The sequence below is a fragment of the Puma concolor genome, chromosome B2, assembly GCF_028749965.1.
Source record: "Puma concolor isolate L17-30 chromosome B2, mPumCon1.1.hap2, whole genome shotgun sequence".
NCBI classification, from domain to species: Eukaryota; Metazoa; Chordata; class Mammalia; order Carnivora; family Felidae; genus Puma; species Puma concolor.
This window is the reverse complement of record NC_141671.1, coordinates 17,443,877-17,588,055: the sequence shown is the minus strand read 5'-3', so window position 1 is coordinate 17,588,055 and position 144,179 is coordinate 17,443,877. Positions and strand designations below refer to the sequence as shown.

General features: G+C 43.3%; 1 protein-coding gene and 3 long non-coding RNA genes across 5 annotated transcripts in view; 2 read left to right on the top strand and 2 right to left on the bottom strand.

The window, feature by feature from the left end:
• LOC147580770 (uncharacterized) overlaps positions 1-5,175 on the bottom strand; it is a 14,797-nt gene extending 9,622 nt beyond the window's left edge. Inside the window, exons 1-2 of the long non-coding RNA XR_015251072.1 lie at positions 4,948-5,175; positions 239-318 (exon numbers count right to left, since the gene is read on the bottom strand). This is a non-coding gene — a long non-coding RNA (uncharacterized LOC147580770). The remainder of the gene's footprint in view (positions 1-238; positions 319-4,947) is intronic.
• A 33,936-nt stretch (positions 5,176-39,111) lies between these two features.
• Positions 39,112-70,751, top strand: TMEM170B (transmembrane protein 170B). Its single transcript, XM_086706286.1, has 3 exons — positions 39,112-39,430; positions 57,867-58,037; positions 68,746-70,751. The coding sequence occupies exons 1-3, from the start codon at positions 39,112-39,114 to the stop codon at positions 68,874-68,876; spliced, it is 621 nt and encodes a 206-aa protein (XP_086562412.1). The 3' UTR covers positions 68,877-70,751.
• Positions 70,752-72,046: 1,295 nt separating this feature from the next.
• LOC147580769 (uncharacterized) lies at positions 72,047-77,029 on the top strand. The gene is made up of 2 exons (XR_015251071.1): positions 72,047-72,178; positions 72,224-77,029. It is a non-coding gene; the product is annotated as an uncharacterized LOC147580769 (long non-coding RNA).
• A 19,214-nt stretch (positions 77,030-96,243) lies between these two features.
• LOC147580768 (uncharacterized) lies at positions 96,244-97,713 on the bottom strand. Of its 2 annotated transcripts, none has more exons than XR_015250775.1 (3): positions 97,603-97,713; positions 96,669-96,813; positions 96,244-96,483 (listed from the first exon to the last, which is right to left on the bottom strand). It is a non-coding gene; the product is annotated as an uncharacterized LOC147580768 (long non-coding RNA). The 2 variants fall into 2 exon arrangements; XR_015250774.1 differs by lacking the exon at positions 97,603-97,713 and adding an exon at positions 97,037-97,481 and having other exon boundaries at positions 96,245-96,483.
• Between the last annotated feature and the right edge of the window lie 46,466 nt (positions 97,714-144,179).

Below are 144,179 nucleotides of genomic sequence, written 5' to 3'. Positions count from 1 at the left end.
AGAAGAATCCTTAGTGGAATCTGATGGTTTGGGTAACCCAGATAATCTCTGAACAGACTGATACGTGGGGGTTTTTTTGTTGGCTTTCACATCGGTACTTATGAACCAAAGATATTAAAAGTGTGGGAATTTGCTCAGGTAAACCCTAAAGGAGCTCTGGGATTGTTTCAGAAGCTTCCCTGGGTAAAGGAGGCTGTATCCAGAGAGGAATCCTCAGTGGAACAGCTGCAGCACTTACCTTTGACCCTGATAATGCTTTGCCACATCTGTCAGAGGGACTAGACTTCATTGTATCAGTGACTGGGCAGGGTCCATCTTCTGTGTTGGTCAGGAGAGATAAAAGAGAAGCATAAAAGTTGGGAATCTAGGAGGAAAGCGTGTGTGCGCGCGTGCGTGTGTGTGTGTGTGTGTGTGTGTGTATGCGCACGTGTACTCACGCTCATTGCTGGCATACGGGGCATCCCTGTGCCCGGCTGAGGGCAGTCCCACCCCCTGCACGGTGCTAAGCCCACAGTGGGGCGGCTCCAGCACAGGCCCCCTCCCACCCGTAGATGACTTTGCTCCTGACCCTCACCAACAAGAAACCACGCGGCGTTCGGAGCTTCTAGGTCAGCAGTGCTCACGGAGCCTCCCTTTAACACACCGTTAATAGCCAGTGTAATGCCCTCAAGCAAACCTGGCATACGGCCCTGACCTTCCTGCTGTCGTCACCCATTTCTGCACGTGAAACATTTAAAGAGCAAAAGTGAACTTTCAGTCTCCCTCTCTATTTATTGCAGGGTTAACTCCTACCAGTTCTGCCCACTGCAATTAATTAATTGTGTCCAGTTACTTCTTTCCATTTTAATGGAAACGTGGCTTCCAGGGCAACTGATGCCCAGGGCCAGACCTTTGGAAATGCAAGGCGCAGCTGTGATTTCTGAGAAACATGAGAGAAAACAAGGGTGAGGGACTAGCCCGGGAGCTGATAGCAGAGATTCCCGGAGGAGAACCAGAAACACTAGGAGACGGCTGTCTCCTGTGTCCAAGGGCATCTCAAGTGATAATATCAGGGGCCCACCTTATGCAGTTAGGTGTCCCCCAAGATGAGGGCAAAATCGCAACAACAAAAAAATCCAGTGAACAGTGTATAAAAGACCAGGCAGGGTGAGCCTGCCATACTGGGTCCCAGTCACCAGCTAATTCGGTCCCCCAAAAGGAGCCTGGTGAGAGGTGGGACTAGACAGCTGGCCGGGTAGAAGCTAGCACAATGTCAAAGCTGAATAAAGGCCCAGATGGTGACTCCATGTGTAAGCCACGTGGTAGAATCATAGCCTGTGGGCTATAATTTCCAGAATGCTTGTCTTCTTGTCCCAGCTTGACAGTTACCTGGGAAAGTTACTCAATCTCTCTCAGGCCTCAGAATCCTCATCTTTAAAATGAAGTCGGTAAAAGCGTCCACCTCAAGGCTTGTGTGAGGATGAAAAGTATAACCAGATCCTAAATACTTGGGGGTGCTGGGTGCCTGGGTGGTTCAGTTGGCTAAGCGTCTGACTTCCGCTCAAGTCATGATACGGTTCGCGGGTTCAAGCCCCGCATCAGACTCTGTGCTGACAACTCTCTGTGTTGTGTCTCCCTCTCTCTCTGCCCTTCCCCTGCTCCTGCTCTCTCTCTTTCTCTCTCAAAATTAAATAAATATTTTAAAAATTAATAGATGCCTGGGGAGGGCTGCTATTACTATGGATGCAGGATCTCAGAAGATAGCTCTGTGCTACCCCATCCCAGGCCAAAATCTGCAATAAGGGCATTTAAGGATGTAACAGAAATCAGAGTTGTCGCTCACTCACCAAGTCCTGACTTACGCACTAGATTTGTAGGTTGCAGGTTCACAGTCGCTTACACAACTCCAGGTTGGTCTGAGCACTAGCATGAGTTGGTGTGGGCATCAGTGGGCCTCAGGTTTGGGAAGGAAAGGCAGCATGGGTACAGGATTGGGGCCTCATAGAATTTTCCCGAAAAAAATCGTGAAATAAAACTGGGAATAGGGCAGCACAAGGCATAAGAGATGTGAAAATGGTCGGCCCGGAATAATTTGAGAGACACTCGACCACACCATCTCCAAATACTCTTTGTGGTCCACCCCACAGAACTCCCGCGTGGGATTATATCTGCTGGATGTCCTGAATAGGCAGTCAGGGAAGGCGCCTTCTCTCTGGATGGCGATGATTGAAATGCATCCTTCACCGCGAAGCGGAGAGATTCAGGGGTGCTGGTGCGGGGACCCGCTTCACTCTGTTCTATCCGTTTATCGCCATATTGGTGAAAGACACGGAGATGGTCCCTGTGGGGACAGCACATGAAACAGAAAGGGTTTCCTCGTTGCAAATAAGATCGTTTGGATTTCTGTGTTGACGACAGAGTTCCTTATTTCTTGGTCAGCATCGCGCACGTGGTCTAGCAAACCTCCCCCAGCACCTCCTCGTGATTATAAGCCCAGACAGCAGACCCTTCTAGGCGTGCCACCACGGTGAGCTCTCCCTCCCTCTGCTGCTGTCCCTACTTGAACTCTGAAGCAGGAGGGGGAAATACCAAAGGAATCCTCCCCTACCGGAGCCAATCTTCTCACAACATTAGAATTTCAAAGGCTTCTTTGAGTAGGTCTAAGGAAGAGTGGTAGACATGTGCCCAGCCTTACCAAACCACAGTGAGGCAGAATTTGGTCAGGGTTGTAAAGGGAAAAGGAAAAGAATGCGAGGACAGGGGTCCGGCGAGGAAAGGAGGATGGCCAGGCCCTTGGAAAAACTATCTCCCTCCAGGTGGTCAAGGCTGGAGCCAGTTCATTAGCACCTGCTGTCAAAAAACTCCATGTCTGATGGGAGAATGTTGCAAGACCCCTTGCTGTAAAATTACAGGAAAAGGGCACAGCTCGTGGAACCGAGGGGAAGTCAAGATGTGCGGGCAGAGATGAGGTCAGCCTGCTGGCTCAGCTGAGCTCAGGCCTCTGGACGGCCGAGCAGCCCCTCAGAGAATTGAAAAAGAGCCCTTGAAGATGAGCCCTAGGAAGTGGCCTAGGCATGGAGGGGTAACAGCCATGGGGACACGGGATATTTACCTTAACTCGGCCTAGTCCATTCACTGTGCCGGCAGCTACAGAGGGCATGGAATGAAGTGGCATTCATGGTTGGGGCGTGCTAAGGGGCATTTCAGCGGCCACCGGAATCTTTGCTGCCAGCATCAGTGACCTGGGCACCCGGCCAAGCAGCCTCTAGAGTGCCATGGGCGTGTCACCGCCGCAATTCAGATCTACAATGTGGCCTTGGAGAGCCGAGAGGGTTTCTGAGGAGCGTGTGCATGAAACTCCCTGGGAATTTCCAGAGCTCGCCTGGAGGGATTGGAGCTGCTCTGAGGCTCTGTAATCTCCAATTTGTGGTCAAGTCAAAGAGGACAGCGCTTGCTATTGCCAGTGTGTTAAAGAAAAGCATGTCCCATACACAACCCGTGAGCACAAAATAGTGCGACATTGCCATGAGTGACACCTGAAAATCAGTCTCGTCATTTATAGGCATATCAAGGGTAGGAACGCCATTCTCCTGACTTTGCTGCACGTAGAGTCTGGCTTGGTTTTCTTTTCGTCCCCAGCACGAAATAGGGTATGTGTTGGTCACATATCCCATTCTCCTTCAGTTGTCCTTGTGATTGATCAGCATGATGGAGGGTCAGCTGGAGTCAGGGTCACAGGAGACTCTCAAAGAATCAGCTCTTCAGAGCTCCATTGTCCCCCAGCCCAGACCCCCTCTGATTTATACTCTACCAGGCTGCAGAGTCCTGACCCCGCGGTGTAACGCTCAAATCCGATAAGCTGATCACAAAACCTTCTTTATTCTCAAGACCACTGCTCCGTTCGAGCCCTGCTGTATTCGAGTCACCTCAGGGTAGGGGCGGCCTTCAGGAGTGACACAGAGACTGGCAGACTGTCATCGAAAGTGCAGGCTGCCAACCCTCTCAGGTTACGAGGAATGATTACGGGTAAAGTATGCTTTGAATGTGGGAAAAGGGGGAGACTTAAAATATATTTGGCTCAAACAATTTGTTTTAAGGGATTTAGTCCCCAATTCCTTGCAATCATAATCACGGCCCATTTCGCAGTCACTAGACTATCAAATCCTGTGTATACAAAATGAAGAACTCTCAAAAGGGGAAACTTCAAAAATGCTAAGTTACAGAGGTGGTACAAATGTTATTTGAGACACCGTGAAACAGTATTGGAAGTTAACTGCAATGGAGAGCCTGCTTTTCTGTTTCTAGATATGGCAGAGATTAGGTACAGCGTTGTTGAGAAATTGGAGACTTGCAGATCCCTTCGCTTTTTCGGGGATTAAAGAGACGATAACCTGCTCTGTTACATTTAAAGTGGAAACAAAGGTGGTGACTGGGGGGAGGTGGAATTTCCTTGTCTTTTGTCTGCACACCCATTTAGCACATCTTATTTGGCAAAATAAGCTTCCTTGTTTTTTAGGATGTGTTTGCAGAGTGTTCTGTCACACAGCTTCCTAATTATGCCAGTGCACGGGTTCTGAGGCCTTTTCTCCCCTTCTGCCAAGTTCACCTTCTGCAATGACAGTGAAAAATTAGGGGCTGGCTCCGCCTGGTGCCTTGGCTGGAAAACTGCACCTGCATGTATCTGGCCCTCGATCGAGATGGAGCGCCCTCTAGTGCGCAGAAACAGTAAAACTACGCATTAAACGCTAGTGGCTAATGACCCATTAAAAATACTGAGACTACAAAATATTAAAACTACGGGAAAAGGCGATCAAGTATGCCCTTCCCCCGAGCCAGGCGTTGTGATAAGGACTGTGTATTGTTGCGTTGGTTGCCGGTTGCTGTGGCTTGAAACACTAACCCTTTGTTAGCTCCCACGGTTTCCTGTGAGCCAGAATTCAGGAACAGCTCAGTGGGGTGGTTTCTTACCAGGTTGCAGTCAGACTGTGGCTGGGGCGTCGCAAAGCCTCCTTCGATTACATGTCTGGTGGCTGGGTTGGTAATACTGGGAGAGTCGCGGTAGCAACTTCCGGCACCTTTCCCTGTCTCCCCTCCCTGGTATTCCCCAGCATGACCAGACTGCTTTCCTGTTGGCTCAGGGCTTCCAAGTGGAAAAGAGAGGAGAGCCAGGAGGAAGCTGCAATGCTTTCTCTGACCTGGCTCCGAAGTCATCCCGCGTTATTTAGGCTGTGTTCCATTGGAAGAGGCAGTTACTGTTTTCGCATCAATAGTGTCTTTATGATTCCATTTTATCTCCACCATTGCTTGTTTTTTGTTTTTTGTTTTTGTCTCTTTATAGCTTTCTAATGATTGCCCTAGGTTTGATAATATGTATATATCTTTTTAAAATACAATCTCTACACCCCCACATGGGAATCAAACTCACAACCCCGAGATTCAGAATCATATGCCCTTCTGACTGAGCCAGCCAGGCGCCAGGATAATTCCTATACATCTTTAATATTCATATTCTACCTTCAAATGCTATAGCATTTCATGAGTAGCTTAAGGATCTCACAACTTACAGCTATATACTCCTGAGTCCCTTTTCCCATTCTTTGTGCTATTGTTTTTATAAGTTTTAATTTAAACATTCTATAAACACACACATGATTACTATTTTTGCTTTAGTCATTTAATTATCTTTTAGAGCAATTATCAATTTAAAAATGTTCTTTAACAAATCAGGAGACCATAGATGCTGGAGAAACGGGAACCCTCTTGCACTGTTGGTGGGAATGCAAACTAGTGCAGCCACTCTAGAAAACAGTGTGGAGGTTCCTCAAAAAATTAAAAATAGATCTACCCTATGACCCAGCAATAGCACTGCTAGGAATTTACCCAAGGGATACAGGAGTGCTGATGCATAGGGGCACTTGTACCCCAATGTTTTTAGCAGCACTTTCAACAATAGCCAATTTATGGAAAGAGCCTAAATGCCCATCAACAGATGAATGGATAAAGAAGTTGTGGTTTATATACACAATAGAATACTACTTGGCAATGAGAAAGAATGAAATCTGGCCTTTTGTAGCAACGTGGATGGAACTGGAGAGTGTTATGCTAAGCGAAATAAGTCACACAGAGAAAGACAGATACCATATGCTTTCACTCTTATGTGGATCCCGAGAAACTTAACAGAAGACCATGGGGGAGGGGGAGGGAAAAAAAATTAGAGAGGGAGAGAGCCAAACCATGAGAGACTCTTAAAAACTGAGAATAAACTGAGAGTTGATGGGGGGTGGGAAGGTGAGGAGGGTGGGTGATGGGCATTGAGGAGGGCACCTGCTGGGATGAGCACTGGGTGTTGTACAGAAACCAATTTGACAATAAATTTCATATTAAAAAATAAAAATAAAAAAATAAAAATGTTCTTTATATTTACCTTCTATATTTGCCCCAGGGAAACAAAACCATTAGAATATTTATATCTGTATCATCTATATCTGATGTATATATATAATATGTGTACATATATACACATATACAGATATATATATATATATTTACTCACACACACACACACACACACACACATACAGACAGTCCCCTACTTACAATGGTGTGACTTATTATTTTACAACTTTATGGTAGTGTGAAAGTGATATGCATTCAGTAGAAACCATACTTATAATTTTGAATTTTGCTCTTCCTGGGTTAGCAGCATGCAGTATGATCCTGTTCCACGACACTGGGCAGAGAGAGCTGCTGGATCAGGAGGGTAAGCCACCAGTACGCTGACAGCCATTCTGTACCCATACAGCCACGCTATTTTTCACTTGCAGTACAGTATTCAATGAATGATATGAGACCATCAACACTTTCTTATCCAATAGACTTTGTGTTACGTGATTTTGCCCAACTGTAGGCTAATAGTATAAGTGTTCTGAGCATGGTTAAGGTAGACTAGGCTGAGCTGTGATGTTTGGGAGGCTGGGGGCATGAAATACATTTTCAATTTATGACACTTTCAATTTGTGATGGGTTTATTGGGGCATGACCCCTTTGTAAGTCACGGGAGATCTGGAGAGAGAGAGAGAGAGAGAGAGAGAAGGAGGATTTATTATGAGGAATTGGGTCACTTGGTTATGGATGCTGAGAAGTCCCATAATCTGCTGTCTGCGAGCTGGATGCCCAGGAAAGCTGTTGGTGTATTTCCGGTCAGAATCTGTTTCCAGGATAATAGTCTTTCTGCTAAAGTATTTCTGAAAACTTTCTTTTAACACAGGTGTGCTGGTAATGAAGTCTCTACCCTTTGGTTTGGTCAAAACAATATTTGACTTCATTTTTGAACGGTATAGAATTCTGGGTTGATAAGGTTAGTTTTCTTCCAGTGCTTTAAAGAGGTCACTTCATTGCCTTCTGGGTTGTATAGATTCTAATGAGAAATCTGCTGGAATTTTATTTGGACCACCTTCAAGATTTTCTCTTTATCTTTGGTTCCCAGGAGCTTGGATATTATGTGCGTGGATGGATTCTTTTTTCTCACATTTATGCTGCATGGTCTTCCCTGTACATTTTGGATATGCATATTAAGGTCTTTTATTCCTTTTGTTAGCTCTACAAATATTTTGTCTGCCTTCTTGGTTCTTCACCTTATATGCCATCTAAGTTCTCTTCCCCTCATGCTTTGCCCCAGGTGGGACAGTGCCTGCCTTCCTAGAAGAGCCTGTCTTTCTTTAAATGTCAGACTTCTTGGCTGTACTGCAACCTTGCTTCTCTGATGGGGTCAAAAAGAGTTATCATTTTACAGACTATCTGGCATTTTCTTGTTATTATGGTGGGAGTGGTGTGTTTTTCCAAGTTTTTACACCTTAAGGACCAATGAAACTTACCATAATTTTTTATCTTGCTATAATTTAAAATTTAGATAAAAGTTGGAAAAATGACAAGAGAAACTCCCATATAATCTTTGCTCAGATTCATAAGTTGCTTATATTTGCCCCATTTGCTTTATAGTTCTGTCTCTCTGCCTCTCTCTGTTTATAATATCTGTAGCTATCTATATCCATATTTATATATCTTATGAATTATTTAGAGTCATTGCATCTTTTACCCTAAATATTTTGATGATTGTTTTTGTGAGCACTTTTCCTCATAAATGATCGTATATTTATCAAAATCAAGAGCATTAAGAACATATGTCAACTGTAATCTACATCTAAATTTTTTTTCCAATATTCTAATAATCCTCTTTTTAGTGGTTTATAGTTTGGTCCAGGATCTAATCATGCCCTTAGTTCTCAGACCACTTCAGTTTCCTTTAATCTGGAAGAGTTACTCAGCCTTTCTTTTTTTTTAATTTTTTTTTTCAACGTTTATTTATTTTTTTGGGACAGAGAGAGACAGAGCATGAACGGGGGAGGGGCAGAGAGAGAGGGAGACACAGAATCGGAAACAGGCTCCAGGCTCTGAGCCATCAGCCCAGAGCCTGACGCGGGGCTCGAACTCACTGACCGCGAGATCGTGACCTGGCTGAAGTCGGACGCTTAACCGACTGCGCCACCCAGGCGCCCCAAGCCTTTCTTAACTTTGACATATTTGAAGAATAAAGGCCAGTTTTTGTGTGGAGTGTCTTTCAAAGAGGTTTGTCTCATGATTGGTTACAGATTCTCATGAGGCTTTGGCAGGGATGTCGCAGAAGTGGCCCGTGTCATTCTCAGAGTGCCGTGCCAGAAGGCACCTGATGATAGTTTGAACTAATATTGGTAATATTAACCTCATCACTTGGTTAAGGGGGTGTTTCCCAGGTTTCTGTACTGTAAAGCTACTATTTTTCCTCTTTGTAAGTAATAAATTATTTATGGAAAGATATTTGGAGGGTGTGCAAATATAGTATTCTTCATAATTTTTTTCACTTATACTTTTATCATTTTTGAGAAAGAGAGAGAGAGACAGAGCGTGAGCGGGGAAGGAGCAGAGAGAAAGGGAGACACAGAGTCTGAGCTGTCAGCACAGAGCCTACGTGGGGCTTGAACCCACAAACCATGAGATCATGGCCTGAGATGAAGTCAGACGCCTAACTGACTGAGCCCCCCCAGGCGCCCCCATTGTTGATTTTTAAATCCATTCTATCTTTATTGACATCGTGCTTTAAGGAGGTGAGTTCTCATCTCTTTCAATTATTCATTCATTTATTTACTTATTTACATCAGTATTGACTCGTGGATATCATTTTATTCAGTGGGTTATGATTCATTATGGCTAGTATTTATTTTGGTGTTAAAATCACATATTTGGCCAACAGGAGTGCCTCTGAGTTGGCTTCTGTGTTTCTTTTACAGATCCCCTCATTGCTTAAACACTTCCTTACTTTCCAGAATGAGAAGATGCTCCAGATGTATTTTGGGCTCCAGGCTGTAACCCTGCGACCAGTCATTTTCCCAAGAAGTTCTGGCTTCTTTTAATGGAAAATGATATTTAGAAACCAAGACATTGGCGCTACAAGTGCTTATTGCTACTAGCATATTGTGTCTAGGCCCTCTTAGTGGACAGAGCTAGTGTCGCCCGTGGATGGACCGATCACAGCCCCTAACTCAGGAAATGGACCAGTGAGCCCAGCGGTGCCGCTGAAGCCACCTGCTTCACCCCTGGGAATCCCGAGGGGGCTGGGCAAATTGGAAGCGTAGCTCCTGGTTGGGTTGTAAACTTGTATGAACTCGTTGCAAGGGAAACCGATAAATAACTCAAGAGATGAGGGTTTGGAAAAGAAAAAGAAATTTATCTCGTGTGCCGGCAGCTGGGGAAGGTGGCAAGCTCGAGCCTTAACAACCAACCTCTCTGCCTGCAAGATGGGACATCTAGAGTCTTATAGGGAGAGATCCAGGGTACGTGGAGGAGAGCAAGCAGAGAGTGCATGATCCTACATGGAGGCCCCGTAGATATTCAGCCCAAGATCATGGGCAAGGAAGGGGATTTGTGGGGTGTGGTTTTCTAGACATTCCTGTGCTGTCAGCGTTTTTCTGCTCTGGCATTTGGAGGAGACTATGCCTCCTCATTTTTTGAGTACTCAGTTTCTCCTTCTTCTTTTTTTTAATGTTTATTATGCATTTTTGAGAGACAGAGTGTGAGTGGGGAAAGGAGAGAGAGAGAGAGGAAGACACAGGATCTGAAGTAGGTTCCAGGCTCTGGGCTGTCAGCACAGCTGACATTTCAAACAATGTCTAGCATATAACAAGCACAATGCATGTTTGCTGAATAAACAAAATACTATTGCAACAAAGAGTCTGCAGCTTACAATAAGGGAGCTGTGTAATTTTAAAGCTAAGATCTGCTTACTACTTCTATTGAATCACCAGCTAAGGATGTTATGATAAGAGTTGTCAAGACATGAGAGAGAGAGAAAAAAAAAAAAAAAAAAAACCACTTGGAATGCTAATAAATCGTTACATTCTTATAACTCTTACAAAGACCTAAAACCCTTTTAGGTGTTCATCTGGTCTTTGAAATTGTGGGTGGTATGAATTACTACCTCTATATTTATATTATTAAGACCTTCAGTTTCAGCAAGATAGTTAAAAGTAAATATAGGTCACCTGTCCAAAACTTAATGGAGAAGAACATTTTTGTGGCCCCTGGTTGATATTCTGACACCTAAGATTTACTATTTTCAGTTGTCTAAAAGCAGTGGGTAATCAAATTTGTTGACAGATATTACTATAATGCCACTAACTGTCTTGGCAAAGGGAAAGGATACACGAGTTGAAATTTGATTATGCAGTTGCTTCAGAGTCATGTCTGGAGTTGTTCTTCTTTTTTTTTTTCTTAAAAAAACCCAGAAAATACATATACTCTTTGGAATATAATATAACTAAGTAAATATTTCTAATCCTTGTGAGAAGCTATGGCAGAATAGTTTCTGGAGCCCTGGAAAAATATCAGAACACTTGGATTCTGGCTATGGATCATCCATTTGTCATCTTGAAATCTTAGGTAAGTCATAATATTTTAACATATATGATCACAATAAAGCCACTTCATAAGGTTATTATGAAGGCTAAGGAAAATGATAATGCTGATGATGCTGATAACATATTACATTTATTGGGAGCTTACCACTCCTGCTTATTTTTAGCACTCTTGTTTATTTTTAATTTAATCATCACAAACGCCCATGAAGTTTAGTATTATACTTCTTGAAAGATGAAAAAACTAGAGTTTAGAGAGATTAAGCCACTTGCTTAAGGCCACACACTTGATAAAGTGGTAGAGCAACATTTCCAATCCAGGCGTCCCCAGTGCCAAAGTACAACTGTAATTGTTCTTCTTCCCAAACGTACGCAAAGAATATCAGAATTTCTGACAAATATTAAATAATCGCGTTGTGCTAGTTCCGTCCGCTTTTCCTTCTATGCTCTCTGAGGTATCTCAATCATGCTAATGAACTTAACAAACACCTAGAACATATTATGCCATAAATCTGTGTTTCCAACTCAAACTTCCTTTCTGTAAACTCAATAACTATACATCCGACCTGCTTGAATGTCTTATAGGCGTTGCAGATTCAAGATAGCCTCAACCAAACTCATTACTTCCACGTTCAATGTGTTCTATCCGTGGTCTCTGTATCAGTGAATGGCATTGCTTGGGTACATTGCCACTAATCCAGAAGCCTAAAAAGATACACGGGAGTCCAGAGTTTCCTTGTTGTCCCCTAATCTCTTTCAAGTCTTCATAGCTTATAGATATGCTATTTATATTCGCTAACATGACTGATGGCAAATATTTCTTATTGAAAATTCAGCTTGAAGAATCATTTCCCCTTTAGATCTTTGTAATACCAATTAAATAGTATCACCTCTGTTCAGCTTTCATACCTGTACATAACGCTATTCTTATATTTTAGCATTCTACATTTTAGTGATAAGCAAATCTTCTTCTCCAACAATGCAAAGCCCATTAAAAGTTTTCAGAGGATGGAGGTGTTCTGCATGTGTTCTATAAACTACCGCGATGGACAAGGTAGCAGTAGACTCTAAGCTCTGGGAGGGCAGAGACTATATCTTTATTCACTTTTATATATCCAGTATCGAGAGCATACGAGGTCCTCAATAAATATGTAAGAAATCACTCAATGAATAAATAAAATATTTTATGGTGGCAGAGTAGGGGGAGATATACTTACCATAAACACCAGACAGTTGCTACACGGAAGTACTGGGGAAACCCATTCATAAACCTTGATTTCTCAGTGAATGAAAAGTTAATGCAAATAGGCTTCTAGTAATGGAGAAATAGTTTCTATCAAGTCAACCCACTCTCCTATAACAGGTATAAACTCTATCTGAAATACAATAATCTAACGGCACTCCAGAGGAACTAAAAGAAACGGGAAGCACATCTACATTGGAAAAAAGTAAATGGCACAAGGTCATTTTCTTGTTTTTATATAGCTTTTTGTTTCAAGCTAGGCCTTAGCGGCAGCTTGCCACGTGGCTAAAATTCTAATGAAAATCCAGTCTTACTGGCTAGGAGAGCCATTGGACAGAGTCTGGGGAGACAACACAGCTGAAAAGTGAAGAGGAAAATCCTAAAAAGTGAAAGCCATAGATGGGGTGGGGAGAGGGGGGTTCTGTATATAAACTTGGCCCAAATCTTTGATTGATCCTTGAACTGCATACACATAGGATAAACTCCAAATAAGCCAATTAAATTGTTAAAAAAAATACTGAACTGAGTTTTCAGCTGCTCCACTGCAGGGAAAAGAGTTTTGACAGAGTTTGAGTCAAAGTCAAATTAACCACCTGCTCAAAACAAAAACAAAAACAAAAACAAAAACAAAAACAAATAAACAATGAAAACATACTCTTCAGAGAGACATAACAGAATCCAGTGTCTCTCCAATGTATTATTCACACTGTTCATGCCATTCAAAATTACTGGACTTAGGAAGAAACAGGAAAACGTGATATAAACTCAAGACAAAGGAAGTAATTGGAGACAGATCTTTAGATGACCCAGATGTTAGAATTAGCAGACAGAATTAGTAGCTGTTATAATCTTCTCAAGGAGTTAAAGGAAAACATGCTCATAATGAATGAACAAATAGAACAACTTGGCAGAAAAATTAAAACCACAAAAGAGAAAACACAGTAAATGGAAAATAGAGTATTTGAAATTAGAAATTCACAAAATGACTTTAACAGCAGACTGAAACAAGAAGAGTTGGTCAACTTGAAGACAGATCAATAGAAAAAAAATCTAATCTGAAAAACTGAAAGAAAAGATTGGAAAAAAATGAACTGTCAGTGAGCTATGAAGGCACTGTGTAAAGTTTAACACAGATATACTTACAGTCACAGAATAAGAGAAGAGAGAAAAAATTTGAAAAAGTAGTGGTAATAATTTCCCCCAATTTGGTGAAAAGTATAAATGTACACATATAACAAGTCCAGGGAACCCCAAGCAGAAAAATATATACAAAGAAAACCATGTCTAGGCAGGTCAAAATCAAACTTCTGAAAACCATAAATTAAAAGAAATTCTTAAAAACAATCACAGATTAACCACAGATTAATTTATTACATGCAGTGGAGTGATGCAGATTAGTGATTTCTCATCTGGAACAATGGACAGAGGGAGATAGTGAAATGACATTTCTAACGTGCTGAAAGAAGAAAAATAAGTCAACTCAAGGCAGTGAAAATCATCTTCAAGAATGAAACTGAAGACATTTTCAGGTAGATGAAAACCAAGAGAACTTGTATCAGCCAACCTGTGTACCAAAAATTTAAAAAGAAGTTCCTCAGGGCGCCTGGGTGGCTTGGTCGGTTAAGCATCTGACTTCGGCTCAGGTCATGATCTTAAGGTCCGTGAGTTCGAGCCCCGCGTCAGGCTCTGTGCTGACCACTCAGAGCCTGGAGCCTGTTTCAGATTCTGTGTCCCCCTCTCTCTCTGCCCCTCCCCTGTTCATGCTCTGTCTCTCTCTGTCTCAAAAATAAATAAACGTTAAAATTAAAAAAAAATAAAAAATAAATAAATAAAAAGAAGTTCCTCAGGGGAGAAGAAGGGACCCTCAAGTCTTTTTTAGAAGAGAATAAAGTGCCAAAAATGGTACATGTGTAGCAATATAAAAGATTGCTTTCTTCCTTCCAATGTTTTAGAAATGTGCATGATTGTTTAAGGCAAAAACTACGACAATTTATTGTAGGATTTAAGATTAAATACATACAGTAACTAAAATATGGAGTTAAAAAATCTGTATTTTAAAAAAGTTATTACACTTTTTGAAGTTTGTTTATTTGAGAGAGAAAGAGAGAGTGCACATGTGTGTGTGAGAGCAGACGAGGGGCCAAGAGAGAGGGAGAGAGAGAGAATCCCAAGCAGTTTCTTCTAACAGCATGGAGTCCTGCCCAGGGCTCGATCCCACGAACCATGACATCATGACTTGAGCGGAAATCAAGAGTTAGACACCTAACTGACAGAACCACCCAAGTGCCCTAAAGGTTATTATACTTTATATGAAATAGTCCAATATTAAATTTTAGTCAACTGTGAAAAATTAAATATATGTATTGTGATCCATAGACTGGCCACTTTAAATAATACAAAGTGATGTAATGGCCAAAACCTTTTAGAAAAGAATTCTTTAAAAGATTCTCTAAATCAAACGAAATTAAGAACGTGGAATCAGAGAATCAAAAAACAAACACAAAAAAACTGATAGAACCAATAGAAAACAATAGTAAAATGGTTGGGATAAACTCGTATTAATAATTGGGTTCAATATAAATGGACTAAACAATCTAACTAGAAGTCAGAAATTCTCAGAGAAAGACCCAATGTAGTTTCTTTGCAAGAGATGAACTTGATTTACTTTTTAAGAGATGAGCTTTAAATATAAACACAGATTGGGTGAAAGTAAGTGATAGAAAAGATGAATCATGCAAACAATAAACTTAAGAAGGTTGGAGCAACTGTATTAACATGAAATATAATAGATGCCAAGGCAAAGAGTGTTACCAGAGAGAAGGAGAAAAATATTAGAACAATAAAAGCATAAAGTTACAAAAACACATGATAATCATACACGTTTATGCCTAACATAAGAGGTTCAAAATACGTTAGATAAAAAAAATAACATAATTAAAGGGAGAAAGAGTCAAATCCACACTGCTAGTTGGAGTTTTCTCTTGGTAACCAATAGAGCAAATAGACAAAAGGTCTAAATAACACTATCAGCCTCCTTTACTTAATTGACGTTTACAGAACACGACGCCTAATAACAGAGAATAACATTATTTTCAAGTGCACATGGCATGTTAACCAAGATAAATCATATACTGGACCATGAAATAAGTCTTAATACATTGAAAAGGATTGAAAAAATGTGGACTATGTTTTCTGACCACAACGAAATTAAATTAGAAACAAATAACGAGATATGTAGGAGAAATAAAACCCAAATATTTGGAAATTAAACAACATACTTGTCAATAATCTATGGAATAAAGGGGAAAAATTACAAGATACATTAGAAAATATTTCAGGGGTGCCTGGGTGGCTCAGTTAGTTAAGTGTCCAACTTTGGCTGAGGTTATGATCTCAAGGTTCGTGAGTTTGAGCCCTGCATCGGGCTCTGTGTTGACAGCTCAGAGCCTGGAGCCTGCTTCAGATTCTGTGTCTCCCTCTCTTTCTGCCCCTCCCCTGCTCACGCTCTTTCTCTCTCTCTCAAAAATAAACATTAAAAATAAATAGATAAATAAATATTTTAAGCTGAATAATAATGAAAACATAGCATATCAAAATTTGTGGGATATAGGTAGAGCAGTGTTTAGAGGGAAATCTATAGCTTTAAAAGCCTAGGTAAGGAAAGGATAAAGGTATAAATCAATGACCTAAGGTTTTATGGTAAGATCTAGAGAAAGAAGGGCAAAATACGTACAAAGTAAATAGAAGGAATTAATAAAGAGAAGAGCTCAATGAGACAGGAAACATGTAAGTGATAGAGAAATTAAACACGTATAAAAGTGGTTTTTGGTTTTTAAAAAATGTTTATTTATTTATGTATTTATTTAGAGACAGAGGGTGCCTTAAACAGTTTTCAAAGGTAATGTCTGTTGTAGGAGTATCTGTTGCTTTGCAGGTGATTAAAGATATTCTTTTTTTTTTTTTTTTTATCGATCACAACTGCTTTAGAACTCGATGGAATTTCTGTCCTCTTTCAGAATAACAAAAGGAGAAAAGGCAAATGAACTAAAGGAAATTTGCCGTTCTCAATGTATGGGCAGGTATGACGCTTTTGAAGTTTTTGTGCAACTCCTGCAAATACTTTTTTTCTGTTTAGATGGTATAAATAATGATGTAAATGTTAGATGGAATAACTTCATAGCTGGTTGAACTTCTGTTCTTTGTAACGCATTAACAGATTTTGTTTTAATTACCATCATTGTTGTTCATTAAAATGTCCTATTTTTGGAAAGTGCCTTTAGAAAAACATCTCCATGGCCACACCTCCAAAGTCTTCTTTGCAGCCAGCAGATTGACTTCAAGAGTTGCATTTTGTGACGGAATGGAAAATAGTCAGGTTTATTATAAATTTTGGTTTGAGAAGGCCACAGATTCATCACCACTTGATATTTAAGTGGCATTTCCTTCCTCGGGGCTTAGCAAGATACTCAAGAATCTCAGGAAGTCATTGCAAATTGCTGTAAAGAAATACTTGGTGTTCTAACACTGAAGGACATTATTCAGGACCTTAAGGATATCTTCTTCGAATAGTACCTCACAGATCTTAAATGCTTACCTTTTGGTAGCCTCATAGAATAGCTCGCACTCAACACCATGCCTACATGTATGGAAGTAACTTATCTAATCCTGATACACTGCCAAATTTCTTGGTTAGAGGATGAAGCCAAAACATAGAGGAGAAGGCATAGAGCTTCCACCTCCCATGGAATGAGGTCCCTACCTGTCTCACTTCCAGATCATTCTTAACATCTATGTATTGCAGAAGAGCCTGTATATTCTTCCTCGATGAGGTTTGAGAAGGAGAGCTCTGAACTTAGATGGAAACATCTTAAGCATATCTAAAAAATACTTCAACATACCAGATGTCAAATAATTTTGCGTAACAAAAATCCTGAAATAGGGGTGCCTGGGTGGCTCAGTCCATTGAGCATCTGACTCTTGATTTGGGCTCAGGTCATGATCCCAGGGTCATGGGATCGAGTCCCACATCAGGCTACACACTGAGCATGGCACCTGCTTAAGATTCTCTCTCTCTCTCTCTCTCTCTTTCTCTCTGTCTCTCTCTGCCCCCTCTCCCACTTGCATTCTCTCTCTAAGGAAAAATTTAAAAAATAAGTCTTTAAAAACAAAAATCTTGAAATGAAATATGATCTTGACTTAATGGTAGACACATATATCAAGTTATACATTTAAGTCAGAGCTTCCAAGTAGTTAAAAAATCACCGGAAATACCTAAGAGAGGTTTTGAAAAGAGTTTTATCCTTATATTTGATATTTGGAAGAAATATCTGTTATGGGTACGTAGGACACTAGCTATTTATTCCTGGGCCTTCCCCTGAATTCAGCAAACATCGATAAACTTCCTGTTAGGTGGCCACTGTCTGAACTCTCATTCTTTGAAGACCTTTCTTTTCAGAAGACATCACTGAAAGAATGTTTCATTTCTGTGTGATTTCAGTTGGTGGTACTCTGGGGATATTTTAGTGAAGTCATTTTGAACATAACATTATTTTGCCACGTACTAATCATCAGGCATTAGTTTCCAGTTCTGTAAAGAAGTAAATATTGGCGAGGTAAGGGGAGAAGGAATATATTTTATAGAATATTACGATAAAGCTCAGGACCGACTGTTGACTAATAGGTGTTTTAGTATGTTGTTATAAATCTCCAATGGGAACTTAAGGGCATTACCCACAAGTAGAATTGTGAGCTCCAAATCACCAAATAGAGATTTAGAAATAAATCTCTGGGTAGATTTTGTCTCCATTAAATGAGTATAAAGAGAAAAATGAAGTTTGAATAGAAAGCAATTCACTGTTGTTTCACATCTGATCCTTATTTACATTCGTTTGTTCAATTTATACCTTAAGGAGTCATAAAAATTTTTCTAACAGGTGTACATTGAACGCTTTTGTATCATGGTCAGAGGTTAAGATAACTGACCATATATTTGCTTTCTTTCCATAACCATATCCCCTACCTTGTCTTGGTTTATAAAAATTACCTGGGGAAAATAGAAATTTGTTGTTTTCATAAAAATAGTATAGTAATTGTTGTGTTATATTTGGTGAGAAAAACAAATTTTGAACAATGTATTTTAATCTAAATAAAATGTGAATTTTGTTTTTTAAGAAAATTACCAAATAGAAAAGAAAACTACAAAAAAATCCTTTATAACCTTAACAAAAACAAACTCTTTATCAAACTCTTTAACAAAATATTGGCAAGTGAAATATAGCAATATATTAAAAGAATGATACACCCAACAAAGTAGTTTATCCCAGGAATTAAAAGTTGGTATCACATTTAAAAGTCAATCAATATTATTCATCATATTGACAAAATAAAGGAACAACACCGTAGAACCTTCTCAATAGGTGCATAAAAATCACTTGACATATTACAAAGTTCATTTCTTATATAAAAAAAAAAGAGTCTAAGTGGAAATAGCAGACTACCTCCCTCACTTGATAGAGAATAGTTATGTAAATATTTATGTAAATCATATAGTTAATATAATGCTCAATGGTGAGGTACTACGTGTTTTCCCTATAAGACTGGACACAGGGCAAAGATTTCCCCTCTTAATGTTGTAATGGAGGTTTCAGCCAGTGGACTAGGGCAAGAAAATGAAATAAAGAGCAAATATGTGTTTGGGTAGAAAATTCTAGAGAATGTATAAGCAACTATAGAACCGATAAAGAAATTTTTAAATATTGCAGGATATGTGAACAATATTCTAACGTAATTTTTTTATATAACATTGATTTGCTGATAGTAAAAATTTAAAATTCCATTTGTGATAACAATAAGAAAAACATAAAATGCTTAGAAATAAATTAAAAACATGTAAGACCTCTCCACTAAAAATTACAAAACATTGCTAATCCAAATAAGTGGAGATATATACCATGTTTAAGGACTAGAAGACTCAGGTAAATTTGAAAAATAAGAAAAGGGTTGGAGGATTTATACTACCTGAATTTAAAATTTACTAAAGCTACGTTAATCAAGACAGTGTGATGCTGGCATAAAGACTAACAAATACCAATGAAATAGAATACAGAACTGAAAAACAGACACTCATATAATCAATCAATTTTCAGTGAAGTCACCAAAGCAGTACAAGAGGGCAAGGAAAATCTTTTCAATGAAAGGTACTGGAATAATTGGATATTCAAGTGACAAATGTTTGCCCAAAGAGAACTTGAATTTTCTTCTAGTGTTGCTCTTGTCTAATACACTAATCCGATGTATTATCCTTTTCTACTTACACATTAGTAATGTGATATCAGCTAATCAAAGCACTATTTCCACCATCATAGTAATATTCCCACTGCAGGACTATTCTTTATCTTTTTATAAAAATAACCTTTTTAAGTTACAACAGCAATAGTTTTTTCATTAACGAAAGTTCCAATGTTAAAGTATAAAGTAAACAAAAAAAAATGACCCATGATTACACAATCCAGACATTTTGAGGTCGTCCTTCTAATCTTCTATATATAATGTCATAAAATTTGTATAATGCATTGCAACCTAATATTGTTTTGCATGTGATTTTCTTTTATTCAGGACTCCTTAAGAGTGTATTATTTTTGTTTGCACGTAATGTGACAATAATAACTTTCATTTCAACATATTTTCATGACATTTGTAATTGCATTTTCTGAAGACATAAATTTTAACTGCAAGCTCGGGGTGCCTGGGTGGTTCAGTCAGTTAAGCATCCGACTTTGGTTCAGGTCATGATCTCACGGTCCATGGGTCCGAGCCCTGCGTCAGGCTCTGTGCTGACAGCTCAGAGCCTGGAGCCTGCTTCAGATTATGTGTCTTCCTCTCTCTCTGCCCCTCCTCTGCTCATGCTCTGTCTCTCAACAATAAATAAATGTAAAAAAAAAAATTTTTTTAACTGCAAGCTATACCCCAATTACTCTTCCAATAGACATCTATTTCTGGAGTATATGTTAGATCCATAATGACTCTTCTTTTATGGAAACTGCCCATTTCACAATCCCCTACACACAATGTAACTTTGCTGTTGAACAAGCATGGCTCAGAGAAGTGATCTTGGGACAAATTTTGTTTTAAATTTAAACTTTAAATTGATTTTGTCTGCTTAGTTCTTCTCTTGTCCCTGATGAAATTTAGGGAAGGTCACAAACTGAGCATTCCAAAATTAAATTTAATATCCTGTCACAAGAAAAAACACAGAAGCAGTCTCTAGGCAGCCAGATTTACAGTAGTTAACCTGTTCTAAGACCACAGTTGACTATACATTGCTGGCAACATGAATAAAATGGGCCAATTATACTCTCACCCAGGAATTTCAAAATTAAGCCCAGAGTAAAGTTTGCCTCTTTATGTGGCTCGCAATTATAACCCACTTTGTGGCCTGGAGACCGGAGAGAGGCGGTCTTTAGAGAGAAAGAAGCAGGAGGAAACGCACAAAGAAGAAACAGTTATGGACCAAGAGCATTTCCTGGATTCTGTCAGCTGTCAGTTGCTGGTTTCACTTCCTTCCAGAATGCCAGTGGCGCTCCTGACTTGGGGTTCTTTGAAACCCCCAAATCATTGCAATACCCAAGTCCCCAATTGTTTTTGTCACACTGAGTTTCTGCTAAAGAGGCCCCAATGATACAAAACTAAATATGGATTATGAGAGGTTTCGTCCACCAACCCTGTTCATGATTATGACAGTCTTTGGCTTGGCCCATGGAAGAGAGCCTTTTTCTGATCTATTTCCTCAAAGGTTCATGTTAGCTTTATAGTGCCCCCTGCTAGCCATGACTTATATGCCCCCATGTTTCCTTACTCACTACTTATATGGCCCTGACTTACTAATATGTTCCTTGCTACTCAATACTTGTATGCCTCCTCCCTGCTCACTCACTAAGATGCTGAGTATAGAGTCGCTCAGATCACCTCTGCTCTTTTGCAGCTGCAGTGTCAAACTTCAATGTGTATTTTCCAGAAGTGAGAGAGTACATTGTCAGAAAATGCACAGGATTTGATATTCAGTGACTCCTTCGGATTAGTTTTTAATTTGCATCTCTTTGAGCTGTTCCCAGAAAGACAATCAAGTTTTGTTTGCCTGGTAAGTATTACCAATAAGTATTTCTGAGGTAGTCAATAATTTTAATTTTAATAATTTTAATACTTTGGGGACGAAGCACCTGACTTTTTGTGGCTTCCGAATGGCAGTAAGTTTTCTCTTCAGAAATTTTGCCTTGGCTGAAGCACAAATTGACATATTTTTAGTGACTCAGGCAAATGCAAAGATGACATTCACTCACCTTGCTAAATAAAATTTTTTCCAGTATTACCAATATAATTGTTTTTTATTTTTGTTGGTTCCAGATAGCAGTAGACTCAGGATCACCCCAGGTGTCTCACAAGAAGGCTGGATTCCAAGCTACCCATCCCCTTCCAGTCTGGGCTCACCTGACCAGCATCATTTTTATTGGTTAGTGTAGTTCTAAGGACATGTCTAGAAAACCAAAGACAGTAGAGAATTAACACAACCCTTAAGTGTCCTGATAGGTTTTCCTCACAGGGCTTGGAAAATTATCTTTACAATTCGTGTTGCAGACTCCATCTGCCCTGGGCGAAACATTTTTAGCTAAGAAAGCGAGTTTGCAGAGCATATTTGATTTTAGAAACTTGGTTTCTCTTCACTCTCAAACTATTGTGAAACTTAATTAAATGAAGGTAATCAAACAAAAATTACTTACCAATAAATAATCCACATAGTGCTAGGTGGTGTAAATGTTATAAGAAACCACCCCTCTCTGTGAGATATGGACTTCGCCCTCTGTCTGGTAAAGTAGACGGGAAGAGATATAAAGCAACAGTAATAAAACAGTGCAGAGGGATATATATGCTGATTTTTAGAAGTTCTGAGGAGAGAGATGGGAAAAAGTAAACATAGAAGCTCAGTACAGAAGACACAGAGAGAGAGAGAGTACACATTTTGTATTTCTGACAATTCTTCTGTCATTCCTTTCTTGGGGCTTAACTACAATGACCTAAAACTTCAATGGTCAGAGAGAACTTTCTAGAAAAGTGGGATTGGAGGTGGGGCCTGAAGGAGGAGACAGGATTTGAAAGGATAAATTGCCAAGTGGACAATATACGCCCAAGTATGGAGATAAGGATACACTCAGTTTTGCAGAGAAGCAGTTAATTTTACTAGAGCATAAGTGCATGTTGGAAGCCATAGAAACAAGAGCGGGTGAACATGCTGGCTAAAGAGAAGTCAGAGAATTTTAAACATAAGGAGCATAGGGAATTGCTGAGCAGAGAAATAACAGGATGAAAATCGGCGGTGGGGAGATTAGCTGCACAAAGGTCATGAAAGATGCATGGGAAGGGTGGAGACTGGAGCCTGGCAGGCTAACTAGGGCATTGCTGTAGTAATCCTTCCGTGAAGCAGTGAGGTCATGGACTCGGGCTGTGTCACTGCAAATATAGTGGTTTAGTTTCATTCTTTTCTGTGCGGCTGTCTAGTTTTCCTAACATTATTTATTAAAGAGACTGTCCTTTCCCCATAGTATGTTTTTGGCTCTTTTGTCATATATTAATTAACCACATATGTGTGGATTTGTTTCTGGGCTCTCTATCCTTTCTGGCCGGTCTATGTGTTTGTCTTTATGCCGTACCGTCTTGATTATTATAGCTTTGTCATATGGTTTGAAATCAGGGAGAGCAAGGCCTCCAGCTTTGTTCTTTCTCAAGATTGCTTTGGCTCTTCAGAGTCTTTTGTGGCTTCATACAAGTTGGGGGGTGGTGTTCTATTTTGAGGGAAAATGCCATGAGAATTTTTTATAGGGACTGCATTGAATCTGTAGATGACTTTGGGTCACATGGGTATTTGAATAATACTCTTCAATCCATGAGCATGCCGTATCTTCCCATTTATCTGTGTCTTTTTCAATTTCTCTCATTAACGTCTTCCAGACCACATACTTCAAAGGTTTACTATCATTTATATTACCCTTCAGAGAAGATACTCTGGAAAGTTAGATTCTTATTTTAATGACGTTGTCATTACTTAAAATACTTTTTAATTTTCTTTCAAACCAAGTTATGAACTATGCAGACAAAAGTTTCACCACTTACGTTACACCTCACTTTTGACATCAAAAGAAAGATTTTCCCAGGCTGGTCACTCAACGGACATTATACCAAGTAACTTCTTGTTATTTCCAAATAACAAATCCAGCCTCAAATGGCAAACATTAGCACCATTGATGCGGCATTTTTATTATTATTTTTTTTTTAATTTTTTTTTTCCAACGTTTATTTATTTTTGGGACAGAGAGAGACAGAGCATGAACGGGGGAGGGGCAGAGAGAGAGGGAGACACAGAATCGGAAACAGGTTCCAGGCTCTGAGCCATCAGCCCAGAGCCCGACGCGGGGCTCGAACTCACAGACCGCGAGATCGTGACCTGGTTGAAGTCGGACGCTTAACCGACTGCGCCACCCAGGCGCCCTGATGCGGCATTTTTAAAAAGAGTGCTGTTTATTAAAGTTAGCCTTAAATACCCAAATATGAAGAAAAACATTCTGATTCCAAATAGAAAAGCAACCTTATGGGCATAAATGCTTGACTTCAAACCAAGAAAGCTTTTTCACGTAACTTTTTAAAAGTATATGTCAGTCTTTTCCCAGATTCTTAAGCAGTTATCCCTGACTGGCTACTTTTACTGAAGCAATGACAAAATTTTCAGGGATGTATTTCCAACTGAGGCCAACTCAGCAATTTCAAAGTAAATGACCAATTTAAATACATGCATTTATTCTTTCCTTCTCATCCGTTAGCCCTCAGTATGTATGAGAAGGAAATGGCCCTATTTTTCAAAGTCTTACAAAAAATAGAAAGGAATAAATAACGATTTCAAAATGCTTCATAATCTATTCACATCATGTTCAGACTTTTATTAAAATTTTTTTTTAATGTTTTATTCATTTTTGAGACAAAGAGTGAGCAGGGAAGGGGCAGAGGGAGAGGGAGACACAGAATCCCAAGCAGGCTCCAGGCTCTGAGCTGTCAGCACAGAGCCCGATGCGGGGCTCGAACCCACAGACTGTGAGATCATGACCTGAGCCGAAGTCGGACGCTTAACCGACTGAGCCACCCAGGTGCACCAGTGTTCAGACTTTTAGAAATGAAGAACAAGCAAAAGGAAAAAGGGTCTTTCATTTGCCCCCACTTTAAGTAACTTCCCCAGAGTTTCCAAACCAAAAAAAAACAAAAACAAAAACAAAAAACAAAAATTATCATTACAAAAAACGTCACTTGGTTTGAAATGAGATCTTTTTAAATAGGCCTCTTAGTACACATGGACCATAAAATTTTCGCTGCTGATCTTTCTGGAGTAAATGAAAATGCTTATTCATCTTTCTGCATTTTGTGCATCATGTTTCACAGTAAAATACTAAACTGCACTTTATTTAAGCTTGGAAATCCAGGATGAATACAAGGAGGTTGAAATAAAAGAGGAGGTTCCCTTGGAAGCCAGACCTTGAGAAGCAAGAAATGCTCCCTGGTTGCTCAGAGGAAGTTGCATTTTATTGTGCAATTTATTGCTTACACACAACCCTTGGCCTAATTCTGAGAGATGCCACCAATTCAACTGTTGCCCAAACACAGTGCCTTGCTCAATCAAACTCTGTTCATTTGATTTTTAAGACACGGTCTTCCTTTCCTTTGGTCATTGGTAACAATAAATTAAGAGACGGAACTGAATGCCCTAGTTGATACAACCTTTTCTCATACTTGGAATTGAGTCACGTGACCTGGGCTGTAAGGAGAGCACTGATTTATCCTATCCCACTCTTATAATTCCCTCAGCATTTATGCAATATGTATGTGTATATACATGTACACTTACATTTTTATATTTTATATATTATGTAATACATAAAATATATAATAGATATTATTCACATTATGTGTAATACATATATATATATTATTATACATGTTACTGTGCATATTATATACAATACATATATAATCATATACATATACATACCCTTATACGTAAATAATAATTTGTTTGTATATCATATATAAATGTATGATAATACAGGTTAGATATGTGTATTTAAATTTTATTTTTGTTTTTATTTATTTCTTTTATTTTTTTAATGTTTATTTATTTTCGAGAGAGAGAGAGAGAGAGACAGAGCATGAGAAGGGGAGGGGCAGAGAGAGAGGGAGACACAGAATCTGAAGCAGGCTCCAGGCTCTGAGCTGTCAGCATAGAGCTCAAGGTGGGGCTCGAACTCACGAACCGTGAGATCTCAATACTGATCCGAACTCAAATACTTAACTGACTGAATCACCCAGGCGCCCCTTTATATGTGTATTTAATATGCACATATTATATATGTATATTTTATATATAATGTTAGTGTATACTCAGTCACAGGTTGTTTTTTACTGGTTTTTTATTGTTTCTAATGTATTATTCTCCCTTAAACCTACGCCGAGGTCTTCAAGGGTAGGAAAAATGGCTTCTTTGAAAAAGGATTATGATTAAAATAATGAAAGAAAATTATGAAAACTATTAACTTGGGTTCAAACTTGTGCTTTTACAATGGGCCGGATATTCTCATTATGTTCCCAATTACCCCAGATATTTACTATATGAAGTTAAACAGTTATATTATCTAAGATGGCATAAAAAAATGGCCACTGAAAAATTTATGTTCAGAGTTCTTGCTTTTCTTTAATGTAGCAAGATATTTCCAGTTGAATTCAATCTACTATGGTAACTTAATCAGATGGAACTTTTTTTTTCTTTTTTTTTTTTTTTTTAATTTTTTTTTTTTCAACGTTTATTTATTTTTGGGACAGAGAGAGACAGAGCATGAACGGGGGAGGGGCAGAGAGAGAGGGAGACACAGAATCGGAAACAGGCTCCAGGCTCTGAGCCATCAGCCCAGAGCCTGATGCGGGGCTCGAACCCATGGGCCGCGAGATCGTGACCTGGCTGAAGTCGGATGCTTAACCGACTGCGCCACCCAGGCGCCCCAATCAGATGGAACTTTAAGAGGGCATGACATAGCAGGGTAACCTTCATTCTGTAGGTGATACAAAAAATTAGGCAGTTGGAATGGGTAGAGGATGCTGGCCTGGATGAGTTAGCAGCATTCTGTGATAAACTCAGATTGTTTTGGCCTGATAGAAAATTTGGATCACCTAGATTTGATTATTAAACTGAGTTCACCAGTAGATGCCAGGAAATAAAGTCACCGGAAACATCAAGTACAAACGAAGGCACTCCTAATAGGAACAGTATTGGAGTATTAATTAGGTTAGCTAAACTGATAAAACAAAACTCCCACAACACTATAGCTCAGCACTGAGAAAGTTCAAAGTAAGTTCCAGATCAACAGGGGTGCTCTGTGCCCTGTTCTGTGCACTCTTTCAAGAACCCGAGCTGATGGCCGCTTTGATGTCTTCAACCTGTGGCTTTCCAAGCTGCTTGGCTATCACCAGCCCAATGGGTCAGAAAAATGAAAGAGTGTAAAGGGACAGTTCTGGGAGGTTATTATACGCCAGGCCAGGAAGGGGCACACATCACAGCTGGGCACATTTCATGGCTGTCCCTAACGCTGAGGAAGTCTGAAGAACGCATCTCGCCTTCAGAGGATGAGAAAAAGAGAATTCAGTGAATAGCCGATGTCTATGCCACAAAGGTCATACAACAAACAGGTCTGCTTCTATGGTTTCTGTAAATTTCAAGTCTCGGAAATCTTACTAAAATAAGTCGTTTTGGGGGGTAGCAGTTAAGTTTCGGGGAGCAGAAGTCAAATGGCATTAGGCTAGGTGACCTTGGCAGGTTACTGGCTGCTCAGAACTACACTTCACTCGTTCGGAAAGTAGAATAACAGCAGAACCTTCAAAGAGTGTTGTAAGGGTCATAGTCCAGCCCATGGAAGACAGAGAGTGTTAAATAGTAGCTTTTAAGCTGTTTGTAACGCTTCCTCTTTTCATTTTAGAGCTGCTTTCAGTAATATGAGGGATGTCCCTTCTGCTGAATATGTTGTATAACCCAGGTGTCTTCAGATCTCCTGAATTTCTTGGGTTACCTTTGTGAGGGTTCATTTTATGTGTCAACTTGACTGGGCCATGAGGTACCCACATATTTGGTCAAATGTTATTCTGGGCGTTTCTGCGAGGGTGTTTCCAGATGAGATTAAGGTAGACTGAGTAAAGCAGGTTGCCTACACTAACGTGCATGGGCCTCATCCAATCAGGTGAAGAAGCTGGCGGGGCTCTTTCTCCTGCTCTTCAAACCACAGCCAGAGGACTTTCCTTGATGTTCTCTCCGTTGATGCCTATGTCCCCGTCCAAGTTCTGTGCTGTCCCAAGCCTGGGCCAGGGAACACGAGAGGAGCCAAATATAGGACACAAATGGTCTGTCCGATGGCACTTCAAATCCTGAGCCAAAGTCAAGAGGTGGACACTCAACTGACTGGGCCACCCAGGCACCCCTTCCATAAACATTCTTTTTATTTTATTTTATTTTATTTTATTTTATTTTATTTTATTTTATTTTATTTTATTTTAGAGAAATGGAGTGCATGCTCTGGGAAGAGAGGCAGAGAGAGAGACAGAGAAAATTTTAAGCAGTCTCCACCCTCAGCGTGGAGCCTGACATGAGGGGCTCCATCCCACGACTCTGGGATCACGACCTGAGCTGAAATTAAGAGTCAAACGCTCAACCGACTGAGTCACTCGGGCACCTCCATAAACATTCTCAATGTCAATGATGAAAGATTATTATGAAAACGTATAGAGTTGGGAGGGAAAGAGGGGGAAGGGAATGCTTAAGTATTCAGATTTCCTCATCTTTCGTAACTGGGTTGAAATGATATTTAACGTGGCTAAGATTTAGAAAGAATCTACAGAAGAGCTAATACCAGTGGTTGCCTGAGGGGTACAAAGTGGTACTTGGGAATAGGGTTCAAGAAGACTTTTCACTGAATACGTTTCACATGATGAGAGTTTTCAGCCATGGGAATGTATTACATTAAAAAAAGGGGTGAGAAGAAATAGAAGTAGATGCTTGCCCATCCAGAGAATCCTTGAGGCACCCGGGTGGCTCAGTCGGTTAAGCATCCGACTTCGGCTCAGGTCATGGTCTCATGGTTTGTGGGTTCGAGCCCCATGTCAGGCTCCGTGCTGACAGCTCGGAGCCTGGAGCCTGCTTTGGATTCTGTGTCTCCTTCTCTTTCTCTGACACCTGCCCTGTTTGTGCTCTTTCTCAAAAACAAATTAATTAATTAAAAAAAGAATTCTTTACAAGGCCTTTTTGCATATTCTTTAGAAGAAATATTGTTCAGAAAGTTGGCATTTCCATATGGTTTTATAAAAATCTATTAATATTTAAATACACTAATAGTAAAAAGCTAGCATTAATTGAGTATTTACAGCTCTCAGACTCCATTCTGAGTACTTATCTGACACTCACATTAGCCCAAGGAAATATTAAAATAAAATATGTAATATATAAATGAAGAGTATAAATAAATTTACATGTATTTCCCATTGTATGAGGAAATTGGAGATTAGAGAGGTTAAGTAATTTGCCTAACATTAAATGTTCACATCTGGAAAAACAGTCAAAGTAGGATTAGACCCGGGTAGTTTAGCAGTAGAAGTAAACAGTGGAAAAAACATACAATCTGCTATAATCTAATGGGGAAGAGGAGGGAAAACAGATGTAAGGAAATGGAGGTAAGTAGTTTTAGGATTGTGTGGAGTGGGTCAATAGATACATTCCAAACAGAAGATGATGTGCATATACATCAGTGATGGTGATAGAGATTATCATTAAAAATAAAAACAGAATTTACCCTTTTAAATTATAAGGAATGCATAGACAAAGCAAAAGAAATACAAACTATACTAATTAAATACATTGTTTTAAAAAGCAACAAAAATAGAAATCATAACATAACTGTGATACAACTAATACCACATACCTTTTATAACAACAAATAGAAATGGTTTAGATTCCTCTATTAAAATAGCCTCATGCAAGGGAAATTGAAGCAAAAACGAACTTGGGGGACCTCATCAAGATAAAAAGCTTCTGCACTGCAAAGGAAACAATCAACAAAACTGAAAGGCAACCGAAGGAATGGGAAAAGATATTTGCAAATGACGTATCAGATAAAGGATTAGTATTCAAAATCTATAAAGAACTTACCAAACTCAACACCCAAAAAACAAATAACCCAGTGAAGAAATGGGCAGAAGACATGAATAGACACTTTTCCAAAGAAGACATCCAGATGGCCAACAGACACATGAAAAGATGCTCGACATCGCTCATCATCAGGGAAATACAAACCAAAGCCACATTGAGATACCACCTCACACTGATCAAAGTGGCTAAAATTAATAACTTAGGAAACAACAGATGGTGGGGAGGATATGGAGAAATGGGAACCCTCTTGTCCTGCTGGTGGGAAACTGATGCAGCCACTCTGGAAAACAGTGTGGAGGTTCTTCAAAAAATTAAAAATAGAATTATCCTACAACCCAGCAATAGCACTACTAGGAATTTATTCAAAAGATACAGGAGTGTTGATTCATAGCGGCACATGTACCCCAGTGTTTATAGCAGCGGTATCGACAATAGACAAACTATGGAAAGAGCCCAAATATCCATCAACTGATGAATGGATAAAGAAGATGTGGTATACACACACACACACACACACACACACACACACACACACACACACAGTGGAATACTACTTGGCAATGAAAAGAATAAAAACTTGCCATTTGCAACAACATGGATGGAACTGGACTGTATTATGCTAAGTGAAATCAGTCAGGCAGAGAAAGACAAGTGTCATATGTTTTCACTCATGTGTGGAATTTGAGAAACTTAACAGAGGACCTTGGGGGAAGGGAAGGGGAAAAAATAGTTTCAGAGAGGGAGGTAAGCCATAAAAGACTCTTGGACACAGAGAACAAACTGAGGGTTGATATGTGGGTGCAGGGGAGGGCAAAATGGACGATGGGTATTGAGGAGAAGCACTTGTTGGGATGAGCCCTGGGTGTTGTATGTAAGTGATGAATCATGAGAATCTACTCCCGAAGACAAGAGCACACTGGTTATACTGTATATTAGCTAACTTGACAATAAATTGTATTCGAAAAATAAATAAAATATTACCAATACTGTTAAAATATTTTTAAAAAGTCTCATGGCATATCAATCAAAAGTCAAACTCAACAACAGAATCCCTGAAAGTTGTTCAGAAAGTTATTCAGAAAGTTGAAAAAGAAAGGACAAAATTATGCTTGGCAATGGTGCCTGGATGGCTCAGTCAGTTAAGTGTGCGACTTGGGCTCACGTCATGATCTTGTGGTTTGTGGGTTCAAGCTCTGCGTCAAGCTCTGTGCTGACAGCTCAGAGCCTGGAGCCTGCTTCATATTCTGTGTTTTCCTCTCTCTGCCCTTCCCATGCTCGCACTCTGTCTCTCTCTCTGAAAAATAAATAAACATTAAAAAAAATTTTTTTAATTATGCTTGGCAAATACAAGCAAAAAACATTTCTGTTAGAGCCGGAACCTTAATATTAGATAAGATTAAATTAAATTTAAAAACGTCTATACTACAAATTAAGACATTTTTAATTACAAGGTGTTAACCTTAAAAATAAAACTTCCAGTTATTTTACCAGCAAAAACAGCTTTGTTTGGGAATTAGCTGTTAAGCAAACTTAGGCAAAAACCAAAGGCAAGTGGGCTGAATAAAGGAGAGGAATGCTCTTTATAGAGTAGAGGGGAGGCTGATATAAACAAAAATTCCATTGGAGTAAACTGGGAGTTTTAAGTGTAGTGGATCCTCATTGGCTGGGCTGTTGCCAGGTTAGGAGGAAAACCTTTCTTCCTCCTGCTGGGATAATAAAGCAGTGTCCATGTGCAAGGTCCGTCTGATGACAAGTAGTAGGGCCCCAGGGCTCCCCTGATCCAACCTCCCGACTCCATTTTAGTGACGTTTCTCTTTATTAATTTTCACAAAAGAAAAAAATCATAATCAGACTCTAATAGACGTGAAAAATATAGAATCGAAATTCATAAAGGTCAAACCATAAAAATAGGAGAAATATGTAGAATTAGAGTATTGGTAGGAGACTGACCTCACTCAGCCTGTATTGGACTGTCTCATCTGTTTCAATTATTTGTTGCTTCTACATGCCCATCCTTCCCCTCTTTACTTGTAGGTAGAATATATTTCTTTCTCCTATTCAATTCGGTCTTGATCATGCAACATGCTTTGGCCGAAGGAATGGGAGTATGTGCATGGACCATATCTGTTCATAAACTTTAGGTGCACCTGCTTAGCCTGGAACTGACAAACTCATTCCCTCCAGCACTGGGATCAGGGTGAGGTGGGTGAGGTAGGATCATGAAAGTTCAGGGTGAGACTCTGTTCCGTGTAAACATTTTGACATGTTGTTCAACATGGATTTTTTCTTAATATTGATGTTAAAAATATTGAGTGAGAATGGCATTTATCTTGATCCCTGAGTTTTTGGAGTCCCCTTAAAATTTGTCTGCAAGGCAAGAGCCCTGGTTGTGACCCTAGTTCCTGCCCTAGACCATGAGCACAGCCTGAACCCAAAGGGTGGCTTCTCCTCCAGTTCTGCATCTGAAATGAAAAGGCCCGGAGCTGGACTGAGCCAGAGCAAGCAGGTACCAGGGAACAGCAACTGATCTGCAGTTCTCACGCACCACAGACAAGCAACGAGATGTACTGTTAAGCCAATGAAAATTTGAGTTTGTTTGTTACGCAGCATGGGCTAGTGAAAATCTAAGGTACAGCCTACGTAGATTTAGCACATAAAAGTAAGATGGCGAAGACTGTTAGTAACACAAAAAATAGGGTAGATCTTACTCATGTATATACCACACTATTCCCTAAAAATGGAATACACCTTTTTGTGTACATACTCACTTACCAAAGTTAACCATACACTGGGTCATAAAGAAAATGTGAATAAATTCCCCAAAGTAGAAAATAGTATAGATAACATTCTTTGACCACACTGTAAAAGCATTCTGAACTGCTAATAAATATAAAACCTCCTCCCCTAAAAGTCAAAAATGAGAAGGGAGTCTCTCTTTGAAGTAATTTTAAAGTAGACATCAAAACGAAAGTGGTAGAATTTCTGGAAGGTAACAATAGAAAATGTTAATGGAACATTATGTCTCGAAAGCCACAGGATAGCACTGAAGTAGTACTCAGTGAACAAACTTAAAATACTTGTACTTCCTAAGAAACAAGTAAGAATAAAAGTAAATGAATCAAACAGCTAACATAAAATTTATAGAAAACAACAAAACAATGCGAAGGAAAGCAGCAGAAACTGATAATGATAAAATTCAAAACAATGTGAATGAATATATAGATACATGAAGAACTGACAAATATCTCTAAGACCCAGTTAACTGGAAAAAAATATAAAATGAACAGCAAATATAATTGAGATAAAGTGAGGGAAAGCGTAAAGTCACAAAATGAGCAATGTGTTGGAGAAATTAAAGGAATTACAGGAGGCGTTGGTTAACTCTGAAAATTATTTTTCAAAATGGTGTCAGAGAGCTAAAACTAGACCAAAATAAAAAAAATATATAGGAAAAAGGATCAAGAAGAGAAAAAATATCTAAGTATATTGATTGCCCTAGGAAAAATAATATTAAGTAAACAGTTGACAAAAGAACTGCTTCCCCAAAGCATGGATAGCAGTTTTATGGTTGAATTGCTCCAAACATTTAAGAAAAAGAGAAGCCCACATAAGGACAGTTTCTAAGTATTTTGTATAAAGCCAATACAAAATTAATTAGAAAACAAACAAACAAAAAAACCCTAAATCAAACATGTCTCTAAACAGAACTGCAGATCAATCTCACTTATATCAATGGTGCAATTCTAATAAAAGATTAAGATGCAGAATTGAGTAGCATATTAAAGGAATGGGAAGGGGTGTCTGGGTGGCTCAGTCAGTTAAGCATCTGACTCTTGGTTTCAGCTCCGGTCATGATCTCACAGTTTGTGAATTCCAGTCCCGCATTGGCTCTCTACTGTCTGCAAGAAGCCTGCTTCAGATCTGTACCCCCTCACTTTCTGCCCCACCCCAGCTTGCGCTCTCTCTGTCTCTCTCAAAATAAATAAATAGGCACTTTCCATAATTTGGCTATTGTTGAAAGTGCTGCTATAAACATTGGGGTACAAGTGCCCCTATGCATCAGCACTCCTCTATCCCTTGGGTAAATTCCTAGCAGTCCTATTGCTGGGTCATAGGGTAGATCTATTTTTAATTTTTTGAGGAACTTCCACACCGTGGCCATGACCAAGCGGCATTTATTCCAAGAACACAAAGAGAATATATTAGGAAATAAATTAATATCATTCACCCTGTACTTACAACCAAAGGAAGAATCACATGGTCATATCTACAGATGCTGAACAGACATTTTCAACAACTTTTCAAAATCAAAATTCTTAAAATGAGAGATCAAGATTTCTCAATTTACACCACACTCGTTTGTAAATTAAACATGATTCCACTAAAAATATAACCAGTAACATTTTTAGAATTAGGAAGCTTATTTTATTTTACCTTATTTTATTTTATTTTATTTTATTTTATTTTATTTTATTTTATTTTATTTTATTTTATTTTATTTTACTTTTTAGGAAGCTGATTTTAAAGTTTCCCTGGGATAATACACATTCAAGATTAATCAGAAAAAAATTGAAAATGAGTAATAGACAAGAGGGAACTATTTCAGGTTTTGAAGGAAATTCTACTGTTAAAGAAAATAAAAACAGGGTAGTACTGACACATGAACAGACGAATAGCTAAAACAATGAAAACCCGAAAATAAATCCAAGTATATAAAGAATTTGATACATGATATAGCTGGAATTTTAGGTAGTTACATATTTTAGGTATTTAGGTGGGAAAATGATGGATTTGGGGACAACAGTACCCATCTGGAAAAAAAAAAATTGGATTTTTACCAAACTCCTTACATTAAAAAAATTCCAAGTGGACCAAAGTTGTAAACAAAAACACCCATAAAATATTTAGAAAACATGTAAGAAGGTTTAAAAATAAAACCTGAGAAAGATCTTCTCTTTTAATGTTTGTTTATTTTTGAGAGAGAGAGAAAGAGAGAGAGAGAGAGAAAGAGAAAAATTGGGAGGAAGATCCGGAAGCCAAACCAGGCTCTAGCTTTCACCACAGAGCCCAAGGCAGGGCTCAAACTCATGAACCCTGAGATCATGACCTGAGCAGAAGTTGGACACTTAACTAAGCCACCCAGGCGCCCCAAGAGGAAGACTTTTTAAAGCATGAGTGAAGATACCATAAAATGAAAGCCTGACAATGTAAATATCAGAAATTCTGTATGACAAAAAAAATTATTAAAATTAAAAGAAATTGACAAACTTTTTGGAAACAATAAATGAAATGCATATCACAAAGATTAATTTGTTAAATGTATAAAAGCCCTTACATATAGTTTTCAAAAGATAAATTATGTGAAAGGAAAATGGGTGAAAGTCCCTAGAAAAGGTAATCCAAAATTCCTATACACATAAAAAAAATGTGTAACCTTACTGAAAATCAGAAAAATGTTAATTAAAATACAGAGAAATACCATTTTCACCATTTTGATCTTGGTATACAATGCTTTCTGATGTTTAGCTCAATAGTGAAATAATTTAAGAACTGAAATGTAGTGTAGATTATGTATCACAAATCTACAGATGCTGTTCAGTTAACACATTATTTTATGTTTTTTTAAAAAAATATTTGGCCTTTCATCTATAATATGACCAGGGGATATGCAGGGTAATTTGTAGACACTGATTTTTAGGGTGAAAACTGCATCTCATATGTTGTAAATGCAGAAGTGTGTGTGTGTGTGTGTGTGTGTGTGTGTGTGTGTGTGTGTGTGTGTGTGTGATTTTTAGCAGTATTTTTCTTCTCATGCTCATATTAACCTTCAAAGTACAAATTCTCGGAGTCCAAATATCATTATGTATTCTTTTTCTAAGACTTGGGATAATAAATAAGGTGGTAGAGGGAGGGCACAAAAATAAGGTGGAAAATAGAATTGGAGGCATGGGCAGTTATCTGTCTGTCCTGCCATCTCAAACATGCCCCTCACCCTTCATGACTGTGGATGGAGGTCATATCCATTGCCAATATGGATCAGCTTTTCCTTTTCTGGGCAGCCGCATAAAGTAGCTTGGCATCCTAAGTGTGTCGTATCTTACTGGGGAAATAAAACAGGACACACCTTTGTATTTCCTGGTCCCAGAAATTTCAGCTTTTTAAATTCCCAAGGTGGGCAAATTGGAATGATACAATTTTAGTAGGTAGACTAACTACATTTAGAACGTGAATTTCCACAATGTCATTTTGCGGCATTGTTTTTAGAATTAGAGCTTTTTGAGAAGGAAATAGTCTTGTACTTTGTTTCTCTGATTTACTGTGATGGAAAATGTCTCTTGACTTTAATAGGTATGCTGAGAAACATTGCAACATGTAAATTTCAGTGGCGTAGTTATTTTTGAATAATAATATGACTCCTTCTTCCTTTTGTTTCTGTCATTTCTTCCAATTTAATTTTCTTTTCTTCAAAAAATAACCAACAGTGCTCTCATTTCTGTGTGTGTGTGTGTGTGTGTGTGTGTGTGTGTGTACAAAGATTTGCACAGCCTTGTATATGGATTGTGAAAATAAAATAGTCTAATAGTATTGAGAAATTTCAACTCATCCTTGTGACAATTGAATCTATAGTTTTAATTTGACACAGGGCCTAGCATAAGGAAGGAGGTCTGTGTTATTGTTACTTAAAGGACACCAAAAATTTCAAGAGAGAGATACTATCATTATTCCCATTTTAAAGCTAGTAGGTCTTGGAGCCAGTGTTCAAGCCATATTTTCCAGGTAATCAATCTATTGAACCTACCCCACCACTCAGGGTTTAGAACCCAGTGAAATGTGTAAGAACATGAAATTAGGTTGCCTACATAATGTGACTCTATGCTATAGTCCTGGATAGCAATAAAGGATGATAATAAAGTGAAGGGAAAAAACCTTCAATAATGTTTTTCTCCAAGGATCAATATCATTTTATATTCCAATTGATTTTGAGAGCTTTCTTCTGAGCCCTCTTTGGACAATTAATAGGATGCCTAAGACTTATGGATGTTCCCTTATCTGAACATAAAAAATAAACCAAGAACTGTTTATTTCACACTCAAGAGCACAAGATTGAAAGACACCTCTAGGGTTCGTTTCGTGTGTTCTCTGACTTCTGGCAGGAATGTGACTCAGCCATTCCTTGATAGTTATATTTATTCAATATCAAAAATCTTCAAGGAAAGAAATTATACAACCTCTACTTGCATTAACTCAGTTTTGAGTTTCATAACTCTGGCTATTGGGAAAATGTTCAATTCTCTCAAGAACATAGGCTTCTAATACAGTAGGTATCATTACCTTTATCAAGGCAAAGACAAGTAAAATGCAATGCATTAGCCTAGAGTAATGACCTTAGTCTCCTTAGAATCCTATAGATTCTGCTTAGCATAGAACATTATGGATAGTAGGTGCCAAATAAATGCTTATTAAATTGAGCTGAAAAGCAGTGGGAAAATTGTCAAGTTATGAAAGCACGACTTGAGGCTTCATTGCTGCGTCTTACTTTCTCAATTCCTGAAGTCACTTAGATTTAGTTTTAAAAAAATATATGGAACAAAAAAAATGCTGACTTTTCTATGAAGTTCGTTCAATTATTCATTCAGCAAATATTTATTGAACATCATGTGCTAGGCACTGCCCCAAGTTCTGAATATTTTAAATATATGTATTTAATGAATGCTACTATGTGTATATAATAGTGTGTAACCATAAGAACCCCAATTGATTCCGTGTTAACTGACTAAAAGTTCCTGATGTGAGAATTTAATGAGCTGTTGCTATAAACCCTTCACGGAACGTGACCACATTCTCTAATATCACTAATCAAATAATGCCAAATCTTTTAATGTTGCCACCAGGTAACCTGCACGTCCCCATTCAGCACCTTAAATTATGGAGTTAATTAGTGAGTTGAGAAAGGTAGTGTCATAGCAAGAAAGAATTCATAGACTAGGAATTTCAGAAACTAGGCTCTGAAGTGGCGTCACCTACGTCAAATCACTTAATTCTGCAGGATGAGTTCTCTACCTGTAAAGTGAAATGAATTAGAAAAATGTTAAAGCCTCTTTTAAGTGTCATATTCTATGATATTAAATTGATTAACATCTAATACTTCTAAATTGTAGAGGAAGATAAACTCCACATTATGAGTTTTGGCTCAATTCCAAATCATGACGCAAAAATTTCCCTTTCTTGTGATATCAGGCAGGTAGTGCATACATGTGTACAACGGAGGGGTTGAAAAAGGAGGGGTGCAGAGAGCTGCCTTGTGCATATTTATGCTATCGCCAAAACTGAGCTTTTATTTTGCAAGTTAAAAGGTTTCAAACATCGAGGAGGAGTTTAGTTCGCTGTGGTTGTAATTTAGCTCCTCCGGCTAATATTGGATACAGAGAAAGGCAGCAAACCCCGGGAAGAGAGTCCAGTTTCAGTGGTAGGGGGAAAAAATAACGGGAGACTTTCACAATTTAGATAAAAAGAATACCGCAATGGGAGGAAAAAAAAAAAAAAACTAGACCAGGGGATGGCGTGGTGGAGTAGGACACCTGCCAAGCCTCGTATCAATAGGTGATTTCAGACGCTAGAGTGACGGGAGGCCCAAGTTCTTGCTGAGGGAAGGACTGGATGAAGATAAAACGGGTCTATTTCTGTTTTAGTGGCTTAAAAATGCATTCCGCAGGTAGTGACCTATCCAGAACACCTGACTTACTTAAAAAAAAAAAAAAACCCGCAAATAAATGAATCTAAAATGTTGAGATATTTACGCCCTTTAAAAAAAATAATAACTTGTACGCAAACATCTTTATCAAAAGCATTTTATTCGAGGCCGAAGATCTGAAATGCCACCGAATCCATCACACGGGTCTGAGCACCCCTCACACCACCGCAAGGTGGGGCGGGCTGCCCCTCAAGCTGGGGCTCCGGCATCTCGCAGCATCTCGGTGCCTCGCTTTCCCCGGGCTACGACTCCAGCTCTCACCAGGCGCGCCCCCGGCGCCTGGGGGCGGGGAGGGAGTGGAGGCGGTTCCCTCGGAGCACCCAATCAGCAGTGGGGCCGGGCGGTGGCGCTAGTGACGTAGGCCGCGCTTCCCTCCGCCCCACTGCGGGCCGACGCCGGGCGCCGTCAGCCGCGCGAGCTCGCGCGCGCGCGGGGAAGGGGGAGGAGGAGGGCTTTGGGGGCCGGCCGGCAGTCGGAGGGCGGCGGGTCGCGAGAAGGGGGAGAGTGAGCATGCGCAGCGGCTCCAGGGACGGCGGGGGAGGTGGGGACCCGTGCGCGCGCGCACGAGCGGCCCGCCGGCGGCCGCGGGTGGAGGGGGCGGTTCCTCGAGTGTCGGCGGCCGGAGGGTGGGCAGGCTGGCGGCAGGTGCCGCCGCGGCCGCCGCCGCAGACTCCTCCGGGTCTCGGGTCTCTTCGTCCTCCGGCGGTGATGAGCTGGGCCCCGTCGGGGGCTGCACCTGCCGTCTGCCCATCACCCCGGGCCTCCCTGCGTGACCTCGGCCTCCTCGCGTGCCCGGCCCCCGCGGCGCGGGGCTGCCCCTGAGAGGGAGCGACAGCGGCCTCTTCCGCCCCGAGTCTTCGCTCGGGGGCCGCGCGGGGAGAGCGCCCGGCCCCCTCCCCTCCCCCGTCCGCCGTCCTCAATGTCTCCCCGGCGGGGAGGGGGCTGCCTGGGAGACGCGCTGAGCTGCCCCCCCCGGAGGCCCGTCGGCGGCAGCAGCAGCGCCCGGCCCGGCGCCCCGCAGCCTTCCCCGGCGGCGGCGGCGGCCTGGAGGAGCCGCGCACCCGCCGCCGCCCCCGGAGCCTCGCAGCCGCCGCCGCCACCCGGCGCCCGAGGAGAGGGCGGCGGGCGCCCCCCGGGGAAGATGAAGGCGGAAGGGGGCGATCACTCCATGATCAACCTGTCGGTGCAGCAGGTCCTGAGCCTCTGGGCCCACGGGACGGTGCTGAGGAACCTCACGGGTAATTGATGCGCCCGGGGTGGGGACGGGGATGCGGTGCCGCCCCCTGCCTCCTTTCTCCCTCCCGAAGAGGGGCCGCGCTTCAGCCGCCCCACCCCCGTGCGCGCCCGGCTCTCCGGCTCGCGGCCCCTGGTCCCAGAGAGGAAGGTGTTAACTGGGTGCACTTCGCGCCGGTCCCCGGGGCGCTGCGAGGGTCTGGATTGCGGGCGGAGAATCCCCGACCCCCGCCTCCTGCCCGGCTCGGGGAGGGCTCCCGACGGCGCTGCCTAGTGTAGTACGCGCCGAATAGCGTTAGTGCCGAGTCTCGGGCACAGTTCGCGTGGATTTACCAGCCCCCCATCCACGCGCGCACGCACATAGACACACGCACGCACACTCCGCTTCTTGATGCTTAGATCTGTTTCTTTCTGACACATCTCAGACCGGATACAGGGCTTAAATTCTGTGTTCACAACGATCAAGATCAGTTTGCCTCACCTGTTAAATTTTTGTTGCTGTAGATGACTAATGAAGTAGGGTATAGTGGGCCAGAGACTGGGCCAAGGTCTAGTGCATTCTAAGCATTTCAGCTTTGACCGTATTATCTCCTCCCTCCTAGTTCCTGTCTGTCTCCAGAGTCTGTCTGTCTGTCTCTCTCCCTCTGGCCTCAAGCTGCCGCTTCTGTGACATTTGATTATTTATTTATTTATTTATTTATTTATTTATTATCATTTTTTGTATTTCCCTTCATTCGTCAAGGCTGTCAGGAGGGAATTGGACTTCACTACATTATAATAACCTAAGTTGTAGTTGCAAAAGTGAGCAGTAATGCCCATATATTTTTATCGCATCTGTAGGTTTGCTTTGTGAAGAAACTTCCAGGTTTGTTAAGGTGGAGATTCTTACACTCTGAGTTCTGAGTTTTAAAAATACCCTTTAAAGATGAGTGTTTACAAGAAGGAAATTCGGTTGCAATTTGGAGACTCCTCAGTTCTCTGCTTCTCAGAGAAAAAACTTAGAAACATACTCAGGATTTAATTCTTGAAAACATATAAGGCTAATTTTGGTAGAGCATTAGTATTTTAAAATCCATTACGTCAAAGTGGTTAAGAGTATGGAGAGTATTTTACAAATATAACCTGTCCTGACAAGATACACATGTGTGAATTATGTATATTGTCTTGTATATGTATATTTCTCAGATATTTGTAGAAAAGAAAATTGATGGAATTTTATACCACAGATTTTCTTGAGCACTGATTTTTTTGACACTGATTTTCTTGAATGTGGCAACTATAAAATTAACATCGGTTCTGGGTTGATTCATGGTGTCCTCACTTTGAATCTGTGGTTATTTACTTTGGAGCAAACTGACCTTACATGATGGTTGAGGGTCAGAAATACGTTTTTATTTCCAAAAAAAAAAAAAAAAAAAATCGACATGAAGACCATTTCATGATTCAGTTGAGTTTAGAGATACCTTATGTTCTCTTACTTCTGGCTCTGCTTGTATTTATCCACCATTCATTTCTCAAATACTGTATTGATAGTGTTTGTAGGAGTGAAGTGAAAAGAACTTAAGAGTTTGTATTTGTATATGTTAAGGACTGGCTTAGCTCATCATTTATTTAGAGAAAATTAGTTTGGGGGGTCACAGAGTAGTGTAAATGTAACTTCCCACTTGGCCAGATTTGACAATATTTTTAAAATGATTAGTAAGATTCCAGTCATTATAGTGGCTTCCAGTTCTTCAAGTCCCCCATTAGGTTGATAATAGCAGTATCAACCCAGGATTAGCTCTCATTTCGCCCTAATATAATCTCAATAATCATTTTCTCATCAGACTTTGCCGTTTCATGCAAGATATGCTGAACATCCAAAACTAGTTCCTCAGGTCAGACTGAGGAACACGGGGACCTCTTTTATTTCCTAAATAATGAGTCTGAATGTGCAAAATTCAGTTTGTGAGGATAAAAACGGAGGGAGATAATAGATTAGAAGTCTTCTTTGCCAGCAGGTCGGCATACCACATATTAGGAATCACTTCACATGGAAAAAAGTGGATTCTAAAAGTGGTAATATTGTGATGTGGTTCCTTATGGCCTTTTCATGCTGGTGTCCTTAGTGATCCCTTATGTAGCTTGGTCATTAGTCAAGAGATGCTCTCTACAGTGCCATTTAGAATTTGGTCTACTAAAAACAAATACACCTCCTAGAACAAGACAGCCACCACTTAGTGAGTGCCTGCTATATATCATATATATATGTCACTTAACATATATATGATTTCTAATCTTAATAACTTTCCAAAGTAGAATTACAGAGAGGCCCAGAGAGGGAAATTAAATTGCCCCAAATCCTGGTGCTAATAAGTGGCTGAACTAGGATTTCAACCCGAGGCTTTGTCCACAGAATTACTCTTTCCTCTTTTCACGTGACTTTTACTCTTCCTCTTTACTTTCTTCAGGCAGAATGAGTTACTTGCTTCCCCCTGCTACTTCTGCTCCATGTATATGCCTTTATTATTATATTGTTCAGTTATATTATAATTTTTGTGTCTACTAGACTGTGAGCTTTTGGAGGGTGGGTCATTGTCATAATCAACGGAATTCTGGAATTTTAACATTCTACCTAGTACATATAAATACTCAATGCATGTTTTTGAATTGCAGTTCTAAAATAATACTTAACAGTTGCATGCTTTAAACATTCTAGTTGCATTATTTTCCAGACACGTCTGTTGGAGTGAATGTGCTGTTAATCAGGAAATGAGTCATTTAAGCAACTTTTATGGATAGATGGCCATACCTTTAAACCACACATATGCCTATTAAATGCACTTTTTTGGGCTAGTTACCATGTGTTCTTATATTTTATTTAATCTTTTTAGTAATCTGGAGAAAGATGATTGTTTATCCTTATTTTATGGATTCAGGTATTGAAGCCAAGAATAATTTGGTTAGCTCTGATAGCTAATACGTGAAAAATTATTACCTTTTTTCAGATTATGGTAACACATTAACTCAGAAGGCATATAAAGTTGGAGCTGAGATGGCTAATACAGAAAAAAGTGTAGTGTAGAACCAGACTGATTTGGATTTAAGAAGTGACTGTGTGAAAGACTTCTAGAAATCTGGTTAGTAGGAATTCTGGTTAATTAAAAACAAAAAACAAAAGGAGAATGTATTCTCATTTCTATTTTTTTTCTTTACACAAACCGACAGGTGTTATTTATTCTTATGTTTGTATTTTATCCCAGACGTGAAGCAGGGAAGTTTTTTTTTTTTTTTTATGTTTTTTTTTTTTTCTTTTTTGAGAGAGACAGTATGAATGGGGGAGGGACAGAGAAAGAGAGACACAGAATCCAAAGCAGGCTGCAGGCTCCAAGCTGTCAGCACAGAGCCCGACGTGTGGCTCAAACTCACAAACTGTGAGATCATGACCTGAGCTGAAGTTGGATGCCCAACTGACTGAGCCACCCAGGCGCCCCAGCAGGGACGCCTTTTTGTATTGACTTTTATTTTTCTTAGAGACCTTTAGAAAATAGTCTTGTGTATGTATTACTTTGATAGAAATAAAATTTTTAAAAAGTGATAATAAAAAAAAAAGTGATAATAAGAACCAGAAATTAGAACTAACTTTAGAGCTAGAAGTTATGTAGTTTGACTACTTCATTTTAGAAATAGTGACACATCATCATGGAAGTGACATGGCTGGGGCAGTTAGTGACAGAGACAGGCCTTGGGATGATGTTCACTGACTTTTAGTTCTGTCCCTCTCACTTGATTCCACATAGATTCTTAACTCTGGCGTGTCTGATGATAAATCTTAATATACTTAAGAATAGCCTGGCAGTATTCGCCCCAGTGAGCCCAAGAGTGTGTGAATGCAACTAAGTTTTGGCCAGCAAATAAAAGATACTGGAATATGGAAGATATGATTGAATAATAATGCTTTCCCCAAACTTGAAGTTACGATTGCTGGTGTAAAAGTTAGTGATCCATATTTATTATATATCCGGTTTTAGAAATCCTACCAAATTTGGTCTATTTATTTTTTCTCCTTCCTGAAGACCTAGTATAGGGATTGCCTGTAGAACAGATTCGTATCTGGAGACCCCATCCCTTCAGTAAATCGCCATTGCTAAAGTTCTCTTCTGTATTCGCCACTTCCCAAACCGTGTAATTCACAAGATTCCAAAATTGTTAACTGTGTGTAGGTTAGATGCTTCTTCAGCTTACCAAAGTAAAGATAAATGCCTTCCCCTATGAAATAGTTTTTCATTCTCTCCATATGTTCTAACCCCCCTACCCCCAATCTAAAATTATAGTCTATGAATGTACTCTTTCCGTTTTATGGGTAATTTGACTTAAAAAAATAATCTACAATGACATGCATTCCTTTGCTTTACTTTTATTTTCTTCATCTACTTTGGCTTCCAACTTTGTGTTCTGACCCAAATTTGGTTGCTAAGAGTTTAGAGGAGAATTTTTTGCTTACCACAAGGCAGGATCCCTAAGCCCGTGGGTAAACACAGAGCCAGGCTGGTATTGGGAGAGGGATAACTGGTCCCTGAGAAAAAAGGCACAGGCTGGCCTCAGGCTCATCTCCTTTCTCACTGCCAGCTGCAGATGTAGGGCGGGTGCTCCTCTCTTTCTGTTGGTGCAAACATTGAGAAGCTGGGATTCAAACTGGAAAGAAGGTCAGATGTCTTTGTGTATAAAATATATATGTGCTCATTTTTCTGTTAAACATACACTTACAGTAAGTTCCCTTTTAGATTTTATAGTCGCTAAGCTACTGTAGTGTTAATACTGACTGTCAGCAAAAAAATAAAGGGGGGGTAGTTTGTATCTACTGTACGTAGTTGGAATGGTTCACACTCACATGTATAGCCAGCACCCTCAGTATGTTCCCAAGTAGGTATGCATCTTCCGGGGTGCCCTGTGCCCCAGCTTCTCATTGGGTTAAGTTCTTCCTAAATGCTCTACTACAGGAGGTTTTTCCTGAAATATAGGTGAAAAATTCCTTACTCTTTTGTGGTACAGAGCCAGTAAATTAGTGGTGGTATGATTCGTACTTTATAGGATTTTGCTCTTTGGAAATTTTACCTGTGTATCTTATTGAGAAAGAAGCTACTGTAATTTCTCAAAAACCGGAATTGTCATCTTCAGGTTCTTTCTTAATTTCCATCTCATTATCTTTGACTCATGCATCCGTATCCTCTGGCAATACCAAGTCTGACATCCAGGTGACATTTCTTAAACCTAAAGCAATTTCAGGACAAGCCTTAGGACTGGGCAAGCTGTAATTGTGACTCTTTCGTAGCTAACTACCAGAATATAAACTTATCTGTGCTTTGTTTAGTAATTGAAAGGAAGGACTGGAAAAGTAAGATAATTCACGAGGAGGAGTCAAAATGACTAGAGCTATTTTTTCTTGTAGAAAGGAAGCCTAAACAGAGGAGGAAGGATGGGTCGGGGATGGGGAGGAGTCACTGGAGCCAGGAAAGGAAATTGGGATTAAGAATAGTTAGATGTAAACTATAAAACTCCTGGAGAAAACAGAGGCAGTAATCTTTTTGACATGGGCTGTAGCAACATGTTAACTATGTCTCCTTGGGCAAGGGAAACAAAAGCAAAATCAAGCTGTTGGGACTACACCAAAATAAAAAGCATCTGTACAGCAAATGAAACCATCGACAAAATGAAACAGCAACCTATTGAATGGAAGAAGACATTTGCATACGATCTACCTGTTAAAGGATTCATACCCAAAATATATAAGGAACATAATAAATAAGAAGAATGAATAATCCAATTAAAAAATGGGCAGAAGGCCTAAATAGACATTTTTTCCAGGGAAGACATCCAGATGGCCAACAGACTCATGGAAAGATGCTCAACATCACTCATCATCAGGGAAATGCAAGTCAGAACTACAATGACATCACCTTACATCTGTCAGAATGGTAGAATCAAAAAGACAAGAAATAACAAGTGTTGGTGAGGACGTGAATAAAAAGGAACCTTCATGCATTGTTGGTAGGAAGTAAATGAGTGCAACCACTGCGGAAAACTGTGGAGTTTCCTCAAAAAATTAAGAATAGAAATGCTGGATGATCTAGTAATTCTACTACTGGGTATTTATATGAAGAAAATGAAAATGCTAATTCAAAAAGATACACGCACCCCTATTGTTACTGTAGCATCATTTACAACATTTATTTACAATAGGCAAGATGTGGAAGCAACCCATGTGTCCATTGGCCGACTGATGGACTGACTGATGAATGGATGTAGAAGGTGTGTATGTATACAGTGGAATATTCCTTAGCCATAAAAATAGGGTGAGATCTTGTCATTTGTGGTAACATGGATGGACCTCGAGGGTATTACGTTGAGTGAAATAAGTCAGACTGAGAAAGACAAGTGCCATATGATTTCACCTACATGTGGAATCTAAAACCAAAACAAACCAATAAATGAACAAAAAGAAACAGGCCCGTAAATGTAGAGAACAATCTGATGGTTGCCAGAGGGGAGGAGGAGGGAGGGATGGACAAATGGGTAAAGGGGAGCGAGAAATACAGGCCTCGGGTTGTGGCATGAGTAAGTCACCAGCCAAAAGGTATAGAAGAGGGAGTATAGCCAATGGTATTCTAGTAGCATCGTATGGGGACAGATGGTGGCTACAGTTGGGGGGAGCACAGCATAACGTATAGACTTGTCCAGTCACTGTGTTGTGCACCTGAAATTAATGTAACATTGTGTGTCAACAACACTTCAGTTAAAAGTCAGATGTAAGAAGAGAACCCCCCCCCCACCCCAATACAGCGTGTTGAATTTACCACAGTATCAGATGAAAAATTCTAATAAATTCCAGAAGTCTTAAATAGTTGTGTTCATTGAATATTCACTGCAGGCCCGATACTGTGCAAAGCATTTTGCACGCATCTCTTTTCTTATAATTGAAGTGGCCTTGTAACTTACTGTTTTATTAAATGTATACGATTAGATCAGGTACCATAGGCTGGTTGTGTTTTTAGTGACTAAGTATTCCAGCAATAAAACTTGGTCATAGAATAAACAGTGGCAGTGGAACCATTTGAAAAAGATCTCATTAGACTCTCAAATTCCAGTAACCTTAGCTAAATAGATTAAACTTGAAAAGAAAAGGAGATTTTTCACCAAACTTGGTACAAGTAGGAAGAACCAAACTTTTACGTGGGTCCAGTTGAATGCGTTCTTATAAATCTTGGGATATGATCTAGGAGGTCTTTTGTAAAAGTGAAGTGGTATAATGGAAGCTTTTGAAAAGCAGGGGATACCTGTATGCTAACTACTCTTGCCTAAAAGTGTCTAGCTAAGATGTTTTTGTCAGGGTTGTGACACTGGATTTTCATGATAAAATTCCTCCCTTCTCCCATTTCCTACGGTCGATTACTTTGATACAACATAGCTCTGAACCTTGCTGCCTATCACAATCACCTGGGTCTGGTTAAAGGTACAGATCCAGGGTCCCGGTCCATATTTATGGAATTGGGATTTGGGGAGCAAGCCTATATTTTTAAATCTGAAACTACATTTATAGCTAGCCCTTCTGGTGATTTTGTTATTGAGAGCTCAAGGATTGGGGACATCCGATTTTTTATTTATTTATTTATTTTTTTAAATTTTTTTTTTTCAACATTTATTTATTTTTGGGACAGAGAGAGACAGAGCATGAACGGGGGAGGGGCAGAGAGAGAGGGAGACACAGAATCGGAAACAGGCTCCAGGCTCTGAGCCATCAGCCCAGAGCCTGACGCGGGGCTCGAACTCACGGACCGCGAGATCGTGACCTGGCTGAAGTCGGACGCTCAACCGACTGCGCCACCCAGGCGCCCCAACATCCGATTTTTAAAAATTAAGTTTCGTTGTGATCAGTTTGTAGCTGTGTTGTGATATATAAAGCAAATTAATATGGAGTATTTAGTATAACTAAAGACTTATTAAATTTTCAATATAAATGACTCATTTCCAAGAGGTTGCTCAAACCCAATTTTTAAAAAGTGACTATCTTTTAATATTATTAATTATTAATATTATTAATATTTTACTGTTTTAGTGATGTTTTCTTTATATGTACTATTAGCAATAGAGAATGATTCCTATTAAATGATAGGATTTTGAAAATTCGAGGTGGTTTATGTATGTTACATCTGAAGTACATGAGAGAATTAAACATTAACAATAATTATGTAAACACTCAGATAATGTTATTGGAATTTCCCCTACAGAATAAGTGGGGTTCTGTTAGATTTTTGTATGCAAATAGAGTCTAAAGAAGCAATAGAATCTCGAAATTTATGGGTCAAGAAACTTGGTTTTATCCTTAAATGCTACAGATTGGTTTTTGTACTTTAGACAAGCCACAATATTTCCCAGGCCTTGGTTTCTTCATTGGTAATACAGTCTGATGTTGGCAGTTTTCATGTTGATGTTAAGAGAAGGCTGATTTAAAAATTAGAAAGTTCTGAGAGAAAAGTTTAGTAACTATGAGTTAAGAGAAACTCTTACCATTTGCATATAAACTTGTTTCTTTAATCTTTAAAATTAAAAGATTTTTAAATTTCTTCAGAGCTTCTTCAGGCCTTTAATAGGGTGAGGGTTAAGACCTAGAAATTCTTTGTTCTTGGAACATCATTTAAGAACTCTTAGAATTAGGCCTTTTTTTTTGTTTTTAGGTTCATTCTTAGACATTTACTGTCTCATTTTAGTGATAATTTTATCTTTTTTTCCAACTACTTTATAATTTTTTATTATGGGAATCCTAAGACCTACATACTCATCATCCCCTTTCAGCAGTTATTAAAATGTGGCTAATCTTGATTCACTTTTTCTCTTTCATAGGGGAGGGGAGAGTCTGGAGTATTTTATTTAATTAATTACCTAACTAATTTAAATTTTATTGAAATTCACACTAGTTAACATATTATGTACTAATGGTTTCAGGAGTAGAATTTACGGAGGGCACTTGTTGGGATGAGCACTGGGTGTTTTACGTAAGTGATAGAATTAGGCCATTTAAAAACATTTTTTTTTAATGTTTATTTTTGAGAGACAGAAAGAGAGGCCCCAAGTGTGAACAGGGGAGGGGCAGAGAGAGAGGGAGACACAGAATCCGAAGCAGGGCTCCAGGCTCTGAGCTGTCAGCACAGAGCCCGACGCGGGGCTCAAACCCACAAACTGCAAGATCATGACCTGAGCCGAAGTTGGATGCTTCACCAACTGAGCCACCCAGGCACCCCAAATTAGGCCTTCTTAAAACTTGGTTTAGGAAACTCTGGATTCAGTATCGGAAGATCCCTTCTAGTTCTGAAATTATGTCTTTGTTTTATTTTGTTTTGTTTATCCTTGTGCAGTATGACTGCTTCCTCAGGATCACTGTCCGTGATATAGCCACAGTGTGACAGTCCTGACCATGCACGTCCATTACTTACTTGCTGAATTTTCCTGGTTGTGCTTTTATTTCTGAGCTGTCACTCATTTGGTCCTTTATTTAGATTTAACTTTAGGAATTTGTTTATATTGAGAATTTCATTATACGCTCGTTGATGTAAAAAGTTCATTTTTCAGTGTTCAGTGTCAAAATCCCTTGGAAATACTGTATCATGAGATTGTAAAACATTTTGACAATTGCTGAGAAGACGTTTTAGATTAGTAACTGATTCAAACAAACATGTTGTTACTGACTTTTTTTTTTCTTTTTTGGTGTGGCATGTATAATTTAAGATACTTGAGGACCCACAAGTGATGACAATTAAAACCATTGTAAAATGCTGTGTTATAATTTCATAACAGATTCAGATTTTGACACTTAATTCTTACACTTTGTAACTGAGTAGCTAATCAATTATGAGGAAGAACAAATTGAATGACATCTTTTAGGAAGACAGTGCTATGACTTGAATATAGAGCAGTTTTTTAACTATTTTAAATAGCCTTAACCTGATTTCTTTAAAGCAATGATACTCTGATTGTTTTAAATTAAGAACTTGCTTTTCTAAGAAATTTCTTTTAGTATTCAATGATAAATACTATAATTTACAGTTTGAAATTATATAATTAGCTGGAAAAAGGGTAATTTCGTAGAAGTGGGTAATAACACAAGTGTTGCCATAAGCTTTGAGAAGGGCGATATATTAAAGCAGCTCTTGAAGGTGTCACAATTAAATTTAAAAACTAGTGTTTTTGCTTTCTTTAAGAAGCAGAAGCAGACAGCTATTAAATATTTACAGTAGATGTAACTTCTGTGTTAAATGAGGTTTTGAGTGGACAAATGCAGCAGCTTATTTTTAAGTCTGGTTAATATGTTAAGAGTGATTAAAAATAGATGGCCAACCAGACACATGAAAAGATTCTCAACATTGCTCATCATCAGGGAAACACAAATCAAAACCTCATTGAGATACCACATCATCCAGGTCAGAGTGGCTAAAATCAACAACTCAGGAAACAACAGATGTTGGCGAGGGTGTGGAGAAACAGGAACCCTCTTGCACTGTTGGTGGGAATGCAAACTGGTGTGGCCGCTCTGGAAAACAGTGTGGAGGTTCCTCAAAAATTAAAAATAGAATTACCCAAAGACCCAACAATAGCACTACTAGGAATTTATCCAAAGGATACAGGTGTGCTATTTCAAAGGGGCACATGTACCCCAATGTTTATAGCAGCACTATCAATAATAGCCAAGTTACAGAAAGAGCCCAAATGACCATCAACTGATGAATGGATAAAGAAGATGTGGTTTATACAAAATGGAATACTACTTGGCAATGAGAAAGAATGAAATGCAGTTGCCATTTGCAACAACATGGATGGAACTGGAGGGTATTAATGCAAAGTGAAATAAGTCAGAGAAACAGATGTGTGTTTTCACTCATATGTGAAATTTGAGAAACTTTAGACCATGGGGAAGGGAAGGGGAAAAAATAGTTTAAAACAGAGAGGGAGGCAAACCATAAGAGACTCTTAAATACAGAGAACAAAGGGAGGGTTGATGGGGGAGGTGGGGGAGATGGGGTGGGGGTGATGGGCATTGAGGAGGGCACTTGTTGGGATGAGTACTGGGTGTTGTATGTCAGCAGTGAATCCCGGGAATCTACTCCTGAAGCCAAGAGTACACTGTATATACTGTATGTTTAGCTAACTTGACAATAAATTCTATTTGAAAAAAATAGTAAAATAAAAACATCACTGCCAAATTAAAAAAAGAGAATGATTACAAATAAGACAAATATATTCTATGTTTATATTCATTTTAACCTTTTTTGTTCATTTCTTTGTGTAGAGTTAAGCTTCCATCTAGTATCATATTCCTTCTGTCTGAAGAGCTTCCTCTAATAGGTCATGGAGGTGCTCAGGTGGTTCATTCTCCCAGCTTTTTTTCTTTCTGAAAAAAAGTCTTCATTTCTGAAAGCTGCTTCTCCTGAATATAGATATCTGGCTTTACAGGTTTATATTTTTTCCTCTTTCGGCCTTTAAAAAATGTCGCTTTATTGTTTTTGTTTGATAGTTTCTGACGGGACGTTTGCTGTACTTTTTATCTATTTTCCTCTGTATGTCATGTGTTTTTTCCCTCTCACTACTTTCAATATTTTCCCTTTATCTTTGGTTTTTATTCATTTCACTGTGATGTATCTAGGTGTGGGGGGTGCTTATTTTTATTTTATTTTGTTTTGGTTATTTTGGGAAGTCTTTATCTTTGCTTGAGATTCTCTGAGAGTCTTAGATTTGCAGTTTGGTATCTTTCATTATTTTTAGAAAATTTTCAGCCACTATCCCTTCAAATATTTTTCTTCTCCATTCTCTTTTTCTTCTCCTTCTGGGACTCCAATTACACATTATGTTAAACCATTTGAAATCATTCCATAGCTCTTAGATGGATGGTTCCTCTTTTCCCTCCTCCTCCTCCTCTGGTCCTATTCTTTTCTCTCTCTTATCACAATTTGAATAATTCCTATTGGTCCATTGTTAAGTTCACCGATTCTTTGCTTAACTGTGTCAAGTCTGTTGATGAGACCAGTGAAGGAATTTTTCATCTCAGATATCGTGGTTTTTGTTGTTGTTGTTGTTGATGATGATTTTTTTTTTTTAATTTCCAGCATTTCCATTTGCCTTTTTCTTGGAATTTCCATTTTTCTGCTAAAATTCCCCATGTATTTATATGAGTTTGCAACCTTTTCCATGAGAGCCTTTAACGTGTAAATTACAGTCATTTCAACATCCCTGTCTGATTGTTGTAAAATCTGGATCATTGCTGAGTCTGGTTCTGTTGATTGCTTTATTTCTTGACAGTAGATTGTTTTTCTTATTTTCTTCACCCTCATTCTATCTCCAATATGTTTATCATTTGGTTAAATTAAATTTATTTTTTTTAATTCAGACATGGCAGTGAATTCTCCTGGGGCCTTTCTTGCCATTGTTCTTCTTGTTCAGGCCTCTGTTTCCCGTAAGATCGACTACCTATTGTGCTCTGAAGAGCCCGAGGTATTAGAATATATCCCATTGAAGTACCATTAACTAAAGATTCAAAGTGTCAGCTCTTGCTAATATATGAAAGTACTGTACAAAATTAAAGTACTGCAATAAATATTTGCAGCTTTGCAGACCATATTATCTCTGTCATAGCTACTCAGCTTGCTTTTATAGCATGAAAGTAGCCATAGACAGTATGGATGAGTATGACTGTGTTTCGGTAAAACTTTATGGACGCTGAAATTCAAATTCGGATTAATTTTGATGTGTCGTGATATACTGTTCTTTTGATTTTTTTTCAACCACTTCGAAATGTAAAAACTATTCTTAGCGCACAGGCTATACAGAAACAGGTGGTGGGCCAGCTATGGCTCGTGGACCATACTTTGCTGACGTCTGATTGAGGGGACTTTTTCAACTTTTAAATGCATCATCCCCCAGAGAGTCTAATAAGCCACCTATATGGGACATATCCCCAAACTGAGAAGTCACTGATGTTAGAAATTAAAGGCTGTGGATTCCACACCTTAGGTTTGCTGGAATGAGAACAAAGCTTGAGATAACCTAATGTGAACACAGACTGTTTAAACATATAATGTGCACCATTTCTTTTTTTTTTTAATTTTTTTTTCAACGTTTGTTTATTTTTGAGACAGAGAGAGACAGAGCATGAACAGGGGAGGGGCAGAGAGAGAGGGAGACACAGAATCTGAAACAGGCTGCAGGCTCTGAGCAGTCAGCACAGAGCCCGACGCGGGGCTCGAACTCACGGGCCGTGAGATCATGACCTGAGATGAAGTCGGACGCTTAACCAACCAAGCCACCCAGGCGCCCCGTAATGTGCACCATTTCTATAAAGAAGGTAGAAACCATGAACAGTTTCAAACTATGGGCTTACTGGTATGATATTTTCAGCTTGGGGCATAGACTATGTTGAGTACACAGTTAGGGCTCAGTATCTGTTGGTTAATGATTTTATTAGAACGGTCATATATCCTCTAGAGGATTAAAAAATGTGTTTAGTATTTGTCTAATGAGATGGTTTTGTTTCTAGGACTTTTGGATGTTTTAATAAATATCTCTTAAGTAACTTTAGCCTAGAGTAGTGATTTCTATCTCTGTCTCGTGTTGTGATTGATAGAGCTGACGGCAGTGTTGCTGTTTATGTCCTACCTCCAGAGGCTGCTTTCCTTTTCTATAGGTTAAGTTTTGCGAGCAGCCTGGTTTGAGAACCTTTGGCCTAGTGGGGCATCTTCGTTGATGAATTTTAGAATCAAAACTATTTTTTTAAAGACAGTATGTTTGCAGCAAAATTTATATATATATATGTATGTATATATATATATATATATATATATATACATACATATATAAATACATATATATATTCAGGCAGGTGCTAAAAATAATGTATACAATAATATAACCCATCTCTTATCTCTAAAAGATAGCCACTGTTTTCTGTTTGTGTATTTTTCTGTGCATGTACAAACATTCTTCAGCAAATAAGATCATACAGTAGGTACCATTCTTTGACTTGTTTTTACTCAGCTAGTATATTTTAAACATCTAGAGAAAACCATTTCTCATAAATAATTTTGTCCAAGGATTCAAAACAAAAGCACAGAAGATAATTTTGAGCAACTTGGCAACGGGGGCTGATGAGAGACAGAGATTGGGAGCAGGGCTATTTCTAGTCTCGTTTGGAGGCCGGGACACATCACAGTTCTCCGGCAACAAACACAGTGCAACAATCCAGGCAAGATTCATCTAGGCTGAAGCTTATGGTAGCCTTGACTGGGAAAAAATAACGAGAGGACTTCAGGAGGTGTGCCCAGGAAGAAGGAATATTTCCTTCCAGTGAATTAAGGTGATTTGTACAATGGCATGCTTCAGAGTTTTCTGTTTTGTGCATTGTATTTTTAAAATTTTGTTGTGCATCTTGCTTAGCACCAGCCAAGTCTCCCTCTGGCATCCTCTTTCCACTGTTGCTCACTTTCTAGAAGGTTGGATGCGGCAGATGGACCAGTGGGCCCGTGGGTGTCTACGTTAGCTGTGTGACCCGGGCAGTTTAAGAAAAGGTGGCGATATTCCACACCTGTCCTCTTAGTACCTGTCCTTCCTCTAGGCCTCATGGATGTATGTTCTTGCTCTGCTCTTAGGATACTGCAGTTCTCTTTGCCTGAACTAGCCCAGTAGGTTTCCTGAGTTTGCCAATAGTGAGCAGGGGCCTTAGACAGACTTGCATTATGCAGAGTAGATCAAGGTCTTAGGTCCTGTCCGCTGACCGGGTTGTGTGCATCTAGCGGGGAATTGACAAGAATAGTAGTAACCTGAAACCTAGGTTAGTTGTAGATATTCTCAGCAGAGTTCAGTGTTTTCCACGATGAATAATAAGGTTTTTAAAAAAGAGTGAGAAATGTGAAAATAAGTTTGAGTTTATATAGTTTGTGCTCAGTCTGCCTAAGCGATAACCCTAGACTGGTCATGAGAGGACCATTTGAGGTTCTATTTTAGCTGTATAATGTCTTTGATATCTTGGGGCTTTATAGAACATTAAATTTACATTCCCCAATGATTAGGTCAATTTATGGCTGAGGCCGAGAACTGTATAGTCACTAGGCAGACACCATTACCTGTAATGTCAAATAATCCCTCACTCATACTGTTAAATATAGTCAAGAAATTTTTCGTTCTGTTTGTATTTCAAGAACAACATAGATCTGGTAAGCTGTCCGAACGGGGGTTGGGATCTGAGGCTGATTATTGACTTCTGTTTAAGAGTATGTGCCTGCTGCTGTAGAACCTTTCCTTATCTCTGAGCTCCCTTGATGAAAATGCCCTGCTCCATATTATTATTCCTTTCTCTTCCCGCTTTATTAGGTTCGCTTCGGAAAATTATATATTTTAAAATAGAAATGCTTCTGAGCAGGTGAAGCCTTTGTGTCCTTAAAGCATTTATTATCAGCTGAAGCCGTTTGTTTGGGAGTGACAGTCCGGAAGCACGCTTTCCCTGAAAGCTGGCAGAGAAAAACCTTAAAAGGCAGGCTTTGTCCACTTTTCCTTAATGACCAGCATCTGTCTCTTAGGCCGTTGAGAAGCAGGCCCGGCAGTTCACCACACACTGGAAAATACACCTGCTGTCTTTTTCTCCAAATGATTTCACATTATCTGAGTCCATTCTGAGTGTTGATTCTTAAGAATTTGGCAGGGTGGGAATGATTTTGTTTTTAAAATCTGTTTTTTGTGTATCCTTTTTTAAAAAAAATTAAACTTTTTACTTTGAGAAAATTATAGATTCACATGCATTTGTAAAAAATAATACGTAGAAAACACGTGTACCTTTTATCCAGTTTACGCAATGGGAACATCTTGGCAAACCACGGTGTAATTTCAAAACCATGATACTGACATTGATCCATGAACCTCATTCACATTTCACCAGGATTACGTGTATATGTGTACTTACTTATGTGTGTGTATTACATATTTTTGTACAGCTTTATCCCTTGTGTATGTATCCACCACTGCAGTCAAAATTCAGAATAGTTCCATTGCCACAAAGGTCCCTAGTATTAGTTTCTTACATCCACACCTTCCTTCCTTAACGAGCTTTTTGCTTGTTTCTAATCATTTGTGGGCATGACTTAAAAGAATCATCTTTTAAATTTATAGCCACACTTAAAAAAATTTATTTAGTTTTTTAGTGTGGTGAAAACACATAAAATTTAATCATCTTAGCTATTTTTAATTTTTTTTTTTTTTCAACGTTTTTATTTTTATTTTTGGGACAGAGAGAGACAGAGCATGAACGGGGGAGGGGCAGAGAGAGAGGGAGACACAGAATCGGAAACAGGCTCCAGGCTCTGAGCCATCAGCCCAGAGCCCGACGCGGGGCTCGAACTCACGGACCGCGAGATCGTGACCTGGCTGAAGTCGGACGCTTAACCGACTGCGCCACCCAGGCGCCCCCATCTTAGCTATTTTTAAAAAACATTTTTTTTTTTTTATTTATTCTTGGGAGAGAGAGCATGGGCAGGAGAGGGGCAGAGAGAGAGGAGGGGACACAGAATCCAAAGCAGGCTCCAGGCTCTGAGCTGTCAGCACAGAGCCCGTCTCGGGGCTTGAACTCACGCACCACGAGATCATGACCTGAGCCAAATCCAGACGCTCAACCCACTGAGCCACCCAGGCACCCCGGTCATCTTAGCTATTTTAAGTGTACCCCTGAGTAGTGTTACGTACATTCACATCGACGTATGACAGATCTTCATATCTTTTTCATCTCATAAAACTGCAACTCTGTACCCATTAAACAGCAACTCCCCAGGAAAGGAGTACTTTCCTTTTTTAAGGCTGAATGATACTCCGTGTGCACGTGCAGCCCACTGTTCGTTCATTCATTCTTTCACTGGTGGACATTCGAGCTGCTTCCACTTCCTGGCTGTTGTGAATAACACTGCTATGAACACGGGTGTGATCCTGCTTTGGATTCTTTTGGATACATACCCAGAAGTGGAATTACTGGATCATATGGTAGTCCTTTTTTAAAATTTTTGAGGAACCACCGTCCTTTTTCCATAGCAGCTGCACCATTTTCCTTTCCCATCAGCACTGTATACCTGTACTTGAATGATGTTGGGATGAACAAGTTTTAATTCTTCCATTTCTGTTCTTTATTTCATGACTGTTTTGTTGGCCTTTCCTTCACATTTGCTAGTGAATGCTAGCACAAATAGCAGATATTTTGCATTATAGAATGTTTGCGCACCAAGGATGATTCTCAAGGTGTCATCCAGGCATTTTGATGTCCGCTCTTTCCGGTATGAGAAACAGAAACCTTACCTGAACCAGTTTAAGTAAAAAGGGAATTTGATTATAAGGAACGGAGGTGCTAGATTGAATCTAAGGGTAGTGATGCGGCAGGCCTTAGAAATCACGGGAGTAAGGGACTGGCTGTCTCATTGAGGGATCCATTTTCCTTTCATCCTGTATCGCGGCTTTCCTCATGTGCTGATGAAATGGCTGTTCCCAAAACCTTCGGCCACCCAGTGACTGAGATGCTCCCGTGGTCCCAATCCAGAATTCCTGGGGGAAGGGAATGATTGGCCCAGCTGGGACCAGTTGCCTGCCATGATATACCTCATGACAGACTTGGTTAGGGAGACGGAGTCAATGCAAGGACCTGGCAAAGCCATCAGGAGATGTGTGGATTGACTGAGAGGCAGTAGGTAGCCAGAAAGAAAGGGAGTGAGCAGAGAGACAGAATGAAAGGTGTGCTTATCAACTGTAACCTAAAATGGACAGCAACCGAGGCCACATTGAAGAAAGGACAGTGGTGCTTGGAAAGGTCTGGGTAAGGACCGTTAAAATGATCTGAGGCAAAGAATTAAAAAAAAAAAAAAAAAATTCCGAGTGATGCTTTAGTATATAAAGTTGAAAGCCAAGAGGGGAATTGCCTGAAATTCTTAAAATCATAAAAGAGAATCACTGACTGATTTCCGGAACGATTTGAATTAAGGAGTACATTTCAGAAATGTCTTAACACTGTTATTTAGTGTAGAACATAGAAGATGACATGTCAAACAGCAATTCGTTAACTTTGTTCCAGGAGCTCTGCAAATATATCAGGGGTTCGTCAGACACATTGATGGATTATAGCTCAATGATGGAGACATTTAGAGGAAATTAGAATGTAGCCTTAACCTTCTGAAGTCCTGGAACTATTTCCCCAGCAAGCATTAGTGACGATGATAACTGCCAAGCAGTGGTTAGTGTTAGTATTTAGTAATACTATGTATGAGGTACTGTATTGGGCGCTTTTATACCTGTTACCTCACTTAACCCTCCTCCAGACCGTGGGGGCTCACCGTTTGTTAAACCGAATTTTCCCGGGTGTTTTCAACTGAATTATTAACACTCTGCTTTTCCTTTCAGAGATGTGGTACTGGATCTTTCTCTGGGCTCTCTTCTCCTCTCTGTTTGTCCACGGTGCTGCAGGAGTGTTGATGTTTGTAATGCTGCAGAGACATAGGCAGGGGAGAGTAATCTCTGTCATTGCAGTCAGCATCGGATTTCTGGCTTCTGTAACTGGAGCGATGATCACTAGTAAGTTGATTTTGTTTTGTTCAAGGACCTAATTGTATGTGCACCTAACGGTTCTAGTAACTCTGTTCTTATGATGCATGTGACGGTAGTGTAATCTTCCGTGTGGAATATTTTCAGCCCTGATCACACTTTTGGAAGGAAAGATCAGTTCATTTATTCATCGAACAGATAGTTTTTGTGCTTCTGGGTGAAGACTCGTTACGCAAGGTTTGGTGGGAAATAGAAAAACTTGTAAACGTTGGCAAGGGGCGAAGAAATTCACGGGAAAATTTCTCGTCTAGTGGATGTAGTTTTTGCTTTAAAGGAACTCCCTGTCTAGTAAGGGAGAGAGGTAGGCACACAAATTTGACTTTGGTAATTGTCATAAAAAAAAAAAAAAAAAAAAAAAAAAGTGAAAATATAGCCCGTAGGTCCTTCACGTTTTCTGCCTGTGACTACAAAATAAAACCGCACTTTCTTCTGAAGCACAAGTTATTATGACACGAATGTCCCCTGACCTAGTAGAAATTGGCCGCTTGAGAAAGTCCCCTGGCCGCGTACAATTTTGCTAGTGCACCGCCCCGTGTGAGTTTCCTACAAGCCCTCAGGTGCCTCCCCTCCGGCCGTTTCTTAACACTGGATGGAGGCCCCAGCCTCTGCCTTTGGTTCAGCGAGTTCTGGCTCCTGCACCGGTCGAGCCAGGACTCAGCTGCATCCTGTTGGGACCGGAGGACACTGCAGCCACTGCCAGGACAGGGCCCTGCAGACAGTGGCTCCTGGGCTCTGCTGCCGTTGGTTTCTGTCACAACCAGTGAATAGTGGGGGCTCCCGTTGCCCTTAGTTTCCGGCCTCCATCCGTCCCTCTGGGACGGCTCACTGCTGCCACAAGAAGGATGTCGAACTCTCTGGTTGGTTCTTAGCCCCGGAGAGAAGAGTGAGTCCTTTCCTTCTGTAGTTCGAAGGCCTCCTTTTGTATCCCACCGTCACCTTTTCCCAGAGTGACCGGCATACCTCGCACCCTGGGAGGAGAGCCCTGTTTCCATGTCTCTGCCTCTGTCCCGTGGCACTGATATGACAGTCACGAAATAGTTGTTTTTTCATCCTTCATTTACTGTCTGGTTTTTCTGTGTTATTCTGTATTAGGCTTTCGTCGTTGCTGCCCGCAGCCTATAACTTTATCATATGGCACGTCGTCCATTTTGCCACAGAGAGGCCTTATGATTATTAAAACATTTTTTAATGCTTATTTATTTTTGAGAGAGAGGGAGAGCAGGTGCAGGAGAGGGCCAGAAAGAAGGAGACAGAGGATCCGAAGCAGGCTCTGCACCATGAGCACAGAGCCTGATGTGGGGCTCGAACCCACAAACTGTGAGATCATGACCTGAGCTGAAATCAAGAGTTGGACACTTAACCAACTGAGCCACTCGGGCACCCCTGCCACAAAGAGGCTTTAAAACAAGTACTCCAGTTTAGCTGAAGCACAGGATATGCATAGTAAAGGAGTAGAGATTCAGCTGGAAAGACCCAGTAGAGCCAAATCCTAGAGGATCTTGGAAGGTGAGCCAGAAAACTTGGGCCTTTTTTCCTGCAGGGCATGGAAAACGAGAGTCTTGAATGGGGTTGGCAAGGAACAAAGCAGTCCAGTGGAAAAAATTGTTTTAATAGATGATATGTGTAAAGGACCGAGAGAGCACTCTGAAAGCGCCTTCGTCCCTACTGGGTTCCCAACAACAATGAAAGGGTACCCGGATCATAATAGATACTCAGAGAATACTGGTTGGGGGGATAGATCGAGTAGGGGAGGAAGTGCAAAGGGAAGAGAGGAAGAAACGGGGGAGAGAAGAAGGGAGAAACAAGGGGAAGGAAGAGGGATTGAGAGGCATTAACTGCGATCTGAACTTGAGCCTGGGATCTAAACTAGCTGTGGTTGGAGATGACCTATGGACAACGGCAAAGGGAAAAAATCCGAGTTGGTTTTATTCACTGTGGTGTCATACAGAGAGGCTTGAAAGGGACTGCCAGTGTTTTTGATGTGCACCACTGTTATAATCGTGGACCCACCACCAGAGGAGGGAAGAAGGGATAGCTTGTTCAGAGGTTGTAAGTAGTGTGTGGATATACGTGAGTTTACTGGCACAAATTATTGTAAAAGGTTAGAGAGCAGGAGAAATGTCCTTCTATTTCCATTTATCTCTAATGATGCATCTGTGTATGTATTACCTACTTGCAGTTCATCCAAGAATAAAATAAGCCAATGATTTTAGAGACGGCAGTCTTATATTTTACGCCCTTAAAAACATAAATAGTCTGGCATAATTTCAAGTAAAGATTCCAGGTTAGCAATAAAACATTTAAATTTCTTCTGGCTAATCTCTTGACCTGGAGATACTTGAATTAAGAAAACTAGCCGAAGTGTGAATATTTTAACTATATTTATGTTCTCAATGTTTGTGTCTGTGCACTCATAGCTATATATTCAGGTCTGCAGACGATTGATTAATATCTATTCTGAATGGGAAAATAGGCTGAATATAGATACATCTATTAAATTTTGCTACTTCTTAGATTTTATTCTGAATACAGTGATCTTTCATTTTAGTTGGTATTTTTTTAATGTTTATTTATTTTTGAGAAAGAGAGACACGCACAGAGTGTGAGCAGGGGAAGGGCAGAGTGAGAGGGAGACACAGAATCCGAAACAGGCTCCAGGCTCTGAGTCAGCACAGAGCCTGATGTGGGGCTTGAACGCACGAATGGTGACATCATGACCTGAGCCGAAGTCGGACACTCAACCGACTGAGCCACCCAGGCGCCCCTCATCTTAGTTGGTATTAATGAGAGTTGGGAGAAACTGGGTTTCCATATAATGCCATCAGCTGGTAGTGTAGAGCTAATTTTAGCAAATCTGAAGGTATAAAGTGACATGTCTTTGTTCTGATCACTAATGAGTTTGAACTTCTCTTCCCATGCTTATATATTTAGAATTCTTTTCCTGCAGATTGCTTCCTTAAGTTATGTGTTTACTTTTCTTGGGGGTTCTTCTTTTCTTCTCATTAAACTACAGGGGTTTCTTACACATTTGAGATACGGGTCCCTTGTTGGTTTTGGATTTCACAAGGAACTTCTCAGTCCTTTATCAGTTACCTTCCTCTAGAAATCCTTAATTTCCATGTGATCAGCTCAAAGAGCATTTTGCCTTATGGTCTATGATTTAATTTAAGAAGTTCTTCCCCACACCAAGGTCAAAATATATGCTGATATATTTTCTAACGTTAATTTTATAATTTTACCTCTGATATAAAGATCTTTACTTCATCTAAAACAAGAGTCAGTAAACATTTTCTTAAAGGGCTAGATAGGAAATATTTTTTTAATGTTTGCTTGTTTATTTATTTGGAGCACCTGCGAGTGGGGGGGGGGTGCAGCAGAGAGAGAGAGAGAGAGAGAGAGAGAGGGAATCCCAAGAAGGCTCTACCTGTCAGCCGATGTGGGGCTTGAACTCATGAACTGTGAGATCATGACCTGAGCTGACATCAAGAGTCAGACGCTTAACTGACTGAGCCACCCAGGTGCCCCTGGATAAGAAATATTTTAAACTTTGCAAGCTAGGTGGTCTCTGTGACAGGTCTTTGGCCCTGCCATTGTAGTGTGAGAGCAAGTATAGATGTGTGTAAATGAATAGGCATGGCTTTTTCCAGTAAAACTTTATTTACAAAAACAGGTGCCTGGCATTCAGACATAATTTCATCAATTCCTGACTTGGGTCCTGGTGAGTCTCATTTTGGGTTTGGTATTAGACAGCATTCCAGGTATTTCCTCCCACATAGTAAGTCAGTTTCTACCACACCACCCACTGGAAAGAAATGCATCATTTCCACACTGATTCACCTTGTTTGCGTATTATGTTCAAGGTACAAGGGTCTGTCTCTGAACCCTGTTCTGATTTGTTAGTTTTTTTATGCGTTCTTGCAGCAAGGTCACATTTTCTTTATCGCTACGGTTTTGTGGTATTTTGTATCTGGTAAGGCTAGATTCCGCTCATTTCTTTTCCTTCTCAAAGTCGGCATAGCTATTTATGGGCTTTTATTCTTTCATATAAATGTTAGAATATGTCTACTCAGTTGCTCAAAAAGTATAATTATGGTTTTTATTGGGATTTAATTGAATGGAGAGGTTGCTTTGGGAAGAACTGGCATATTAAACTGTTCCACCCAAGAACATCTAATAGATTTCCATTTATTTAGGTCATCTTCTAGTCTTTTGTTAGAGTTTAAAAATGTTTTTCTCAACAAGGGGGTTGAATACTTTTGGTGAACTTAATTCTCAGACTCTTCCTATATTATGGTGGTTGTGCTTGGTATCTTTTGAGGACATTGCTTAGTTTTATTGGTGTAGAGAAACACCGTTCCGTTTTCTTTTTTTTTTTTTTAATTTTTTAAAATATTCACTTACTTTAGAGAGAGAGAGAGAGAGAGAGAGAGACAGAGCGTGAACATGGAGAGGCAGAGAGAGAGGGAGACACAGAATCAGAAGCAGGCTCCAGGCTCTAAGCTGTCAGCACAGAGTCTGACGGGGGGCTCGAACTCACAAACTATGAGATCATGACTTGAGCCAAAGTCAGACGCTTAACTGACTGAGCCACCCAGGCATTCCAACACCGTTCAGTTTTCTGAATTAACTGAAAGATTAACAAAGCAAAAAACTGGCTCTTTGGAAAGATACTAAGATGAATAGATTGCTGGCAAACTAATTTTAAAAAGTTGAAGGCAGAAAAGTAAAATATAGACAAAATAGAATAAATAACTACATACTCAATAATGTAGAATAAAGAAATATAAAAGTTTTTTGAACAGAGATATATTCCTAAATATAAACTGTCCAAATTGGCATAAGAAGAAAGAAAATACGAATGGAACAATCAGTATATTTAAACAATTGACATGTTGAAGACTTTCTCCTCCCAAAGGAACTCCAGGCTCAGACGGGGCTCACAGAGGAGTTCTACCAAATTTTGAAGGAACGGTTTAGTTCCTGTTTTATCCAAATTATTGCAGAAACGGAAAGAGAAAAAGCTGTGCACAGCTTATTTGCTGAGGCCAAAGTAATCTGGGTAAGCAGCATAAAGAGTGCACAAGAATAGGAGGGTATGGGCTCATTTACCTCGTGAGTGTTATCCTAGGAATGCAGAGATAATTTGGGATCACAAATGACTATGGCTGTATGCCAGGAAAACATGATTTATGGAAACTGAAATTTAAATTTTGTGTAATTTTCATGCATCGTGCAATATTCTTCTTTTGACTTTTTCAAAACCATTAAAAAATGTGAAACCATTCCTAGCTCCCATGCCGCGTCCATGTGATGCGGGGTGCAGGCTGGACCTACGGACCATCGCTGGCCAGCCCCTCATCCGACCGCACAAGCTGACGGAACCCACACTGTTAAAACCAAATCTGCCTTGGCCTTCACGTCCACTCTCTCTCTCAGGAACTATGGAGGGCGACCCGAATCACTTTCACTGGTGTGGCGCCGTGGGCCCTTTGTGTTGTTGGATATTGACGTCTTCTGTCCACTGGTGGCTCTTCGTCTAGTCTCTCCTGTCCTTGTAGGTTCATATCTTTCACTGGCCTCCACACCATCGCAGCATTGCTTTCCCCACTTCATCCTCACTCTGCCAGCCTTCGCTAGTCCCTTGGTCCTCATGGGGTCTTTCCTTATTTCTAATTGATTCTGTCTGCCATTGTTGGGAGGGGCAGTTCTGAACATGTATCATTGACTTCAAACATCCTGTTTTGCTTGTGTCTTCTTCATTCTTGCATAACTTAGCCTTGTATTTCCCCAAGAAAATAAAGACCATAATATTTGTATTCTTTCAACTTGCTAGTGTTCAGCCAAATAGACCTTAAAGAGAGTAAAAACTAAAGCTCAAATTGGGGGGAGGACCTTTGTTAGCATATATAAATATAGAAAGATTAATATCCAAACTATATCCTAGAAACCCTACGAATCAAATAAGAAAAGAAAACTTGGTAGAAAAAAGGACAAAAGATTTGACAAATGTTTTATGGGGCGATTAGGTGGCTCAGTCAGTTGAGCGTCTGACTTCGGCTCAGGTCATGATCTCACGGTTCGTCAGTTCGAGCCCCCCCATCAGGCTCTGTGCTGACAGCTCAGAGCCTGGAGCCTGCTTCTGATTCTCTGTCTCCCTCTCTCTCTCTCCCCCTCCCCCACTCACACTCTGTCTCTTTCTGCCTCTCAAAAAGAAAGAAACGTAATCTAAAAAATTAGAAAAAAAAAAAAGATGTGACAAACATTTTGTAAAAGTAGAAAACCCTACTGGCCATTGATATGTGAAGAAAAGCTCAGTCACATTAATTATTATCAGGGAAATGCAAATTAATCACAGAGATACCTTTTACCCATCAGACTGACAGAGATTAAAAAAAAAAAAAAAGATACCAACTGCTTCTGAAGATATGGAGTAACTAGAATATAAATTGGGGCAACTTCTTTGGGAGACAGTTTAGCATCACCTTAGCCAAGTTGAAAATGCCCGTAACATGAGACGGAGCAATCCTACTGTCACCCGTGTGATGAAGAGAAATTTTTGACTGCTTCTGTGTGCCAAGGGTTGCACGCAAGGATGTTCACAGAAGCAGTGTTTGTCATTGCTCAGTATTGGAAACAAAGGTCATTGGCAGTGGAATGGATCAATTGTGGTATATTCATGTGTAGAATTCTATGCAGTAGCGAAAATGCATGAATTATACCTACACCACACGCATGATACCTTTCAGACCTGTAAGGTGTACGTACAGTATCCAGTTACAAAAAATTAGTTTATTCAGAAAGCTATGTAATATATACTTTTAGGACACAGAAAGGTGGTAAAGCCAAAGAAAAGCAAAGGAATGATCAAAAAACAAAAACAAAACAAAACAAATACAGGGAGGGAATGGGACGTGACTGAGCAGAGTCCACGGGAACTACAAAGGAAATAGAGACGTTTTTTTCTTCAGCTGGATAACAGTACTTGGGAATTTGTTATTTTATAACCTACGTGTAGTTTTATAAATACTGTTTCCTATCTGCTCACTATTCAATAGCAGTGTTTCCAAGTACATTTAAGAAGCACACGAAATTGTTTGCCTGCAGATCTTTTAGATCGAGAATTCCACTGACGCAGTCTTTTCTGACCAGTGCTTCTGGGTGTGAAATCATACAGGACTTCTGCACATCTGCTTCTCTTGGAGCGAGGTGGTAACTTCCAAACTGGTCCCTAGCTGATTATCAACAGGAAAGAAAATGAAAATTTATATTCTCATTTGTTTTATTCTCTGCATAACACTCTTTTGATGACACCCCCAAATCAGTACTCTGCTCAGTTGTAATCCCTACTTTCAGTTTGGTATGTATCTCCCCAGATTTCTATTTACTTATCACATTTGTTTGTATTTTCCTATAGACATGTTTACATATAGGTGCACTTACATGCGGGTGTATGTACTAGTGGAGAATATATAGTCTTGTGTTCCATTGTCTTTGTTGCATAAATGACATGTCTTAGGTCCTTTCTGAGTTGGTTCATAAAGTTTATATTTTTCCTTTGAAATTGTATGGGTTTCATGGTGTGGACTTGGTATAGTTTAACCACTCCAGGCTGATGGACTTGGGTTCTTGCTTTTGACTTTGTGGAGTTTTAGGGTTTTTTGTTTGTGTTTTTGTTTGGTTTTTGTTTGTTTTGTTTTGTTCTGTTTGCTTTTACAAAAAGTACTGCCTCGGTTATTCTATGTGTGTTTGTGTGTGTATATGTGTGTCTGTATTCTGGACATCAATCAAGTATATTAATCAAGTGTTCCAGTCTGTCCCTTGATGGGTTCTGCTTATTTTTGTGTAGTCTTTCAGCAGTCCTCTTTTCCTAAGATCATAAATATATTCTCTCATATTTAAATTTTTTTAGCATTTTTATTTATTTTTTGAGAGAGAGAGAGAGAAAGAGAGAGAGGGAGAACATGAGCGGGGAAGGGGGAGAGAGAGGGAGACACAGAATCCAAAGCAGCTCCAGGCTCTGCATGGTCAGCACAGAGCCCGACACGGGGCTCTAACTCACAAACCGTGAGATCATGACCTGAGCCGAAGTCGGACGCCCAACCGACCGAGCCACCGGGCGCCCCATATTCTCTTATACTTTAAAATTTACATTCGTAGTTTCGTTTTTAACATTTTGTTCTTTAACCCATCTGAAATTTATTCTGGGGAGCGGTTTGAAGTAGGGACCTAGATTTATGGCGTCCAGTGGCAGCCACGTGTTCCGGCACCATTTGCCGAATGCCGAATGACCCATGGGAAACACCTGTCTCATCCACTGCTGTGGCAACTACCAGCCAAAGTTGAGAGCGCATCCTAGGACCAGTCACTCTCCCAAGACTTACCAAGCATCACCTGTTCGTCTTCACCCTCGCCCATTACAGCTGAGGAAACAGGGCACACAAGAGGGGAAGTGATTACCGTGGGTGGCCCATTTGGAAGGTGGTGGATCGCAGACTTTAATCCACAGGTCTGGCTCCAGAACCCACGCTCTTCGTGTCATGTAAACTTGTGAAGAAGTTTGACTTGACAGATTTGCTTCCCATTCCCTAGGCCGCTGGAGCTAGTTGAGTGCTCAGTGTTTCCTCTCCTTTGGATCATTTTTGAAAACTTCATGCTGGAAGGACGGAGGCCAAATGGTGTTTTTAAAATTGACGATAGTCTTGGAAATCTGGGGTAAATCCTCATAAAAGCAGAGTATTTCTCAGGTTTAATATAATTTCTGATAACAGAGAAAGCATAAGATCTTGACAATTTTTTAATGTTTGTTTATTATTGAGATGCAGAGCATGAGCGGGGGAGGGGCCGAGAGAGAGGGAGACACAGAATCCGAAGCAGGCCCCAGGCTCTGAGCTGGCAGCACAGAGCCTCACGCGGGGCTTGAACGCACGAACCGTGAGATCATGACCTGAGCCGAAGTCGGACGCTTAACCGACTGAGCCACCCAGGCGCCCCAGATCTTTACAATTTTTAAAGACTGTTATCCAATTCTAAGATTTGAGGATATCACCAATTACACTAGTGAAGTTTATTACTTGATTAAGCAAATGCAGGTGCCATTAGAAGTTTTATTTAATGTTGAGATGATAATTATTCACTTTATGATTTTCTGAATTCCTTGTTCTCTCTTTCAAATAGTGTCAATGTGAAATGATAGACTGCTTTGGGGATTTACAGCCAGACTCACCTAGATTGAAATTCCAGCTCTTGTACTTACTGTATTTCCACGGGCTAGTAATTGAGCCTCTGTGAACCTCTGTTTTCTATCTTTAGGTAATAATACCCTGGAGTGGTGTGGATATTTAAACCAGGTAATATTTGTAAAGGTACTATCAAGAAACATAGTATGTAGGAAATATGATACACATTTTAATTTCCTTCTTAAAAAATGTGTCTAGGGGCACCTGGGTGGCTCAGTCAGTTAAGTATCCGACTCTTGGTTTCGGCTCAGGTCATGATCTCACAGTTCGTGAGTTCCAGCCCCGCGTCGGGCTTTATGCTGACAGTGCAGAGCCTGCGTGGGATTTCTCTCTCCCTCTCTCTCTGCCCCTCCCCAGCTTAGTCTCTCTCTCTCTCTCCCTCTCAAAATAAGCAAACGTTTAAAAATGTGCATATAAAGTCCTTGGCTTAGATTAATAATTTGTTTTTCCCTTGTGTATCGCTTTAGAGAAATATGGTTCCTTTTATTTGGGAGATTTTAAGAGAAGTACAGAGATAATTCTTAGCTAATTTTTATGAACGGATTTCTATCTCAAATAATGGTCATTTCAGTGTCTCTGAATCCTCTACTTCTGGTCTTGCTTTTTGTTTGGTCATTCTAGGATAGAGAGACAGTTTTTTTCTAGAGGAAAGTTTTAAGGCCATCTCAATCTATAAGAAGGCATACTGTAACTTAAATGTTTCATTATATATACTATATTAATAAGGTGAAGTATTCAATCATATGGGCTCTGCGACTCCTGGGAGTTCTCTCAGGAATTCTCCTGGAGAATCTCTGGGATTCTCTCATTCTCAGAAGTGTGCATCATCTGAACATTTCTCCCAGAACAGGTGTTGAGTTCATCTTCCATTTTTATTAGATGTCAAGATACTAGTCTCTAAATAACTTTACAGGTGTATGCTTTATTAAGAACTACAATAAACTACTTTATATGGTAGATTCTGAAATGTAGCAGTCTGCTATTCTGATTATCTTATAGGACACCGAAGAATTAATTTTTTAAAAAATGTCTTAGTTAATTCAGAATTTTGATTAACTTCTGTAATTTTCTCTTTTCACTAATAATTATTAATACATTGCATTGTATGTTGATAAAAGTAGTGGTGATGTCTGGCCAGTTCCACGCCCAGGTGAGAGATTCCAATAGCAAATTATTCCTTTTCTATGAACCTGTTCGGTGCCTAGTGACAGCGTGTACTATAAATACGTATTTTACAGTTGAATAGGAAAATAAGAGGCCTGTCTTCCAGTTACGTGACGTGGTAAAGCGTGACTTTTGCCAGTCCCAGGGAAACTTCCGCGGACGGTTCACAAAATGAGAACGATCGATTGCTGAAATGCAAACACCGACGTCGCCTCGGAGCAGGGGGTCACGGACGGAATGCGTGTGTGATCTTGTTTCTCTGCCCCTCTCTCGTCCAGGTGCAGCCGTCGCCGGCATCTACAGAGTAGCAGGGAAGAACATGGCCCCCCTGGAAGCGCTGGTGTGGGGCGTGGGACAGACTGTATTGACATTAATCATCTCCTTTTCAAGGATCCTCGCCACACTCTGAGGTTTCGGTGGGAATGTCTCACGTCACCGAAGGAAACAGATGTACAGCTTCTCAGAAAATGGCGTTGTTAACGAGCGGGAGTGAAATGGTACCCGAACGTGGAAGGAGCCGGGTCACAAGCGAAGGAAGGCCTTGAGCTGTGTGCAAAGATCGCCCTCTGGTGTTCAAGTGATTGCACTACCGCACTGCACCTTACGTGCCTCCGTCCCGGGCCAGGCGCATTACACTACCGGAAGCTACGAGAGGAAGCACCTTGTTTAGCTGCCAATCAGGTTAACACTGGTGTTGAATCACCGTTGTTAACAGTGTTGTGTTAAGTTACAGGGACGTTTGGAGGAATTGATATATGTGCCAAACTCCTCTTCTTCTTCTTTTTTTGTTTTTTAACATTGATCATGTGACAATTTGCAAGTGTAGATGTAGACGAGTGCTGTGAACCACATCCGACATGAATTCAGGTAACTAGTGAGATTTTTGTCGTGTAACGCTAAATCCCGGATGAGTGCTGAATACCGGATCATTTAATATGATAGGGAAATTACTTGATTTTTCACGTTGAGCGTTTCTGGGATTTAGGGCTTTAATATGTTTAGGCATTATTGTTATTTACTTTAATTTATGTGGAAAATAATACTTAATGGAAAACTAGCTAAACTCTTTTAAGGACTCAAAGTAGACCTGTAGGGTGCATCCTTTCCAGTCACTTAAATAACACTCTTTTAATAGTTTCCCTCCTACGAAACTATTCTGTTGATATGAATTCAGAAACTTTATGGGTCACACACGTTGATTGTAATTTGTGTGTCATGAAAATATAATTTGAAAATTTTCTTATAACCTTTGTAAGAAAAGTCTGAAATGCATGTTGCATTCTTTGACCCTTCTAAAGAAAGTTTTTGCCATGTGAGTCATGGAGAAAACATCTTTATAACTAGTATCTTGGTGGGATTATATTACTTGTTGCACATATCTTGATTTTTGACAAAACATACACAATCTTTAATCTTTCATTCTGGAGTATTAACTATATTTAAAGAGTGGCCTAAATTAGGCTGTGAAAACAAAAAGCCTCATTTGTAGATAAGTAACAAGTAAGCTATATACGAAGAGTAACAAACTATCTTACTTTGGGCATGTGGTAACATGATTTCGCTAAGTAAAAATTGGGGTATATAGTACATAATTTTAAAATTTGGCAGTTAATCTCAGCATATCAGTACAGTCCTGAGCATGTAGTAGAGTGATTCTGTTGTTCAGTTCTTGTTTTATGCTATTCTTTAAATTTACTAGAATGAAAAAGCCCTGAGCATACAACACTTTAAGAGATTCTGGCAAGATGTAATCGTTTTTAAGAGTACAGGAATAAGGGAAAACACAGAGCCTGGTTGAATTTGTCTCCTACTGAGATTTTTAAAAATACCAGGTATTCTTACAAATGTACTAACTCAAAAAGCCACTGCAGAAAATATCTTAAGGGCAATCCAGAAAATAATCTGCATACTCTAGCCTCACTGTTTTATAAATGATTTGGTAAAAAGTAGTTTTCTATTAGGTCCTGTTCAAATGTAAGAACTTCATTGCCCACACTACTTCTGTCCACCAAAAAGCAGAATATGTATGCATGATTTACCAATAAGGAATTGGGGTAGGGGATACTTTTACCAGTATGGAGGCCAATTTGGGGGGTTTACTAATGCTGTGGCTTGGAAATCTGTTTAAAAAAAAAAAACCAATAAGCAACTATGCATCCCTAGAGATCTTTGGAGTAAATCTTAAAATTGATTCTTTTTATTATGTACAAGCCTAGAATTATGTTCATGTGTTCTTTCTATTCCTGATGTTTTCCCAAATTAAATGTAGGCATACATTTCCCAAGTCGGTTTGATTTCTCCGTTTCTTTCAGACTTGAATTGTGTTCTTTACTTTGCCTATTCTGTCAATAATTTCAAGTGTTCATATTCTTTGAGAGGAATTACTGATAATGTGTTTACATTGTTTCAGATCTATCTACAAAATGGGTATTTATTTCAACATATGGTTATTTCATGATTTAGGAAAGTTATCATGGTAAGGGAATAGGGAGCTCATGGTTTGGAATCCAAAATTAGCCACATTAAATCCATCAAGGTGTGGACCAAAGAGATTTTAACTCCTGTTTTTACTCTGGAATGGAAGTATAATTGGATGGAGAATAATTAGTCTGCAGCTGCCCCATCAGGTTGCTTTACATGATGAAGTGTGTGTGTGTGTGTGTGTGTGTGTGTGTGTGTGTGTGTATGTGTGTGTGTACTTTGAAACATTAGGGGAGTTTTTGGTTTCTTTGCTGTTTTTAGTTCTTTTCATTGGGATTTTGTGAAACTGTCCCTCTCTTGATGTTTTGAAATGCAGCTGAATAGAGTGAATTGATGAAATTGTCTTAATAGCTACTTCTATGGCGAGATTTTTTTTAATCGGTGGTTTTCCTACAGAGACAATAGACGCTTGACGATATGTATCTACACACACGTATATATCATTACATACATATATCTAAGGCTGCTATATATGAATATAGTCTAATTGGGAAGCTTTTGTTCAGTGAACGCTTTTCATGTTCTAGTGGAGAATTTTGTGTGTTTGTTCAGTTGAGTGATCTTTTAAATAGGTAAGGATGTGTGAGATTTTTGAATTTGGGGAAATTTTTCTTGGTTTAGTCATGCTGGAGACCCTTTTTTATGATATGACAGAAGCCCTTATTGATGTATTTGGGTGACACCTTCTTAAAATTTGTATGTGATCTAGCAGTAAACTTTCTATGTGACATATGCGGGAAGGAAGGGGGAAATCCTTCAGCGTTTACACTCCTTATTTAAAAAAGATGTTTATTAAAATACCACTGACAGTGAAATCAGTTCCCCAAAGAAGAGACCTCTGGCCCAGTGCCCAAACAAATTCTTATTTATTTTTTTTTTAAATTTTTTTTTTCAACGTTTATTTATTTTGGGGACAGAGAGAGACAGAGCATGAACGGGCGAGGGGCAGAGAGAGAGGGAGACACAGAATCGGAAACAGGCTCCAGGCTCTGAGCCATCAGCCCAGAGCCCGACGCGGGGCTCGAACTCAGGGACCGCGAGATCGTGACCTGGCTGAAGTTGGACGCTTAACCGACTGCGCCACCCAGGCGCCCCCAAACAAATTCTTATTTAACAGACTGATGAGAACTGTCCATAGAGCAGAATTAGTCAGGGGGGCGGAGCCATCTAAGCTACAAGTAGTAAGTCACCCTTTTAAATGCAAGAGGTGCAATGAATCTGCACTGAGGGGTGACTCTACTGGTTGCTTGGAGGAGGAGATTTCTGCACTGAGAGGTGACTCCTACTGGTTGCTAGGAGGAGGAACAGGAGGCGGCCCTGTTCGGTGTTTGTGGCTTAGTCTCCCTTACTCTGGATCTCAGTGGATAGTAGCCAGTGTTACGGTTTATTACCCAGTATACTTTCTTAGTATTTGCAACATAGGTTTCCACGGCCTAAAGTAAGGGTTTTGTTTGTACTTGAAGTGAGAGCTAAGGAGATGAGCTGCCCTGTATAGCATGCATTTGTGATATAAGGAAGAGGGTAAGTTAAAATCAGTGTTGTCCAAAAGGTCTTTGTTAGAGAACATCTAACGAAGACATGAGTGGGGCCGCCATGTGAAGCCGACACTCGCCAACTGACTCAATTTTGTAAATGTTTTTGGTGGATCTGCTGTCTTCAAAGCGCTGTGCTGAGTATTTCCTGTAGTAAGTACGGGGATGACCGAGATGGATCCTGCCCTTGAGTCCTCCAAGAGCCGGCAAGATGGTTACAAGTCCTAAAAAGGTTGGGACACTTGGCTTCCCGAGTTCCTGTTCGAGAGCTTAAGTCCTGTTCCCTCCCCTCAAATTCTGTTTTTCCCAGCTTATCCACCAAAGGAGATATCTGCAACCGAGATCTCATTACTGGGGCAGAGTGGAGAGAATACTAGCCTCTAAGCCAGCAACATCGATTTCAATCCAGGGAGCAGCACTCGTTGATGTTTTGTTTGCGAACGCAAAGCAGTACATGTCTGGTAGCAAATGACCAATAGATAGTCGTTAGAATTTTTTAATTACATTTTTTAATACCAACTGAATACGTTGTTTTATAAAATTCATCTATTTTCTTCAATTTCCACCACCTTTTCCGTGCATGTATTTTAAGAAGGAAACTAAAAAATGTCTCTTAATAAACTCGCTTCCTTTACCTCCTCTCCATCTCTCTCTCTTTAAAAGTTTTTAAAGTTTATTTATTTTGAGAGAGAGACAGAGAGAGTGAACAGGGGAGGGGCAGACAGAGAGAGAATTCCAAGCAGGCTCCACACTGTCAGCACAGGGCCCAATGCGGGGCCCGAACTCACAAACCGCGAGTTCATGACCTGAGCTGAAACCAAGAGTTGGATGCTTAACTGAGTCCCCTGGGCGCCTCCCTCTCCCTGTCTTGATTTTGAAAATCAGCAGATACTCCTCTAAGACCACTTCTGGGAGTTGGTGGTGGTGGGAATGGCCAGGACCAGCAGGGCTAAATTGCCAGTCGTGTTCACCATTAGTTAAAAGAGGAAAAGGGTGAGGGTAACCGGCGTTGACTCCTTTGCCTTATCCTGCTCACTTCCCTTGGATCATTCAGGCAACATTCACTGAATCTCTCCCACCTGCAGCTTACTATCCTGGTAGGGATGGGAAAGGGTGTCCTTTAGGAGTCCCATCTTTCCAAGCTGCCGCCCTGGCCTTTGGGCTTCCTGTGTCGGAGAGAGAACTGGGCTTCAGTGCCCGCCAAGTCCTTCCTCCCACGGACCAAAGGTGCTCACGCCCAGCCTGTTTGTTTCCAACTTCAAGGGAATACTGCTGTTTTTCATTTATGTCCACTTTATAATTCAGGAAGTCACAAGATGCTAAGAATATTGTCTGAAATATTCTCAAACGACTTCACTCTTGCTACTAAAATGCTTCCCTCTCAGAAAAGTCTTAATCAGAATCTCTTCAGAGAGTCCTTACCTGCTTGTAAGATGTGAAGAACATGGAAAGTTAGGAAGAAATTCTGGTAGGCCCAAATTACGGGGAAGTTGGCAATAAACTTGCTGGGCAGCTGAATCAGTTGTTCCTTTTAAGAACCAGAGGTGAGACTCTCGGTGCTGACAGTTGGCTGGTCATCCGTCAGACCAGGTGGCTCATAATGTCCCCGAACTCCCAGTCCTTCTTATAACGTCTTGCAGGGAGACTCTTCAGGTGCAAAAGGACATTATTTGATTAAAGATGAGAAAGTTTTTCAGGCACGTGGCAGCATTTTGTAGCAGCGGGGTGTTTAAAGATGGGAAGAAGAGCTGGGAGGTAACGCAGGAAAGCCTGGGTGCCCGCGATGAAGGCCCCTACGTGATGTGAACACAGCTCCCCCTTGTGTTAGGGTCGTAAACTACACTGTGTGAGTCTGTCTCCTGCACGTTGAAACATGCTGTTTCTTTATTTGTGAGGCTTAACTGGCCACAGAGCATTTGAAATCCTAGTACATTTGTGTGTGTGTGTGTGTGTGTGTGTGTGTGTGTGTGTGTGTGTGTGTGGTAGGTTTTCCTTTCTCATGAAAGGGTCTCTGTTCGGTGTAGGCAATACAGTGTTTTTGAGGAGGCTGCTGAAATAGTTATCTAAAAACGTATCTGTGAATTTGTTTGGGGAAGTAGTGATTAACATACAAAGGATTTTCAGTAAATGTGGGGATGTACCAGTTAATATTTTATTAATGGACAGGAACGCCCACATTCTTTGAGTGAACTGAGCTCTGAGCTGTAACTGTCTCCTCTCCCGCGTTTAGAGGCCTCACTTTTACATTCTTTGTGGCCATTGCACGTATGTTGAACTTACATAGTAACGCTTTCTGGATTTTGAGAACTAATTTTGAGTTTCTTAAAAACCTCCCTCTCCGTTCCATACAGATGTCATATGTTATAGTTTAAATGTACGTACGGTGTGTTCATAGACTCAAAAGAGCTGGTTTAGAAGAAAATGTTCTTAACACCTTATGGGTAGGTATGCAGCTGTAACCTTACCGAAAAATAAATGCTACAGGCCAGCCAAGAGAGCATGAACCTCTTATGTGTTGTTTTAGATTACACTCTGCACCTATGTAGATGTTCCTTCAGTGGTAACATAACTGTCCCCTCTTGGGGAACGTCTTTACGTGTGCAACTGAAACTAGAAAGCTGTGTCACACATACATATAGAAAGAGGAACTATAATTCACACTTACCGTAACGGTAACACGTTTTCTCCTAAATACATACTGATAATTGCTAAAGATCATCTCTTGTTTTAGAGCCCTGTACGAATGAATATGAACTTGGTAGTATTGCTGCTGCTAAGTTACTCTTGTTTTTAAATGAAAATATTTGCACATCATCACTAAGTATCTTGGGGGAAGGAACATTTAAAAGTTTTCTCCACGGAGAGCAAAATAGAGGCACTTGTTGGAAAAGTAATTAAAAGTGATTTACTTTCAATACTGGATGAGTTGATGGTCTACACTTTCTTGGTATTTGTGATATCAGATGCATCTACGATGGAGAGATTCTTTTTACAGTTTTGGCTCTCAACACACACACACACACACACACACATACACACACACGTGCGCGAGCTCTGTATATTTAGATGAACAAACAAAAGTGCACAGTATTTTTCATTTTAGTCCTATAACTTGGTAAAATTTGTAGGATTCTACCATGAAGTATTAACCCCTGACTCTAGTCATTCTAGGACAAGGGGATCAACTTCACGTTCACCAACAAAACTGTCTTGATTTAAATAGCAAAAATATAGTTTACCCGAGAGGTATTAAAAACTCACTTTCAAATTGTGTTAAGTCTCAGACCACCGATGAATCATTTAGCAAAACAGTCCAGTTTTTAAAAGCTAAATGATGCGTTAGTGCCTTGCAGTTAAGACACGTTTGCAAAGTGAATGTGGCAGGATTCAGGATTGGCACATTGTCACTGGAGGCTTAGTGGTTAGGGACAGCGTAATCGAAATTACTCCTTGTGGTTTGTAAAGATCAGCCATTTTGCCGTTGACTCTGACAGATGACAGTTCTTCTCATTACGCTTTCGTGATGTGCTATTGGTCTGTATCTTTTTCTTTTCTACAAGAAAGCTTGAGCTGGAGAAAAATGTAGTCCAGACAAGTTAACGTGGGATTTTAAAATTTAGTTTTGTTGGAAACTCGAAATTCTGGTGTGAGCCGTGTCAGTTTTATACTGTAGTTCAAGGGCAGACACTTTATGTAACCTTTAGGCATACGTTTACCATCAGGGATTTATTTTTACTATAGAAATACTTAATGTACTGTGAAGTTCAAAGACGGGAAGGATACATGTTGAACGGGGTAACGCACAAAAACAAAGGCATACGTGATGAAGTACCCTACATTATGTGAACACGGTCTCCCCCTTCTGTTAAGACTGTAAACTACACTGTATGAGTATGTGTTTGTATTGTGCATGTTTACATAATACGTTTAATTTTGAAGGATTATTTTCAAGACTATGTTTATGTATAATACCTAACAAGCTGTAAATATTGTATACTATTGATTTTTAATTTTATATAAGCAATTTTTTTATTTCCCAATTCATGTATAAATCTCATTGTGTACATAGCGTAATTTCCTGGACAACACAAATTTTGCAGCGAACTTGAATTATCTCAATTGTGGTAAGCATCAGGTTAGCCTTAGAGATGTCGGTCTTGGTTTTAAATTCTTTTTCACCACTCATTTTCTTCAAAGGGCAGCAATAAACTTAACATGTGGGTTATTTGTGACTATAGAAAGTTGGTCTGCAAAGACAAGACCAAGGTTCCAGCCCATTGCTTTCAAGAAAAGATGCACAATTAGTATCATCCACTGTCTAATCACAGGACCGCTTCCGAGGCCCATGTGTCTCTCCTCTTTGTAATAGACAGGGCGAACCCTTTCCCGACACACACATGAAACAGCTGTTAAAAGCAACTCCAGAACTTCAGTGTTGTCATTACATGAAATTTACTGGATTAAAAATTTGTAATATACAGTATTTTAATAAAATTTCTGTATTCAATTTCATGCACTTATATATAAATAAACCTGTCTTTAAAAGCTTTATGGGGCGTTTGACTGTTGATGACAGAGCTTTTCAACTCACTCCCTGTAGTCACGAATGTTTTCTCGTACCCTCCTGTCAGTTCTTCTGGGCCGGTTCTGCGTGCGGGTTTTGGAGGGGCACCGAAAAGTACGCGAGAGGTCCTAAAGACAAACTCGGCTGATTTTGTAGTTTTGCCTAGGACCAGTTGGAGGCCACATAAACATCTTCTTCTAAGAACGATTGTCTTGAAAGGCACACTATTGCTTTTGTTAATAAATGGCTACCACTTACTGAGTGCTTATTATCGGTTCAGATACTTCACGTTCATTCTTTAACACTTTCCGGGGATTCTTTAAGTGGATTACTAAGGTTTGCTATGGCAGTCCTTCACAGACAAAGCATTTGAGAAACTTCTCAAGGTCGCACAGCTAAAAATGCTATGCCGGGGTTTTCTCACTCTATTACCTATTGTTTCTGCACTGTGCTATATTGGTTTCTACAGAGCATTCTGGGAGCTCCTACCTGTAGTAAGATAAAATCTCATTCTTGACCAAGACCAGATGGCATTCTGGGGATTTGAAAAATTATTGACTCAGGGTTTGTATCATCAAGTTTAATGAATATTTTGAATTTTTGTTAGGGATTTCTAGGGGCGAGGGCTAGGTACCCAATTAGCCTCATCTGTTCTCCTGCCTGAGAAAAGATCGGGACCAACAGAGCCAGTCGCTGTAATTGTTACAAGCCCCGCAGGAGTAACTGCTAGCTAACGTGAAAAACTGTGCCAGCAGGGGCGCCTGGGTGGCTCAGTCAGTTAAGCATCCGACTTCGGCTCAGGTCATGATCTCATGGTTCATGGGTTCGAGTCCGGCTCTGTGCTGACAGAGCCTGGAGCCTGCTTCGGGTTCTGTGTCTCCCTCTCTCTCTGCCCCTTCCCCGCTCGTGCTCTGTCTCTCTCTCTCAAAAATAAATAAGCGTTGAAAAAAAATTTAAAAACTGTGCAAGCAAAGTGGAGGTGAACTTTTTTTTTCACGTACACTGACATATTCATGTAATTACTGAATTGAAATGTACTGTATTTTTTCTAGATAACTTTTTCATTCAACCATAACAATTGTAAAATTATTATTCCCTTCCATCTTAAAAAAGTTCTTGAGCAAAGTATAAATCTTGAGATTAAAAAGACATTTTCAGGGGCGCCTGGGTGGCACAGTCGGTTAAGCGTCCGACTTCAGCCAGGTCACGATCTCGCGGTCCGTGAGTTCGAGCCCCGCGTCGGGCTCTGGGCTGATGGCTCAGAGCCTGGAGCCTGTTTCCGGTTCTGTGTCTCCCTCTCTCTCTGCCCCTCCCCCGTTCATGCTCTGTCTCTCCCTGTCCCAAAAATAAATAAACATTGAAAAAAAAAAAATTAAAAAAAAAAGACATTTTCAGGGCGCTTGGGTGACTCAGTGCGTTGAGCAGCCAACTCTTGATTTCGGCTCAGGGTTCCTGGGATCGAGCCCCATGTTGGGCTCTGTGTGGAGCATGGAGCCTGCTTGGGATTCTCTCTCTCTCTCTCTCTCTCTCTCTCTCTCTCTCCTCCCCTTTCCCTCTCCCCCACTCGTGCTCTCTCTCTCTGTCTCTAAAAATACAAGACATTTTCATTTTGATTCTATTATCTTTGGCTCTTGAAGTATTTTTATAAATGGGTAAACTATCTTTGGGAATTTTGCTATTTACCGAGCATGGAAGAGAAAATGTCAGTTTCAGATTTATTGCCATGGGTGCAGGACAAGAGCAGAAGGAAAGCTAACCTGGGGGAAGGATGCTCAGTTATGACACTGAGCTCCATGACAGAGAATGGGTCGGGGTCGCACTTGTGGAGGAAGACTAGCCCAGACTTACTGAATAGGTACTTAATGCCACCCATATTTTAAAGTTGAACCCTTGTTAATTGGTTTTAAGGTACAGGGAGAAAGGTTAGCGGGACCTGTTGACAGATCTTTGAGGAGTAGAATTTGGGTTCACCTCCAGCTTCTAAGGGAATCTTAACAGAAGAATCTTCCCCATTCCACTGTGCTTGTTGATCTGCCATTAATTTCTCCATTATTTGTTGTTATCAGACATCTTTCTTTCGGCCAGTTTTGTGAAGAGCCTTCATGCTCAGAGAATCCTGGGGACGGATTGGCAAAATGGAATCCCATCAGTTGGTTTTCTTGCGCAGCGAGAGTTTCATCACTAGGTGGCGCAGTGGTTCTATCTTATTTTCCCCTGCTTTTGTCTTCGCCATTACCTGCAAACTCCACGGGCGCTTTTGGATTCCTTTCCGTAGGATACATCTGATGTTCATTGTTTCTGAAAAAAATACGCGTGAGGAAATTAACTATGAGAACAATCCAGAGCTACAGGTTATCGCCAACCAATTTAACTTGCCAGAGAATGTTTAAGATCGCGTTCAGGAGTTATTTGCAAATCAGAAAAGCACATTAATTGTACGATTTTGGTAAGTCATCAGTCTGGACCTTGATTTATGTATTTTTCTCAAATTTGTTATTCTGACTCTTAACACAAAATGTTTTTCTTTTTTTTAATCTAATAGCCAATATTGTAGTAAGAGTTACAGGGTTGGTCAACTTGTTGGAAAAAAAAAAAAGCAAATACACCAGCGTAACGCTATGGGCCTTGTATCATGAGACTCGGTTTAAAATTCCTGCTCTGCCATTGAGTATTTGAACTTGGCCAAGGGTTTTCACTTCTGTGACCTTTAGTTCTCTCATGTTGCACATGATGGGTGCTCAGCACTCTGTCCCATTGGCTTCTCCCTCTTGTGTACCGAGTGCACAAGGAAGGGGATGTCCTTCTAGACTTTGTGCTGAGTTTTGGTAGTAAGCCCGGCTAGCTATGTGTTTCAAAGTCGGAGCCGGATTCTGTTTGCGTACAACACACAGTGCATTTCCAGAGAGGGCTTCCTTCACGTTGAAACTGTCCCACGGAACCGTGTGCTGCTTTGGCAGCAATCTGCTGAGGGAATTTTTCAGAAACATACCTCAGTAGCAAAGAGCCTGGTTAGGAAGAAAAAAAAAAAAAAGAAAGAAAGAAAGAATGGCTAAACTTGCCCAGCAAGCAAATTCCTTGCATTCCGCAAACCAAATACGTACAAGATGAGGAAGCCAAAGCAGCCAACATAAATTAAATCCCTCCCCCCCCCCCACCGAAGATGGCTGTGACTCCTCTGTCAGCTGTGCCCAGAGCCCTCAGATCCTGTTGTGAGCGGGGGTTCGTGGCTTTGTTTATTGTTCTGCAAAGACAGCCTGTAGTTCAAACTCAGGGAAGTGTCGGTCTTTTCAGCTCTAGAGTTTCGGACCTTAAGAGCGCAGAGGGAGGGAGGCAAACCATAAGAGACTCTTAAATACAGAAAAGGAACTGAGGGTTAATGGAGGGGAGGTAGGGGAGAGGGGAACATGGGCGACGGGCCCCGAGGAGGGCCCTTGTCGGGATGAGCACTGGGCGTTGTAGGGAAGCGGTGAACCACGGGAATCTACCCCTCAAACCAAGAGCACGCTTTACACACTGTTATGTTAGCCCATTTGACAATAAATTATATTAAAAAAAAAAAAAGCCTCCTTACACAGGGTGGTCTGCAGAAGCCATGCAGAGAAACATGCCCCCGCGCTCAGAGTCCTTGAGAAATCAAGACCGAACTTCAGCGACCAGAGAAGGTACCAACCAGATTTTCATAAAAAGACACCTCTCCCCTTCCCTTTGCTTATTTTTTTTCCGCGGGAATTGGCGTTGGTGGGTGAGCCCAACTTGGGATACAAGACACTTGTGTTATCTTTGATGCCGCCAACAGGAGGAGGGACAGAGATGGTGGGAGATGCAGGGCTGAGGGAGGGACATTTTTGAGAGACTTGGGACTTTGGAAAGCTCTGTGCATGTTGACTGACTGGGAAGGGATCAGATCTGGGACTTCTCCCCGGTTCTGACCCCTTGGGCACATGAGGCCCCATCTCTCTATGCCAGTTTCTTCTGGAAACAGATCAGCTTCTGTTGTCTTCTCTTAAATGCAGGTTGAAACTTTCAAGGGGACAGCATCAGTATAGATCCATCATTCACGGACTTTCACGGACCCAGATGACTTTGGAGTCACGAATTTGACATTTGCCGTATCATATCTGTTGTAGTTCCAAGCTTTAGTTCATCTTTAGATTTCTTATTTGGAGCTTGTTTAACTTGGGAGGCTTTTTGCAAGATGAAGGAGAACGGATGAAATTTTCAAATCTAGAGGTGCCTGGGTGGTTCAGGCAGTTAGGCGCCCGGCTCTTGATTTTGGCTCAGCTCATGATCTCGCAGTTCATGGAATCAAGCCCTGCATCGGGCTGACAGTGGGGAGCCTGCTTGGGATCTTCTCTCTCTGCCCCTCCTCTGCCCGCCCACGTGCACGCTCTCTCAAAATAAAAAACATTTGTCGGGGCGCCTTGGGTGGCTCAGTCGGTTGAGCGTCCGACTTCGGCTCAGGTCATGATCTCACGGTCCGTGGGTTCGAGCCCCGCGTCGGGCTCTGTGCTGATGGCTCGGAGGCTGAAGCCTGGAGCCTGCTTCAGATTCTGTGTCTCCCTCTGTCTCCGCCCCTCCCCAGTTCATGCTCTGTCTCTCTCTGTCTCAAAAATAAATAAACATTAAAAAAAAATAAATTAATTAAAAGAAATAAAAAATAAATAAATAAAAATAAAAAACATTTGTAAAAAAAGAAATTTTCAAACCTGAAGTATAACATTTTTTTACAAGTATTTGGAGGAAATATGTAAACCCTTATTATTAATAAGATAATCTTGTAAAAAAATTTTTTTTGATGTTTATTTACTAACTTTTGAGAGAGAGAGAGAGAGAGCATAAGTGGGGGAGGGCCAGGGAGAGGGAGACACAGAATCCGAAGCAGGCTCCAGGCTCTGAGCTGTCAGCACAGAGCCCAGCGTGGGACCCAAACTCATGAACCTCAAGATCATGACCTGAGCTGAAGTCAGACGCTCAACCGACTGAGCCACCCAGGTGCCCCTAGGGTAAGCTTTATAATAATGTTGATATTCAACTTTTACTCTGAAACCATTTTTCACACCTATGATCTCACTTTATCCTCATAATTTGCTCTTATTTGAGGAAAAGATAAAATGCTTTAATTTTTTTAAACGTCTTCTTCTTCTTTTTTTTTTTTTTAAGTCAAAGCCATTTACCTGAATAAACACAGGTATTTTATGGGCAGCTCTTTGGACGAATGCTGATAAGAGCAGACTGGGAATGGCCACAGCATCCTCATTGCCTGGAGTCAGGTAATCCTCAGAGGCCCAAAGAGATCCCCTTGAAAACTGATTACTTCTTGGACAACCCACGACTAGCTCATTCTTCTTCCACAATGCTTTGGCTTAAGACATTTTAAGAAAGGATGCAGAAGGCCCATATGTGTTCACTCGAGACCTTATTGGGGAGTTAACCTGTTCTCTTCCATCAGAAATATCTCCCTTGTGATGAACGTGTTTAGTCCTAAGACTCATGCACCAGTGTTGATAGAATGCTCATGTCAGTAGAAGTGCCGTCATCTTTAAGGTTTTCCCAAGAGTTAGCTCAACCAAGCAGGCCATGACTTTCATAAATAAAGTGGCGTGATTGTCAAAGATTCTTGATTCACCTTAATGGGTTCAACGCACGCCACAAATTACCTGGACTGGAAAAGTTGCCACGTCAAAGCAAAACATTGAGTCTTCCTAGACATTTTGCGTTCAAAAGGGACACAAAGACAAAGGTGTAGTTTGGGTATCGTAGGGATGGGAAGTAGGGACATCCGTGCTCCAGGGACATCTGTAGATCAGGGCCTGCAGGATGTCAGCAGCGGGCTTATTGGCTCTGATAGGAAGAGTCGACAGCACGAATCAGGATTAAGTGAACACATATCCACCCGTGACATCAGGAATCCGTTTGTGGCATTTGAAACAGCGTTGGGAAAATTATGAAAAGCTCGAACCAAAATTTAGATTACAACAGTGCCCATAAATAAAGATAGGCTCAACATTCTGTCAGCTCCTTCACATGGGAGGAAACAAGAGGCAGAGATCATAAATCAGTGAATAAGTCCCAAGGAATTTTTGCCTGACATTGAAATTTGCACCACTTTACAAATATTTTATCTCTTAAAGCGTTTCTTTCTCAAATGCACATCAACTGTCTTCACTCGCCGCCGTCTCTGGAAGCGGGGGCAGAAGTGGTCCAGTGTCAAAGGATTTCTTTCCATGCAGAATACAGAATTGAGATGGATCAAGAAGATAAGATTTTTTTGGCAAAAGAATAGTCCCCGAAAGTTTACAAAATAAGCCCTTGAAATAGGTTTCGTCATGGGGGAGCCCGGATGGCTCAGTTGGTTAAGCGTCTAACTCTTGATTTCAGCTCAGGTCACGATCTCACGGTTCATGAGTTCGAGGAGCCCCGTGTCAGGCTCTGCAGAGTGTGGAGCCTGCTTGGGATTCTCTCTCTCCTTGTCTCTCTGCCCGCTCCCCTGCTCTCATGGGCACGCATTCTCTCTCCCCCCCCACCACCAAAATAAATAAAATAAACTTAGAAAAAAGAGAGAGAAACGGGTTCTGTCATAGGATCAGGGCTTTTTCCATATGCTGAAATGAGAACGATCAAGCTAGAAATAACTAAGAATTTTTTTCTTAAATATCCATTTAGTCTCTTTATTGTTAGAAAATATCCGATGTCCACTTCAGAAACACATCAAACCATTTGGGAAGGTTCCAGTTTTTGGATGTGCACCTCAAAAAGAGTTCTGTAGTTATCTTGGCTGTGGATAATTCAGCCTGGACTTCTTTTGTCCAAAGCTACCAATAACTTGGGCTTTTAAAAAATAATTATTTATTTATTTATTTATTTATTTATTTATTTTATATGTAATTTATTGTCAAATTGGTTTCCATACAACACCCAGTGCTCATCTCAACAGGTGCCCTCCTCAACACCCATCACCCATTTTTCCCCTCTCCCCCACCCGCCCTCCATCAACCCTCAGTTTGTCCTCAGTATATTTAAGAGTCTCTTGTGGTTTGCCCCCCTCCCTCTCTGTAACTTTCCCCCCCCTTCCCCTCCCCCCTTCTGGTCTTCTGTTATAACTTGGGCTTTTCATACAGTAAAACTTTGGTGAAATAAGGCCCAATCTCTCTAAAATTTCCCCGTCTTGCAGTTTTTTGAGCCACAAGGAAACATGGGTTTCATGTAAATATAAATAGCATTTATTAAGTGTGTTCCAAAAATTGCTAATTGGGAGAGGCTCTTGAGAAAAAGAATTCCCTGGACAAGTAAGCAATAAAACTTGCCTCTGTATTCCTGACTTGGAGAGTCACAGCTCACACAAGCATATTAAGTAAGGACTTTGCAAAGCTTTAAGAACCCTATTTGGCTTTGCCTCGTTGCCGTGAATGTTCTGAAAAGTGTCTAGGGCAATAAGAAGAAATCTCACTAGCTGATTCTGTGGTCTTCTGGAAAGCACTTCCAAACATTTTTAAATTTCTACCTGGTGGGGGGCGCCTGGGTGGCTCTGTAGGTTAAGCATCCGACTTGGGCTCAGGTCATGATCTCGAGGGGTGTGGGTTCCAGCCCTGGGTCGGGGCTCCATGCTGACAGTGTGGAGCCTGCATGGGATTCTCTGCCCTTCGTGGGATTCTCCCTCTGTCTCTGCCCCTCGCTCACTCACGCATCCGCTCTCAAAAATAAAAATAGAACTTAAATTAAAAAAATTTTTTCTACCTGCTGTGCTCATCCCAAAGATTTAATATCTGAGTTTTAACCTAAGTTTTTGATCCCCACCACCCAGTGCTGCTCTTTGCTGGCTTCTGGTATATGCTGACCTTCCGATTCCTGGTCCTCCTCCCGGTATCTGGCCGTGGGTACCTTCTGGGCCTTACGATGTCATGTTTGCCAGATGTATGTCAGGCACTTCCTAACCTGTATGTCCTTCTGGGGCTTCCCTGTCCCCAGTCCCCTGGCTGGCATTTACTCTCCGTGACCTACTCATATTCAATGGGACCTTCATGTAAAATTCAAGGTTGCATCTGGCAAATGTCAAGCGAGGGGGGCAGGCGAAATGTCACAGCGTTGCCAGGGGCTGGGAAGGTCAGGGGCGGCTTCGTGAGGAGGAAAAGGATGCACAGGGATAGTGCAGGGGGAAGAAGGGTGGAAACCCAGGTGGCGATGGGGACGTGCAAGAGAGTTGCAGACAGGTGCGGGGGAAGCAGGAGGCAGCAGAAGGTAGGGCTGGGAGGCTAATGGACACCACACGGAAGAGCCCTGAACTGGGCCCATGAACTTGAATTGTATCCTCTAGGCAGAGGGAGCCACGGAAACGTTCTGAGAACGGCTGTAAAAGCCCATCTGCAATGAGAGGGGAGGAGAGGGGTGGGGTCCTGGCGCCTTCCCATCCTTCCTGTGTCTGCTTCTAGCTACTGGACGGCAAGAGCGAGGGCTTTGGGTCCGAACCCTCCACCGCGTCCCTGCTAGCTTTGCCACTTAGCGTATGATCTTGGGAAAATGACTTCGTATCTTTGCCACTTAGCGTATGGTCTTGGGAAAATGACTTCCTATCTCAGAACCTCAGTTTCCGCACGTGTGAAACGATTTCAAGCTACCTCGTCGGGGACTAGTTCTTGTCGGGGGGACGAGTTCGGGCCTCGAAAAGGGACTGTGCTCTGGGAATAAAGCACGGCTACAGATGTAGCTGGGAAAGCTGTGCACCTGGCCAGCGTCCGCAGCTTGCACAGCCCCGTTTTCCAGAGACATCGATGGGCGTGCTGGCCCGCGGGACCCCTTGAGCCCGCACAGCCCTAAGGGCCCACGGCAGAGATAATCCTGCTGCTGGGGTATTTTTTCCTCTTGAGTTGCTGTGTTAGTGCGGTTGCCCAGGAGCCCCTCCACTCTCTGCTTTCTACATTAGCAGGAGAGGCAGCCTGAGCTGTCCTTAAGAGAAAAGCGGCCACCTGGGCTGGCTCTGGGGAATGACTTCTTAAAACCCAATCTGCCCAATTACCTCCCATGCAAAGGAGACAGTCAGAGGGAGGTGAAACCAATTGACCCCGACCTGGCAGTTTTTGCCGAGAACTGGAAAACTGAAATTCCCTCGTGGCTTTTCCCTTCCTTTTTTCTGAAGTTCGTTAGCCGGGGGAGGGACTGCCGGATGGGAATTGTCTGTAATAGCTCTCACCCGGACACGACTTGGGGCCCAAGGTGTTACAAATAAGTAAAAGTAGGCTCTCGTCTGTGAGGGTTTATTTTAAACAAAAGACACTTCGTAAGTAGTTATTAGCAGCCAACATTTTCGTTCCTTCTGTCCTTATCCTGTCTCTCCCCCCGTCGGGATTTTTCTAAAATTGGTTTTAACCCCTCACCCCAGACTCTCACTTTCTGGAACTAAAAGCCTCATCTTACTCTCTCCTCACGTGTAGCTTCTTTATCAAGTCCCTTTGGTCCCTTTATCAAGTTCTTTGGTCCCTTGTTCCCGCTCCTGTGTGTCTGACACCCTCCCAGCACGGCACCCAACACTGTAGCCTATGGGGTGAGGGGAGCTGTGCCCGGACTTGGTCTTGAGGAACTTGAGTAGGCTCTGAGTTATAGGGGAAAAGCCAATGGAGAAGGAGGGAAAGATAAGAGAGACAGAAACGGGGAGGGAGGGAGGGAGAGTGAGGGAGGGAGGGAGGGAGAGAGAGAGAAAGAAAGAAAAAGAAAGAAAGAAAGAAAGAAAGGGAGAGAGAGAGGAAGGGAGGCAGAGAGAGAAATGGAGGAGAGAGAGGGAGAGAGAAGGAGAGAGAGAGAAGGAGAGAGGGAGAGAGATTGAGAGAAAGGAGAGGCAGAGAAGGAGGGAAAGAGAAGGAGAGGGGGAGGGAAGGAGGGAGAGAGACAGAAGGAAAGAGAGAGAGGTAGGGAGAGGAGAGGAGGAGAGAGAAGGAGAGAGAGAGAGAGAAGGGAGGGAGAGAGAGACAAAAGGAGGGAGGGAGAGGGATTGTTGGGGCAAAGTCTCAGAGGAAAGCAGGAAAGAGAGGAGATAGCCTTTAGAAGGTCGCACATGGTTGGAGAGGGAGAAAGCATTGGCCTTATAAGGTGTCTCTTGCAATGATATGGAAGAAAGGGATAGAAGGCTGTGTGTGTCTTCAGGAAAGTAGGTACTGTTGATACAATATCTGTATCACCTTATTAGGAAATCAGACACACCCTCCCAGTGGAGAATGGCAATCTCTTTGCCTTTAAGAAGGAAGAGCCTTGGAGCTTGGGTTGGGTCTTGCTTAGTTCAGTGATCTCACTGGGGGCCCCTGATATGCCTGTCGACTGTGCATTTTCTGATCTTATGGGGCCCGGGGTAACTTTCATAAAGAACATTTCAAGTCGACATTTTCATTCTTGTGTGCCCCCAGAAGCCCAAATCCCGCTAAAATTTTACAGGCTGTGTTTTGTCTCATCAACGTCCCTACTGATTAATTGCATTTATAATGAAATATCAGATCTTTCAAATGAACTCGATACCAGCGGGATTGTTAGAATATCTTTGTAGATTTATAAATAGGTATTTAGGGGCCTTCAAACGCTAGGCAAGAAGCAAACTACACAGAGCTGGATCAATAAATAGTTTACGAAGCAAATCATTTGTTTACAGTGTAAACTGGTGGAAAGTTCCTCAGGAATGGTCTCTGCAGTAGGTGCACAGAACATTTTTCTCTGTTTTATTACAAACATTAAACAGCTTAAAGCTGCACTAAGACCTTGGGGATCCATTAGAGACATATGTTATGAGCCGTAGATTTAGATAACAGTATCCTATCAATGGAAGTTTCTTGAATTTGACAACCACTGTGGTTACCTAAGAGGGTAGCTTTGTTCTCGGGCAAACACTGGTGTCCTCGGGGGTAAAGGGACGTAATGCGTACAATCTACCCTCAAGTAGTTTAGGAGAAAATATATGAGGATGGGGGGTGTCTGGCTTCACGGATTTCGCAGGATTCTTGCTGACCTTGGATGGTGCAGAGACAAACACAGAAGCCCAAACGTCAAAGCCTAGTTGAGAAGAGAGTTCAGGAGAACCTGGACTTGAGTTTGGTCCAAGAGAACTTCTGTCAAATGGCCATCAGTGGTTTACAGAAAGAATAATGTGAATTGAGTTGAATGACAAGAATGAGTTACTCTCTGCAATTAGCTTCTTTTACTCTGTACACCCTTTACTGCCAAGGCTGACCTTGACCAAACTTCAGTTAGGCTCCTCTGAGCCCTCTTTTCCACTAGGCCTCCAAATTGGCCCCCTTCCTGGATTTGGCCTTCCCAGCCCAGACTTAGCAAAGAATCCTGCGAGGTCATCTGGCAAGAGTGCCCTCATCTTGACATGTCCTCTGAGTAATATCGACCCACCCCTCCCCTCCGCCCTTTCTCCTTGGGTATAAATCCTCATGTGTCCTTGCCTTATTCAGAGTGGAGCCCAGTCTCGCTCTCCCTTCTGCAATAGTCTTGGGGAAAAAGAAAAGCTTTCATACCATTTTAACAAGCATCCGAATAATGTTCTCCTTAACAGCACACCTTGGGTCCCAGGTCTTATTTTTATGGAGATGCTGAGACAGCTCCCAGCTTGGATGGAAGTGCTTATGGATCTAACAGGGAGAGGGAATGTTCCATGGGAAGACAGGCGTGCAAACAAGTAAATGGCAAGTTAAGAGCTGTAATGGTGGTTGGAATCAGCTGCTGTGGGAATCCAGAAGACAGGAGCATTTACCCTGAGCAGGTAAACTGAGCTGTGTACTAAAGAAGGGGCAGAATTTTGCCAAGTAGAGACACAGAGGCAAGAATATTCGAGGAGGAGAACTTTGAATGGGGTTCTTCCATGTCTTGGCTCAAGCAAGTAATTCCGCTGGTAGGGACTCCAGGTATTATTTGGGGGTCCCCCTCAAATCACGGAATGGGGTGCTCAGCTGCTATGTCTACCCTTGGGGGGTCAGGTGCACGGGCATCTGGAGACCCTGCCCCAAGGGAAATGCTCATTTCCACGGCCCCACATGCAACAGCGCCCTGCCCTTGCTGCTATAAAGGGATTTACTAAAAAGGAACTTTGGCCCTGTGGTTTTAAAGGTCAAAGGAATGTTTCTCTCTTCCTTTAAAAATAAAATCTTTCTTTTGGTTCTTCTGGAAGTTACGGAGAAGACCGAAGGGGGTGAAGCAGAGAAGGAAGAAGGACAAGAGACATTTGGCACTGGAAAATGACTGGAACATGACTCCCTGCGTGTGGAAAATGTTTTAGCAGTTTCTCCGAGGCAGGACTTGAAGCAAAGAAATCATGCAGAAAAGCACATGGAAAATCAAGCAAAATATTTTTAGCTAGTTGACCTTTTTTGTAAGAGTAGTATCTCCTTTATAAGGAAAAATTACCCGAAGAATGTTCTGGTACTAATAGTTGGAAGGGAGGCCAGAGCGGGAACAAGCCAGAGGTAAAAATAACCAAGTTCATGGTACACGTTTGTGGGGCCTGGGGGCGCAGCACCCCATCTTTCTGAACTGGGTGATACTGGGGCTCTGTTCTTGCATCTGGTGTTACTGCCTTCCCTGGCCCTGCTGGGACGTGTCTCAGAAGCACGGCTCCGTTCTCAAATGTTCCCTTCCAGCTCCTTCCCTCCCTCCCTCCCTCCCTTCCTCTACTCATGTTTCTTTACTGTGTTCAGGAAAGGGCAGCACCTGGGAGGTGGTCTTGAGAACACAGTCGTGAGAGTCACAATGGCCTGAACTTGAGTCCAGGCTCTGCCTACTCTATGAGTGGCCTGGGGTAAGTTACTTAACTTCTCCGGGCTTCCGTTTCCTCATCTGCAGGCTGGGAAGGATGGTACTACCCACCTCACAGGGTGGCTGGGGATGGCTAAAGGAGAGAACAGTACGAGGGAATTCTCAGGACAGAGAGGGGAGCTCGGTAGAAACCAGACTGACCGGCCGCTCGAGGGGAGAGGGGAGTAGGAGATAAGCCAGCTGCTGGGGACGCCCCATCCGGCTCTCATTTGCCTGTCGTGCTTTCTGGGTTCACGCCAGCACGCCCCGGCTTTACTCTCTTGTACCTGGGTGGATTGCTCTGACAGAATAAACTCTGAGCTAATCCCACTCTGGCTTCGGCCACATTCTCTGCTAACAGGTTCTTTCTCAAAATCCGCCACTGGCCCTGGAACAAAGCCAACGCCAAGTGAAATTATGACGCATACTGGGGCTTGGCTCTGCTCTTGTTTTGTTTCTGCTCCTCTCTGCCTCCTCTTTCTAAAGGTTTCTCCACGTCTTCCCTGTCCCCAGTACCCAGGGGTCTTGCTGTCTAGACGCCTCTACTGAAGCACCCTGTCCAGTTCCGTCTCCTTCCTCGTTTTCCAGAATGGCTTTTCCAGGCAGCCTGCCCCGCTGTCATTTCCCGGGACGGGAGATCCGCAGGTGACCAATCCACGCAGGTGACCGCATGAACGGCCTCCTTCTTTTCCTGGGGCCTGTCATCTCATTTTGATGTGGAAGGCGCACCTCTTCCAGGGAAATGGTCGGCGCACATTTCCGGCACACCCCTGGTTATACCCATCACGTAGGAATTCCTTTCTCCCTTGCAGTTAGGTTGGCCCCAGCCACACCGGGGTCGGGACTCTCAAGAGACCCGCAGCCGCATAGAGGGCTGCAGGGCCGGAAGCCAGACACGTCACAAAGCAGAGGTGGGAGTGTGGACAGGCCATCCTGAGACAGTGATCTGGTTGTACCGGGGGTCTTCTGAGTCCAACTTTGCTGCTTGGAACAATTCTTGGAATGGACACAAAGTCTTTGCCTCTTCTCAGAAAGTCTCGTTGAACTCACCAGGGCGGCTGGAAAGGAGTGACCCTCCAGGGTTTGCGTGCTGGGATTTCAAGGGCTCTGAGGGGTCTAGATATTCCGTGTATATTAACATTCTTTCCTCTTGGAGTAGGTAGGGATTTCCAAGCCCTTTTTTTCCCCAAACCTGCCAAGACCCAGCCTCACCTCTAATGGCCCTCCTATCTGACCCTCTCACTCAGCCTTGACCTTGGCCCATCCAAGGGGGCCCCCTCAGCCCCCCTCACCTGCCTGCTTTCTTTGCTTGTCCTTTCCTCCTTCCTCTCCCCTCTTTTAAGGAACGACCTTTTCCTCTGCCTTTTGAAGGCCAAAGCCCTAGTCTCTGACCTTGACGTTGAGTCCTCCTGCAAACCCTGACTTGATTCTATTATCTGTGCCTTTTCCTGTTTTGTCTTGTGATGCTCTCCCTACACATGACTACGAGTAGTCTCACATGTGTGCAGTCTTCTCGAAGGGGAAAAACCTATGCCCCTTCCTCCTTTGAGAGGCTGCAAGCCTCCCTCTCCCTGCCGACCACAAAGGGCTTAGAGGTGGTATTTGCACCACAGCCCGCTCTTGCTGAGCTCACATCCCTCTCCCGCCTCCACAGGCCTCCAGGATGCCGAGCCCAAAACACTCTGGGTCACTGTCCTTATCCTCATCTCATCCCTGCTACGCTGTCGTATCCCCTTCCTGAAACTTTCTCTTTCCCCATTACAGTGGTGCTTCTCCACTGTGATTTTTTTCTCTAGCTCTCGAGATCATTCTGTTTTCTCTGCTGTGTTCTCTTCTCTCTTCCTCCTTCTCAATGTACAGCGTCTGTCCTGGCATACATTCTGTTTTCTTTCTGTATACTCTTTTGTCCCCTCCCCGCCATCTGTCCATGACATCTAGATGGTCACGTTAAAGCCTTACGTCTTCCCTTCCTCTCGTCTGGTCAACAGGTGTTTATTAAGCATCTTCTGTGGGCCAGTCACCGTACCGGGACATCGAAGGAGCACTTACAGTGACACGTGGCAAGGGCAGTGAGAGGTACAGGGCATCTCGGTACAGAGCTCCTGGGAGGGCCATCTAAATCACCACGGGGCTGGGGAAGATGAGGTAAGTCCTACCCTAAGGAAGCAGCCTTGAGGGGAATCTCTGGACAAGCTGGAGAACCGAAGGGTGGGGACAGTGTTCGGGGCAGAGTCTGCAGGACCCATGTGATGGAGCCTCAGGCATTTCTGCCAGCTCTTCACCTCTGCTCCTTTCTTGTCTGCTCACATCTCCGCCTGATGCGATGTCCCCTTGTGACAGACACTTCAGGCAGCAGGGGTTCCCGCCCCTTCCGTGCTGATCTCAGGAAAAGTCCCATCAGTATCTTTCTCCCAAGCTTCCATAACATCGTAGCTGACTGCTCTCGTTGGCCCATCCTTCGCGTGGGCTCCCCCTCTGCAAAATCTGTCCTGTCCTTCCCCAACTGCCGTTCCCCTGAAAGAGTCCCCTGTTCTTCTAGCCCTTTCTTCTGCACCGAGGCCTCCAGTCTCTTCCTCACTCAATGACCCCACATACTTCTGTTGACAGATACTTCCCCGAAATTCGTTGTTAGTCATTTCACCCGCTTCCTCAAAAACTGTCAGATCACCATAAAATAACTTACCTGACTCTGACGTCATGCGCTTTCGCCATCTGACTCAATGGAATATTTCAGCTTTCTCACCGTTCATGTCCAGTGTGGGGCCCGGGCAAGGCCGCGTGGGTGTCACGACGGGACTAGGCGTGCACTCTGATTTTCCCCTCCAGGATTTGCACAAACAGTCCCCCTGTCTGCAATACCCTCCTTTTCAATGAACTTTTTAAGAATACATATATTACAAATATGAATGTTGACAGAGTTCATCTATGTTGTGGCAGGTGTCAGAATTTCCCTCCTGTATAAAACCGAATAATATTCCATCGTTTGTATAGACCGCGTTTTGTTTACCCATGCATTCACTGATAGACCCTTGGGTTGTTTCCACCCTTTGGCTATTGTGAATAGTGCCGCCATGAACACGGGTGTGCAAACATCTGTTCTCGTCCCTGCTCTCAATTCTTTTTGGTATATACCCGGAAGTGGAGCTGCTGACTCATAGGGTAATTCTATTTTGAATTTTTTTGAGGAGCTGCCATATTGCTCTTCAAGTAACTGTATCATTTTACATTCCTAACAAAGGTGCACTGGGATTCCAATGTCTCCACATCCTGGTCAACATTTGTTATTTTCTTTCTTTTTATAAAAAAATTCTTAGTGTTTATTTTTAAGAGAGAGAGAGAGAGAGACAGAGAGAGATTGAGCACGAGCAGGGGAGGGGCAGGGACACAATCCAAAGCAGGCTCCAGGCTCCGAGCTGTCAGCACAGAGCCCGATGCATAGCTCAAACTCACGAATCGTAAGAACGTGACCTGAGCCGAAGTTGGACGCTTAACAGACTGAGCCACCCAGGCACCCCTCTTTCTCTTTTTTTAAATAGTAGCCATCCTAATGGGTATGAAGTAGTTCCACAGTCTCCTTTTGAAACCCTTTTGGATATTTTGAAATATTCTCTTAATATTAGTAGATTATTTTCATATCTTTATTACTTAATGTTAAAAACAAGACATACCCATTAGAACAAATTCAAAGAGGGGCACTTGGGTGGCTCAGTCGGTTAAGCATCTGACTTTGGGTTTCGGCTCAGGTCATGATCTCACGGTTTGTGGGTTCCAGCCCTGGATCAGGCTCTGTGCTGTCAATGTGGAGCCTGCTTGGGATTCTCTCTCTCTCTCTCTCTCTCTCTTTCTCTCTCTGGCCCTCTCTTACTTGTATGGTCTCTCTCTCCCAAAATAAATAAACTTAAAAAAAAACATATTCAAAGATTCCCTTAAAAAAAAAACCAAAACCAAAATCAAAACACACACACCAGAAAAACAAAACAAAACAAAAACCCTGCCAGGCATTGGAGTTGCTGTCATATTCCTTTGGCTGCTCTTCTCCAAACCTTTCTCTAGTCCCAAACTTCTTTGACATCTTGCTTCTGTCTTCCCCACCAGCTGCACCCCTGCATGTGGGAATGATGTTGGCAGGCACCCACCTGCTCAGTATGTCCATTCCCACTGGTTATTGCCTGTGCCTTACTGGTCACTTGATATTTAGAATATCAGTCTTTGCCTGGGAGTCCTTTCTCCTGGATATCTCAAGCTCACGATACATTCAGAGAGAACAGGCTCTGGGGCAGCAGCCATGAGCCAGGGGAAGCAGCTACCCTGAAGGACTTCTCATTTGGCTCACTCAGTAAGAATCCCTTTAAGACCCTGCCCTGTGGGTCCCAGGTGAAATGAAGTCCTTCTCCCCCATCTCTTCCTACTTTCTGCTGCCAATGGAAGTCCTGTCTTCTTTTTCTTTGTGCTCCCACAGCACTTTATTTGGGTCTGTAATAACGTATGATTATTCATAAACATGCTGTTCTTTATTACAGTTATTTGTATATATCTATCCTCATCACTGGAACTGTTGGGTTTTTTGCTGCCTTTAGCGAGGGCCAAACTGTGCATATAATGGACATAATGTAAATGTTACCCAATTCACCTGCTTCGGGGCTATGGCTGTGGAAGTCACCGGTGATTTCATCACTGCACTCGTTTGAACACGCGTGCAGTATTGAACTTCTCCAGGTTTGCCTGTGTGAGTTCCAGCGGCAACAGCCAGACCGCTAGGGATGTGTGTTTCCAGTGCTGACTGGAACCCTGGATCTGGACTGTGGCTTAGAAATGACACCGAGGGTTGCTTCTTGGGGTCTGTCTGCCACCGAAATCACTTCCCGGGACAGGCTTTCTGCACCCCCAGGGGTGGGGGGAGGCAAGAAGCTGTTTTGTCAAGACAGAAAATGGCGATGGAGAATCCGGTTTCTCTTCTGAGATCATTCTCATCAAGACCCATTCGCAAGCCTTCACTCAGGTTGATGCACAGGCATCTGGCTGGAATCCAAAGGCTGGAGGTTGCCATGCGTGATGGCTCACCCACAGTGCCATGTGGCTTGTCCATGGCTGGACCTTGAGGTCTTAAACTCTGGCTACCCGATCCAGGCAGGGAGTTGTCTAAGAGACGTAAAGGTAAGGGACACTCCAGGGCTTACCCTGGAGGGCTGGGTCAGAGCTCATACCAACTAATCAGGAGTGCAGAGCATGAAGTGACAAAAGGAACAGAATAATCAGGAATTTGTCCTCATGAACGGAGGCAGTGGCCAAATGACTTGTACCGTATCGTGGTAGGACAGTGCCATGGAACGTGTAGGACACCGTCTGAGGGTGGGCAGACTGTCCGCGTAAGTATGCGGAAGCTGTCCGCGCTAGTTGATGGCACATCGGGACGGTCACCCAGTCGGGGGGGACTGGGGTTGAGGTGAGCTCAGCTCTTTCTCACAGGGTAGCTCTAGTCTGAGTCCCTGACACTAAGCTTTTGGTTGCTGAGGCTTCCATTTCAAAGATGGTCATCTCGGATAACCGCACTGCCCACCACACAACGAGATAAAGAACCAGGCCACCCCGCCCATGAATTCCCCATTTAGAAAGCCCCGAGTGCCAAAGATAACGGACTGAGTGACCCCGCTTTTCCCTTCCCGTGCTTTGATTTCTGCTCTTATTTTAAACTTGCCAATAAAGGGTGAACCCGAGAAACCCTAGGCACCCCACTTTTGACCCCAATAAAGCAAAACCCCAGTTCTGGGCTTGCTCTCTCTCTCTCTCCCTCCCTCCTTCACCACCCCCCCCCATGATCTCACTCCGTGGTCTTGGGCATGCTCTGTACCCTCTAGGATGTGTGTGTCCTAAACTTTTTTTCTTTTCAAAGTTCCTCGACGGCCATTGCTGAGGTGCGTCTTGTAATCGTAACAGGGACCACGAGAGCCAGTCCGGCCACAACACTGGCTCAGGTCAGGGCCGTGTCCGTGGGGGCTGCCCCAGCAGCGTGGGTCCAGGTGAGGGCTGCGGGCACACCTAGCGGACGGTGTCGCCACGGAGAGGCCAAGGCTGACCCTCGACAGTAGCCTCCAGAGAGCTTCCGTCTGCAGCGAGGAATGTAAGCCCTGAGAAAAGCAAGGTGACCAGGACGACTTAGGCCAGCCAGGACAGCGAGAAAGAGCGGGAAAGGGGAAAATGGGAAGGGAGAACATGGGTGGCTCAGAATCCGAGCTGCATTGCTTCATTTGACAGCTGTCAGGGTTAGAAAATGGCTCAGAGCAGGAGGGTGTCTGAGCGTTTTCGCCTATTACACTCCCTAGACCTTGCCTTTTAAAATCTTACCATGCCTATTTAAAAGGTTCTGTGGAAGAATAAAGTAGCATAAAGACCCACTCTGCCTCTAAGCTTATAGCAGTCAATTTTTATCAGCTTCCAGAAGCTTCCTTTTTGAATAATCTCTTAATCACCTTTATTTTAGGAATTGGGAATAGGTAACATAACTACAAAGGACTCATCCAAAGCCACAGATAGGACTCACACAACCCCCTCCCCGCCCCAGCCTCCAGCGCTCCAGGGCAGAACCTTCAAGGTCGGGTCTCATTTGGAGCTTTCCCGGCAAGAATCAACTCCTGTTCTTGGCCTGGCTGCCCTGAGGGCGGGGTGCAGGAGCCCTGGGAAAGGAAAAAAAAAAGAAAAAAAACAGATCCTAACACACTTGTTTTGTTTCTTCCAACACCCCCTCTCCCCCCGCAGCCGCTTTCTCCCACTGGAGTTTGGGCACTCACGGTTCCATTTGTCCTCATACAAAGGGAAAAATAGATCTGTTTTGAGTTCCCGGTGTACCTGACTCAGTTACCTGACATTGGGGTGTGTTGTTTTCTGCGATGCCTCCAGCTGTACACATTCCTTTCTGGGGTGAATGCTTTGTAGAGACATAAACAGCCAGCTGAGCTGCAGGGAATAAACCTGGAGCTGACTTTTCTTTCTTTGGAGTTACATTCCTGCAGAGATAAATATACAGAAAGACAGACAGATTATAAAGGAGGAAGGACGCCCTGTCAGCATGGGGGCTCCAGAGAGAACAAAAGGGTTATCGGTGCAGAGGCTGAAAATAGAATAGAAAGCTATCACGACTGGGGAAACACTGGAGGCCTTCCTGGGGAACCACCTGCAAAAAAAAAAAAAAAAAAAAAAAAAAATCTGAAAGTCCCAGGAAAACAAGACCCGGGTCAGCTCAAGTGAAAGCCAAACTTGAGAATCCGTGGCCAGCTAGATAGCCAGAAGAGGGAGAGGAGAGAAGTCATTGCCTTCGAGTTCTTCAAGTTTCGCTCTGAGCAGGGCGCGCTGGACCCGGGGCACAGGGTTTTTCTGGAAAAATGCAGTGGGGCTGGGGCAGGTGAGGACTGGGGCAGGTCTTCGAAATGGGCCATGCTGACCATTCAAACAGAGATGGCAACAGAACTACCAAGGCGTGCATGTTTCTAACACAATACGTGGCAGGTTGGTTTTACATTTAAGACTCTATAAAAGCTGCTGCTCACCCCCAGCCTCTTCAGTTTGTTTGTTTGTTTTTGGCAAGCTTGTTTTGGCAAGCTAGAATCCAGTGAACCCAATCAAGGCTGTCTTCAGCTCTGACTCCGTGCAATCTCTCTATTCCTTTGCAGCTCAAGCAGCTAGTGAAAACTGGGCTCCAGAAAGGGTATTTCTCCTCTGTGTCAGTGGGTGGTTAACCTTTGAGTCAACCAACTCTGCACCCACGTTCAGCGTCCTCCCCTCCCCCTTCCCTTTACCTTCCTTTAGTTCGAGGATATTTTGTCCAGAGGCCACAAGCTGGTTTAAGATCCAGTGGGTCGCCTGCCCTCCAGAGACAGTGCCCGAGGGCGCTCAGCTGAGTGCAGGGAATTGGGTGAAACAAACCCAGGAAAGGGAGGTGCCCTTTTCAGAAACCTCAGCCTTCTGGTTAACATAATAATGAGGCCATTATGCCTCCTAGGGGGTCTCTGGGCTTGCCCTAGGGTTTCCGAACAGAAGCCCGCAGCTAGAGATTCAAGCCCTGTACCTCCTCATCAGTGTGCCAGGGCTGAATGCCAGGATGGGTGCCCATCCCAGGAAAAATGGCTTTAGTTTTAAACACCTGTCATCTAAGCTCTTCCCCCTGCCCTCGTAAAATCTGCCCGTTTGCTCTACAGACACCTCTTTTGTCAAATCTTAATTAGTGCCTGGGTGGCTGAGCCGTCCATCCTCCAGAAAGTAACCCCCCCACCCCATCCGGTACCAACCCCACCTTCCATGTATTTCCACACTGACCAGTCGTCTTCACCGGTGCCGGGTAAGTATCTGAAGCTGTTGGATTTTGATTTTTTTTTTTTTTTCAACGTTTATTTATTTTTGGGACAGAGAGAGACAGAGCATGAACAGGGGAGGGTCAGAGAGAGAGGGAGACACAGAATCGGAAACAGGCTCCAGGCTCTGAGCCATCAGCCCAGAGCCTGACGCGGGGCTCGAACTCACGGACCGCGAGATCGTGACCTGGCTGAAGTCGGACGCTTAACCGACTGCGCCACCCAGGCGCCCCAAGAAGCTGTTGGATTTTGAAAGTGAGACAGATGCCGTCATTCACTCTCATTCATTCATTCATTCATTCATTCACTCACTCATTCATTCAGTTCATTCATTCATTCACTCATTCACTCATTCATTCATTCACTCACTCAGTCAGTCATTCATTCAGTTCATTCATTCATGTATTCCTTCACTCATAAATTAATTTTGAATGTCTAGTATGTGCCGGTCACTGGCCTGTGCACTTGAAACGCGTGGAAAAACAACAAAACTTGTTGCCGTGAAAGCTCACGTTATAAGGGAGGGAGGGGAGTGTGGGAGACAGATGGCTAACAATAAACCATAAAGACATTGGGTGGCACATTAGAAGTTACAGAAAGACAACAGAAGCAAAACTAGAGTAGGTAAAGGGGAATCTGGTGGGCAGAGGGAGTGGGGAAAGGAAAAAATTTTTAAATTTTTATCATTTTATTATTTTTAAAATATAAATCCGAGGTAGTTAATATATAGTGTGATAATGATTTCAGGAGTAGAATTTAGTGATTCATCACGTACATGTAACACCCCAGTGCTCATCCCAAGAAGCGTCCTCCTTAACGCCCATCACCCACCCATTTAGCCCATCTCCCCACCCAACACTCCTCCAGCGACCCTCAGTTTGTTCTCTGTATTTAAGAGTCTCTTATGGTTTGTCTCCCTCTCTGTTTTTATCTTACTTTTGCTTCCCTTCCCTTACGGTCATCTGTTTTGTATCTTAAATTCCACATATGAGTGAAATGGTATGATATTTGTCTCTCTCTGGCTGCTTGATTTCACTTAGCCTAATACACTCTAGTTCCATCCCCGTTGTTGGAAATGGCAAGATTTCATTCTGTTTGAGAGCCGAATAATAGTCCATTGTATATATATATATACTATATCTCCTTTATCTATTCACCTGTTGATGGACATTTGGGCTCAGGAAAAGAAAAATGTAGTAACATTTTCAAGTGCAACTTGAACTCAACTTGTAAAACAAATGACAAATGAGCATTGATGTTCCCTGTCATGAAGAATTGGGGTCTGGCCAATAAACAAGTATCGGGCAGTGGTACACATATCACTGTCTGCAGAATCAAATTTTATATTCTGCAGATATTTATATTTATTTAGAAAACGATATTCAGAATATCATTTTATGATTATATACACACATATATGTATATGCATATACATATACATAATAACATGTGCTCTAATTTAATTTAAAAATGTACCATCGGGGCTCCTGGGTGGCTCTGTCGGCTAAGCGTCCGACTTCGGCCCAGGTCATGATCTCATAGTTCGTGAGTTCGAGCCCCGAGTCGGGGTCTGTGCTGACGGCTCGGAGCCTGGAACCTGCTTCGGATTCTGTGTCTCCCTCTCTCTCTGTTCCTCCCCTGCTTGTTCTCTGTCTCTCTCTGTCTCTCAAAAATAAATAAACTTAATTAAAAAAAATTTTTTTTAAATGTACCATCAAGGCGCTTTGATACTCTTTCAAATCAGGTGGATATATATTCCCATATATATGAAATTTCTAGTTGCCCAAATTGTCTTTTTGTTTCTTCCGGAAGAACTTGCTAACACGATCAGCTCACATCTCTTGGTAACATGAACAGCAGAGGCAACTTGTTGCCTTTGACCCTGTTCTGCTGATCAAGCTTGAAGCAGCTTCATGCTGGCCTTCAGCCCAAGGTGGCTTTTGGGGGCAAAGGTAACTCCAGGCAACAGGGAGTGGGTGGGGGGGAGGGGAGGAAGGGGAGAGGCTGGCCCAGCAACAGGAGACTCGTGCTCCCGGTAAAGGAGGATGGAACAGGGGAGCAGGGCGATTGGCCACACATCTCCTTGTATGCTTCATTCAGCTCTGCACCCCAAGTCAGAACCCCACTTTCTGGTTTCTTTGAAAGTATTTAGTGCACAAATAAGCAGATCGGAGATAAGGAATGTCCAGTCATTGTTCAAGGATTTTCTGGAATTTGAAGCATTGTGACTTTTGTTGTTTAGAAAGGCTTTGGTTGCCTGTTTATCATCCAGCGCAGGCTCATGAATAACTTCCTGGGGGACTGGCCCACATTCTTGGTCCTGTTGGCGTCTCTTGCCCAGCAAGGCTCACTCGGGGCGTCTTCCCAACATCCTGTCTGAGAACGACCTTCTTTTCTCCACTTACTAAGCTTCGAGTCCTTATTGAAATGACCTCCCGCGCAGGAAGGCCCACTGTGGCGCCTGGCAGGAGAAAACAGTTCTGGTTTCTAGGAAGTTACACACACACACACACACACGCGCAAAGTCTCGTTCAGAAAAGGCAACATGTTTCTGTTCCTCCACAGGGTTGATACGGAAAACTAGCAGACATTCCAGCAACGTCCAGAACAGAAGGTAAAGACAGGTGCAGGGAACACAGCTGGAAGTCAGAGAACACAACAAGCTTCGTGTCCACAGGCACAGCTGCCTTAGTGACCCCGCCATGCGGATGTGGGCGCTTAAATAAAGCCAAGGGCATACGAATGTGTCTCGTGGGTATGCTCAGGCTTGAAAACTACTCAGTGGAAAGCCGGCAAAGTGTAAGCATTTCAGAGAAAGATAACCACGGAACTTATCTTAGCATCTAGGTAGCATTTTGCTCTTGTCCAATATGTATGTTCTAAAGCTGCCAGGCTTTTCTCACTTTTCCAAGTGGGACCAGTGAGGGTGAGGGGAGCCCCAAAGAGAGAGACGGGTTCTTTAAATTCATCCTAGGTCTTAAATGAGACCTGCTAGAACACGACAAAAACTATTAGGACTCTGATGACCAAAAAGTTGTGCCTTGCCCTTGGTCAACTGTTGGGTCATCCGTTGGTTGTGATGCAGAACTATGATGCCCACTTCAGGTGTTCAGTGTGCCTCATCCACTCTCCGGGCTGGTGATGAGTGCTGGTGTCATGGGCAGGTGACCGGTGCCGGGGTCCAGGTTCTGCTCTCAGAAGGGACCCACACCTTCTGTTTTTACACTCTGCTGTCACCGTCTCGAAATTTTTTTTTTCATTCTTTAATTTTGTCATTTCTTTTTTATTTGAGAGAGAAAGAGAGATAGCATGCAAGTTGGGGCAAGGGGCAGAAGGAGAGAGAAGGGAGAGAGAGAGAGAGAGAGAGAGAGAGAGAGAATCGTAAGCAGGCTCTACGCTCAGCACAGACTCTAACATAGGGCTCAATCCCAGGACCCGGGGATCACGACCTGAGCTGAAGTCAAGAGTTGGACGTCCAACCGACTGGGCCACCCAGATGCCCCACCATCTTGAAATTCTTAATAATGTTGTCTTTGAACTTGCGTTTTGTAAATGAAGTCCAATCGGATGGCAGAGGATTCACGTGGGCCGAGTAGTTACATGCAATATGGATGCCCATTGGTTCTTGTTCTTACTGCCTATTTATTTGTGCCATTAGAGATTCCCCCATGATCATGGAATTTCACAGGATTCATGATGTGCCAGAGCCCAGGGAAGACTTGAAACAAATAGGAGGTAATCATGCCTATGACTAAGTTGGGAGCAGGAAAGGAGGAGGGGCACCGACCGTTCCAAGTGGGCACAGAACTTATTCAATGCAGGAAGAAGGCAGTGGTTTTCTAAGAAACACAAATGAGCACAGAACCATGTCATGTCCTTTCTTACTGTTGTTTCTTCCCCGTATTAGCCAACACTTGGGCTGACGATGAAGGCAGAGAAGGAATTGGAAAGACAGAGCAAGTGATATTTGTTTTTCTTTTCAGTTCTTTCTTACTCACCAGTAAGCCAAAGGTCTGGACTGTTGGGAAAATGTGTGTATGTCATGAAAAGAAATAGAGACAGTTGAGTTAGTTTTTTGTAGCATTTCCACTGTTTGGGGAAGAACAAAATGAACTACAAATTATGAATTATGTAATTCTGGTGATCCTGCATATGCGTTACACACTCTTACATTTGCATTTAAAACTGGCATCGCACACATAAAGAAGAATGGTGAAATTCAGGCTAAAAATGAAAAGTTTTCATTTTTCTTTATTACGGTGACATAAACAAGTAATAAAAACACCATGGCAAGTTGAGAGATTGCAGAAGAAAAGAAAAAGCTCTATATTATAGTACCTTAAACAACATTTCCCCCCCCTTGCTTTTAAACAGTTTTCATTTTGGGGCATCTGAGTAGCTCAGTCCGTGAAGCCATGGTTCATGAGATCAAGCTCCATGTTGGGCTCTGCACTGACAGCTTGGAGCCTGCTTGGGATTCTCTCTCTCTCTCTCTCTCTCTATTTCTTTTTCTCCCCCTCCCCCAATGTGCATGCTCGCTCTCTCTCTCTCTCTTAAATAAATAAACATTAATCTTTTTTTCATTTTGCTCTGGGCCCCACCAAGTAGGTAGCTGATGATAAATATAAAAGTTTGTAGAAACACCTAACGTGGTTGTTAGATTCAACCCTGATCATAGTGTTCACAGCACGTTTAGTTAGGATTTCATTTTAGGGATTGTCTTTGTTTAGATTCCCCCAGAAGGACACCCTGAGATAAAGATTTGAGTGGAAGTGATGTATTTGGAAGATGATCCCTGAAAACACCAACAGGGAAGTGTAGGAGGGTGGAAAGAGGGAGAGAGAGAGAGAGAGAGAGAGAGAGAGAGAGAGAGAGAGAGAGAATGGAGGCAATTAACCGTATGCTATCAAACTAGTTTCCTTTGTGGGGAACTGGAATTCGATCCTGCTGGGAACCCCTGGAGAAAGTGGTATCCCACAGTTACCCCAGATGAAGACCAAGGGAGCTGGGGTATTTGTCTTTCAACTTTCCACCTGTCCTTAGAGGAAGGCTATTCTTGGGACCATTAATTATATATAATTTCTGGCTGGTTCTGCTCATGGCTACCATCACAGAGTATTGCAGGTATGGGAAGGGTACCAACAGCATCTATGCCATTCGTCAAGCAATAAAAGATCCTGTACAGATCAGAGATACCTGTTAAAATGACTAGTGAGACCGGTGGAGAAAAAAAGACAAAAATAAAACAATGATGAATCTTTGCTCTGCCTGGATGAAGCTTCAGAAAAACACAATCATAAGAGTCCTTATAGAGAGGGGTCCTAGATGATGGCATCGTATGTGTTTCTGTGAAGAATGAGATGAAACTTTCAGGACAGTAGAGAAATACAGTGGATCCTAATGGAGGTTGCGAGTTCATGTGTAGCTAGCACAGATTTGCTAAGGAGAGCCCTCAGTCCATCAGGAGGTCTGGAAAGAGAATCTTACCTTTGTGCCACTCACCAAAGGCCAGCGTCGGACCTTATGAGGAATTTAGTCTTTGATGACTTTGGCCTGGCTTGTGGTTTCCCAATGCCCCAGTTACCCAGGGATCTGAGATATACTGCCCAGCCCCCCGAAAAATCCCACTGGGGCATAAATGACTGATACCGGCCCAATGTATGTCCAGGTCCAAGCTGATTTACTTTTGACCTTCCCCCCCACCCCCCCCGGCCCAGAACTTAATTATGTTTGATTTCGCGGTGTTTTGAAACCTTCATTGTATTTTAATGGATTTCTCTTAATTTTATTTCTTTACTTACATGAGAAGCTCATTCCTGGGCAAGTTCTGTGTCCTCTTTTCTTACTCTCATGGTGCTCAGCCTCGCTGGACACGGAATAGGGGAGCAATGATTTCTTGCTGATTAACCAACTCTCCCGGGGCCACAGAGCATCACTGGAGGCAGCTGCTGACAGGGGGGGACGGTCCTGGTGGGTCCCCCACAAGCTTCTGAACTACAGGCCCAAACTAGGTCAGGACACACACTATCTGATGCTATGTGGGGGTACCTGGGCTTCTGAGGTGTATCCTGGAGCTGGGGGAATGCGGGAGGCGTAGGGCCGCTCCCAGGAGGGGCCGAGATGCCTGCAGTGATGGGAGTTGAGGGGCTTGGCGTGGGCTGTCCAGGCATCATGGGACCTGGTACCTGACCTGGCCGGGGAGGATGAGTGGTGGAATCTGGCGATGCATCAGAGGGTAGGGAGGGGGCTGCTGATGGGACATCATGCCAGGGTGCCCTGCTCTTCCAAGTGGTGCCGGGCCAGGTCCTGCTGAGCGCCGGTGCCCCTGTTGAGGGTTCCGTCCCTTGGCTGCCGAGCTCACGACTCGGGGTATGCCTGCCATGCCATGTGCAAGTTGTGGCACGCAGTAAACACCTGCTCCTCTGGCCTTCCGAAGACTCTTTCTCTGTCCATGCGTTTCCTGCTCCTCAAAATGTCGAAGCTGGACCCCCACTTTCTTCATTTGTGTCTCACGCAGGAGAGCGACCGGGGACTTGACCTTCCTCTCCTCCGCGGCAGCCAGGTGTTTGGTTTGGTTGCAGCAGAGGCAGGAGCAGCTGTGTGGTTGTGGCCCAGAAACGCCGCGTTCTGCGGTCTTCTTCCCGAGATCGCATTCTAGTGAGTTCCTGGTGCTCTTTGCTCGCCTTTCTTCCGATTCAGTATCCTCCCTGACTTCACTTTCTTGCTCTGTCCCACTGATTTTTTTTTTTTCATTTTCTCCATCTTGTGTCTTCTCGTCTTCATCTGCTTCATTTTCTGTCTTTGTTTTCTGCCTTTTCAGGCATCAGTGTCTGTTTCCATTTTTTTTGTTGTTGTTTTTTCCCTCTCCAGCTTCTCTGGCTCAGTGTGTCCCACGTCAACCATACAGCTGCCTTCCTGGTCTGGGGCACTAATGGGGGGATTTGTGGAATGCAGTGGCAATTGAGGAACTTAGCTGGGGGCAGGAAATCGCTTATACAGAGAGTCAACAGGAAATATGTGTGGATGGCCAGGTACACAGCAAATCCTCATGCTTTGCTTTTGGTGAATGCACATGAGCACTTGTGAAATGTAATGTTGGTAAAAAGATAGCGGTTGAGCCAATGCCGTTGAGAGGAGGAGTCCATTTTTTCTGAATCAATTTGGTTTTAAAAGTTCATATTAAGTGAACAAAGTGTGAGAGTACATGTGCATTCACTTGCCTGAGCTTCATTTGACATTTTTAAAAGACCAGACCACTTTTTACTTTTTTAAAAATATTTATTTATTTTGAGACACGGAGAGAGAGAGAGAGAGACAAAGGGCGAGTGGGGAGGAGCAGAGAAAGAGGGAGTCCCAGAATCCGAAGCAGGCTCCAGGCTGTGAGCTGTCAGCACAGTGCCCGAGGTAGGACTCAAACTCATGAATAACAAGATCATGACCTGAGCTGAAGTCGGACACTTGACCAACTGAGTCACCCAGGGGCCCCCACGTCTTACTTCTTTATTCACTTTTCACCGTTGCATTCTGCTGGGCCTGGGGTTTGATTTTTACCATATATACAAGCTGACAAATTAGTTTGTTAGTGTCTCCTGGATGCCGGCAGAAGCTACGAGACTCTCGGCTCAGAGAAAAAGGACCCTATCATCCTATGGTTTCGCAAACAACATAGGCCACCTCTCACCAAGGAAACGCAACGTGGCCCAGATGGATGCCACTTGGGGGGTTTGTATGGTAAGCGACACAGAACGTAGGGGATCCACTACAAACAGTAAGATATCTCGTGCCTTGGTCAGGAAGAGGTGTTGCCTCATTTCTCAAGTGACCAGCTTCAAAACAGTCCTGAAAAATTGCCTGGGTAAAGAGTAGCAGGCCTTGCAAGGGTGGCACACCAAGTAAGAGGTGGAGGAGATATTAAAACTCCCATTCGAAATGCATTCCTTAAATTTAAGAAGATAGAAGAAGTTATGAACGTATGGAAGGAAAAATGCAACATTTAGTTTAAAATAAAAAAGACGAGGGGGCCCTGGGCGGCTCAATCGGTTAAGCACCTGACTTCGGCTCAGGTCATGATCTCGCGGTTCGTGAGTTCGAGCCCCGCGTCGGGTTCTGTGCTGACATCTCGGAGCCTGGAGCCTGCTTCGGAGTCTGTGTCTCCCTCTCTCTCTGTTCCTCCCCGACTTGCACTCTGTCTCTCTCTCCCTCAAGAATAAATAAACATTAAAAAATATTTTTAAAAATGTGAGTCACCTAGTTAGGTATGAACATTCCATGTCTGGGACACAATTACACTGGATGGCTTTAATAGCAGAGTAGACACAGTGAAGGAAAATATTAGTGAACCTAGGGACTCAGCAGTAGATAACCTCAAAATGGAACACGCGAGAGCAGGGGCACCTGGGTGGCTCAGTTGGTTAAGCATCTGACTGTTGATTTCCACTCAGGTTGTGATCTCACGGTTCGTGAGATCAAACACCCGCATCAGGCTCTGTGCTGAGAGAATAAAGCATGCTTGAGATTCTGTCTCTCCTTCTCTCTCTCTCTTTGCCCCTCCCAGCTCACACACTCACTCTCTCTCTACAAATAAATAAATAAACTTTAAAAAAAGGAAACATATGGAACACACAGAGGGAAAAAAAAGATGAACAAACATCAACGGAAAATCAGTGGGCCCTGGGACAACCACTAGTGGCTTCGTGCATGTGGAATTGAAGTTGAAAGAGGGGATAAAAAGTGACTGAAAATTTCATACAAATTGTAGAAACCTGTCAACTCCCAGGGCCAAGAAACTCAACAGAAATCAAGCAGAAAAAAATGGAAAAAGAAAAGACTCTAAGGCACATCATAATCAAATTCTACTCGTGGTAGGGATGAAGTCCATGAAAAATTTTAGTATATGTGCTGCTGAAGCGAGCACAATCCATGAAAATTTTGAAAATTTAGATTAGATTATAAAAATCTTGGTAAAGGGAAAAAGCTTAGGATTAACCAAAGGAAAAACATACACATTATATACAGAAGAACAAAGGTAAGAATCTTAGAAGACTTCCCTTTGGAAACAGTGCAAGTTAGAAGACAATGGAGCCTCACGTTAAAGTTCTGAAGGAACAAACTAGCAAAGAAACAAGTAACTGTTGACCTGGAATTCTCTACCAGCAAAAATAAGCTTCAAAAACAAAGGTAATATAGACACTGTGTTGGACATATAAAGTTGAAAGAGTTCATCACTGGTAGATCCGCGCCATAAGACATGGTCAAAGAACTCCTGCAGGCAGAAGGCAAAAAACACCAGATAAAAAGCTGGGTCTATGCAAGGGAACGAAGGACGTCAGGACCGATGTCTGTTCACTTCACCCATGACATCAGCTCCTTCCAGTAGCTCCCCACCAGTTTTCAGTCTCCATGTGGAACAGAAATGCCTTGGAAAGCCCTTAGTTCTCAGCACTGTGATGTGAACGAGAAACATGGTTTATCTGTGCTACAGGTCTGAAAGAAGAAAGATAGGAGAGAAGGTCGTGGAACTTGGAGGGGAGCGCGGCTGAGGAAGAGAGACCCCAAAGGAGAATAGCCCTTCTTTGTAGCCAGGGACAGAGGATTAAAGTTCCTGTGTGTTTGCTTCTGGGAGATGCTGGTAATCTTTTCCCTTATGGAGATTATAAATAATAGAAGGAGGTGGTGGTGAATCAGAAGAATTTAGCAATATACAGTTTAGAGTCGACTTAAAATTTTGCATTGGTATATTTTGGAGTAGCAGGAGAAGTAGTTGGACTTTGGAGGTATTGGGAAATAGAGACAGGAAATTAAACTCCAGCCCCTGTAGTCAAAATTTGCGTAGACTCTACCCCCACTGCTGTTCTCAACCCAGCTTTACCTTCCTGAGAGTAAACGTACGCAAATTTCTCTCTGTGAGTAACTGCTTTAGGTGTTATTGAACACCCAAAGATGCAAGGCAGAGGATTCTGCCCTCAAGGATGTATTTACAGAGATGGAACGTTCCCCTCCCATCTCTGTCCCTTGCATCCCACTTATTTCCTTTCTGTTTTTATCTGTCTCACTCCATACCCACAGACGGAATAAATTCCAGTCTGGAGCCACAAATGATGGATGTTAAAGAAGTGATGCAGGCCATTGTTTCAGAAGCAGGGGTGGGGGGACGGTTCAGGGAACATTTTATGGATGAGAGAGGTTTTACGCTGGAAAGAAACGGGAATGTGATGAATGGAGCCAGAGCATAGGTGCCTTTCTGTCTGGGAAGATAAGGTGTTGAATGGTAGATCTGTGGGGTTTGAAGAGTGGATGGCTACTTACTTTAAGTAGGCTGTTTATTCCCCAAATAGGTCTGATTCAGAAGGGAAGAAAGGCCATAGATACACATCTGTCTGTAAGTTTCCTATGGCATTGAGGTGTCTCAGAAGGGAGTGTGCCTGGGATCTCCAAGAAGAAGTCAGGAGAGAAGGGCGGAGAGGTCAGTGAACACATCTCAGAGGTAAGAGAGGAGCCAGGAGGGAGATGCTGTGGAATCAGAAGGTCAAGTGTGTCGAAGCCTGGATGGTGTGTGCCATATCCCATGATGTGGAACAGAGCCTGAGGGCAAGCCACCAGACTGGGTGGCTGAAAGGGGGACTGAGAGCGGGCAGCTCCAGAAAAAAGCCAGATCTCGGAGGGCTGGGGAGGAGGTGGGCGAGGCGGGGCCAGGGGCAGGGCCACGTGGGCCCAGATGGAGACTTTGGCCAAATTCAAGAAAGTACTCGCCTGGGAAGACCAAGTAGAAAAATGTGCTTTTTTTTTGCATCAAGAAAAAGACATCCCATTTTCTGGAAGATGCAGTCCCGTGCCCCTTGCCTTGGCAAGTGGATTCAGGACTGGATTCAGCCATCGTTCATCTCTGACCCAAGTGTCCCTGAGCAGAGGGTAACCTATGGATTGAGTACGTGGTGATTCTGTGTAGGGACACACAGCACAAAGTGCTCATTGAAGGCAGTGGATGGTACAGGGAATGGTGAAATAGTAAAATCATTCAAGGGGCAGAAGAGGTCCCAGAAAAGGGTTGGAAAAGAAATCTGTGCATCTATCTGGGCACAAAACTATGTCTCCTGCCCTTCCCCTGCCCCCCGCCACCACCTTTGTCGGTCATTTGTACGCCCGCGGATTTCAGAATTGTTTAGGAGGAGACACCCATGTATGATGCCAGTCACGCTGTTATGGGCTGCACTGTGCCCACCCAAAATTGATGCATACCTCAGAATGTGATTATTTGGAGTTACAGACTTTAAAGAGGGAATTAAGCTAAAACGAGGCCATTACGATGGGCCCCCATCCAATAGGAATGGCACCCTTAAAGAAGAAGAGATTAGGACACAGACAACTCAGACTGGACACAGTGAATGTGACAACACAGCAAGGCGGCCCCCTCTGCAAGCCGAGGAGAGGGGTCTCAAGCTTACTGCCTGCCACCTTGATGGTGGACCCCGCGCCCCCTGAAATGTGAGGGAAGAAATTTCCGTTGTTCACGCCTCCCCAGTCTGTGGTACTTTGTGCCGGCAGCCCTAGCAGACGAAGACACACAGTCGGAAAAAAATTTCGTGACACAACTACGACACACACCTAGTCCCTTGCTAGGGTTTTGGAAAGGGCACAGTGAGCCTCACGATAGCGTGTGCTTTAGCGAGATGCCACCAGGGTTACCTGTGACTACACGTGCACAGCGCTCGGTGCATGGCAAGTGCTCCACAGGTTAACTCTTGTCTTGTTTTCCCACAGGCAAGAAAAGCTCCTTGAGGACCAACATCACCATCTCTTCTGCTTTGGAAATGAACCAGAAGTATTTATCCCGTGGCCCTGGTACATCAACCTTTCACTTTACGGAACCGAACCGTGGGACGTTGAAGTCCAGGTAGGGGGAAACCAGACACACAAGGGAAATGATGAGGGAGGAAGGCGGGTCTGGACCTTGAATGCTTGCTGTGCGCCAGGCACTATGTCCTGCATTTCATGTTACGTCTGTCTCATTTTAATCCTCCGCAGAGTTACGAGCGGGAAGTCTTTGCCTCTTTTTGGTAAAGATGTGAATATTGATTAGCAAGAATCAACCCAGGTGCGTGGGCATCAAACCCACGTAGGCGGTGACTGTTAGAATAACCCTGCCACCCCCCCACCCCACCTTGTGACTTTCCTGATAACCTTGGGAAGCAAGGGCAGACCTACCGTTAACACTGTTTTATGTATTAGGAAAATACGACCCAGGAAATACTGGATCATTCACGTACACACTCGATGTCAGACAGTAAGTCAGTTCTTAAACCGAGTGAGGTGTTTTGGCTGTTGATCTGATAATCAGACATTCAGATGCCGTTTAGATATTCATATTCTCAGGAAGTGACTCTCAGGATGGTGTCTCTGCACTGCGGGTGGCTTTGATTTTGAAGCGGGGTTTTGGAATGCTATGTTTCGTGTGTGAGATGGGGGCCCTTTGGTCACAATGGTGTCAGCCATCGTCTGACAGTAGTGGACCCAGCATGGGTTTGGGGGTCAGAAGATAGAATCCTGGCCCTGGCTCTGCCACAGACTGGCTGGATGACCTTGGGGACTTGATTCTTCCTGGTCCTATGTTTCTCCTCCGCAAATAGAAGACACTGCACCTCATGATTTCTGAGATTTGTTAAAAAATCTGATGCTGTGCATCAGAATCGCTGAATGGCCCCGAGGGACTGGTAAGAAGCCCAGAGGCATATGGAGGCAGAGATTTGTCCCCTGTCATCTCAGCAAGAAGGGAATCCCCCACCATGGGCAATGCCTCTTACGGCATGGCGCAGACATGATGAGGCAGCCAAGTCCTCATTAATGTCATGATTACAGTGACAAGTCTGCTGGGGGCCTGAAGGCACCCGATTTGCCCTCCAAGTACTTGCAAGTAGAAATCCTTCATGCGCTCTCTGGCCACAGAACAGAGAGTCCTAGAACAAAGCCTGTTTTGATCTTTTGTCTTGGCGCGGGGTGAGACCGTATCTCCAGCATAAACTACGCTGCTTGTATTGTTTGCATGCCCTCAGTAAAAAAGGAAAACACAACCAAGTGGTTTGGTTAGTTTTGGCATGCACAACTCAGGGTGGGAAATTCCCTCCAGTTCTGGCTGATCACCCAGTATTTAATTTTTAAAATAAGTGTGTCAGTTTCAAAATACCAGAAGTTCTTGCTGAAGGGTATTCACAAAGAATGGGACATCCTGGTGTTTGGAAAAAACATTCCAGTTCGTTGGCATCACAGCACTTACTGTAATGTCAGCGATAAGAGCAGTGACCACACGGCGGGGTAGGTCCCTAGGGACTCCCGGGGGGGAAGCCTCTCCATTTATGGTGAAGACGTGGAGAGCTGATGTGTGAACGTGGACAGCTTGTGCCTGGGGTAGCACCTCTGAGGTGTCCTGGGGTTGAGATCAGCCTTCAGCCTCAGGGGCCATGGGTCCTTGCCCACCAGTTATCCCATCTAGTTTTGAAGTCCAATGTCTGCTCTTGGGCAGACCTTGGGCCAGGCTTTGGGAAGCTTCTGACTTGCTGGTTTGAGGTGCACCAACTTGGAGGGCCTCTAGGTTCTGCTTCCTAAGTTAGAGCCTATGACTTGGTACCTTGCCTGACAATGGTCTGGTCCCCGGCAACCCCCACTTGGGGCCACAGACATCATGCATCGGCATCCACGGGGCACTGGCTAAAAGTTCAGCATTCAGCCCCACCCTGGACGTAGCGAATGCGACCCTGCATCTTAACAGGAACCCCGGGGTAATTCATTTGTACGTTTCAGTTTTCCAAGCCCCGTGCTGGAACACCTTCAATAGAGGCGTACCATCCTGTACACCCATGAGACAGATGAACCGTCTGCTTAGTTTGGTTGTAAGAAGACTTAATTCAGGAAGCTTGATGGGTACAATCAGAACTTCGCCTAGATATAGATAGATAGAGAGAGAGAGAGAGCTAGAGAGAGAGAGAGCGATGATGGAGGTAGAGATAGAGAGGTAGAGATAGAGATCTCCTACGTATATGCACACACATACATAAAAAAGTCATCCACGATCGTTTTTCCATATGCTTTCTGAAATAGCACAATTAATACCAGACAGAGTGTGCTAAAAGTCTTTCTGGTAGCAGCTCTGAAAAGTATTTTGCCGAGGGCAGGACAGCAAGGAACCTTCTGCACAATCAGACGCCATAAACCAAATGGGAGTCCAGATGGCCAGCAACCTCTGCTTTCCTCTCTGCTTTCTTCAGGTTTCTCTGCCAACTCGAGGGCACACGTAGGGGCACGTTCAAATGACCCAGGTCTTTCTGGAGTTCCCAAATGTGGCTTGCACACAGTGGGCGGGGCCGGCTGAGACCCAGAGGCCACGGGAATTGCTGCAGGAGGAGGTGCTGAGGGGACGGGGTTGTTTCTGAGGTTGCTGTGCAGCAGCCTCAGCATGCTCGAAGCTGGACGTTTCATTCCTTCTTGGAAGACGAGGTCATAATTCAGTTGCAGTCATCATTTTCCAGTTCCTCTCTAATATTTATGTGAAAACTCCTTTACTTGGCTTCCTTGATGCCCTTAAATGTCATCACCCTGGGGCGCCTGGGTGGCTCAGTTGGTGGAGCGTCCACCCTCGGCTCAGGTCACGATCTCATGGTTCTTGGGTTCGAGCCACGCGTCAGGCTCTGTGCTGACAGCTCGGAGTCTGGAGCCCGCTTCGGATTCTGTGTCTCCCTCTCTCGGCCCCTCCCCCACTCATGCTCTGTCTCTCTCTGTCTCAGAAATAAATACGCATTAAAAAAAAATTTAAATGTCATCACTCTGAAACTTTCTAAAAGTAAAATACACACACACACACACACACACACACACACACACACACACACCTATATATACACACAACACCTGAGTTCAACAATGCCAATGGCTCACAACTTTTTTTACACACTAAACACCCACCTGCTTGCCTTCTTCTTTTGATATTCCCTGATTTAAATTGTGGTCCTGCAAGGTCTGGGGTCCCCTCGGTGACCTGTACTTGCCTGCATTGAAGAGATCTCATCTGATGAAGTGACATAGTCGTAAGCCAAGGAGACTGTACCCTTTCCTCTCGCCTGTGGGGCTTGCAGAGTGAGAATTGCCTCCCCTCCCCCGCTTTGTGGGACTCACGCTTCATTGTTTGTCTGTGTACAGAATTCTGATGCTGCTGTCATGAATTGCCACCGATTTAGTGGCTTACAACAATGTGTTATCTCCTGATTCTCAGGGTCCAAAGCCTAAAATCTGTCTCACCAGGCTGAAGTCAAAGTATCACAGGGATGGCTCCTCCTGGAGGTGCTAGAGGAGAACCACTCCCGGCCTCTTTCCACTTCTAGAGGCTTCCAGCATTCCTGGGCTCACAGCTGCACCCTCTGACCTCTGCTTCATCATCACGTCTCTCAAGATACAGACCGTCCGGTCTCCCTCTCAGGAAGACCGTGGTGATTACATTGGGCCTCACCAGATAATTGAAGATAATCTACCAAACTAAAGATCCTTAACTGAGTCATATCTGCAAAGTCCCTTTAGCCATATAAGACAATCTAGGCTTCGGTTCTAGGGATTAGGATGGGGCGTCTTTAAGGGGTCATTCATTATTCCATCTACTACAGCCTTAAAAGCAGAACTACTATAATTGCGACCCTTCAACATCTTCGACCAGTGAAGGTGGATACTTACTTATCACCCATGGCTTGAGCTGCTGGGAATCACACTACATGACAATTCCCAGACACCTCGGACGGGGAGGTAGAACCACACTTTTGGTAGACTTTAGAGATGTGTTTTTACTGGAATGGAGTCAATTCGGGAAAATGAGAAGGTATATATATGAAACAAAAAAGAATGTGGAGGCTTAAGAGAATTTAATTCTCATGATCCCATCTACTATTTACTGAACATTTACTATGATCCAGGCACAGTGCTAGCTAGGTGCTCGGCAAACATTATTTCATTTACTCAGCACAAATGGCTAGGAAAGCAGGCCTTGGTGTTTGTGTTTTAAAGGTGAGAGAACTGAGTTTTACCAGTGTTATGGGCTATTTGTACAGTTTTCATCCTAGGCAGGTGCCCAGGGACGACTACTTGTCAGGAGAGATGATGTTTTTCTGAATGCGGTTTTTAATGACTGGAGTTACCTTCCCTAACGAAAATGTATTTATAGACTTCCAAGAAATCCTGCTGTTGGTAAACTCAGCCTAACCCTAGAGCATCAGCAGAATGAGTCCAGACATCCTGAGAGAGAACAGGGCTTATTTTGCCTGTTGATGTATTACTCATTACTTTGCTTTCCCGACTCAGTTGGCCAACAGCCTACTGGGTCTGCTTGACTTTGATCAGAACAGAAACCTTAGACTGTCCCGCTGGTTAGAATTCAAGAGCCTGTTTTAGAATACATTCATATTTGATGAACATTTCTTGAATGCCTATCATGGCCAGTGGGTTCAGCTGGGTTCCTGGAACATAGCTCAGTAAGAGTTGGAAATACACCTCCTACATCAGCGTAGAGGGCAACTCGCTTCAAGTGATAAGACAACTTCATGATCTGGCTCCTTCCATTATTCTCTGACCTGCAAGTGAAGAGCCAAATGACTGGCCCCCAACCTGGTTTTAGTATGTTCACCTCTTATTCTCCAGCATATGGAAGTTCGGTTTCAAAATATGTGTGACTTATTGTCAGCCTATACCCACCTGTCGCAGACTTTTGTGTGTCCTGAGGAAAGAAGAAAACACAAAAGTGTCATAAAGAAATTTAAACTTTTACTTTGGCCAATCTTGACATTTGTTAGCTTAGACCCAACTGGTGGTGGGTGAACTGGAGCCAGCGTTATCTGGCTCTGGAGAGTCAAGCGTATGTATGTCTTTTCAGGTCCCTGTTCCGGGCTTTAGTAGTATCAGGATCATTCCTTGAAACTGGCCTTGGTGGTGCTGTGTACATGGTGAAAATCTGCAAACACTACAGATCAGGACTTTCTCTTCTTCTTCTTTTTTTTCGGAAGAGACAGTTTGTCAACATAACACTGTCACCGACATACACAGGGTGTGTGTCGATCACAGTCAATTAGGGTAAGTAATCAATGAATTGGATAAAGAAATATTCATGTTTGTTAGCACTGATAGGTTAATAGTGCTTAAGAGAGCAGTATATTAAATCCATAGACCTGATGCTAGCCATCAGCCAGAATACATTTCCATCTGCCAGACGAGAAAATGGAATTAATCCTGAGCAAGAGGAGCTCTGTATCCTTCTTGAAGCATGAGCCACGCTGGTTCCTCTTGGAGGTTATCTTTCTGTTTTCTTCCTCAGAGTTTCAACCCTTGGGATTCAAAGGCAGTGGGTATCTGCAGGGATGGGGTCTTTAAGGCTCCACTGTTGTAGGACCCGGGGAGGCAAAGAGAGGGAATAAACCCAGCGTGCGTGGGTTTTGGTGGACACGTTGAGACAGCCTCTGCCTAGACTTGTAACAACAAACAAGAATATCAATTTCTATTTTTCACAAGACCTTTATGAGCTCCAAGTAACCTTCGTGTGTTAGGCATGGAGGTCCTAGGCACAGGGCTGGGGTCCACCACCGACCCTTATGGGGCTCTCAGTTACGGAAACTCCTATGACGCATGGGTGGACATGGTCTCAGGAGAAATCCAAGAGCGAGGAAGTGTTTGCATTCTGCCAGGGTGGCTCAGGAAATCATCCTTCCATGGCTAACCGTACCAAATGGATTAATTTGTTTTAAAAATTTACATAAGCAGAAAATCTATCACAAAACAGTCTGTAGGAGGGTAGGCTTTTTGTAATTAGCATCCAGAGAACATACGAATGTTTCTTCTGTCAACATTCCCCTGCTCCGCACTTCCTGCTCTGCTTGCTGGCCTCAGCCCCACACTGAGCCTGTTGAAGCATGAAGCTGGGGAGGTCAAGCATTTCATATGGACTAAATTACAGATGTCACTTTCCTTCTTCCAGCCCACAAGCCACTGAACCATGTAGGGCGAAGGTTAGAATTATAGTTCTTGGCGATTACTCTGTGTTCCTGGGAGCAGTCTTCTCTCCCCATGTCCCCCTGGTCTCCACATGTCACCCCCCCCACCCCAACCCTGCCCCATCTTATAACAATTCTTGCAAAAATAAACAAACGGGAAAGATAGTGTAATTAATAGTTTACATATGAACTCTGGTATGTTGCAAAAGCTGAGTTCTTGTGTCCAACAACCTAAGGTGAATCTGGTTGTGTGTATTTGATGTAGTAGCAGCTGGAAATGCGGTTTCAGATCCCAGAGGGCCTCACGGCAATGGTTGTAGATTAGGGTAGCACATATTTCCAGCCATTTTACTGGCCTCCCACTCTTTCTCCTACAAACTTCTTCGTCATTGCTCCGAGGCATAAAGTGGCTGAGAGTAACCTTCTTTACTATCTCTCCCAGGCCCCTAGAAAGAGTTGTTGAGGCTTGACAAGGGTGAGTCTGGCAGCAGAATATATCATGCAGTAGAATCAAGGTCGGGGGCAGAAAGACCACCGAGGATTCCCCGTGTCGTGAGGCATGGGCTAGATTGCGATAACACTGGGCCTAGAGAGAGAGAGAGAATGAAAGGCAGAATGGAAGGGATGGTCGTTATTGACTGGACTTAGGGATTCAAGTATGAGAAAGAATCAACTGTGAGTCCAAGGGCTTGAGTCTGAGACATGGGAGAATGGGGATCCCATTGACGGAAGTGAGGAGGAATAAAATGGGATCAGTCCTGGAGCAATGAATACATAAGGGAAACATTTGCATGGCACCAGTATTGCTAAACATGGGTTTTGTGGTACCAGCCCATGGATCAATGTCACAGTTACCTCCATGAAAATAAATACTAATGAAGCATGGCCCCACCCAATGCAATTGTGCCGAGGGCTGAAGGGAACAAAATAAAAAGTGTTTGTGACGCCCCCACCCTGACCCCAGCCCAGAGTCTTGTCCTGTCCATGACAGGTTACTATTGTTGTACATTAATGGCCTATTGGGACGGAGCAAGATTCTTGGCAGCCACCCTAGTAAGACTCTCTAGTAGCTGAGTGAGACCACCTGGAAAGTTTCAATCCCAAAGGATTTTCCCAAGTCATTCACTTGGGAATTAAGCCAACTGAGCATCTTGTAGGCCAGACACCAGGTTTAGCCCTCCAGGGACAGAGTAAATGGGAGAGGCCCAGTCCCTCCACTATGACCACACTCAGGGGTCCTTTAAGACTATGCTCACGATAGATTGTGTATTGGTCTTCTCGAATAGCCATAACAAAGTACCACAGACTGGGTGGCTTACAAACAGAAATTTCTTTCTTCACAGTTGTGAAGGCTGGAAGTCCAAGGTCAAAGTGCCAGAAGGGTTAGTTTCTCCTGAGACTTCTCTCCTTGGCTTGCAAAAGGCCGTCTTCTCCCTATGTCCTCACATGATCTTCCCTGTGTGTGTCTGTGTCCTAATCTCCTCCTCTTATAAGGCCACTGATCCTATTGGAGTAAGGCCCACCCATATGACCTCATTTTACCTGAAATACTCCTTTAAAGCCCCCATCTCCAAATATAGTCACATTCTGGGGGCTGGGACTTCAATATATGATCTGTTCCCTATCTGCCTGCCTTGCCAAGGACTATTCTGTGAAATTCTGTGTAAGAACAGCACGAGACCACCCCCAATCCCAGGGAAGGCCAACTCATGAGCATGGGGACACCGACATGTCTGAGCTAGCTATAAAGATCTTCTGACCAAAAAGAAAACCTATCTGCAGCGTGGACAGGCCTATCGCTCTGCATAGGTATCTCTGCCTCTTGTCTCTTGAAATTTCTGGTTGCCATGGGGCTTTTGTTCACACAGAAGGAGCAATTGGTGAGAGGTGGTCATGTGACTGACCTCACGTAGGCCAGGACACCTAAACTTCTGGACCTGTCTCCAGCTCAGGAAACAGGTGGAGGAATTCTTCCCACTTCCTTGAAGGGTCTTCAGGTTTTTGTTTTGTGTTTTTTGTTTTTGTTTTTTTTTTTTTTTACCTGCTTCCAGGTCCCTGAAGCGTTCCCCTTCCCCCATCCATCATTGACAAACCACTTGCCCATTTTGTCCTCTGCATCCATGATTCCCTGCTATTCAATATAACATGAGAAAAAAATCTCAAGTTTAACTCAAAGACCCAACTTGTATAGGCTATTTCCAGTTCTATTTAGCATGACAGCAAAATTCTGCTTTAAGGATTCTTCCGGACTTTGTTCAGAGAGTCTTCTTGTCAACTGTCTTCCCTATGTTGCAGCTACCCAAACTGAAACTCGGTGACTCCTTAGGGCTCATGGAATTTCCCCAAACACAACTCAGCTCTCCTCTGATCATATTTCCTGTGCTCACGTCCTTTTTACCAAACTCCATATAAAGCTTTCTGACTTTTCTTTAAGCTCACAGTCTTTGTAAAATTTCTAAATATCTTTGCAATTCTTTCCTACAACTACTGGGAGTTCCCAGCCCATCTGGGCAGCATGGAATTCAAATTCATGGCTCCATGACTCAACAAATAGCATCACAAGATCATTTGATCGAAATTGGACAAGATTACTCTAGCCCTAAACAGAATACATCTGGTTGTGAATACATCTATGATTGGGGAAGCATGGGCTCACACATGCTTGTGGGAGAATGCGTATACATGGGAATCATTTTCCTCTAGAAAGATGCATCCCATGAGCTTACTAGATCTTTTTATTTGTTTTCAAGTTCCAATACCCATGCCTGAATTGCTGACAAAAACAGATCTTTTCCAGGAGGGCTGGCAACAGTGTTTAAAGCCCATAAAAATCAGACAATAGGTTGTTAACATTGAAGCCAAGTGGTAAAAAGTTGACAGAGTCCAGGGTTAGGCTAAGAAGTCATTTCAAGCCCTTGTTGCAAAGCCAGCATGGGATGCTGCAGAAGACTGGCTTGGTGTTAATGCTCTTTTTATGAAACTACTTTATAACTTGATTATTTAAAAGGAGGGAAAAAAGTTATTTCCTTGTACAGTTGAGAGTACCTTAATGTGAGCACTTTAGACTAACATAAGTCCATTTCCTTTGCGTACATTTTGTAATTAGGAAAACTCTTGGCACGTTGGCTTCCCTGGAAGCAGACTCTGAGATGAGGATTTGGCTGCAGGGGTTTGACTGGGGAGCATTCTCAGGATCAATGGGAGGAGAAGTCACCACAGAGTCTCAGCTGATCCCGAGGGTGGGAGGGGCTGTAAAGCAGGAATGGCCCTTCAGAGATGTCCTGAGTTCAGGAGACGGACCAGGCATTTCCACCCTGCATTGGCTATCAATTGGATGAGGTCAGTACCTATTCAGAACTGAGTGTTTGGGCTCAACACCTAACTCTTTCTCCCTTCCTTCCTTCCTTCCTTCCTTCCTTCCTTCCTTCCTTCCAACCTATTTATTCTGGGATCTTTTTTTTTTTTTTTTCATTGAATAAGAGGGTTAAAGAGAGGGAGTTGTTAAAGGGGATTCCTAGATTTTTTTCTTTGGGAAGGTGAGCATGTGCCAAGGAGGAAGACAAGGGACTCAAACCTGGGCATGTTGACATTGAGGGCCTGTGGGATATCCGGGTAGAGATGGATTGCAGGTGAACAACTGAGAAGTTCTGGGCTAGAGATACAGACTGGGGAGTCATCAGCCGTATGATTGGGTAAGACACTGTGGAAGCGTGAGAAGAAAGGACGGTCAAGAATACTCAAAGAACATTTTCCTCATTGAATCCAACTTGACCTCCCCCGTGCCTGAGGTGGTCTCCCCCTTCCCATCACTTCCTCCAGGGCTTTCATTCCTGTCCCCTGATTTGACCCTTGCCATGGACATCCCACTTCTATTATGGATTTCTTTTCTCCTCAAGGCAGGTGAGCTCTGTGGTTGTATGAGTCCTGATGCTTGGTGGGCCGACGTTGATGCTCCCGTAACCTTCTTCCTCTCTCGTACCTCAGTTTCCTCAGCTTTCTCCAAGGTGTGTCCATTGCCGCTCAGCAAGAGAAGATGGTGGGAAAACATGGAATTAGTGGGGCCTGGCAAGAGCAGGATGGGGCCCCAGCAGAAGATTTTGGAGAGCTCTGTCAGATGACAGGATGGGACACAGACACAGAGGTAAAGAGAGCTCAGTGGCTTGAGGTCTGTGGTGGACTCCAGATGAGGAAGTTGTATGGAGCTGGGGGGACATTCGTTGCGGGGTGGGGGGTATACTGACTAAGGTGATCTCAGGGGCTCAGGGGATTCCCAGGTTAGACCAAAATAGGGGGGGGTTTGATTCTCAGCCCTGCCAGGTGGAGAGTGGGTGGGCAGATAGGGGGGAAGAGGGGAAGGATGTGAGGAGGAGGACTGAGCGTGCTTGAAACATCCTGTCAGGATCATTCTGGAACTTGGGGCAAGTCAGACAGGTGGCCAGTAGGGAGATGAAGGGGCGTCGCAGGGGAAGTGCTGGCTTCCTTTCCTGCAACGGATGCTGCTGCTTCTGCTTCTTTCACTGCCCCATCTGCTGCTGTGGGAGCCAAAGTTTCCTCCTGCAGTTCAGCCTTTGGAGAAGGACTGAGGACCCCTCCGTAACCACAGACCCCTGGGCCCCAAGGGCACATCTAAAACTCCCCTTTCTGCAGGAATATGGACCAGTCACCCAGGGCCAGGGCCTAACGGCATTTCAGTGACCTTATTGGGTTTTCTATTGTGGCCCCTCGAAGATATGCCCACCGCAACCTTATTGGGAATAAGAGTCTTCATGTAAGGTAATGCAGTCGAGGTAAGGAACCCATATTGAGATCATGCTCATTTAGGGCGGTCCCTAAATCCAGTGAGGAGAGTCATTATAAGAGACAGAAAAGGAGAAGATGAAGAGTCACAGACAGGGAACAGCATGTGGTGATAGAGGCAGAGATTGGAACAATGCATTTACAAACAAGGAACACCAAGGATTACTGGAAGTCACCAGAAGCGGGGAGAGAGGCATGGAACAAATTCTCCCTTGGAGTCTCCAAAAGCAACCAAGCCTGTCCGACATTCTGATTTTGAACATCTGGCCTCCAGAACTGTGAGAGAAATAAACCGCTGTTTAAGCTACCCAGTTTGTGGTAATTTGTGGCAGAAATCCCTGGAAACTTAATGCAGGGTTGGATCTGAGAACTCCTGGTTATCCATCGCTCTGTGTTCCTTCTGGCATGGTTAAGGGAGGGGAGGGGGGAGTTTGACCCCAACTTTAACGTTTATTCCTAGTTTCTACAGGTCTTGTTAGCTGACCGTGACTCTCTCTGGCACAGCTCTAGGAAGACTCACAAAAATAAGTATCCTGTTGGCTGACCCTAATACCCCACAATGGGTAAGCTCTCGGAGGGCATGCCTCTCCCAGCACACCTGCCACAGTGAATAAAGATACAAATTACAGTTTTCAAAGTGTTCTCACATGTATTATTTTATCCTCAGAGCAACTTAAAACGAGGGGATTCAAGGAGAGTTACCTGTTTCATCCAGGAGAAAAGAGGAGCTCAGAGAACACAGGACTATTATATTTTGTTCCGTTATTTGCTAACACATTTATGATGGAATCAGAGGGGAGTGGGTTATTTGTTCCTCTTGCATCAGGTAGGAATGTATTTGGTAAAAAGTACCAAAAATATCTGCCAGTGGTGGCTTCAGGAAATAAGGATTTGTTCGTCTCATCAAATAATAGTCCAAAGAGACGAGTCCAGCGTTGATGGGTCACCTACCCATGCCACGTGCCCCCGAGTCTGGGACATTCTGTGGCATGCTTAGCACATAAGGTCCTTCCTCAAACTTGCCCTCCCTTGTTTTCCAGGGTAGCATCTGATCTTCAAGCTGACCCGTGGGGAGAATGGGAAGGGAGAAGAAAAGAAGGTAAAGGGGGACCATAAAATGAAGAGCCCCCCCCCCCCCCGTGTTAGAAAGGGTCTGCCCTTTGGGTTTAGAAGAGGCCTCCTGCCCAGTAGTATCACCAGTCAGAGCTGTGTCACAGGGCAGATTGTTTCCCTAAGGAGGCAAGGTGGGGGAGGGAGGGATGGGTTTTGCTGAATAGTCAGCCACCTGCCTTAGCCCTAGTCCAAGCTTTGGGCTGAATATAGAAAGACATGCTTCCTGGCCTAGAGTATCAGCGGAGGCCACACGGGTTGGGATTAGGAGTGAAAAACTCAACATGGCGAGCCTTTCCAGATGTCTTTGTTCTCTGAACCCTGCTTGGGTTAGTACTTGCTGAATTCGCCCCTTTCTCATTTCACCAGTGAAGTCTTGGGGAGAGCTGGTTACTACTTGAGTGAGTGTTAATTAGTAATAGTCACAGAATCAGTAATGGCGACAGCGCTAGAGTCGTCAGTATCTCTCTGGTTATTGGACCCTTCTTCCTAATCTTCAGCAACATGGTGTGTTGGAGCGAAACAAAGGCGATAAATGTGTCGCTGCCGTTCATGTGAAAGGTTTGCACTTTGGACCTTTGTAGTCGCCAAACGAAATTAAATAAACAAAACAGAGAAGCAAGGATGGCAAATATTTTTGCCATGCTGTTTAGAAATTCGTATCTTCCGCCCTTGGCTCATTAGAATAACAATGACAAAAGGCAATAAGGATACTATTTTGTTTCCACCCAGTATGGCAATTTCCTTTGCCATGCAAAGGTCAGAGGCCCAACTGAAATGCCAAAGAAAAGCCTGTGCTCTAAAAATAACATCAGATCTTTCTGGAGCCCCACAGGAACAGGTGGAGGAAGCCCTGTTTGGGCGCAGGTTTCTGTCTCTCTCAGTCATAAGCTGCCACTCTGCCTTTGCGGTTCAGGATGAAAAGTTCTGGGAGGCGGTTGTGGATCCCGATTCTTTCCTTCCGAGAGAGACCCTTTCTTTGCCTGTGAACAAAGGTGGATTTGCCAGGAAGTCGGTGAAACTCAGGCTTTAGGACCCCCCTCCCTGACACGGGCCCCCTTTCTGCAGAGGACCCTAGCAAGATGTTCATAAGTCGCACGCCTTTGACAATTCGTAGAAGGAATCTCTCCAAATTCTTCTTTTTTAAAGAATGTTCATCAGATTGTCTACTCTCCAGGGCCCACAAAACCTGGATCTGCCCTTGCCTCTGGATAACGTCGTTGGCAAACGTTTCTGGGGAGGCAGCACACATTTGTCTTTTCTCCTCCTTACGCCTTTGGTCCCTGACACGTGGTGTTTCTCTCCTTCGTAGGCCTGAAGCTGGCTGGGCCAAGCTGCATTGACAGTGAGTCCTCTGCAGCCAAACTGGGGTGCTTTCTGGCCGGAGGGATGCACCTCGACAGTGGCTTTGGGAAGAGTGTCGATGGAGGGAAGCCAGGTGGAGGAGGTCGGCACCACCGAATTATCGGAAACCGGGCCAAATGCGTATCTTTTAATGTGAATGAAGTCTCTCTGGGGACACTTCTTTGAAACCCCAGGCTGGGGGTGGCTTATCCTGTGCGTGTGTCCCTTGATGCTACGGGTATCAGAAGACCTGGCACGTTACGTTGACAATATCTGCTTCTAAGTTTCGTGTCCCGTGCGAGGCCAGGAGCTCTGCGAGGGCATGTATCTCGTATCTTCTCTGTGCCCCGGACTAGCGTTCGTCAAAACAACTGGTAAACAGCAGGCCGGGAAAGTATTTGCCAAGCACGCTGTCTTTCGCTCTCTCTCCCCCCTGCGTCTCAAACAGGTGGTTTATAACCAAGGATGGGGGTACATCTATTGCCTTTCTGGTGAGGCTGTTATAAAAGGCACCTCCTGTACACAGTCCTTCCTAGACTGTGGGGAGTCACCAGCCTTTTGGACAGCTGCTCTGAGGACTTACTCGTGATTTTAAGGAAAATCAGGGTTTTTTCCTGCCCTGACGACAAGGGTTCCTGCCCTCAGCTGTTATATCCCCATCAGATCTGTCTTCTTTTGGGTAGGAGACTTTTCCAGATTTGGGTCCTGCTTTTAAAATGTAAATATCCTACCTTACTTATCAGTCAATGCTTTCATGAGACATTTAAAGGACACCAGGAAGATTAAGGACTCAGGGGAGGGAAGGCAGCAGCAAAGATAAATGCCTATTCCGTGAATGCCCAGGGTCAATGTCTTCTAAGCTTTGGGGGGGCCCAGGCTCACACCCCAAAACACCCAATTCTGGTACAGCGGCCTTCAGTCCTACCTGCCTGAGATCGGGGTTGGGGCAGGAAAAAAGCCGGGCCAAGGTTTGGATTTTCCCGTGGACCCAACTGGAGCTGACAGTTTGGTCCCCATTTAACACGCACAGCACCGTGGGTCTCTTTGAGAAACACTCAGGAACACGGAGGGGCGGTGGGGGCCGCTCTCACCTGCCCAGTGAGAGCCTCTGGCAAAGATCGGCCGTTCAGCAAGTATTTGTTGAGCATCTATTGTGCACGAGGCATGTTGTGCTAGGTGCTAGTGAATCACTCTGTAAATCGCTTTCTCTGGGTTTTAGTTCACAGGATACCTTGGAATCAGCTGGGATCAGCCAGCGCTGGAAAACTGCTGACAAGCTGGAGGTCAGAAGGGACTAGAGTGTAAGCAGAGGAGGTTTGTGTGTGGCCGCTCACCTCCCTTACAGTCCATGCTTAGTGACCTTGCAGCCAAGCTCTGGAAAAGCTGGGGAAGTGTCTGGTTAACTTGGGGTCTTCGAGTTTCTTGGATCATGGCCGTATTCTCCACGCCTGTGCCGGTAGGTCTTATCCTCTGCTCACACAGCCTGACTGGGATGGAAAAGGATTCCCAGGAAACTCTGAAAAGCGGCTTGTAAAATCAATAACGTGGGCTTATGGTTCTATTTCGGGTGCTGCATATATACCCTCTCTTCATTTCTGTAAAACTGGGATAAATCCCATTTTTAGGAGGATTCAGTGAGATCATTGACTCGAAGCCCTTGGCCTATTGTAAGCTCTGATAGAACAAAACCGATAATATAATTAATAATTTTATTTGGTTTAACTACTAATACAAATTGCAATATGCCCAGGGGAGGGCATAGGGAAGGAGCCGCCGGGAATTTCTGAATTGGGGGAAGAAGGTTTTGATGGGGCCATTTCAGGGATTTCCAGGGGCATAAAACGTCAGCTGGCTAACAAATGACACACTTACAGGCCATTGTTTTAAGGTGTGTGCAGTTTGAATGGGAGAAAGCATTCTTTTTCATGTTCCAGGAAAACTGAAATATAGAAGCAGATCCTGATTGTCTGGACAAATCTCGCCCTCTGATCCATTCTCAACACTCCTGACCCCACCCCAGGGAGGATCATCTTCTGAAATTGCTTTTGTTGTAGAGAAGAAGCTGCACAGAACCTTCATTCCCTGCCCACCCTGGCCGGCAGCCCCGGTCTGGAGAGCAGCAAACTCCAGAGACCCCTGGCAGACACAGGGCCCAGAGGGGCTTCTGCAGGCCTTGGCTAAATTCAAGAAACGTCAGGCTCTTGAGGTTCAGGCAGGAGCCAAACTGAGCCCCTCCACAGACAGGTGACTGCTCTGCCCGGCAGGCAGGGCGGCCACATGGTGACCCGCCTGTCACTGGTTTTCACCCCCTCGGAGCCCTGACCCTGAGCAAGGGGGCATGAAAGGCAGGGCCAGCAAGGCATCCGGCCACCACGAGAGCCTGTCCGGACTCGAGGGCTTTGGCCTGAGTGTGTGACAATGAGGGCTGTGGCTTTGAACCTTGTCTGCCTTTGGCTGTTATGATGATTCTGGCATCCCTTTGCTGTTGTGTCAAATACGTGATCGTAAACGCTGAGGGTGAGAATATTTTTATTTGTTATTATTTTTTTTATTTTATTTATGTTTCTTTACTTATCTTGAGAGCGACAGAGAAAGCACAAGCAGGGGAGGGGAAGGGAGGGAGAGAGAGAGAATCCCAAGCAGGCTCCACACTGTCAGTGCCGAGCCTGGCAGGGGGCTTGATCCCGTGAACCGAGAGATCATGACCTGAGCCAAAGTCAAGAGTCAGACACTCAACCAACCCGGGCACCCCGAGAATATTTTTACTTAAAACGTAACCCTGTGGGGCGCCTGGGTGGCTCAGTTGGTTCAGTGTCCGACTTTGGCTCAGGTCATGCTCTCACAGTCTGTGGGTTCAAGCCCCACACCAGGTTCTCTGCTATCAGTGCAGAACCCACTTTGGATCCTCTGTCCCTCTCTCTCTCTGCCCCACCCAACCCGCGTTCTCTCTCTCAAAAATAAATGAAGAAAAAAACATTAAAAAAAACCCCTAGCCCTGTGCTTTTATTAAAAATGAAGATGACAAGAGAAGAAAAGGGTATGGAAACCCCCTTTTTCCCTGGACTCTTGGTGACCACAGCTCCCCTCCGTGGCGGAGAAGTGCTGGCTGGTCCGGACAACTTGCGAGCACGGTGTGCTGGGTTACTGAGCTGACCACCACGCTGCCTCATTTCTTTCTTCCCTCAATCGTTTTTCCTTTCAACCTGTGTCTATTAATTGCCGACTCTATGCCAGGCACTGTGGGAGGCACTAGGGGATGCTGGGCACCATCACTGCGCTCAGAGAACTGGCAGTCTGGGCTTGTTGTTTCCATTATTCTTGGCATCTTGTGTGTCCCGATTCTTCCAGTGACACTCCCAATGCCTCATTTCCCCCCTTTCTTTTTAATATAATTGTAAGGTGGACTATTGAAAAAAAAATGACTGATTTCCCCATGTGGCGGTAAACTGATTATCATGAAAGGTTTGAACAGAACAGTTCCAAAAATAACCTGAACAGAGACACTATGGCTGGAATGATTGCCTTCCATATGATTCCATTGAAGGACACCATTTATTTGGAGACAGGAATTGTGGTGTGTTTGTGACTCAACTAAATGAAAGCCTCTTATTTGTCACACCTTGTACAGGTGGAACCTCATTGCCTGTGTTCCCTGAGGTTCTCTTTGGTTGAACTAGAAACTTACGCCGTGGGACAATGTTTCCATCAATAACAGACTGATCATTAACCAGGGCTAAGAAATCGTTTGTAATCGTATTGTAATATCGGGATTCGTTTACATTTAATGTATTTAACTGATGTCTTCAGTGTATTCTTTCCTTGATAAGTGATAGGCTAAGAACAGAAACAGTCTATCAGCCCTCTTATTTATTTATTTATTTACTTATTTATTTATGTATGTATTTTTGAGAGAGAGAGAGAAAGAGCAGGGGAGGGGCCGATAGAGGGAGAGAGAGAATCTCAACAATGCAGAGCCCAAAGCGGGTTTCGATCCCATGAACCGTGAGATCACGACCTGAGCTGAAATCGAGAGTCGGGCGCTTAACTGACTGAGCCACCCAGGCACCCCTTTCAAATCTCTTCTTGTCCTTAGCATTAAGTTCAGTGTCCGGTAACAAGATGAAAACCAACATTTGTTCATTGAGTGAATGAAGCATACATGAAGGAGAGACTATGCGTATTTTCAGAGACGTTTTAAAAATAATGTATTTAGTTTTGGTTTTATATATTCAAATTGAATTAGTAATTCAAATGAACTTGAGAAAAAGTTGGGAGAGAGAAAGAGAAAGAAGCAAATAAACACTCTTTGTAAAGCAATCCCTTCTGCTGTCTTCTAGGTTTCTCTGTGATGTGTGTGTGTGTGTGTGTGTGTGTGTGTGTGTGTGTGTGTGTATTTGTCTCTGTGTGTCTATGTGCACATTTTTCTTGGGTCTCAGCCTGAGTTAGAGAGGGATTGACCCAGCTAGTTGAGGGAGGTTTGTTGGATGCCGGTTTGCACAGGGGACAAAATAGAAGTGGGCTCAGGACCGATTCGAAGGATGGGCACAGATGTGTGTTTTACTCACGACAGGACTGGTAGTTGTGGGAGAGAGGAGACCCTAGGAAAAGAGTATGGGTCTGTCTGCTATGCCGGTGAACACTTTTTCTATCCATGAAGTTTCGCTGTCTCCTTTTGCACCGGACTGGGGGCCCCGGAGAGCTCTGAGCAGGCCCAGCAGAGAGAGCTGAGGAACAGCCCAGTAGGGAGATGAGCTGCATTTATCAGAAAGGTCTGGCTAGCTGAATGCCTTCAATGTTAAGACATGAACCAGCGTTTCCAGAAAGTTCTGGATGCTGTTGCTGCTACATTTCACTTGGGAAAGTATAAGAAGTTCAGGTCACCACCTAAGCCAACCACGGACAGCCTCAGTTTCAACTCTGCCCTCCCAGCTTTTACAGTTTGATGCCCCCCTAGTCCCCACAGTGGCAATCTTGGGCAAGTTGCTTCAGCTGTTAGGTCGCAGCTTTGTCATCTGCGAAACGGGTCTTGAAATCAGTGTGTTTTGAGTGCCCCTCCAACACCTCCTCCTCATCTAAGTATCGTTCTGCATGTAACTGTCCTAGACGCTCTCAGCCCACCAGCTAAAATTCTTCCCTGGGTCCTTGCTCAAAGGGAGAGTTGCCAAAAGCTTGGAGGCCTGCCACCCCCACAGAGAATGAAAATAGCTTGTTGTTTGGAAAGAAAGAGAGGAGGAGGAGAGTCATTAAAGCTAATGATGGAAATAGCAAGTTAGAAAGATACCCTAAGAGGAGAAAACTCCAGGCCTCATTGCCTTGTGGCTGAGGAAGTCATTCTGGTTTCGAAGTCCAGCTTCCCTGGAGAAGTTTGGTGGGGGAGGGGGGAAGATGAGGGTCAGAGGGCGGCCAAGAGTTTGTCATTATAAGCCACAATGGTATCGCCGACTGTCTGAAGAACTAAAGGTCTGGGTAGAATAATATTTATAAAGCAAGCTGGGCGAACCCCACGATGGCAGCCTCATTCCTCCTAAACCGGGCCGCTTCTAGAATTCTCTTTTCCCCAAGTGTCAGGGAAGAGAGCTGGTCTCAATGAATTAAAAACACGTTAACCGTGACTTGTTAGAGCACTTTGAGCACGGGCAATCAGTTCACTGAGGTCTTACTGTTGCATAGCATCCAAATGATACCTTAGGAATGGGAGAGCACCCAGAATTTTCTGGAAACGCTGGTTCATGTCTTAACATTGAAGGCATTCAGCTAGCCAGAGCTTTCTGGTAAATGCAGCCCCATCTCCCTAGACGTACTTGTAGAACCTTCTCCTGAAATAAAAAGAGCTGTAGAGATGAACGGGAACACAGATACAGCAGACCGGATCTGCTACGGCACATAATTCCTCTACCGCCCGTCCTGGACATCTCTGGGAAGCCCCTATAGGCCTCTGTAAAGTCCATTTTGAAAATCACTTGCGTAGTCCAAACCTCTTACCCATTCAAAAGCATTTATGGACCATCAGCAGTGTGCCACATCTGGGGGCTTGAAAGAAAAAGCACATACGGAAAGTCAGCCATTCTGATTGCTGTCTTCTTTGACGGTGCTCCCCTGTTTGCAGGTTGCTTCGGAAGGTGGTGGCCCCTCCACGGATGAAGGCGAGAGCGGGTGTTTTGCACCATCCCCCCTCCTTTGTGAATCTGGCTGAGCTTCTTGGCTGCTGCTTTCAGAGGTATGACGAACCTCAACCCTCCCTCGTGCCCATCCTCACAGAGGGCTTCTTCATATCCACTGCCATCCCATATCTAACGGGGGGGGGACGGTCTGTCTGGGTATTTTCTCATCTGTTCACGACCGGGTGGCCGTGTTGGAAACTGTGAACTGACAATTCCTATTCAAGGTGAGGGAGATCCTGATGTGTGACCACCAAGCTGCAAAAAAATAGTAGGTGCCTTCTGCCCCCCGAACTAAGCTGCTGTTGATAACCCGGGAAATGGAGTTTCTTAGTTTTATTTTTGTTTTTTTCCAAGCTTATTTACTTATTTTTGAGAGAGAGAGAGAGAGAGAAAGAGAGAGAGAGAGAGAGAGAGAGAGAGAGTGTGAGTGGGGGACAGGCACAGAGAGAGAGAGAGGAGAGAGAGAGAGAGAGAGAGAGAGAGAGAGAGAGAGTCCCAAGCAGGCTGCACACCATCAGCGCAGAGCTTGATGTGGGACTCGAACCCACAAACCGTGAGATCATTAACTGAGCCGAAGTCGGACGTGTAACTGACTGAGCCACCCAGGCGCCCCCAGATTCTTTATTTTTAAAACTGATTTCAAAGATGAGTCAAACTGCCAGCTTTATCCGACTAATAAACCTGATGGAAGGTTGTTTCTGAGGACACTCTAAGTCCGGCATGGCTTCTGGTCCTATGAGGCTATGACGCTGAGCCCCCACACAGGTACGTGAGTGAAAATGAAGAGCGCCCTGAAATGGGGCTTGGCATCTGGTCCCAGACAAGTGAGGGAGGGCTCTGGGGTTACAGGGCCTCGAAGGAGACAGATGACCCCAAAGAGGGATAATCTAGGAGACCAGGGACACAGGGATGGTCTGAGTCATTGCTGGGCTGCCTCTGAGATCCTTTCTGTGCTTCCTCCCCACTGCCCTCTTCCTTCATCAGCTTTTATGAGGAGTATAGCCAAACCTCTTAACCCACTTCTCTGTCTCTTCTACCTACTTTTCCTTCATCCTGCTGTTGACAAAACTTATCCTGCAGCAACAAAAATCTCAACAAATCCATAAGTTACTAGCGATGCTTGTGGGGGAGAGACGGGGGAGGGGGGAGAGAGAGAGAGATGGAGAAAGATAAGGAGAGGGGGAAAGAGAACACCTTTGTGCTGCAACACTCCCTATGCAATAAAGCTAAAATTTCTCAGCATGGTGGTCAGTGTCTTTCAGAATCTGACTCCCTTCCTAAATGCCAACCACGTGATATCTGCTGTCTCCTGAACACCCCAGTCTCTCTCCTCTATTGTTGTCCATGATCTACCCGTGGCTCATTATGCCCTTCCTGCTTCCTCAGTGAACCCCTCCTTATCCTTCTAGACTCAGCATAAATCTTTTTCCAAGCAGGGTTAGCCATTCCTTTATCTGTGTTTCCACATATGGTGCATGTACTCCTTCATACCACACATTTTTATTCTAATTACCTATTTCTACGCCCATCTCATCCAAGAGCAGGAGTGCCATAAGTCAAAGACAGTGTTCCATAAAGCTGCATACACAGAGCCTAGAACATGGTAGATATTCACCAAAGAATATATCTGTCGAATAGATAAATGGTCACCGTGGTATGGAAGCCAAAAGAGATACAGTCAGGAATTCCTGCATTAAAAACAAACAATCAACTAGAGAATCATGTTTGACCTTTCCAGAACTTGCCTCCTGCAGTAGAATTTAGAGATTACAAACAGCACAGAAGGAGCCCATGAAACATGAACATGGTTGCACCACACACTGGGTTCAAAGCCGTGTGTGTGTCTGTGTGCCCATGTGTACATGTGTGTATGGATGGAACATAGGGTGTGTGTGTGTGTGTGTGTGTGTGTGTGCCTTTTGCTGCCCGGGAATGCTATTTTTTTGAGATGCTCTTGTCAATTGGCTGCTTCCAGATCCCTGTTTTCATTTTCCTCTTTGCTTGGCCTCATTTTTCCCATATGAAATATTTCTCTAGACCTTTATACACTGAATCATGGGCAGGGAACTTTTCCTAACCCTTTTAAACTCATAGTTGGGAAAGAATTCTAAATTCTAATGGCGCATTTTTTTTTTTTTTTTAGTGAAACTATGAAACCTTGACTGTGATAGAGGCTCTTCCGACACTTTCCTTCTACATGAGCTTAATGGGAATAAATAAAAAGCTATACTTTGGTTCACAGAAAACAGTAAAAAAAAAAAAAAAAAAAAAAGCAAAAAAAAAAATGGAGCTAGTTGAGTGTGTGTGTGTGTGTGTGTGTGTTTTCCAGATTGCTTTTCATTAGAAAAGGGACATGTGGAAGAATGGAGGTGGAGGACTGAATTTTGAGCCAAAAATGTTCCTACATGCCTGTAACTCTGAGGACGGGGCTAGGGTCAGCCATTTCTTTCGAGTGGTGCATGAAACCGACATCTTAGATCTCCATGTTGTATGTGTTCGTAGAAGCACAGCCTGTGGGTTTGGATAAGAACCCAAAGGAACAGTAAAGTGATAGAGACACAGCATCCAGGAGATAAGGGGAGAAAAGGCCAAATAACCTCCAGACAGCAGGCCAAGTTTCTGCAGCTCACTATTTTATCGCTCACCCTTTGGCCTTTATTTGACCCATTATCCGGGCAAAATGATCCGGGACGTTGTCAGTGAGTTGTCCTATTTTATGCAGAGACATTTTAGAGCTGTGTTGGGAAATCAGGGGCCGTAGGAGCAAAGTGATGGCTGTAGCTTGATTAACCCACTACGAGCCCGGTTCAGGAGAAATCATCAGGTGATTGGCAACTCTGTCTCCCCTACTCCCAATTCCCCTACGCCCTCAATTCCAGAACTTAAGGGGCCAGTGGAGTCCTGACTCAGTGACCAAATGATTGAGTGGATGCATATCAAAGGCAGCTGCAACAGATCCAGGATTTTCTCTACTTCTTTCAATTCCAGAACTTTACTTTGCCTGTGAAACAGACAAGGAACGAAAGCGCTGAGCCAGGGGTCCTTCCTGCATTTTTTTTTCCATCTATGAAAACACATGTTCATATTTATCGCGCTGGGTACGGGGATGGACCCAGCTGACATGGCTACTGGGGATCTGGTTTGGCGAGAGGAGCTGTCTCTGACATTTTTCAACTTTGGAATCCGAGGGCGGGAGAATGAACCTGGCTGTCCCCGAGGCCCATCAAATCTTTACCGCTCAAGGCTATTTCCAATTACTCCATGAAAGACTAGAGCAGGGGCAAATGGAAATGCATTTTGTTAGCAGAGGGAGATTGATGACATCTTCAACTCTATTTGCAGATTCATAATATTCTCCTGAAAATCCCCGTGCTCAGAGCACAATTATGCTTTCTTTCACTGTGACCCGTTTTGATAGAACCGTGCAAGGTCATGGCTGGACGAAACCTTAGAAATCAAACAAATCCCTCAGTTACAAAGGAAACCAAGACCCGGAGAGATGAGACCCAAGGTCACTGAGCTAATGAGCAGGCCTGGAGAGAAAGATGAAGAGTTGCCTTTTCTTTTTAAGGGGCTTCCTGGTCGCTCCACTTGGTGAGTTCATGCTCTAAGTGCTTTTTGTGGTAATACCAGGACGTTTTAGTAAAAAAAGGATTCTTTGAAATACGAAACCAGTTCTCTCCCTGCCAAGATACTTTAAAAACAACAGCAATGAGCTAGGACATCTGTCTATCATTGGGAATTTGGGAGGCAAATATTTTCACAGAGCCTAAGTGTTCAAACAAACACGAGTAGCAAATATGGTCTCAACTTCAGCTGAGCCATTCGAATTTGGACAGAGAAGAAACAGAAAATGGAAACCGAAGGTGGATAGAAAATACGGGGTTCCGGGACTCTTGAATGGATTACACAGAAGATAAACTTAACGTAGACTCGTTTTTGTTTTGTAAGTCCTGATGGCACTAGAAGTCTTTGCACCATCACTGTTGGCTTCTAGGAAAGCATATATATACACTTCTAAGTTTCTCCTTTGGAATCTAGGTCTGTGGTGACGAATTGGCAGAGACGGCCGTAGGCGGAGAGGATTGTGCAAGGCTAGGACACGGAGAGCCCCACTCCTCCGCTGCAGGACTGGGGTGGGCTCAGCATTATCAGGGGGCGTGAGCTGGGCCCAGAGGCGCTCATATAGATCAAGCCAGGACTTGATTAGGCGAGTGGGATCCTGGGTAGGGAGGGGTCACGTACTGGGAAAATGCAGCATGGGAGCAAGAACACCCAGGACCAGGCTGTCCGTCTGAAGTAAGAACCGTAAGAGAGGACTCTGGCCCTAGATCTGCTCCTGGTGTGGGTTTTTGGGGGGTGAGCGGGAGCAGGCCAGATGGGGGGAGATAAATCGGGCTCTTAGGCTTCGAGATTTCAAATGCTTTTCAGGTGACAGATGGGGTAATAGGAGGGTCTTCCAACCCCACAGTGATCCCTTGAGGATCTCTACACCTTGACAGAGTGCGTAACCATGAGCTCAGGGAGGTGGGGGGCCTGAATTCTTAACTACCACTTTCAAAGTTTTTTTTTTTTTTAATGTTTATTTCTGAGAGAGAGAGACAGAGTGCGAGCTGGGGAAGGGGCAGAGAGAGAAGGAGACACAGAATCCAAAGCAGGCCAGGCTCGGGGCTGTCAGCACAGAGCCTGACGCCGGGCTCCAACCCAAGACCTGCGAGATCAGACCTGAGCTGAAGTCGGATGCTTAACCTACCGAGCCACCCAGGCGCCCCTTAACTGCCATTTTCAGATCCTCCTGCCTAGATATGGGCCAAGGATCCTCTCATCTCTGGAAAAAGGTCAAGCCATTAGCAAACTGTCTTCCAGCTGATGAGGAATATGTGAGAAACTACATGACTGACCTGAGGACCTGCCTTAAAACATAACTTTTCCAGGCCATTTTAATAATTATTGGAACTCCATTATTAGAGATGCATTCTTAAGCATCAGCGCTAATGGTACAGCTTGTTTACAAAATGTGAAATACTGATAGAGAAACACTGCGTTAAGTCACGGGGCCTTCCGTGTGATTTAACTGAGCCGTGCAGGGACTCAGGGCCCCGGGCCCGCTCTGAGTGAGGATGGGTGGGGAAAGAAAACAGGTTAAAAGCAAGGGCCAGCGGGGTGCCTGGGTGGCTCAGTCGGTTGAGCCTCAGACTCTTGATTTCAGGTCAGGTCAAGAGCTCGGAGGTTTGTGAGTTCGAGCCTCACATCTGGCTCTGTGCACACAGTGCAGAACCTGCTTAGGATTCTCTCTGCCCCTCTCTCTCTCTGCCCGTACCCCCCTCACACACACTCTCTCTCAAAAATAAATAAACTTTTTTTTTTTTTAAAGCAAGGGACAGCATTTCAAGAGGGGAGAAGACACCCAAGTTAAGGTTCCCACCTGTAGAGGGCAGTCCTGCTTGTCTGGTTGTGATGAAAACCAAGGAGAGCGTGAGCTGACTCAGTGCGTCCTGGCAGAGGCAGGGACGACGAAGGCTTGTGTTCGCTGCACGTTGTCATCTCATTAATAGAATCCCCATGCATTCACTCAGTGATCCGACCTCTCCCATGTGCTTCCGCATCCGCTTCCTCCTGGCAGTCCGGGGATACAGTCGGGTGAGCGTGAGAGCCGATTCCCCTGTAGCTCAGGGAAGATGGCTGGGTTTCCTGACGTAACTAAGGTCAGAGCTGATGTCTTGACCACCTCGGTGGATTCCCAGGGGATTAAGGATGAAACCGGTGCTGGTGGCAGTGGGGAGGTCCATAAACTCCCTGACGTGGTGTTCACAGTCAACGTTTCGCATGTGCGGATGTGGATTTTTGTTCTCCCGGTGCTCCTTGACCTTCAGGGTATTTATTCAGTGTGTTGCTGGAGTGGTACAGAAAAAAAATCCACAACCCTTCTGGGGAGAGATCGGGGCCCCCATAACCCTTCTGGGGAGAGATCGGGGCCCCCAAGTGAAGAGAGGAGTCTAGGCTGGCAGTCAGGGTGCCTCCGAGCCCCTCTGCTCCCAACCTTGGTTAAAGGACCTACAAGAGGTCACGTCCGGCCTCCCCCAAGTGTGTCCCTTTGGCATACTGATTATTTTAAATAAAAATCACTTAAGAAACAGCCCCTGCAAGAACACTCCAACCCTCTTTTGTCCCCTTGAAAGCAGGAAACAAATCTCCCATATGGAAAATACCCTCCCTGCACTAAGAAGACATCCTTATCACCAAGAAAGCTGTAGAAACAAACCTTGTTATTTTTTTTTCTAATCTACTACCTCAGCCTGAATTCTGCTAGAATTCCCTACTGATTAACGCTCTGAAACACCTGTTTTCTTTATCCTGTCAATTCCTCACAAATTCCCTGTCTCTTTGTCTAAAATGTATAAAAAATGGCTGCCTTGGTCATTTCTTTAGGTGTCAATTTCATGACTGAGCCTCAGTGTGCACATTATAGATTTTTTTTTTAACTTCCGGTTAGTCTGTCTCTTGTCAATTTGATTCTTAGTCATCTGGAAGACTTCAGAGATTAGAGAAAGAATGTTTTCTTCCCTCCAGAACCTTCCTCAGGGAGCAGGCAGTGTCACTAGGTGGACATCCACCTTTCCATTTCATTGCTTATTCATAAGACCCTCTAAATGCTCACATTAACAACATTCTGCCCCAATGTAAGCCTGCTTTTAAGAAAACCAGATTTTAAAAAATCATTTAAAAGATAAATATGGGGATAGGAGAAATTCTTCACAAAACGAGGCAAAGTATTTTTTTCAAAGAGGTTCAACTTATAAAATGTTCATTTCCAGGCTTGTTGTGATGCCTGTAAGTTACTTAAAAATACTGGAGTATAAGTCGTGTGGTACTCCACGTGAGTTACCCTAGCTTAGGTCAATGCCAGGTGCTAATGAAGAATGGCGATTTGGGATGGGGCCAGCCAAGGTTATATCAGAAAGGCCAGACACATCTTTTACAAAGCCTCCTTGTTCAACTACCATTGCTTCGTTTAATCTTACATCATGTATCAACGATGGGTTTCTATTAATTCGTGTTAATTAGTTCTCATTGGCACAGTTAAAAAGATTCAAGATGTGTAGATTAGAGCTTGGAGGCGTTCCGTCTCTCTAACTAAACAGGACCTAAGAATTCACTCAACCATGGACCCATTCTCCTTGGGGATATTTGCTTAGCTCGAGCCCCACTTGGTCCTATGTCCAGTCGTTGCTTAACAGATGTGATCATGTTGATTATAATGTTTTGAGTCTTGCTCAGGACTATTGCTGTGCCTGTTGTGAGCAAACATTTTACAGGGTGTATTTGGAACAGATTGCTGAGACTTGATTAAGTTTAGACAACCAGTTGATGAACTGTACTGAGCCCGCTTTGTTAACAAATGTTTATTAAATGGACGTGTGTGTATGAGAGTTTAGCGTGAGACTGGCTTCCATTATGATTTGTTGGCAGGGTTGCAGAGGAAAGCTAATTATTGCCCACTCAGATGTTCTTGAAAACGACTGCAACCTACCAAACCCAACTCCCAAAACTGCCCGAGATCAAATTGATTGAAGTAATTTGTAATAAGCCTGTTTTTCAGAAGGTTGCTAATTGGGTATGCATATAGACTTTATCTACATGGATTCCAAACGTTTCTATTATTCCAAAAATAGTGTGAGGACAAAAGGCTACCGCTGGTGATCATTTAGTGAGACGAGAAAGAAGGCGTAAAAAGTATAAGGAGGTAGCTTCAGGGCGGTCCTCAGAATACAGATCATAAAAATTCCAGAACTGCTTAAATGTATCCTGAGAAAAGTTCGACCTGGATTCTAAGTAGGGTGTGACCGTAACACTTCACAAAATTTTCCACTGCCATTTTCCACGTTTGGCTTGCTTACTACATCTGCCGCGGACCACATCTTTGTTAAGTGTTCCCTGAGGACCCACTTTAAGGGAGACGGTTAACAAATGCTCATTTAATGCCTATTGTGACTATCGTAGGTACTGAGGGGGGTAGTGGAGAAACAGCCTCGGTTCTGATCTCAACGACTGGTTGAGGAGGCCGACTGTCGCAGGCATTAAATAGCTAGCAACTGTGGGATGCCTGGTTAGTTCCGTCGGTTGAGCATCCGACTTGGGCTCACGTCATGATCTCAGGGTTCATGAGGTCGGGCCCCGCATCAGGCTCACTGCTGTCAGCCTGTCAGTACAGAGCCCACCTCATATCCGCTCGTGCTCTCTCTCTCTCTCTCTCAAAAAAAATAAACAAATAAAACATTAAAAAAACAGAAATGACTAGGACCCCTTTCCATGTGTTTTATGCTCAAGGCCATTATCATAATGGAATTTAGAGGCCTGGGGAAGAGGGAGAACAGATAGTCCCTGCCTCAGTGCAGTCAGGTCACCTGCAAACGCGAGGGGTTGGGAGACAAGGGACCCTGTTCTGGACCCTCTGTGGCCAGGCTTGGGTGAATTACATTGGATCAGGCAAGCGATTTATCTGGCCGGTGATTTATGCAGTAGTTTGGCAGAGAGAGACCCTGTGCCCATCACCATTAGGTCAAAAAAGTCAAAACTATAACGACAAAGCTCGTGTCCCAAAAATGTTAGGCCATGAGGTGATGAATCCACAGGCCAGGACTAATCTGCAGGTCTGTGTGGTGCTGGGCTAGTGACCTGACATGCTCAGAATCACCCAGAAGGACACTGGAAAATGAGGATTAGTGCAGGAAGGACTGTGGGTCTCACTTCGAACGGGTAGGAAGGGGCTTCCCAGGTCCTCGACTGCCCGTCTCCCCCGTCCCGGCCTAGTTCTAAGTCAGCAGGTTTCATTTGTATCAGCTCAGTGGTACCCGCCCCCCCCATCCCGAGCTCACAGAAAACGGCTGTTATCAGCATGTAAACAAATCACACTAATTTAAAACACTGCTCTCATTGAAATCAAACACAATTAACTTATTATTTTAACTACCCAGTGGAGTCGGCGGTGGAATTTTAAAAACCAAAGAAAAGAATATGATAACTTTAGAGAGTTCAAAGAACAGTCAGGGCACTTTATCAGCACAATTGTGTGGGAGGTCAGTGTTTTTTAAAAAAGGGGGGCAGGAAGGTCTTCAGAGAACATCTGTCCACCCTCCTCATTTACAGGTGAGGGCACGGAAGTCGAGACTGAAGAGAATCGCTCTGGTTTACTTAGTTTAGAGTGGGGTCAACGTAAGGACAAGACTTCAAGGATTCTGGGTTTAAGCCCCATGCTCTTTCAATGAAATTTGGTAACACATTATGAGTATTTAACTAACCTCACGGTTCTGTTTAAAGTTTTGTTGAGATACAATTCACATCACATCCAATTGGCTCATTTAAAGTATACAGATCGATGACATTTACGGTATTCACAGAGCTGTGTATCTGTCACCACCATCAGTTTTAGACCATTTCCATTACCCTAAAGAGAAACCCTACATCTCTTAATTGTCAGCCCCAAATACTCCCCTTGGCCATCTCTGCATTGTCTTTGGAGACATTTCTATTCAGTTACTTTGTCCCCTCAGCTTTGGCAACCGCCGATCTTTTCTCTGCCTCTATCACTTGCCAACTGTGCATATCACATACGATGCAATCCTAAAACGTGTAGTCTTTTGTGACTGGCTTCTTTCATTCAGTATGTTCTCCGGGTTCACCCACATTGTGGCATGTGTTCGTGTTTCATGTCTTTTTATCGCTGAGTGCTATTCCATTGCAATGGTTATATAGCATTTCATTTGTGGTTTCATTAGTTGTTGGACGTTGGCTTGTTTCTACTTTTTTAGCTCTTGGGAATAATGCTGCTAGACCCATTCATGTACAAGTATTTGTGTGGACAAATGTTTTCATGTCTCTTGGCTACGTACCTCAGAGTAGAATTGCCAAGTGACATGATAACTCTATGTTTAACTACTTAAGGAGGTGCCACACTGTTTCCCAAAGCATCTGCACCATTTTGAATTCCCATTTAGCAGCATCTGAGTGGTCCAGGTTCTTCACATTCTCCCCAACACTCGTTATTATCGGTTTTTCTTTTTCTTAAAGAGCCATTTGAGTAGGTGTGCGGTGTAATCTCCTTGTGGTTTTGATTTGCATTCATCCGATGGCTAGCGATGTTGAGCATCTTTTTATGTGCTTGTGGTCATTTGTACGTCTTCTCCAGAGAGATGTCTGTTCAGATTCTTGTCCACTTTTATTTGGGCTATTTACCTTGAGTTGTCACAGTTCCCTATGTTTTCTAGATACAAGACCTTTATGAGATATCTGATTTGCAAAACATTTTTATGGTTTCCCTCTCTGTGTGTCGCCTTTTAACTTTCTCAATGGTGCCTTTTGAAGCACTTAAGTTTTAAATGTTGATAGCCTCATGGGTTTTTAGATGGTGAATTATTTTTTCTCTGCCTTTGGGTCATTTATGAATAGACCTTAATATACATGTGGTCATAAGATATTTGCTATAAGACACATGGTGAATTGATCTATAAGAGGTAGTTTTAGCTCGATATAAAGGGCAATACAAATGGATGGAAGTGGTGAGAAAACAGCAAAAAAAGTAAGGCCTGATGCTAGAAGGCATTGTGTGGAGAGGAGCCCTGTAGTCTTGCATATCTAGGAATCACCCCAGTTGCCCAATACCAAAAGGCCCCTAGTTAATGTCACCATGAGAAGAAAGAAGATGTTAAGAAACAGAGACTATGCAGATAAAGACCATCACAAGAGGTTGCCATTCTTTGTGTCCTCCTGTTGTGAATAAACAGAGCCCCCGTAGCAATGCCTGTTTATTTAAAAATTTTTTTTAATGTTTTACTTATTTTTGAGACAGAAACAGAGCATGAGCAGGGGAGGGGCAGAGAGAGAGAGAGAGGGAGACACAGAATCCGAAGCGGGCTGCAGGCTCTGAACGGTCAGCACAGAGCCTGACGTGGGACTCGAACCCGCAAACCGTGAGATCAAGTCGGACGCTTAACCGACTGAGCCACCCAGGCACCCCGCAATGCCTGTTTATTGATGAAGCCAGGTGTGTGTGCTCACTCCCGGTCCAGTTACTTTACTACACGCACGGAGCACAGGATTTCTGATAGAAGTCTGTGTATTTATGTCTGGGAGAGCAGTTTTATTACACTTGTGGATGGAGCCAGGGCTCCAGGTTGTAACCATTACAGCCTGAATAGAATAAAGTTGTTTTTTTTCCTTCTTGTTATTTTCCTTGTCTTTCTCCCTTTACCTCCCCCAACCTTGCCACTTCCCATCTAAACACAGGAATATACTAATCAGGGAAATATGCACTGCTGTTTAGTAAAGGGTCAAATCCATTTGGATGGAATTCTAAGCTCAGCGTGCTAACAATGGCAGGAAACTGGGTCCTCCAGCCGGCTGCAGCACAGAGCTGTGAGCGATAGATTGTGGACAGAGCCGGCCCTGGGGTATGCTGCTTTGGCGTGCTTTGTGTTTGGAATGCTGCGATTGTTCCAGACACAATGAGGGATCTGTCTGTCCACACAGGAGAAGTTGTAATTACAGGAACAGGAGCTAAATTACCGCTCTTAATTGCAAACGATTCCATAGCGGTCTGTATACAGCTTTGCTAATTTGTCCTCTGGACCGTATAGGAACCGGCAGGATGGTTACTTTAATGCGTTTGGTGATGAGGGGAGTAGACCTTATACCTTATATCCACTTCATCCACGTTCAAATGATGCCAGGATCCCTTCTGATTCACCTCTCATGTTGATTGTGCTGGTGCGGGCCAGTGCATGGTACTGTCTCTACTGAGAGGGACAGGGTGTTGAAAGTCTCACTGCCTTTGGTGTCCTAAAACCTCGATTTGTTGTGATCATAACATCCTGTACAGGAGTCCCCTTGTGTATATCATTGAGAAGCCATTTCCTAATTGGGAAAGAAGGTTCAAATCTGGCCCCGAAACATGTTCTGGAAAAGACAGCAATGGCCGATGACAGTTTGTAGCCAAATGTTATCTCTAAGTGGATGCTGTGAACTAAGGTCTTTGTCTTTTTTTTTTTTTTAAGTTTATTTATTTTGAGAGAGAAAGAGAGAGAATGTGAGCAGGGGAGGGGCAGAGAGAAAGGGAGAGGGAGAATCTCAAGAAGGCTCTGCACTGTCGGCTTTGAGATGCGGGGGCTCGAATTCACAACAGTGAGATCACGACCTGAGCCGAAATCGAGAGTAGGGCACTTAACTGACTGAGCCACGCAGGTGCCCCAGGTCTTTGTTTTTTTGTCTATTAGAAAGTACATTAGGAAAATTCACCACTTAGGATGGCTTATAATGTTATTCGTATGTTCATCCATCCATCCGTTCGTTCAACAAATGCTATTTGAGAACCTGCCATATGCCAGGTATTGTATTAGGAATGGGATGAAAAGTAGCATAAGGGAAGGTCTATTCTGTGAACTTGCGGTCTCAGTAGGGACCAAAAGATGTCAAGGAATAAAGCAGTGTGATAGCATCATGACAGAGTTATGTCTGTTTCGTGGCCTACAGATAAGAGTGATGAAGAACTTTCCGAGAAATAGCCCAAAACCATCTTCCACATATCATTGCCCAGAATTGAGATGTGGATTGTAACTAAACCAGTCGCTGGTTAGGCCAGTGAGGCCCATCCAAGGAAAAGGGGGTCTGGACGGCTTTCCTTGAGGCACAGGCAAAGGAGAGAGCTGTGGATCCCTGAATAAAACCCGGCTCTGTCTGAAAGGAGACAGGGGAATGATACCAGGAGACAGCCAACCATATGCACTGCTTTTGACGGGCAGGTCAGAGTGCCCACTCCAGCAGTGGTTCGGAGAATGACAGAGGGGAAGCTTGAAGACAGGGAGACAGTGTGGACGGGCTGCAGTATTTGAGGAGAAGCCATGAGGCCTGACCCCTTCGGTGACAGTTACCAAGAAGAAGAGACAGCTTCCAGAAGCTGGGAGGGAGGAGACTTTATAACAGTGACTCTTCAAGTTTGGGGGGAAATGGACCCTTCGAGAATCCGATGCAAGCAGTTTTATATTAAATGTCCGGCTTGTGGATTTGTCCTGTTTTAGCATCAGTGTGGTCTCGACAGCAGGGGAGCTGGGCTGGCCAACCCTTCGTGGGGGCCACAGTTCTGGGTTCGGATGGACGCCAGTGATCACATCATGAGTTTGGAGGCTGCAGACAGAAAGAACGAGAAGCAGCATTTTCACCAAGGACTACCTGTGTCATGCTCTGAGGCCCACCCAGCAGATAGGAAAACTGAGATGCCACACGTACGTTCAACGTCCTGCCTCTAGAAGATGGTAGCTGCCGGGTTTGGTTCACATGTGAATTACTGTGATCGCCCACTTTTTTCTTTCCTGGAATCCTTTGGTGGCCTCTGTTTGTGCAGCTGAAGGAGACACTCACTACCTCATTCCTGACAGTTTTAGGAGCTGACTGCAGAACACTCAAGGAATGACATCAAGTGACTTTCCTCAAGGTCATTTCCTGTCTGTGACCTCTGCAAAGATCACATTCCCTAACGCTGTTGGGGGCTGGGGGGCGGCCACAAACAGACCCTATTCTGGCAGGCAAGGGATGTCTGAGGGAGCTGTAATAGGCGGACGTGTGTGTGTGTGTGTGTGTGTGTGTGTGTGTGTGTGTACATCCTCTGTGACATGCTTTGTTGGTGAACACACACCCCACATTTGGCTAAAAACAAACCAGGTCTGCTGGGCGGGATGACTCATGCTTGAAACTGAAGTCTTCGCCCTGAGTCAATAATTCTCATTTTAAAGGCAAATGCTGAGTTCAACAGCTACTGGAGGTTATGCTGCCGGGGGGGCCGCTCTGTGCATTAAGGGGGCTTATTAGAAGTGGCACTTCCTTAGCTCGTGACGGAGGACGTGCTTCGGTGGGCTCTCAGTGCTTCTGCCCCTTGTCCCGTCCAAGTTGCCCGCAAGAAGGGGCACAGTTCTAGGCGCGCAGAGAAGGCGGCCTGGCCGAGTGAACAGACCGTAGGTTTGGAGACGGGAGTCCTGGTGTCACGGGCAGCTTCTGCCCTTCATTACCGCGCGACGGTGGGTCACTTACCACCGGCTCACCTGTGAAACGGACATGACCGCGCCCTCTTGAAGAGTGTTTACTAGACTTGACGATAATGTGTGTAAAGTACTCAGTCACCTAGTAGGCACTTAACACGGGCATCAGGATTCACTTTGCTGCATGCCTTCTGCTTAGCCGAGTTGTCAGTTTCTCCCCTCCCCCTTTGTTTGACTTCAAGGGCTTTTTTTCATTTCTTTAAAGAGAAAGACACCCAGCTGAGCGATGTAGATTATTTGCACTCACAGGGGGTTTTTCCTCCTCTCCGGTCACCTTCGTGCTCTGCATTCCATAGGAAGGCATCCGTTAGAGCAAGCGTGAGGACGAAGGAGAAGCAGAAGGCAGAGAATCGGGGGACCTCACGTCTTGTCTCTGGCTCTGCCCTAACTGTAAAGGCCCACGGAAGAGTCACCTAATCTCTTGGGCCTCTGAGAAACGCTAACCACTTTGCTAAGTCTGCGGATGCCTTTCTGTACCGGCTGATCCTTAGGACCAAATTTCCGACGCTCGGCACCAATGA

Bases quoted from the DNA above. Each gene is read 5' to 3' on its own strand.
- TMEM170B (XM_086706286.1), top strand. From the start codon at position 39,112: ATGTCTCCCCGGCGGGGAGGGGGCTGCCTGGGAGACGCGCTGAGCTGC. The intron at 39,431-57,866 runs GTAATTGATGCG...TTTTCCTTTCAG, and splicing joins GGTGCTGAGGAACCTCACGG to AGATGTGGTACTGGATCTTT. The intron at 58,038-68,745 runs GTAAGTTGATTT...TCTCTCGTCCAG, and splicing joins AACTGGAGCGATGATCACTA to GTGCAGCCGTCGCCGGCATC.